At 34.5% G+C, this 144,179-nt stretch overlaps 11 protein-coding genes across 14 annotated transcripts in view; 8 read left to right on the top strand and 3 right to left on the bottom strand.

The window, feature by feature from the left end:
- Nucleotides 1–5,511: 5,511 nt before the first annotated feature.
- LOC112045598 (UDP-glucosyltransferase 2) lies at nt 5,512–16,335 on the top strand. The gene is made up of 9 exons (XM_024081852.2): nt 5,512–6,027; nt 6,116–6,338; nt 6,418–6,637; nt 7,185–7,414; nt 8,824–8,831; nt 11,388–12,269; nt 13,850–14,072; nt 14,860–15,079; nt 15,790–16,335. Exons 1-9 carry the CDS (start codon nt 5,527–5,529, stop codon nt 16,058–16,060), a joined length of 2,778 nt encoding a protein of 925 aa, XP_023937620.2. The 5' UTR covers nt 5,512–5,526; the 3' UTR covers nt 16,061–16,335.
- Nucleotides 16,336–19,026: 2,691 nt separating this feature from the next.
- Nucleotides 19,027–27,433, top strand: LOC112045601 (UDP-glucosyltransferase 2). Of its 2 annotated transcripts, XM_024081866.2 has the most exons (5): nt 19,027–19,406; nt 19,750–20,516; nt 22,980–23,202; nt 23,937–24,156; nt 24,565–27,433. In XM_024081866.2, exons 2-5 carry the CDS (start codon nt 19,794–19,796, stop codon nt 24,833–24,835), a joined length of 1,437 nt encoding a protein of 478 aa, XP_023937634.2. In that variant the 5' UTR covers nt 19,027–19,406; nt 19,750–19,793; the 3' UTR covers nt 24,836–27,433. The 2 variants fall into 2 exon arrangements, with proteins under 2 accessions (XP_023937634.2, XP_023937633.2); XM_024081865.2 differs by lacking the exon at nt 19,027–19,406 and having other exon boundaries at nt 19,445–20,516.
- Nucleotides 27,434–27,486: 53 nt separating this feature from the next.
- On the bottom strand, nt 27,487–47,073 carry LOC112045599 (uncharacterized). The gene is made up of 9 exons (XM_052885763.1): nt 46,134–47,073; nt 45,806–46,028; nt 45,425–45,644; nt 44,639–44,870; nt 40,222–40,229; nt 29,745–30,528; nt 29,422–29,644; nt 28,747–28,966; nt 27,487–28,226 (listed from the first exon to the last, which is right to left on the bottom strand). Exons 1-9 carry the CDS (start codon nt 46,965–46,967, stop codon nt 27,935–27,937), a joined length of 3,036 nt encoding a protein of 1,011 aa, XP_052741723.1. The 5' UTR covers nt 46,968–47,073; the 3' UTR covers nt 27,487–27,934.
- LOC128198775 (UDP-glucosyltransferase 2-like) lies at nt 36,239–42,540 on the top strand. The gene is made up of 4 exons (XM_052885748.1): nt 36,239–37,590; nt 38,934–39,156; nt 39,887–40,106; nt 40,850–42,540. The coding sequence occupies exons 1-4, from the start codon at nt 36,760–36,762 to the stop codon at nt 41,118–41,120; spliced, it is 1,545 nt and encodes a 514-aa protein (XP_052741708.1). The 5' UTR covers nt 36,239–36,759; the 3' UTR covers nt 41,121–42,540.
- Nucleotides 47,074–55,409: 8,336 nt separating the features above from the next.
- On the top strand, nt 55,410–68,350 carry LOC112045602 (UDP-glucosyltransferase 2-like). Its single transcript, XM_024081867.2, has 4 exons — nt 55,410–56,557; nt 58,095–58,317; nt 63,968–64,187; nt 65,313–68,350. Exons 1-4 carry the CDS (start codon nt 55,727–55,729, stop codon nt 65,581–65,583), a joined length of 1,545 nt encoding a protein of 514 aa, XP_023937635.2. The 5' UTR covers nt 55,410–55,726; the 3' UTR covers nt 65,584–68,350.
- A 29,248-nt stretch (nt 68,351–97,598) lies between these two features.
- On the bottom strand, nt 97,599–114,407 carry LOC112045603 (uncharacterized). The gene is made up of 11 exons (XM_052885063.1): nt 113,574–114,407; nt 113,251–113,473; nt 112,670–112,889; nt 112,090–112,380; nt 106,862–106,875; nt 106,137–106,356; nt 105,819–105,984; nt 104,109–104,966; nt 103,756–103,978; nt 103,296–103,515; nt 97,599–101,720 (listed from the first exon to the last, which is right to left on the bottom strand). The coding sequence occupies exons 1-11, from the start codon at nt 114,405–114,407 to the stop codon at nt 101,432–101,434; spliced, it is 3,558 nt and encodes a 1,185-aa protein (XP_052741023.1). The 3' UTR covers nt 97,599–101,431.
- On the bottom strand, nt 105,579–106,467 carry LOC112045604 (UDP-glucuronosyltransferase 1A5). The gene is made up of 2 exons (XM_052885759.1): nt 106,137–106,467; nt 105,579–105,984 (listed from the first exon to the last, which is right to left on the bottom strand). The coding sequence occupies exons 1-2, from the start codon at nt 106,262–106,264 to the stop codon at nt 105,699–105,701; spliced, it is 414 nt and encodes a 137-aa protein (XP_052741719.1). The 5' UTR covers nt 106,265–106,467; the 3' UTR covers nt 105,579–105,698.
- A 3,173-nt stretch (nt 114,408–117,580) lies between the features above and the next one.
- LOC128198005 (UDP-glycosyltransferase UGT5-like) lies at nt 117,581–124,448 on the top strand. The gene is made up of 4 exons (XM_024081863.2): nt 117,581–118,426; nt 120,824–121,046; nt 121,830–122,049; nt 123,737–124,448. Exons 1-4 carry the CDS (start codon nt 117,581–117,583, stop codon nt 124,011–124,013), a joined length of 1,566 nt encoding a protein of 521 aa, XP_023937631.2. The 3' UTR covers nt 124,014–124,448.
- A 2,978-nt stretch (nt 124,449–127,426) lies between these two features.
- LOC112045600 (UDP-glucosyltransferase 2) lies at nt 127,427–132,839 on the top strand. Of its 2 annotated transcripts, none has more exons than XM_024081859.2 (5): nt 127,427–127,479; nt 128,482–129,396; nt 129,777–129,999; nt 131,135–131,354; nt 132,523–132,839. In XM_024081859.2, exons 2-5 carry the CDS (start codon nt 128,551–128,553, stop codon nt 132,797–132,799), a joined length of 1,566 nt encoding a protein of 521 aa, XP_023937627.2. In that variant the 5' UTR covers nt 127,427–127,479; nt 128,482–128,550; the 3' UTR covers nt 132,800–132,839. The 2 variants fall into 2 exon arrangements, with proteins under 2 accessions (XP_023937627.2, XP_023937624.2); XM_024081856.2 differs by having other exon boundaries at nt 127,428–127,536.
- A 2,087-nt stretch (nt 132,840–134,926) lies between these two features.
- Nucleotides 134,927–140,670, top strand: LOC128199192 (UDP-glycosyltransferase UGT5-like). The gene is made up of 4 exons (XM_052887598.1): nt 134,927–136,219; nt 138,167–138,389; nt 139,315–139,534; nt 140,290–140,670. The coding sequence occupies exons 1-4, from the start codon at nt 135,380–135,382 to the stop codon at nt 140,576–140,578; spliced, it is 1,572 nt and encodes a 523-aa protein (XP_052743558.1). The 5' UTR covers nt 134,927–135,379; the 3' UTR covers nt 140,579–140,670.
- A 1,270-nt stretch (nt 140,671–141,940) lies between these two features.
- LOC112045614 (UDP-glucuronosyltransferase 2B15) overlaps nt 141,941–144,179 on the top strand; it is a 4,304-nt gene continuing 2,065 nt past the window's right edge. The window contains exons 1-2 of one of the 2 annotated variants that reach the window (XM_052888287.1): nt 141,941–142,810; nt 143,857–144,079. In XM_052888287.1, coding sequence (XP_052744247.1) covers nt 141,968–142,810; nt 143,857–144,079 — 1,066 coding nt within the window. In that variant the 5' untranslated portion in view covers nt 141,941–141,967. The remainder of the gene's footprint in view (nt 142,811–143,856; nt 144,080–144,179) is intronic. The other variant, XM_052888292.1, reaches the window with a different exon arrangement.

Below are 144,179 nucleotides of genomic sequence, written 5' to 3' on the forward strand. Positions count from 1 at the left end.
GGTAACAAACATAAAAAAAAGAAAACATACGCGTCGAATTGAGAACCTTTTTTTTTAAGTCGGTTAATAAAAAAGGGGATTACTTGGACCTATGTCCAGCAGTGAACATCAAACGTCTCTTAATGGTGATTAGAATTTAAGTTAATTTAGTATCTTGTAAATAGTTTTATTAATGAAGATAATACTTAAATATGCTAAACTTATTATAAAAATAAAATATAAGGAAATATCATTCTAATATCATAACTACAACTACAAAATTAGTATCTTTGTTTACTGATAATAATGTGCAGGGATTTTAGGACGTGATACTATAGTACTCTCTGAGATGTTCATCATCATCATTATTAACTCATACTCGGCTCACTGCTGAGCTTAAGTCTCCTCTCAGAATGAGAGGGGTTAGGCCAATAGTCCACCAAGCCGGGCCAATGCGGATTGGCAGACTTCATACACGCAGAGAATTAAGAAAATTCTCTGAAATGCAGGTTTCCTCATGATGTTTTTCCTTAACCGTTTTAGACACGTGATATTTAATTTCTTAAAATGCACACTGAAAAGTTGGAGGCGCATGCCCCGGACCGGATTCGGAACACTCCGGAATCGGAGGCAGAGATCATATCCACTGGGCTATTGTGACTCTGAGATGTTGCTAGGCGATTATTATGAAATTCTTAATCATAAAAAAGTACTTATGCGATCTGTACATCACTCAGTGAACCAGACATTTTTTATCTATAGGCAATAAATCTCATCGCTGTAGATCTTATCTATATGGATAATATCATATGTAGACATTTTTTTATGTTACCTATATTTTAGATAACTGTTTAACCTATATTTTTTATTTCTTGATTAATATTGTAGTTTTAGATATTATGTTCTATGCAATAAAAATATTATCTATCTATCTATCGATATACCTAGGTGCCATGGTTCTGTGGCAAACGGTTTGATGTATTTACCTATATTGTATACTTACTAGCCAACACCCAGCGGTTTAGCCCGCGTAGTTTCCGCTCCCGTGAGAATACGGGGATAAAATATCGCCTTTCACAAATAACGTGGCTTTCTAGTGGTAGAACAATTTTCAAAATGAGCTCAGTAAATTCAGTAATATTATTTTATTTTCAATCGGGTTCTTGTATTTCTAGTAGAAGCTCATGATTTCAAGACTGAACTTGTGACTACTTCCGCCGTGTTTACTTCTTCTGCCAAGCTTTGTTTTATCTATCATCACAACATAGGTTTATGTAATTAATCAATTAAATACGAAACAATGCTTCATGATCATAGATTATTTATCAAACAACTAATATTTCCATTGAAAAAGTATTTAGAACAACAACTAGGGTCAGTTTGTAGATAGGCACAAAACCCGTATCAAACCTAAGGCTGCCTGTCCACCAAAGCGGAATGAGGTAGCGTAGCGGAGAAACGGAATGCAGAGCGGCGTTGCGTACTGTGTCTGTCTACCGGAGCGGAGTAAGGTTACGGAGCGGAGTTGCAGACTATGTAAAAAAAATGTTAAATTGAATTTATTTAAATCCGCTCCGCTTACCGGTTTTATATGAATTTTTAAACAAGCTCCCAAATCCCTGTCCACTTAAGAGGAGCGGAGATTTTATGCAATCCTATTGGTTAATATTTATCCGTTTCTTGGCTCCGCTACCTCGCTCCGCTTCGATGGATTGGTAGCCTTAAGGTTTAGTCACGCGCTGTAAATCTAAATGAGGCTAGTTGTGTTAATTAATTTGTTACAGAGATAATTCTATTAGTATTTTCGACTTGAATATAATTATTTTAGGCCTCATGCCTCTATGGTACAATGATTATTCTATATGGCTATGGATCGTGGAGGTCTTAGGTCCAAGTCCTTGAACGTAAGCATTGGGTTAATCTTTCTTCCTGTAGTAATTTTCAATTGCAGTCTGTAGCTGTTGTTGTTGGTAGTTGACCGAAATGGCAGGAACACCAACGCTTTGGGGTCAGTAGGGGTTTTTTTCAAGCTGGTACGAGACCGACACTATCTGGTTTAAGAGGTCCATAAGGAGATTATTTTCCTTCTTAAATAAACGCCTGGAGCTCAGGAGAAGATAGTATTTTACTTAACCGCGTGCCTTGGAGAGTACGTTTAGCAAATGGTTCTGGTCATTATAATTACTAACATGTGATAAGACATTATCCTTCGCCTACATATGTCGTAAGAGCAACATAGTTGGTTTAAGATTTTAGTAAAAAAATTTTAGGTCATCAATATTATTTTACAGTGCTAAGCATCCCTCAGGATGATTAGGAGGATCCAGAAAGATTGCAGGAGAGGGGATATTTTTTTTTTATTTTTTACAAGTTAGCCCTTGACTTCAATCTCACCTGATGGTAAGTGATGATGCAGTCTAAGATGGAAGCGGGCTAACTTGTTAGGAGGAGGATGAAAATCCACACTCCTTTCGGTTTCTACACGACATCGTACCGGAATGCTAAATCGCTTGGCGGTACGTCTTTGCCGGTAGGGTGGTAACTAGCCACGGCCGAAGCCTCCCACCAGTCAGACCTGGACTAATTAAGATAATCTCAATCTGTCCAGCCGGGGATCGAACCCGGGACCTCCGATTTGTAAATCCACCGCGCATACCACTGCGCCACGGAGGCCGTCATATGGAGTTAAACCCAATGCAGGTTGGCAGGCTTAGGGTAATGTTAAGTTCATTAACGATCACTACCAGATGTTCATTATAATGACCGAGGAACGAAACACGGGAATGAAACACCCACTTCCTAACCCCGGGTAGAGAATGTTACGGAAAGAAAAACTTAGTCTAGACTCATACAGTCCAACCCAGGATTCGAACCCAGGACCTCGTGATTCAAACCACATAGGCTAACCAATGGATCAACAAATCAGTTGTAGTGACAGGAAAAAAATATACGTACAGGTATTAAAAATAATTTGCAGCAATTATTTGTAGGTAAGACATCTACAAATAATTGCTGCAAATTCTTTTTAAATACCTGTACGTACCTATATTTTTATAAAGCAATAAACACAGATAAGTGGAATAGAGATACTAAGATACGTATTTCTTTGTCATAAATTATATTAAGTAGCAAATAGATGTTGGCAGTAATAAGTAAAAAGTAAATATTTAACTTTAAATAATTAGTATCATTATGTAGTTTTGGGGTTTCGTAGTCTAATTAATTGAACGAAATACAAATTGTTTTCAAGTAACACAAACAATACAAATACATATTTTTAGTTTATACAAGACGTAAATGTAGGTATATTTTTCAACTGTGTCGATGAAAACCTTGGTCAATTACGGATATTAAGGACAATGAGCATATTTTCTCTAACGGTGTTAATTTTGAATGTGTTGAATTTTTCTATTCCAATGAAATTTTTTTAGGTACCTCATCTTCCGTAATATCTACTATAATATTATATACGTTTGACGTTGTTGTCAATGAAGCATTCAAAACAAATCGACGATTAATCGATGGATTGACGTAATCAACAAAAACCAAATTTCAAAGGAGAAGATATTTTTAAACATAGAATTAGGTTTTTGACCATTTTATTACGACAAATTTTGTTGTCTTAATTCAAGGAATTTTACTACGTTTATGCGTTTGCAATTTCCCCTACAATAATGTCACTATTATTACTATATCACAACAGTCACAACATTTCAAATCTATTGAGGTTATAAAGCTTTTGTATAACGCATATGTGAGGAGTAAACTGGAGTGTAATTCCATCATATGGAATCCATTTGAGCATAAGTACGTAGATATGGTGGAAAAGATCCAGAAAAAATTTATTAGATGGCTCTACAGGAAGCAATATGGCTATTCAGTTGGGTACCCCACCATATATCCAAGTCTGTTTCTCCTTGGTATGACCGGGTATGACAAATTGGAGTTAAGGCGTAAGGTAGCATTGTTAAAATATGTAATAATTTTAGTTCAGGGCAAAGTGAGTAATTCTGCCATACTGGAAACAGTAGATTTGCATGTCCCGGACAAATACGCTAGTGCGCGACGTCGCCATTTATTTGTTATACCGCATGGCAGGACAAAAGTGACTCAGCACGCACCGTTAGCGCTTGCGCTGCGCCTGCTCAATGACCTAACTGGTAACAATTTAGAATTGGACGTTTTTCACTCTCCACCGCAGATGCTTGTAAAAACCATTAAATTATTATTAATGGAGTAAGTTGATATTTTTTCGGGCATTTAATTTTTTATGTTTTGTTAAATTGTTAAGTATATTATTGTTATTGATTAATGTTTTTTGTATTTAAATTATTAATGTTTTCTTTCTTTTTTTTCTCTATTATGTTATTTTTGTTATAGTTTGTAATTTTGTTTGTATTATTCTAATGTATGTATAGCCTGGGAAGACGAATTGGGCAACTGTAATGTCTTCCCGGGTATTGATTAAGTAAATAAATAAATAAATAAATAAATATTTTACTAATATCGTTTGCACTACAAAATATGAAATACTTTTACACTTACGGTAAATAAACTTTATTAACCATATTTTTGTGTGTGTACAAAGAACCACACACTTCTTTCTAAATTATTTTCGCACTTGACCATTATTTTACGTCTGTGATAACGAAAATATAATTCGAAGTAAAAAACGCAGTGCACATTTAATAGGTCACTAAGTTACTGTGATAGTAGGTTGAACATCCAAAGCACAGTAGTCCAAAGCGTTGATATAAAAATTACGAGAGAATAGTAATTATTAACCCATCAAACTCTTACCTTATGTGAGCGTCTTTATTAATTAATAATCATTTAATTTCTTAAACATTTACGTAATCTAAAAATAGCTTAACACTATAATTAAAGGGTACAAGGTGTCTATTAGAGCGCAGGTGTCTATAACACTAGGCCTTTCCTAGTTTATAGATATCTGTGACTTATTCAATAATTATAGCAATATATTTTTATTTTTCGTAAATGTTTAAGATATGAATTGATTGTTTATTATTAATAATAATTATTCGCTCGTATTGAACTCTCACGCCTGTTACAAAATAAATATGTACAAAAAACCAAACTGAAAATTAAAAAAAAACTTACCTATATACGCAAAATAAATATTAATTTAAAGTTTTCAGTGAAATTGTTGGTGTTTTTGTGTTTAATCTCAGTATTATTTTTATAACAATAATGGGAGGTAAAAAATATTTTCTGCATTTTATAATGATATACTATCTCTTAAATAAATCTGAACCCGCAAAGATACTAGCAGTGCTACCAGTTTCTATGCAAAGCCATCAAATGGTATTCCGAGTGTTAACACAAGAACTTGCAAAACGTGGTCATCAAGTTACTATGATTACTGCATTACCATTTTATCCTAAAGGTCAGACTCCAGCAAATTACTCAGAGATTGATGCAAGTCTTATTGCGGATTATGCACAAACTAATCTAATGACAGAAGAAAACACTATTTTGGGTGACTCAGTTCCACAGTTTTTAAGTACTTTCAAACTTGCAGTTAATATGATTGATATATTATTAGGGCTGGAAGATATACAAAACCTTATAAAAGCCGCTGAGAGTACAAATTTTGATTTAATTTTTGTAGAAGATTGTTTCAGAGCAACATTAATTTTTTCTCACATATTTAAATCTCCAGTAATAGATATAAGTTCGTTTGGAGGTACGTTTGAAACATTTGAGTCAGTAGGTGCTGTGACACATCCATTTTTTTACCCTCTAGCTGTCAGACAACGATACGATAATCTCTCGATGTGGGAAAAAATATCAGAATATTACATGCAATACCAATTACAACGGGCTTTTAATGAACGAGAAAACAATGAAAACGAAGTATTTAAAAAATATTTTGGAATAAATGCTCCAACTTTAGATGAGTTAAAGAAAAATATACATATGTTATTCTTAAATATTCATCGAATTTGGGACTCAAATCGGCCAGTTCCTTCTAATGTTGTTTATTTAGGTGGTCTTCATAAGAAACCGAAACAAGACTTACCAGAGGTTAGCCAATCAAGTTTTATTTAAGCTGTGAATTTTTTATTGTAAAAAGTTATGTAAAATATAATATGTGGTATTTATAAATTTACAGGAATTAAAATCGGCTCTAGACTCTTCAACGAATAATGTAATCTATGTGAGTTTTGGAACAAATATAAATTCAGTATTGTTATCTCAAAAAAGACTAGAAACATTTGTTGAAGTATTTTCAAAGTTGCCTTATGATATTTATTGGAAGTGGAATGATAATAATCTTCCTGGATTGACAAAAAATATAAAAATAAAGAAATGGTTTCCTCAGTCAGATCTGCTTAGTAAGTACATACTATCAATAAGGTTTTCGAAGATTTAGAACACATTAAGATTACCAAAAATTGCATGTCAATGTTCCAGGACACCCTAAAGTCAAACTATTTATAACCCAAGGAGGGTTGCAATCTACAGACGAAGCTATAGAAGCTGGTGTTCCTCTTGTTGGAATACCAATGATTTGGGATCAGTGGTACAATGTCAACAAATACGTACAATTGAAAATTGGAATCAAGTTAGATATTAATACTATGACCGAAAGCAACTTGAAAGAGGCTATAGAAAGTGTACTTAATGATGAAAGGTACGTTTGTTGTAGTAAAAATTTTCAAATAAGGCTAATGTAATGGTCAATATATCAATATATTTATTTAAATCAAATAGAAGGGCCTGTCTGTGTTTTCAACTTAAGTGCTTATACTCGTAGTTACTTGCTCGATAAAAAAACAAGCATTTTAAAATTATTTCTCTATTTCTCTGTTTGACCGGATAAATCTTTGGAATGACTAGACCGATTTTAATATTTTACTGGAAGACAGAAGGTTATTGAGCTATATGTATGCTAATTAATTTTGGAAAAATCTATAGTTCCTGCGGGATTTATAAAAAACTAAATGTCACGCACACGAAGTAGCAGGCTTCTGCTAATTTATTTATAAATTTTGTACCTGTGATTTACTGAAATCAAAACGGTTTTTTGGCGGCACAAAAAGTTTTCGAAAGAGACAAATCGTTTTTCAATAATAGAACAATTTTAACCATTATTATTTACTTTAAATGTTTACTTGTAGCATTACGATTTAATGTTATTTTGTTGTTTTCTAAACTTAATTTTTTTATGTTATTTTCAGTTACAAAAAGAATATACTGAAGGTACGCTCGCTAATGCGAGATCAATCAGAATCACCCCTAGAGAGAGCCGTTTGGTGGACGGAATATGTTATACGTAATCGAGGGGCAGAACATTTGCGTGCTCCTACTGCGAATATGAGCTGGGTGGAATACTATGAAGTTAAACTTATATTGACTATCTTATTAACATTGATTTTAATATTGGTGTCATTATCATTCTTGCTATATTGTATATTAAAGGGTTTTATTAAGAAAATCAAAACAGATTAATTTGGTAAGCAGGTTAATAATAATTTAGTGACTCATACATACATTAATTAGAACTGATGATTTTTAATGTGTAAGTTGACAGCTGTCATTCAAACGCATAGCATTAGCTCCGTTATTAAAATAATTTTTTACGGTATAAATACAGAATAACTAAAATATTTAGTGTCTATCTTAATCTGGAACATCTGAATTAGAATTAATACAACGAAAAAGGAAAAAAATACATTGCTTCTATATGTGTTCGGCTTAGCTTATAATTGTTTTTTATTTTATTGTAAATACTAAAAATCTTATATTATATTGTACCAGAATTATTGGAAATGACTACATAATACAGCTAACGAATTTAATGACATATACTAAAAATTGTGAACGTTGTGAGAATCTATAAGTAGCTCAGACCAATTATAGAAGGACCTGTATCGCACTCATAGTCACGAACAAAATTGTCTGTCATTTTCTGAGGAAAACAAGCTTAGATTTGGTATATATCTGATACTAAACTAGAAATTTTTGCCCGTTTTTTACACAATTCAATTACACAAAAAGGTATATTTACGGAGCTCTTTAACCGATGAACACGATTACAACTATTTAACATCGATTCTATAGAGACAGTTTTTATAATCGCATTAGATCGTTGATCATATACTTTGACAGAAAAGTAACGTCTAACGAGGCAGGTCCTATACAATAATTGGTCTGAGATAAGTAGCTAAGCATTCAGTTTCTATTAATGTACATAATTATAAGCATGAACTTAATGTATTAGCCGTTGATTTTCCTTAAAAAATAAATACATAAATAATATTGGGAACTAAAAGTCCTTACTTACTTTAATAGTAGTTTAATTACCCTATAAGAAGTTGGTTTTTCCTAATTCATTTGATGAATAATTTGTGTTTTTTTTTTAAATTCATTTTTGATACAAATGTGATATATCAGACCTATGATAGATGCCTATATCAGACCTCAATAATGTTGTCATATTTTCAAAGACAGCAATTGTTCTTGAGAAATGAGTTTCAATCACATAGTTTCAGTTGTTTTCAAGTTTTATACGGTGAAAAAATACAGACTTTACTAGCCAAAAATGTCGTTCTCCATTGTTGAAATAATTTTTGAAATCACGTCAGTAGTTGAGCCATGTGAATGCATAACAAACAAAGAAACAAACTTACTTTTGCTTTTACTCATATAATAAAAATTATAGAAGTGTATTATGGATTATAATTGCAATGTCTAATAAAAGTGTGATAAAAAATAGCGGGAATCGTTATTTCTCAAGGCAAGTCACTTGCATAAATCTCTGCAAGTGGCTTGCCTTGAGTATCTTGCTCATCTGTATAATAATAATCTTATTAACAGCTGCTGCTGTGAGTTATATTTAGAACTTGGTAACCAAAGGAAATCACCACTTATTGACTTATTGTATCGTCTATACAAAAAAAGCAACATCTCTAATTTACTTAATACCCGATTACGGGGAAGTCAAAGGGAAAGGATGATTTTGTGAGTCTATGTACGAGTATGTATGCTTGTATGTTACGTCGTAGTGCCTAACTACTGAAGCGATCGTAACAAATATATTCTTAATAATGCCGGCATAACTATTTGTATATAGAAAGAAAGAAAGAAAGAAAATATATTTATTACTACATTATGCCACACATCACAATTATTTAAGAATAACCCTGCGATATGTGGCATAACCTAGAAAAAGGTCCTAGCTCAGCATATTGCTATATGCTCCCCATAAACAAAGAACATACAACGCTGATTTTCAGCTAGGACCCAGTTCTAAGTGCCACCACGAAAATAGGCAACATAAACCTATATTAAAAGCAAAACCAAATTAAAACTACAGTATTAAAACCAACAATCAAATTTATTCCCAAGTTTAAATTCACCTACTATACTATTATTATTATATTTACTTACTATAACTACATAATAAATAAAAAAGAAAAAGAATATTTATATAAAAATGTAATATGAATGAATAATTACTTTTGTACATTATTAAATATAATATATAGCTGTATCCAACACGCAAATTTTTTACTGTGCTGACTATAAAACTAGTACAGTGAAAATATCGCGTTGGGTAGCCTGCCTTCTTGCCTGCCTAGCCTGCCCTGCATTCAAGGCCGTGACTTCGGTTCCCATATCTGAAAAATAATTTTGTGATGAAGATTGGTGTTTTCTAGTATCTTGGTGGTTTATATTCATCAGTTATCTTAGCCAGAAAGTAGTACCCATCACACAAATACGTTACTTTGATTATTATGTGTAAGTATTGCTAAATGCTAAATTAGTAGAGATAAAACTGTGACTTTTACTTTAGAGTAGTCTAACTTTTACTCTAAACAAGCCGTTATTACGTATATTTTGGTGTGAAAACCAACAATAAACAAAGTTTTTACAATTGGTACCTCAACTTGATATATTAAATAACAATATTATTCTTTATTTTCTACTGCTAACTACACTCTGGTACGTCTTAACCACAGAACAGACATCGCTAAAAGCTAACGCTCTTATATCTGTGGTCTTAACTACCTCTCTGGCGTAGTAGTTGGTATTGTAGTATATCAACAGAGAGTTTATGGGTTTGATCCTTATCCTTATGGTTTGAGGTCAGTCTGATGGTAGGTATCAGGCCATCCAACCAGCAAAGACGTACCACCAAGCAATTTAGCGGACGGTACGATGCCGTCAGAGGACATGGGTAGAAATAACTTGTACCTCTTCTAAGTACGCTCGCTTACATCTTAGACTGCATTGTCACTTTAACAGTTAAGGGCTTACTTTTGACGGCCTCCGTGGCGCAGTGGTATGCGCGGTGGATTTACAAGACGGAGGTCCTGGGTTCGATCCCCGGCTGGGCAGATTAAGATTTTCTTAATTTGTCCAGGTCTAGCTGGTGGGAGGCTTCGGCCGTGGTTAGTTACCACCCTACCGGCAAAGACGTACCGCCAAGCGATTTAGCGTTCGGGTACGATGCCGTGTAGAAACCGAAAGGGGTGTGGATTTTCATCCTCCTCCTTACAAGTTAGCCCGCATCCATCTTAGACTGCATCATCACTTACCCATCAGGTGAGATTGTAGTCAAGGGTTAACTTGTAAAGAATAAAAAAAAAAAAAAAAAACTTGTTACATTACATTAATAAAAAAAAATACTCTGTAATGCAAAACAATTATCAATAGCATAATAACATACGTCCCTTAATGAGACGCGACTAGAATATATACGTTCAACTTACTTGCTTTGATAACATAAATAATTATGAACTGTTGCTTGATAATCCATACTAACAATAAATATTAAAATTAATGCAAAAGTAGCTATGTTTCTCTGTCCATCTATAAATTACGTTGACAGGGTCAAATAGCCGATTTAACTGAATTTCATTATAGAGGTAATTGCAAACTTGGAAAAAAATATAGACTACTTTAAGTAGCAAAAATAATAATAGAAAGGCACAATATCGGTTAAGAGTTTGTATGAAAGTCCTGTTTTTTCAACTAAAATTTATGAAATTAAAGTACTGAATGAACCAAATTTTAAATATCAAATATTATAATTTCAAGTTTAATTTTACCTAGCGGACGCCCGTTTAAGTTTTTGTAACTTTTCATGTTACGAATAATTATATTCTCTGATATTTACAAAGCAGATTAACATTCGTCAAAATGTGAAATGTTAAAAAGAGCATAAAATATTGTACTTATTGATTTTCTCGTCGCGCCGTCTCGGCAATCGCTAGTATAGTAGATACTGTAAATAATTCTCTAATAGACATCTCTATTATATTACAAGTAGCATCATTCAGTTGAATGTCGGCTTTGACTCATCATTGTAGTGCAAACTGTCATCCGGCATTCAGTGTGTTAATTGCTTATATAATAATACTGTGGAATGAAAATAATTTGTGCGTTTTAAATGTCAATGCAAATTTATATATACCGACAAGATTAAAATGTTGTCAAAAAATATCATCTGTGTTTTAATTTTGTTTCAACTCTTAGTAATATCGAGAACGGCTAAAATATTAGCAGTATTTCCAGTTCCTGTTTTAAGCCATCAATTGGTGTTTCGTGAGTTAACACAAGAACTGGCAAGACGTGGTCATCATGTTACTATTGTGACTGGAATACCTTTATATCCTAAAGGACAGGCGCCAGCTAATTACACTGAAATTGATATACGTCCAGTGACAGACAATGTACGAGCCAATCTTTTAAACGAAGACATCAAATCCTCGGATGACATAATTGCTCAGTTTGAAGTAACATTTAAGGCAGTTACTAAAATAATTGAAGGATTACTAGAACTTAAAGATGTTGAAAATTTAATTCAAGATAAAAGTGCACATTTTGATGTTATTTTTGTAGAAGACTGTGTGAAAGCATCGTTGATCTTTTCTCATATATTTAATGCACCAGTTATCCAAATAAGTTCTTTTGGAGGTACTTTTAAAACATTTGAGGCAGTAGGTGCATCGACACACCCATTTTTATACCCACTTGCAGTCAGACGTAAATATAACGATCTCTCAATTCAAGAATACATTTCAGAGTTTTATCTGTTGTATAAAATTGCAAAACTCTTCAATGATGCTGAAACTTTAGAAACAGAGATAGTGAGAAAACGATTTGGAAAAAATACGCCAAGCATACATGATCTACAAAAAAATATACATATGCTGTTTTTGAACATACATCCTATTTGGGACTCAAATCGACCTGTCCCTCCTAATGTTATATACTTAGGAGGTCTCCATCAAAAAGTGCTCAAGGAGTTACCTGAGGTAATATATTTTTTTATCATTAACCATGATAGGAGTATTGACTAATTAAATAAGGAAAGTTGTTTGCTGTTAGAGTTATCTGGGTTTTATTAACATTTTACATATGAAAATAAAATATCTGATTTAGAGGGATATTTAACTTTATTTGAGACTTGATAAGTACGTATATTCAACTATTGTCTTTCAATTATATTAATTAGTCATCGTCGTCGTTATCAACCCGTATACGGCTCACTGCTGAGCTCGAGTCTCCTCTCAGAATGAGAGGGGTTAGGCCAATAGTCCACCACGCTGGCCCAATGCGGATTGGCAGACTTCACACACGCAGAGAATTAAAAAATCTTCTGGTGTGCAGGTTTCCTCACGATGTTTTTCCTTCACCGTTTGAGACACGTGATATTTAATTTCTTAAAATGCACACAACTGAAAAGTTGGAGGTGCCCCGGACCGGATTCGAACCCACACCCTCCGGAATCGGAGGCAGAGGTCATATCCACTGGGCTATCACGGCTCTATTTTAATTAGTATTTGTAATCTATATTAATATAATATAAATCTATATGAATATAATATCTATGTTATCTATATTAATTAGTATTTGTACGTTATTATACTTTATTTGCTTTCGTCTTTGTCTATGCCTATACATTGATAACTTGCTACCGCCGGAGTCTACCGTTATAATAATTATTATTATTGATATTTGTGGTTATCTAGCTTATTTGCGTTTATTTAAGTGTACTCTGTACTTCTACGTTGTTACTTCTATTATCTATATATACTATCTATACTATTATTATAAAGCTTATTGTTTTTTTGTTTGATTGAATGCGCTAATCTCAGGAACTACTGGTCCGATTTGAAAAATTATTTCAGTGATAGATAGCCTATTTATCGAGGAAGGCTATAGGCTTTATATTATCCCCGTATTCCTACGGGAATGGGAACCATGCGGATGAATCCACGCGGCGTCAGTTAATGATATTATAAAGAGGTAAGGTTTATGAGATTGTAGGGGGTAATCTCTGGATCTACTAACCGATTTTAAAAGTTCTCTTACTAATGAACAGCCATATAATTTGTAAGTGTGTTAGGTTATTTTTCAACGTATTTCCACGGGGACGGGGCCTACACGAGTGAAACCGCGGCGCTTGCTGGTTTTATATTAATGAAACAAATAAACAACAGCCCTTTTTATATGTGTATTTAATGTTTTTATTTTATCATAACATCCTTGACTACAATCTCATCTGATAAATTACTGTAAAAAATAATTTTTATTTTGCGTATTCTATAAGACCTTGACAATCGCTGCATATATATATGCAGCGATTGTCAAGCTATATATATATATCTAGATACGTAATTTTTTTATAAAAATAGCAATAAGATAGGTAATACAACTTTTTTACTGTATCATACTTTATGTCCACGCATTTCCGTTGCCAGAATTTTTATTTATGCGTGGCCATAACGCCGCGTGTGGCAAAAAAAATAATATAAATATAATTGTGTGACTTATGACAACATATTAAAATATTGAATGTTGTTTCATACTGCTTTTAAATTTATAATTACAGGAATTAAAATCATCACTTGACTCTTCAATCAATGGTGTCATTTATGTCAGTTTTGGGACCAATGTTGACACGGCGATACTCCATGCAGAAAAACTTCAAATATTTGCTGATGTCTTTTCAAAGCTCCCTTATGACATATTTTGGAAGTGGAATGATGAAAACCTGCCCAACTTGTCTCAAAATATTAAGGTTATGAAATGGTTTCCTCAATCAGATTTACTAAGTAAGTTAAAAACTGTAATACATTTTGACACAATGTGTTTTTATCAGGATATATTTATTAAAACGTTCTTTTATGCGTTATATCACCATGTATAAGAAAGATCAATGTCTATGTAAGATTAATGCTGGGTAATTCACTAGTTTATGTCTCATTTTGTATACAAAGAACTTCGTTTCCCGACTGCACAAGTTTTTCAAAATTCTAGACACACGGGAAAATGAACGAATAAAAATATGCAATAAAACTTAATCAAAGCAACATCTAAATAGATTCCTTCCAGACATTCTTCGGTGAGAGGACAACTAAATATTGAATGCCTTGGTGCGACAATTATTATTAGTTCTTTTTCATCATTATTATCATTATCATCATCATCATCATCATCATCATCATCATCATCATCATCATCATCATCATCATCATCATCATCATCATCATCATCATCATCATCATCATCATCATCATCATCATCATCATCATCATCATCATCATCATCATCATCATCATCATCATCATCATCATCATCATCATCATCATCATCATCATCATCATCATCATTGTCAGCCTATGTGCTCCAGGTAACAGACCCTAAGGAAAGAGGGTTTTCCAGTTAAAAAACACACGTTGTCCAGTACCTACTTGTTTATGGCTATGTATTACTGTATATGACTAACAAGTACCTAACGTCAATCGTATATTATGATAATAAACAGAACTCTCAGATTTGACCTCTTTTCGCCCTTGTGGAGCTGATTATGCTTTTAATTATTTTTCCTTACTTTTACAGGGCATCCAAAAGTGAAACTTTTTATAACTCAAGCAGGCTTGCAATCTACAGATGAAGCTATTGCTGGTGGCATCCCAGTTATTGGTGTACCAATGATGTGGGATCAATGGTTTAACGCAGATAAATATGTACAGTTAAAAATTGGTTTAAATTTGGATATTAACACACTCACAGAAACCAAATTGCGAGATGCTATAGAAATTGTTCTTGACGATAAAAGGTGTATTTTTATTTTTACTAAATTAAGCGATGTGTCTACATTATTTTAAATGTTAAATTGGTTTGTGAACGTTTCAAAAACTACAGATTTTCTGTACCGGTTTATGAGAAAAGTGGTAGAATCTTTACAAATAGTCAACTAACGTTTCTAGTGCTTGTAAAGTGAGCCTACTTGAAATAAATGAATTTTGAAATTTATATTTTAAGTCACGCGGGTAGACTTAGGCGGGCCAAGTTTTTAAAGTCAAAATTCTTAACATATTTATTTACATTATACTTTCTATGCAACTACTGGACCGTTAAATTACTTGGCAAGTCTCGATGGTAACGAGCCAGTCAATGCCTACAAAAGCAAATTTGAGCCAATTTAGAAACTATAAAACCTTGAATTGATCTCAGCTGGGAATCCAAATGTAGGATCTCTCTGTTACATGTATTTTAGCATTACCACTGCTACGTCGGCTTGCTCTATCATCTAATAGAGTAAAAGGTAATACATATAAAAGTTTGGTGTAGGTAAGAGGAAAAGAAATTTGACTTTTTTTAAATTATTACCAAAATCACAAGCTTTTTACTAACTAGTTTTGAATTAAATGTTTTTTCAACTAAGATTATCCGCGATTTAGTTACTATTCTGTCTATAATATCACGAGTACTAGGTATATCTTTAATTAGTGTTAGGTTACTTATACATTTCTTACGTTGTTTCAGGTACAAAGAAAACATACTGAAGTTACGCTCGGTAATGCAAGATCAATCAGAATCACCTCTAGAGAGAGCCGTTTGGTGGACGGAATATGTTATACGTAATCGAGGGGCAGAACACTTGCGTGCTCCTACTGCGAATATGAGCTGGGTGGAATACTATGAAGTTAAACTTATATTAGCCATCTTATTAGCGTTGATTTTAATAATGGTTTTATTATCATTACTTTCATATTTTGTATTTAAGAGTTTTATTAAGAAAGTTAAATTGGACTGATTGGTTTAGAACACAATTAAAACTGTAAATAAAATTTATACTTAGTGTAGGTCATGATAGTTATAGTTGTATTACTATTTTTACCAAGATAATAATAAAATTGAATTAAATGATGGTGATCAAAAACTTCATCTATTGATATCGTAATAGAGTTTATCTTTCTCGGATTTCAGTAATGTACTAGTAGCAGCAGTAGAGAGACAAAGAGATGAGTCGTCATCAACCCATATTCGGCTCACTGCTGAACTCGAGTCTCCTCTCAGAATGAGAGGGGTTAGGCCAATAGTCCACCACGCTGAATTGGCAGACTTCACACACGCAGAGAATTAAGATAATTCTCTGGTATGCAGGTTTCTTCACGATGTTTTCCTTCACCGATCGAGACACGTGATATTTAATTTCTTATAATGCACACAACTGAAAAGTTGGAGGAGCATGCCCCGGACCGGATTCGAACCCACACCCTCCGGAATCGGAGGCAGAGGTCATATCCACTGGGCTATCACGGCTCTAAGATGAGTAGCAGAGGGCAACTGAGAGGTGTTATAAGTTGTCTTGACGTGTCTGTCTGTCTGGCTGTGGCATCATAGCTCCCAAACGGATGAAGCGATTTGAATTTAGTTTTTGTATTAAAGGTGACATACGGGAGAGTTCTTGGACATCACACTAATATAAAGGCGAAAGTTTGTGTGTAAATCTGTAAGTATGTTTGTTCCTCTATTACGCTGTGGCTACTGAAGCGATTTGGCTAAAATTTGGAATGAAAATTAATTTTACTCTGGATTAACACATAGGCTACTTTTCATTCCGGAAAAATCCATGGTTCCCGGGATTTGTGAAAAACTGTATACTTCGCGGACGAAGTCGCGAGCGTCCGCTAGTGTTTGATAAAAATCCGTTTTGAAAGTTGTGGGGGTGAAAGTGAGAAAGAATAACCGAATGTCTGCAAATATACTCAAGTGGGGTCACAAATGAAAGCGCACTAAAAATATATTTATGACTTGATCGAGAGTGTAACTACTAATTTCCTGACCTTCGGGGGTTTATCAAATTTTTTAATTTTATGTTATTTGAAGCCATTGGTTATTGGTAGCGATGAAATGTAGACATTTATGTTATTTTGTGCATTCTAGGCCCACTGAACCATTAAGGTAAGAGAAAGTTGTTACTCACAACGAAGAATCTAGGTTAGGCTTTCTTCCATATGTTAGCAATGGATACTGGTTTATTTACCTTTAAAACGTTGGGATGACCAGTATATAGACTGAAAGCCACTTCGATGGCGTATGAATCGTGTCTAAATAGATAAAAAAATGAGAGCCGGTAAAAAAATGGGCCTTATTGAGGTTATTTTAGAATTTAAAGTAACGTGAGTGTTGTTCATATTAAATGATTATGAAACACTGCTAAAACTCATGCGATCCAACGTCGGAGTATGCCCGACTAGTTTCGAACCCATACGGGACCCTTAGTCAAGAGCTGGTTCTTGCAACGCAGCACGATCCAAACTAATTGAGCAAAAGCAAAGAGTTAAAATAATAAAATGAGTTCATTTGTCATGTTTTAACTAAAATAACGATAACATTAACAATTTGAACACGCAATGTTGTTGACCGTTGTTTTAACAGATAGGTACGTACAAAATAGTCACTGTATACATACGTTTCCTCTGTTATTGAGGCATAAACTAACAGATAATTTAAGGGCAATCAATGTACAAAAAATAAACAGAATATACTTAGTGAAAGTTAGGGTTAAGCCTTGGTCCACCATACTGGCTAAATGCGGGTTGGCAGGTATTCAGGTTAGCTCCCGATGTTTTTCCGTCACCGTTTGAGACACAACATAACTTAGAGGTGCATGCCCCGGATCGGATTGGAACCTACGCCCTCCGAATCGAAGGCAGAGGTCATATCCACTGGGCTATCACGGCTCATATCCACTGGGCTAGCACGGCTCATTCATTACGTATATTGGCAATAACAAAGGTCATCTTGTAGCTATATGCATTTTTTTTTAAATATAAATCTGGATGGTATTCTTGTAAATTTATTACGAGTTCGATAATAACATTACTACACGACTGTATCATCACCACTGCGATAATAGTTAAAAGGCCAAATATTTTTCTTTTTTATTCTCTACAAGTTAGCCCTTAACTACAATCTCACCTGATGGTAAGTGATGATGCAATCTAAGATGAAAGTGGGCTAACTTGTTAGGAGTGGGATGAAATCCACACTCTTTTCGGTTTCTACACGACATCTTACCGGAACGCTAAATCGCTTGGCGGTACGTCTTTGCCGGTAGGGTGGTAACTAGCCACGGCCGAAGCCTCCAGCTAGCCCTGGACAAATTAAGAAAATCTCAATCGGCCCAGCTGGGGATCGAACCCAGGACCTCCGTCTTATAAATCCACCGCGCATACCACTGCGCCACGGAGGCCGTCAAAGACTAGATGACATTATCACTGTTCTAAATATAGTAACGCAAACTAACTTTACCTTTTTGTGGATAACTGGCGTAAATAATAACAATAACAATATTTTTATTAGGCAAAAACCTAATACAAAATATGCTTAGCTAAAGCTAAGACTTAATAGTTATTATATGCACTAGTCAAATCTTAAGCCTATAAAACTACATTAGTCCGGTCAATTTAGACATCCAAAGGTGCATAAAATCCCAACAAGCTGAAAATCAGTAAAATTGTTCAAAACATAATAAAAACAATGTTTAAAAGTTCCCCATCATTCCCGTGTATGGAAAAAAAATTATTCAAGGCCAAAGATCAAAGAAGTGCACTAACCAGCACTCACTCTAAGATAGGTCTATCAACTCAAAATATGTTGTACCATTATTTATCTTCAACACATTCCTATAATTAAAGTGCGACACAATAATATTCAACCAGTCAATATTTAATTTACTGGTTGAATCTCTCATTTATTTATTACTTCTTTTTTTTAAATTTTTAACAATATAAGTATAAAATACAAAACATTATTAAAAATTTATAAAAAAATTCACCCTCCCGCTGCGGGACATTTGAGTGCCCAAGCAACCGGTGGTCAGGGCTCCAGAGTGAGGAACCTCCTCACAATACGCGCCGTCTCAAGAATCACTGCCTTTTGTATCCGACTCTTGATCCAACAGTTAAGCGAAAGCTTCTTAAGGTGTTGGTCGAAGCTTTTCGCTATAAGACCATTGACTGAAACAACCATCGGAACAATAATAGTTGACTCAACATTCCACATGGCGGTAATCTCGTGAGCAAGGTCCAAGTATTTTGATACTTTTTCCTTTTCGGCTTTATTTATTATGTTCGAGATGTGAACGGAAAAAGGTAGGTACAGGGTTATTTAATTTATTATGCTTATAGAGTCAATAACAAAAATAATTGCGAACATCAATGATGTTGTGGTAATATAATACATGTTGTGAATCATTATGTTATAGATATAATTACTATATAATACGTTGCAACTATCAGTTTAACTTTGCCTCTTATTGATAGATGTTGTGTGTAAATATTTGTTTTCATCCAAATTTAACAGTGCTGTTTGTTTATAATGTGAAGTGTAAATAATTTGTGCGTATTCAATATTGATAATACGTCGAAATGAAAATGACATCATTAACCTTGTGTGTTTTGTTTTTGGTTCAACTAATGGATATATCAAAAACAGCAGAAATATTAGCAGTTTTACCAATTCCTGTTTTAAGTCATCAAATGGTGTTTCGAGAGTTAACACAAGAGCTGGCAAGACGTGGTCACCAAATTACTGTTGCCACCGGATTTCCTTTATATCCAAAAGGACAGGCGCCAGCTAATTATACTGAGATTGATATACGTCCAGTGACAGACAATGTACGTGCACATTTATTAAATGAAGATATTAAATCATCGGATGATATGGTCGCTCAGTTTGAAGTTACTTTTAGAGCAGGTACTCGAATAGTTGAGGGATTACTTGAATTTGAAGATATGGATAATTTAGTCAAAGATAAAAGTGCCCATTTTGATCTAATTTTCATAGAAGACTGTGCAAAATCAATGTTGATCTATTCCCACATTTTTAATGCACCGGTTATACAAATAAGTTCTTTTGGAGGAACTTTCAAGACGTTTGAGGCAGTAGGTGCACTTACACATCCAATCTTATATCCTCTTGCTGTCAGACAAAAATATAATGATCTGTCGATGTGGGAAAAAATTTCAGAGTTATATCTGTTATACAAAATCGAAAAACTGTATAATGATGCTGACACTTTGGAAACAGAGCTAATACGAAAACGTTTCGGAAAAAACACTCCAAGCATCCATGATCTACAAAAAAATATACACATGTTGTTTTTGAACATACATCCTATTTGGGATTCCAATCGACCTGTTCCTCCTAATGTTATATACTTAGGAGGTCTGCATCAGAAACCGCACAACGAGTTACCTCAGGTAATTAGAATAATATATTAATTTACTTTATCTGTATTTACTTTATCTTATCTGTATAATGGTATTATACACCATATGACATGGTGTATAGAACTATTATACACCATTAGCACAAACAACATTGTCAAACGCACCAATGAATAAAAAAAAATTAATAAAAAAAATACAACCGATTTCAAAACCTAAAAACGTACCCACTAAACTAAAAAGCGAAAAATAACTTCATAATATGTTCTACCTGCTGATCAGTATGAAGGCGGTGCTAAGCCGGTGATGTATTAATTCAAGCCATGTGAGAATATCTTATAGATTTAGATTTTGCAGAGTGTTGTTTCATGTGGTCCTGTCAGAAATGGTTTAAATTAAGACAACACCGGCCAAGCACCGCCTTCATATTGATCAGCAGGTAGAACATATTATGAAGTTATTTTTCGCTTTTTAGTTTAGTGGGTACGTTTTTAGGTTTTGAAGTCGGTTGTATTTTTTTTATTAAAATTTTTATTATTTTTCCATTTTTAGTGTAAAATTTTATCTCAAACGAATACATCAGACCCCTAATGACAGTCACAAAATTTTCAGCAATACAAATTAATCAAGCCCAAGCACAAGGTAGCTACCGTAAACCGTTAAGGGGTTCCCTTAATTGACCTTGGTCTTCATCATCAGACCTCTAATAATAGACACAACTCATCTAGGTAGAAAGTTCTCAGCAATACGATCTAATCAAGGCCAAACACAAGGTAGTTACTGTAAACTGTTAAGGACTTCCCTTAATTGTCCTTGGTCTTCTTCACCAAACTCCTAAATGACAGTCACAACCTATCTATGTGTAAAGTTCTCATTAATACAAATTAACCAAGCCCAAACACAAGGTAACTGCTGTAAATCGCCGAGGAGTTTCCTCGTCTGTTTTATGGCTCCATCATCAGATCGATTTTAAACTTTCATGAAATTGTAGTGCTTAAAAGTACTAAATGGAAAAGTTTACGAACACACTAGACACCCATATAATTTTTGAAAGTTCCTCTCAAATTCTCCAGGATTCCATCATCAGATTTTGACATGATGGCAATGGGACCAAATGGGGACTATACCATTTCAAACAAAAAAAGAATTTTTGAAATCGGTCCAGGCGTCTTTGAGTAATCGGTGTACATACATAAAAAAAAATAAAAAAATACCGACCGAATTGAGAACCTCCTCCTTTTTGAAGTCGGTTAAAAATATATGGTTACAGTTATCAGGTTTATTTAATAAAGAGTCTACAAGGAACCCTTATAGTTCCGCCTTGTCCGTCTGTCTGTCCATCCATCCACTGTTTAGCGCAGAGACTATTTATACTAGAAAGCTGTGATTTAGCTTAAGTATGAACATAAAAATGTGAACTAAGTCATAAAATAAAATCTTGAAAATTATTTTTAGGGTACCTCGCCTACATGAAAAGTGGGATTAATTATTATTTTACTCGTTTAACTCATAGTGTGGGTATCGTTGAATAGGTCTTTAAAATTATATGAGGAATTTTTACCACTATTTTTCGATTTAGAGATCCACTTGTAAAATTTTAACATTTTAAGAGCTAATCTTTATTAGAGTCAAATGTTCCCCCCCTTTACTAGCTAAACAGTTGTTTATGAATACGTGAAAGAAGGTCACAGATTGACTTACTAATTCACAGGTCACAGATTTACTTACTGATTCCGTTGTTAATTAAAAAGATAAAGTAGTTAGTAAGATAAGTCAGACTCAGAGTCTGTTAAACTAGAAACCAGATGGGAATATATTACAATGGTTAAAAATAAATAAAACAAAAAAAAATTAAGATTCCCCTACATGCAACGTGAGGATGATTTTAATCTGCCCATGGCTCAACATGCACTTGGTTGGTTTTTTATTGCTAATTGTGACAACAAAAAAGTGACTTTTTAAAATTTGTTTTATCGGCGTTTACTGTTCGACCTTTACAATCGCTGTATCTCATATTTAGGAGATATACGGAATTTTAAAAGCAGTAATAATATTTTATCCTGCTATAATAACAAATAAAACAAAAAATATAAATAATGTTTTTGCCACATTGCATTATATGTTTTATTTATATATATTTTTGTAATATCAAAATACTCCATGTGTGAAATACATGTTAAAGTACATTAAATAAAATTTAAATATCTGGTCTTTTTTAAAGATACCGTGATGTAGTAAATATAACAGAAAAAAATACAAAAAGTAAAAATTGTACATAAAAATATTATTTGAAAAAAAAAAAATCATGACATGTATTTACACACACCCAAATTCAAGGTAGTTAGCATTTATCTAAACTCAAAGTTTTATGACAAAATCCCACCCGTTTTCTAAGATACTAATGTTTATTTTTTATCAGAAAACCACGGCAACGCGTCCTCGGCATGATCTTGATAACATAGTGTATTTTTAATTATAATATTTTTATGCTTACAGGATTTAAAATCATCTCTTGACGCTTCAAACAATGGTGTTATTTATGTCAGTTTTGGAACCAACGTTGATACGACAATATTACACGCTGAAAAACTAAAAATATTTGTTAACGTCTTTTCCAAACTACCGTATGACGTGTATTGGAAGTGGGATGACGAAAATCTGCCCAAATTATCTAAAAATATTAAGGTTATGAGATGGTTCCCTCAATCAGATTTATTACGTAAGTTAGAAGTTATGATATACACAATAAGTATATACTTGTAGTATTTATTATTGAATCACAATCAAAATAAATTTAATTTACTTCAAGTAGGCTTAGTTTACAAGCACTTTTATTGAAACGTCAAGTACTACCACTTTTAAATACTCTACCACTGGTTTGGAAGTTCTGCTGAGCACAACCGACACTAAACTCAAAAGTTTATGACGACCTCCGTGGCGCAGTGGTATGCGCGGTGAATTTACAAGACGGAGGTCCTGGGTTCGATTTCCAGCTGGGCTGATTAAGGTTTTCTTAATTGGTCTAGGTCTGGCTGGTGGTAGGCTTCGGTCGTAGCTAGTTAGCACCCTGCCGGCAAAAGAAGTACCGCCAAGCTATTTAGCGTTCCGGTACGATGTCGTGTAGAAACCGAAAGGGGTGTGGATTTTCATGCTCCTAACAAGTTAGCCCGCTTCCATCTTAAATTGCATTGTCACATACCGTCAGGTAAAATTGTAGTCAAGGACTAACTTGTAAAGAATAAAAAGAAAAAGGTCCTCTTACAAAATCTCCACTATCATCATCGTCCTATTTTTATTTCCCCTCAGCAGGGCAAACCTTCTTTCATAGAGGAAAACTAACTAAGAGAAGATGTTTCAAAAATTAAAACAGAATTTCACGCTATAACTCCGTTAGCTTGAAATAATTGTAGACCATAAATCATTATGAATTTAGTTTGTATTTAACTTTTACAGGACATTCAAAAGTTAAACTGTTTGTAACTCAAGCAGGCTTGCAATCTACAGATGAAGCTATTGCTGGTGGTGTCCCAGTTATTGGTGTACCAATGATGTGGGACCAATGGTTCAACGCAGATAAATATGTACAGTTAAAAATTGGTTTAAATTTGGATATTAACACACTCACAGAAACCAAATTAAGGAATGCTATAAACACAGTTCTTGCCAACAAAGGGTACGTTTTTATCTTCATAAATATTTAAAATATGCGTTATATATATTTCGTAATAGGAGTTACTTTTTTCTGCGATATCGAATACGAAATAAGGAGAATTGCAGAAGAACCAAAGTCACCAACATAGCTCAGCTAGCCGCGAAGTAGAAGTGGCAATGGGCAAGCAAATAGTACGAAGAGCCGGTGGACGTTAGGGTGCCAAGATAATTAAAATCAACTTCGCCATCACATAATACAACAGTTAATTTGACATTTATTAATAATAAACAAATAAACAAATAAAAATAACAGAACTGATCTGTGATATCGATTCCTGTGATGCACCGTAATCACTGTTTGATATTTAATTTTTTGCTAGAACAATTTAGTAATGGTTATTGTTCTCATAAATATTTTACGCTGTTTCAGGTACAAAGAAAACATACTGAAGTTACGCTCAGTAATGCGTGATCATCCAGAATCACCTCTAGAGAGAGCCGTTTGGTGGACGGAATATGTTTTACGTAATCGAGGGGCACAACACTTGCGTGCTCCTACTGCGAATATGAGCTGGGTGGAATACTATGAAGTTAAACTTATACTTGTAATTACGTCAGCGTTTGTTGCAATTTTAACATTATTATCATTAATGGTGTATAGGATTTTAAGAGCTTTAATTAAAAAAGTGAAAACGGACTGAAAGTTTTAGCAGAATTCAATTCTGACGGCACTTCGAAATTTAGGTTATGTGACACCGCCATCGATCTCCTAATAAAAAGTGGATGCACAATCAGCGACCAAAAAACGTCCCTACTCAATGAGTCCCAAACACAACTTCTTGGCACTCAATTCAAGAAGTCGCATTTGCAAATTCAACCTTAAACTTAATCCTTAAGGTTGAATTTGCAATTTTATTGAATACTGGACTATATTTAAAGGCCTTTAGGTATATTTTTTTTACCAATAATTGTAAAACTGTCAAAGCAAAATTGGCCAGTTATTAAGTCAAATTTTCTTCTAACATGATTGTGCGTTCTTCTTGAGGTCAATGGAAACCGCCATATAACAGCTATTTAAGAAACTATGAGCGGACTCTGACATTCATAAAATTTAAGTTGTTCTTTCTTCCGCTTTTTAATATTTTATTAACTTGTACAATTATGATGACTGTGCGTAAAATGCGTAAACTTAATTAAGAGAAACCTCTTTAAATATTCATTTTAAAATCACGTTTTGAATATTAACCTTGACACCCAAGTTCAACAGCCATCTTGAAGTTAACAAGATTCCACGACAATTATGAAAGCAATTTTCCCACAAATTTTCGGCAATTATGTCTGATAAATGGGAAGGAAAAGTTTATGAAGAAATCAGGGGTGGGTAATTGAAAAATATTGCTTGCATCATTTAGGGATTCATTACCAAGAGGAAAAGTACAAAACAAACGACTTTGAAATGAAAAAGATCTTGAGAAAACGTTCAAACAAACAGAAATAAATTGTTATTTATGTAGAATATTAAATACGTAATAAATGCAGGTAATGTAATAAAAATTATTGCAACAGAATTGTAGACTGATATTGACTTATACTTGTTGTGAAGAAATAGTTTAGTTATATATAAGAAATAATAATTAATGTTCCTTTGAAAAATCTCTCGATTAGAAAATTCTCGATTCTCGAATAGTGAAATAAATAAGCGTTGGTAGGTAATTATGACACAATTAACCTCAATAACACAGTATTCCAAACAATGTGATGAACTCAATGAAGTTAAATTGATATCGTTGCGATAGTTGTGTTGGTGTAAACTTCTACTTTTAACTTTTCTGTTCTTTTTGTTTTTCAGCACATAGTACGACTAAATTGCACTGTACCTTCAGTGATTTTTGTATTTTGTAGAAAAATCAATATAATTTAAAAACCATAAAATTTCAGCTGAAATATATTGCGGTATTTTAGTCGGTCTTTCTCAGCTATCACCCTGCAGAGTATGTCATAATATTTACGGGACACTCGTATATTATAATTATTATTGTGTTAAGAATATGTCTCCTGAGTTATACCTAGTATATTTTTTATCTAAATATATTTTTTTTTCTATCGAAAGGGACTAATTTATTTGGTATGGTATTATTCTGGTACGTGGAAAGGCTTTCTCCGCAGCTTTAAACCTTCGTAATTTCATTCCAGCATTTTCGTTACCATTTTTTTCTAGAAATCCTTTGAGAAACAGACCATCACGTTGAAATGGGTCACATTAATATTTATATATGTATCTAGTATCGTACAATCTATCTGTATATTCTATAACATGCGTTGTATAACTAAGCTTTTTAGAACATTCATTGAAAAAAAATATACAATATTTTGGTTAGCCTTGAAATTGAAAACTCTCGTAAATTTGTTTGTATGGTTTGTAATCTACTTGGATCTTACATAGAATAACAAATCGTAATAATCAAAGTTAAACCGAGTGTCTTACAATTATAAAGAAAAGGAAAAAGTCCACTTAAGCCAAACCATTACCAACTAAAAGTGCTGAGCTGTAAGTTAGATTAATTTTTCACTGTTCCGACGTTATAATATTATATGGTGTCTACGAGTAAGAACTTGTAGTTTTATAGCAAACAAAGTTTTCTTATTAGAGCGAAATTTTCAAGATTGTGAGCAAGAAAGTAAAATGATGGTGTTGTGATCTGATATGTTGGAAACTCTAGCTTCTGAGTTTGTGTATAGTTCTTTGAAAATCAAATAGTCTGAACTGAGGTTTGCATAATTTAAAATTTGGCAAATTTATGTTTTAAAACGCGTGGTGGATTAATATTGTCTTAACTAAGCCGTACTAATATTGCCAAAAGGTAAGATTTGATTGTTACGAATAGGTTCTAAAATTATAGGACCGATTTTGCGAGGTTCTGCTACTATATACTAATATTATAGACCTTAAAAGTTTTTTGGGTAATTCCAAGAACTTCTCTAAAATCTAAACAAATCTAAAACAAAAAAAAAAAAAAATTAAAAGAATCCAAAAATTATAGCCAAGGCGATATTGCAGCTCGATCCAAAGGCGAGAGCTGTAGTAATGAAGCAGAGGCTGTAATAATCAATACGACGTTTTATAACACATTTGCGAGTAAACACACTTTAAACACACTTTCTGAAAATTAATCTGCAATTTTTACAAAGATAGCGTATAACATAATATAATATAGAATATAAGTGCGAGCACCAACGTTTTTATTTATTTAGGCAAATACACCAAAAACAGCCAGTATTACTAATAAAGTAAATTAATATTTTTGTGTTTCTGTTACAGATTGGTTGTCCTTTGTTGTCAAAATTATTAAAATGAAAGAATTAAATGTTTATTTATTATATTTTATCTCACAAAATTAATTTTATTCATATAATGTTGAGCACTTTTCTAACAAAAAGTACCGTTCGTTTTTAGACGGGTGATAAAAATATTGCATTACAGCACATGTGCACTAATAACTAATTAACAATTATTCTACAGCACAATTATTCTATATTACAGCACATGCGCACTTTAACTAATTAACAATTATTCTAATGCTTTTGATAAATTTATTTTATTATTAAATAGAAGTCAGCTTAAAAATATTTTAGGAATTCGAGAGAGAGTTATATAAACATTAATCGCAGTAGGTAGGTACTTAATTAGTGTTAGTACTATTTGTCAGAAAAAATCTATAACTACATTAGCAAATAGCAAGATATTTAAATTACAAGATTTTCTTACATTTTCATATCACTTCTTTTCCTTCACTTCACTTCTAATTCAGTTTCTTCTCTGTGATAGTTCTGCGTATTTTTGTTTTTACATATTTTGTAACAAATACAACAGCCAAAATAAGTGTAATTAAAGCTATTAAAACCACTGACATTACAAGCAATATTAATTTCACTTCATAGTACTCCACAAGTGATAAATTTGCTGAAGGAGATCTTAATTCCTTAGCTCCACCATGCCTTATTACATATTCCGTCCACCATATTGCACGTTCTAATGGTTTTTCTGGTTGATCATGCATCATTTGTCGAAGTCTGAGGATATTCTTCCGATAACTGCAATACATATTCAAATATATAAGATATTATTAAATTTAAAGAGATCCATCTCCATTTACTACACGCTTTACATTTGCTTCACTTGTAACTATGTATGTAAGAAAATCTTGGAATCTTAATTTCACCCACTTTCCGGTCTTCGATTAAGATGAAATTTCGCACACGCTCTGAGTCCTGATGACAATATATGACCAGCTAAAAACGTCATTACAAATCCAATTTAGCGGCCTTCCCAAGATGGTGGACTGGCCGTTTGAAATCTACCCCCATGATATCAAATGAAAGGGTTTGCTGTCAGAAATACGAAAAAAATAGTCACGTGACTTAAATCCAATATTTGTAATTTTTAGTGCGTGCTAAAAGCGTGTTTTTAGTTTTTTTAAACCATTTATAGTTATTAAGTTGCTTACGATAGCAGCTTGATAAATCGAGATGGAACTCTGTAATACTCACAGAGTAAGGAACAAATCCTTCAAAAATTTAAATTTAAAATGTTGTAATATATAAAACATACTACCTTTCATCGGTAATTACAGTTTCAACAGCATTTTTAAATAGTTCCTCGGTAAGCTTGTTTATGTCCAGCTGTTTTCCAATCCCATGCTTTACATATTTTTCTGCATTGTACCATTGATCCCCATATATAGGTATGGCGATAAGGGGAACTCCACTTGTGATGGCTTCATCTGTAGATTGAAGACCTGCCTGCGTTATGAAGAGTTTCACCTTAGGATGTTCTGTGATTAGAAAAATCATGTTATCATTATAAATAACTAGTAAGTATAAAAACCAATGTACAATGAAGAGAAGCAAAAACGAATTTCTAAATTTATTATTTGAGAAACTGATATTAAAATTATAATAAGCTGTAGTAGTCAAATTGTAAATAAGTAGTAAAAATATGTTATCATTATATATAACTAGTAAGTATAAAAACCAATGTTCAATTAAGTGAAGCAAAAACCAATTTCTAAATATATTATTTGAGAAACTGATATTAAAATTATAATAAGCTGTAGTAATCCAATTGTAAATAAGTAGTAAAAATATGTTATCATTATATATAACTAGTAAGTATAAAAACCAATGTTCAATTAAGTGAAGCAAAAACCAATTTCTAAATATATTATTTGAGAAACTGATATTAAAATTATAATAAGCTGTAGTAGTCCAATTGTAAATAATATCTTACTTAATAAATCAGATTGAGGAAACCATTTAGATATTTTGATATTATTAGATTTTCCCGGAAGTTCGTCTTTATCCCATTTCCACAAAACGTTATAAGGTAAATTGGAAAAAACTTTTATTATCATTTGTATTTTATCAGTTGGTATCATTCCTGACATAACGTTGGTTCCAAAACTTAAATATATGACACCATGTTTAGATGAATCTAAGTATGTTTTGAGATCCTGAAATAAAATAGGTTACTATTATAACAATAATTATATTATTTACATAACCAAGAATTTTACAATAAAAAAATATTAAGATAAGAGAAGCCTGCCTTACATCAGGTAATTCTTTTTCAGGTGACTGATGTATTCCACCCATATAAACAACATTTGGAGGAACAGGTCGATTGTCTGCCCATATAGGATTGATGTTAAGAAACAACATGTCAACATTGTTGTATAATTCGTTCATTGTTGGTATATCAGGCCCAAATAATTGACGTAGAAAAGCAGTTTCGTCAGCTTCATTCAAATACAGAGCATAATCGATAAAAAAATGTTCGTAGAGTTCTTTTATTTTTTCCCAAATACTAAGTTTATAAAGCCGGCGGTGGAAAACAGATGGATATAATAAAGGATGCGTGGGGGCACCCATTATATGATGGTTGTTATATATGCCTCCAAAAGAGCTCACGAGAATTAACGGAGCTTTTAAGATATGTGAAAGCACAATAGCAGGATGCATCATAGATTCTACAAGTATCAAATCAAATTTTCTTGTTGTGTTTGTTACTATTTCCTGCATTTCGGGCGTTTCAAATTGTTTTTTAAGTATAGCTCCCGTTAGACGAACTGATGTCCTGATTTCCCTGAAAGACACGAAAGTCCTATCAACTTTGTAGTTGGCTTGAAATAAGTTCTGCCATATTTTGTAGGATATTTCTTTTACGTCTATTTCTTTGAAATTTGGGGGAGCATTTCCTTGGGGAAACGCTGGATCTGGTGTCATGACAGTTATCTCATGTCCCCTGTTGGCAAGACCTAGAGTAAGTTTACGGAATACAAATTGGTGGCTTATTGATGGGAAAGGGAACACCGCTAAAATTCTCGCTGATTCTATACTCGTTAAAACAATCGCATAACACAATAGTGATAATACTTTTATAGTCATTTTACTATAATAAATATTATGCCAAGTTACACATATATACACTCTACTAATATAGACACTCTACTGACACTCAAGTTTATTGTATTGCTTTAATTATTATTATACAATTATTGTAATCTGCTGATATGATTATTAATATATCATTAACCCTTAACAAGTGTCAAGCATGTAGATATTATTCTAAAATGGTACGTGAATACCGGGTATTTTGTCGTTTTTTCATGTGGAAGTCTAGTTTTATAACACAGGAACTGTTCAGAGAATCTATCCTATGGCTTATGGTTATGAATATCCTATGGCCTATTGTAGGCTAAAAGTATAAGTATAAGGTATATTAACCCTAGCTCACTTACTTTAATTTCGAGTAAAGTAATCATTAACCATAATTCGTAATTTTTTCGTCATATTAAAACACTATTATTTATTTTTATTATTTTATTCATTCACGACGTGTATTATGGAATGTATATATTGTTAGGATTTGTACTGAGAATTTCAATATAATAACTCACTCACTTCACTATAATAAGGTTGTTTGATTGCTATAATATGTCCGTCTCGTCACCACATAGGTACTAAAATTTATATATGTATATAGAATTGAAAGAGTACAACAATGTTTTTTGAGACAGCTATCTTATAAATTTCAAAATTATATAGACAGAATCACTTACTTTTAGTATATTTAGATAGTGTCTAGTAGTTAGAAGAGGGTTAATAGCTATGTCATTCCTTTTTAAATTATTTAAACATTAAGTTGCGGTTTTCGATTCGAGCACCGTGCATTAATAGGCTTCGATAACCTTGTAATTTGTTATATCATTAGACCTGTAGAACAAAATGAGTACCAATTTATTATTGAGAAAACCTTTATTTAAACTCAATATTCTGATTGAATTTGTAAATATATTTTAACATAGGGATGTACTCAATTATAATAATAGGAATAAAATTTTGCTGTTTAATCTTCGATATTTTATTAAAAAGTCCTTGATTCAACGAATTAATATTCACTTGCCAGTATTAAAAATCTGTTGTTTGCCAATAGCAAACGTGTAGTAACTGCTGTAAATTAAAAAAAAAATATTTTGATGATTTTAGAGATATATATGAAATTATGAATTAAAAAAAAATATTTGCATATCGGTAAAGTTTCGTTGAAGAAATCGATAAAAACGTGACGGACTAGATACAGATTAGTGGTTGGTTATTGTAAGAATTTATAATGTTACTAGCGGATGCCCGCGAATTCGTCCGGGTGAAACTCGATGTAAACTTACAACTAAACAGCTAACTTTTTTCGAGGACAAAGTCAAGAACATATGCTAGTAGTAGGTATACTATTGTGGTATAAACATAAAAAAGTACCTAACCAGGTTGCTTAAGAAAATAACGTAAACAAAGCTAAGGGATAGCGTCGTCAAATAAACAAATTGTTTATTATTGTACCTAACTCAATGTTTACGTAATTTTCTTCATTCTTTACAGAAACAAAATACCTCTTTGCTTAATAAGGAAAAATCAAACGCTATTTGCCTCGCGGTACCGGGAACTAAGTAGCTGTAATTCTTTACTTACTATAAAGAGGAAAATACAAAGAATACTTACTTTATTATGCCCGCGATTAAAATCTGATCATTAGCGATCAGATTTTAAGTAAGAGAGTGATGTTTTTTTTTATTATCCTTTACAAGTTAGTCCTTGACTACAATCTCACCTGATGGTAAGTGATGATGCAATTTAGGATGGAAGCCGGCTAACTTGTTAGGAGGAGGATGAAAATCCACACTCCATTCGGCATCGTATCGGAACGCTAAATCACTTGACGGTACGTCTTCGCCGGTAGGGCGGTAACTAGTCACGGCCAAAGCCTCCCACCAGCCAGACCTGGACCAATTAAGAAAATCTCAATCGGCCCAGCCGGGGATCGAACACAGGACCTTCATCTTGTAAATCCACCACGCATACCATTGCGCTACGGAGGCCGTCGTTTATAAACCTGTGACCGCTAAACCTTCGTGGTTTTATAAAAGCTGAAAGTTTCAAAACAACGCTGTTCCCATACGAGGAATTTCCATAGACCATCATAAGAAATCACATCCCCACTCATTTAGAAAGAACGATGATACTGAAACTTGACAGACATAGATAAACTCTTCAAACGTATTTTCGACCAAACATCTACCAGAGATCAAAATTATCTATGAATATTATCAATAAACGTTATTCTTAACATAAAACGAAGTCACTTCCCGCCGTCTGTACACTAAGATCTTTCAAACGCAATGGATTTTCATCATAAGACAGAGTAACTTAAAATAAAAATTATAATAAAAAAATACAACCGACTTCAAAACCTAAAAACGTACCCACTAAACTAAAAAGCGAAAAATAACATCAAAATATGTTCTACCTGCTGATCAGTATGAAGGCGGTGCTAAGCCGGTGATGTATTAATTCAAGCCATGTGAGAATATCTCATAGATTTAGATTTCGCAGACAGTGTTGTCCTCCTCAGGTCCTATCAGAAATAGCTTAAATTAAGACAACACCGGCTAAGCACCGCCTTCATACTGATCAGCAGGTAGAACATATTATGATGTTATTTTTCGCTTTTTAGTTTAGTGGGTACGTTTTTAGGTTTTGAAGTCGGTTGTATTTTTTTATTAAAATTTTTATTATTTTCCATTTTTAGTGTAAAATTTCATCTCAAACAAATACATCAGACCCCTAATGACAGTCACAACCCATCTTGGTTCAAAATTCTCAGCAATACAAATTAATCAAGCCCAAGCACAAGGTAGCTACCGTAAACCGTTAAGCGGTTCCCTTAATTGACATTGGTCTTCATCATCAGACCCCTATATGACAGTCACAACATATTTGTGTCGAAAGTTCTCATTAATACAAATTAATCAAGCCCAAACACAAGGTAACTGCTGTAAATCGCCGAGGAGTTCCCTCGTCTGTTTCATGGCTCCATCATCAGATCGATTTTAAACCTTCATGAAATTGTATTGCTTAAAAGTACTAAATGGAAAAGTTTACGAACACACTAGATACCCATATAAATTTCGAATCGGTCCAGGCGTCTTTGAGTAATCGGTGTACATACATAAAAAAAAAATACCGGCCGAATTGAGAACCTCCTCCTTTTTGAAGTCGGTTAATGAGGTTTATTCATACAATCAACATATCTTTTTACGCGTATGAAGTCGCGGGCATCCACTAATGAGTCATAAAATAACAAAGAATACAAATACATACTAGAAGCACCTAACAACATAGCAATGTCCATGAAGTCGACGCGCGATAGAGCGGTCGTATGTCAAGTGGCGCGGAAAGCGATAGCGCGATTTATGTTATCCCTTCTCTCCACGTGTGATATATTACAGAGTTTTGGTAGCGAATTGTTCGCCACAAACAACACTATTACTGCTTCATTACCGATAAATTGCAGGAATTGAAGTGGCATGAATACAATAGGGAACTTAACAATAGAAAACTTGCACACGAGGAATGGTGGCAAGAATACTGGCTAAATTTCCGTTTAGGGCAGCCAGGCTGATCCTTTACGCAAAAATGAGCCAGCTCTTCTGTCACATGTAATATGTTATGTAATATAGTGAAATAGAGGTTAAAAGTTTACATTGATTTCCATGCACATGAAGTCTTGGGCGTTTGCTAGTTTTAAATATGACAAATATTCCCGTTCCCATCCAATAGTCGAAAAAATTTGTGTTAGGAGTAGACACGACAATTTTATAGTCTTGCGGGCGGGTATCGAACCACCATCTCCCAGTGAGCTCATCACTCATTATTGTTGTTGAAAGTTTGGAGGCATATTGGAAATTGGTACATATGGTGACATCCCCGTGACCCAGTCATCAGGCGACCAGTCAGAATATCGTGGGGTTTCAGTAGGTTGAAGTCCGACATAACCTTCCATAAGATTTCCACACGTAAAAAAGGAGCTTGGGCTGACGCTCCTACTATAGGTTAGTGAAATATCCATAAACAGAGTATGGTATGGTGGCTTTGTAAGGTAGCAGGTACCGAGGGTTCAGATTTTCTTTGCAACATTGCAGCGCACGCAACAGAAGTTCTCAAAAGGAATATTTTCCGAATTAAAAAGTTCTTGACATTAACCAAACAAACAAAGATACTTTTTAGTTCTATAATACTAGTATAGACTAGTAGAACTCCACAAGTTTTAACTGAGTTTTCATTTAGGAGGGAAAACGGGAAGGGAGCATTTTCATAACAAAAAAGAAAGATGATGATGGTTCGCCAAGAAAATTTAGTCCAAATTACTACAGAAGTACAAAACCCACCACGTGGTTTAAAACATAAATTTGTCTAAGTTTAAAATACGCAAACCTTAGTTTAGACTATTTGACTTTCAAAGAACTTAACGCAAACACAGAAGCTAGAGTTTCTAACATATTAGAGCACAACACCAACATTTTACTTTCCCCAATCTTGAAAATTTCGCTCTAATAGGAAAACTTTGTTTGCTATAAAACTACAAGTTCTTACTCGTAGACACCATATAATATTATGACGTCGGAACAGTGAAAAATTAATCTAACTTACAGCTCAGCACTTTTAGTTGGTAATGGTTTGGCTTAGTTGGACTTTTTCCTTCACTTTATGATTATGTAAGACACTCGGTTTAACTTTGAATAATACGATTTCTTATTGTATGTAAAATCCAATATTAGTTAATTTAGAAATTTAATAATATACTTTATCATTTAGGTACTTTATTTTTCTTATTTAGTACCTATCCAATTTAAGGCGGGAAACAAGTCATTTTATAAAATGTTAATATAAGAAATGCTGACAATATTTTAGCAGGCGCTTGCCACTTCGACCGCGAAATCAATATTTCATCAGATATTTCGTCTAGATTTAGATTAGGCAGCTATTGACAATTGTAAAGAGTCAAGTTCCAGACAAGACAAGACACAATTCACGTGCTGTGTAATGGCCCAACTGTAATACATAAACGCAACCTCCATCTAGGCCTAGGACATTTGATCGTAAACCCGGAGGAGGTAAAATACATCCCACTCAAGAAACTTCTGCTGTACCTGGCGGCAACCAGTATTGGAGAGGAGATCTGGTCTGTGGAGATCACAATAGATCAGAAACGGTCAACGTGATTCCTGCAGAGCCAAAACATCAAGAAGAAGTAGCAAAAAAAGAGAAAATCGGTGAAATTAATTTAAAGGAAATTATCGTCCGCCACGCAACGTTTTATAAATACAAGTCATCATCATCAGTCTATGCTAATAGCTCATAGCTAAGCTAGGCCTCTTTCCTTATATAGGACGAAATTTATAGCTTAGACTAACCGAGTTACTCCAATGTGCGGAATAAAGATGACTATAATAAGCGCTGTCAACATTTTAAAATTAAAATTTGTTATGATAATGACCGGGCTGGACAGCCTAATGTGCTCTCTAAAGCACATGGGTATAACTCTAAATAGCTGCTTTCCAACTCTAGGCAACCTACTACTGAAAATTTCTTGGATGGAAGAAAAACCCAGTACTTTACACCTTGACCTGGGACTCGAATATGATTCGTAGACAACTAGGACAACAAGATTAACATAGATAAACCTTTTTTTTTCACTACTTGTACCTTGTACTTTATGTCGGTTACATAAGGCTTAAATTTTAGTTTTGTTATATCGAAGCAATTAGTCTAAAACTTATACTCGTATATGCAACTATCAACTTCATTCAGCCAATCAAATCAAAATATACTATACCTTGTACCTTTATTATTTTATCTTCAATACTTTCTTTTAATTATTACACCGCAAATATTTACTGGTTGAATATTGTTGTCTTCCTCAACGAGATGTGGATCGAAAATGTAGGCACAGGGTTATTTAATTTAATATTCTCATAGCGTCGATAAGAATAATAATTGCGAACATTAAAGCGATAATACAATATAGTTTGTAAATCATTATATAATAATATAATAATTAAAGATAGTTATAGATATCTTCATTATATAATAAATGTTGTGACGTTCAGTTTAACATTGCCTCCTATTGACTGATGTTGTGTTTTCATCCAAATTTTACAGTGCCTCTTGTTTGTAATATAAAGTATTAATAATTTGTGCGTTAAAAATTGATAATACCTACGTCGAAATCAAAATGATTGTAAAAAAATTGATCTGTGTCTTGATTTTGGTTCAACTTTTAGAAATATCAAAATCCGCAAAAATATTAGCAGTTTTACCAATTCCTGTTTTAAGTCATCAAATGGTGTTTCGAAAGTTAACACAAGAGTTGGCAAGACGTGGTCACCAAATTACGGTTGCCACCGGATTTCCTTTATATCCAAAAGGACAGGCGCCAGCTAATTATACTGAGATTGATATACGTCCAGTGACAGACAATGTACGTGCACATCTATTAAATGAAGATATAAAATCATCGGATGATATGGTCGCTCAGTTTGAAGTGACTTTTAGAGCAGGTACTCGAATAATTGAGGGATTACTTGAATTTGAAGATATGGACAATTTAGTCAAAGATAAAAATGCCCATTTTGATCTAATTTTCATAGAAGACTGCGCAAAATCAATGTTGATCTATTCTCACATATTTAATGCACCGGTTATAGAGATAAGTTCCTTTGGCGGCACTTTCAAGACGTTTGAGGCAGTAGGTGCACTGACACACCCAATCTTATATCCTCTTGCTGTCAGACAAAAATATAATGATCTGTCGATGTGGGAAAAAATTTCAGAGTTATATCTGTTATACAAAATCGAAAAACTGTACAACGATGCTGACACTTTGGAAACAGAACTAATACGAAAACGTTTCGGAAAAAACACTCCAAGCATACATGACCTACAAAAAAATATACACATGTTGTTTTTGAACATACATCCTATTTGGGATTCCAATCGACCTGTTCCTCCTAATGTTATATACTTAGGAGGTCTGCATCAGAAACCGCACAACGAGTTACCTCAGGTAATTAGAACAATATATTAATTTACTTTGTCTTATCTGTATAATAGTTCATATGACATGATGTATAGAACTATTATACACCATTACCATATTTCACAAACAACATTGTCGAACGCACCGATAAATAAAAAATATATGGTTACAGTTATCAGGTTTATTTAATTAAGAGTCTACAAGGAACCCTTATAGTTCCGCCTTGTCCGTCTGTCTGTCCATTTAGCGCAGAGACTATTTATACTAGAAGGCTGTAATTTAGCTTGAGTATGAACATAAAAATGTGAACTAAGTCATAAAATAAAATCTTGAAAATTATTTTTAGGGTACCTCGCCTACATGAAAAGTGGGATTAATTATTATTTTACTCGTTTAACTCATAGTGTGGGTATCGTTGAATAGGAATTTTTACCACTATTTTTCGATTTAGAAATCCACTTGTAAAATTTTAACATTTTAAGAGCTAATCTTTATTAGAGTCAAATGTTCCCCCCCTTTACTAGCTAAACAGTTGTTTATGAATACGTGAAAGAAGGTCACAGATTGACTTGCTAATTCACAGGTCACAGATTTACTTACTAATTCCGTTGTTAATTAAAAAGATAAAGTAGTTAGTAAGATAAGTCAGACTCAGAGTCTGCTAAACTAGAAACCAGATAGGAATATATTACAATGGTTAAAAATAAATAAAACAAAAAAAAATTAAGATTCCCCTACATGCAACGTGAGGATGATTTTAATCTGCCCATGGCTAATCATGCACTGGGCTGTTTTTTTATTGCTAATTTTGACAACAAAAAAGTGACTGTTTAAGATTTGTTTTATCGGCGTTTACTGCTTGACCATAACAATCGCTGTATCTCATATTTAGGAGATATACGGAATTTTAAAAGCAGTAATAATATTTTATCCTGCTATAATAACAAATAAAACAAAAAATATAAATAATGTTTTTGCCACATTGCATTATATGTTTTATTTATATATATTTTTGTAATATCAAAATACTCCATGTGTGAAATACATGTTAAACTACATTAAATAAAATTTAAATATCTGGTCTTTTTTAAAGATATCGTGATGTAGTAAATATAACAGAAAAAAATACAAAAAGTAAAAATTGTACATAAAAATATTATTTGAAAAAAAAAAAATCATGACATGTATTTACACACACCCAAATTCAAGGTAGTTAGCATTTATCTAAACTCAAAGTTTTATGACAAATTGTCCCACCCGTTTTCTAAGATACTAATGTTTATTTTTTATCAGAAAACCACGGCAACGCGTCCTCGGCATGATCTTGATAACATAGTGTATTTTTAATTATAATATTTTTATGCTTACAGGATTTAAAATCATCTCTTGACGCTTCAAAGAATGGTGTTATTTATGTCAGTTTTGGAACCAACGTTGATACGACAATATTACATGCTGAAAAACTACAAATATTTGTTAACGTCTTTTCCAAACTGCCTTATGACGTGTATTGGAAGTGGGATGACGAAAATCTGTCCAAATTATCTAAAAATATAAAGGTTATGAAATGGTTTCCTCAATCAGATTTATTACGTAAGTTAGAAGTTATGATATACACAATAAGTATATACTTGTAGTATTTATTATTGAATCACAATCAAAATAAATTTAATTTACTTCAAGTAGGCTTAGTTTACAAGCACTTTAATTAAAACGTCAAGTACTACCACTTGTAAGTACTCTACCACCGGTTTGGAAGTTCTGCTGAGAAGATCAGACACTAAACTCAAAAGTTTATGACGACCTCCGTGGCGCAGTGGATTAACAAGATGGAGGTCTTGGGTTCGATTCCCAGCTGGGCCGATTGCAGATTTCTTAATTGGTCTAGGTCTGGCTGGTGGGAGGCTTCGGCCGTAGCTTACCTTAGTTACCACCCTACCGGCAAAAGGCGTACCGCCAAGCTATCTAGCGTTCCGGTTACGATGTCGTGTACAAACCGAAAGGGGTGTGGATTTTCATGCTCCTACTAACAAGTTAGCCTGCTTCTATCTTAAATTGCATTATCACATACTGTCAGTTAAGATTATAGTCAAGGACTAACTTGTAAAGAATAAAAAGAAAAAGGTCCTCTTAAAAAATCACCACTATTACTATCGTCCTATTTTTATTTCCCCTCAGCAGGGCAAAGACCCTCTTTCATACAGGAAAGCTAATAATGAGCAGATTAAAAAAATAAAAAACAGAATTTTACGCCATTCAGTTAGGTAGAAATTAATTTAGACCATAAATAATTTTGATCTTACTTTTTATTTAACTTTTACAGGACATCCAAAAGTTAAACTCTTTATAACTCAAGCAGGCTTGCAATCTACAGATGAAGCTATTGCTGGTGGCGTCCCAGTTATTGGTGTACCAATGATGTGGGACCAATGGTTTAACGCAGATAAATATGTACAGTTAAAAATTGGTTTAAATTTGGATATTAACACACTCACAGAAACCAAATTAAGGAATGCTATAGACACAGTTCTTGCCAACAAAGGGTACGTTTTTATCTAAATACATATAATTGTTTATTATATATAATTCGTAATAGGAGTTACTTTTTCTGCGTTATCAAGTTCGTAATAAGGAGAATTACAGAAGAACCAAAGTCACCGACATAGCTCAGCTATCCGAGAGGCAGAAGTGGCAATGGGCAAGCATATAGTAGAACCGGTGGACGATAGGGTTCCAAGATAATTAAGATTAACTTCGCCATCACATAATACAACAGTTAATTTGACATTTATTATTAATAAATAACTAAATAAAAATAAAACATGATAGCCCATGGATATGACCTGCCTCTAATTCCGGAGGGTGTGGGTGGTTGTGGGTGTGTGTCGATTCCGGTCTGGGGCATGCACCTCCAACTTGGCAGTTGTGTGCATTTTAAGAAATTAAATATCACGTTTCTCAAACGATGAAGACAAACATCGCAAGGAAACCTGCATACCAGAGAATGTTCTTAATTCTCTGCGTGTGTGAGGTCTGCCAAACCGCATTGGGTCAGCGTGGTGGACTATTAGCCTAACCCCTCTCATTCCGAGAGGAGACTCGAGCTCAGCAGTGAGCCGAATATGGGTTGATAATGATGAACTAATTAATAAACAAATAAAAGTAACAGAACTGATCTGTGATATCGATTCCTGTGATGCACCGTAATCACTGTTTGATATTTAATTTTTTGCTAGAACAATTTAGTAATGGTTATTGTTCTCATAAATATTTTACGCTGTTTCAGGTACAAAGAAAACATACTGAAGTTACGCTCAGTAATGCGTGATCATCCAGAATCACCTCTAGAGAGAGCCGTTTGGTGGACGGAATATGTTTTACGTAATCGAGGGGCACAACACTTGCGTGCTCCTACTGCGAATATGAGCTGGGTGGAATACTATGAAGTTAAACTTATACTTGTAATTACGTCAGCGTTTGTTGCAATTTTAACATTATTATCATTAATGGTGTATAGGATTTTAAGAGCTTTAATTAAAAAAGTGAAAACGGACTGAAAGTTTTAGCAGAATTCAATTCTGACGGCACTTCGAAATTTAGGTTATGTGACACCGCCATCGATCTCCTAATAAAAAGTGGATGCACAATCAGCGACCAAAAAACGTCCCTACTCAATGAGTCCCAAACACAACTTCTTGGCACTCAATTCAAGAAGTCGCATTTGCAAATTCAACCTTAAACTTAATCCTTAAGGTTGAATTTGCAATTTTATTGAATACTGGACTATATTTAAAGGCCTTTAGGTATTTTTTTTTTTACCAATAATTGTAAAACTGTCAAAGCAAAATTGGCCAGTTATTAAGTCAAATTTTCTTCTAACATGATTGTGCGTTCTTCTTGAGGTCAATGGAAACCGCCATATAACAGCTATTTAAGAAACTATGAGCGGACTCTGACATTCATAAAATTTAAGTTGTTCTTTCTTCCGCTTTGTAATATTTTATTAATTTGTACAATTATGATGACTGTGCGTAAAATGCGTAAACTTAATTAAGAGAAACCTCTTTAAATATTCATTTTAAAATCACGTTTTGAATATTAACCTTGACACCCAAGTTCAACAGCCATTTTGAAGTTAACAAGATTCCACGACAATTATGAAAGCAATTTTCCCACAAATTTTCGGCAATTATGTCTGATAAATGGGTAGGAAAAGTTTATGAAGAAATCAGGGGTGGGTAATTGAAAAATATTGCTTGCATCATTTAGGGATTCATTACCAAGGGGAAAAGTCAAAACAAACGACTTTGAAATAAAAAAAAATCTTGAGAAAACGTTCAAACAAACAGAAATAAATTTTTATTAGAATTTTATTAGAATATTAAATACGTAATAAATGCAGGTAATGTAATAGAATAAAAATTATTGCAACAGAACTGTAGACTGATATTGACTTATACTTCTTGTGAAGAAATAGTTTAGTTATATATAATAAATAATAATTAATGTTCCTTTGAAAAATCTCTCGATTAGAAAATTCTCGATTCTCGAATAGTAAAATAAATAAGCGTTGGTAGGTAATTATGACACAATTAACCTCAATAACACAGTATTCCAAACAATGTGATGAACTCAATGAAGTTAAATTGATATCGTTGCGATAGTTGTGTTGGTGTAAACTTCTACTTTTAACTTTTCTGCTCTTTTTGTTTTTCAGCACATAGTACGACTAAATTGCACTGTACCTTCAGTGATTTCTGTATTTTGTAGAAAAATCTATATAGTTTAAAAACCATAAAATTTCAGCTGAAATATATTGCGGTATTTTAGTCGGTCTTTCTCGGCTATCACCCTGCAGAGTATGTCATAATATTTACGGGACACTTGTATATTATAATTATTATTGTGTTAAGAATATGTATCCTGAGTTATACCTAGTATATTTTTTATCTAAATATATTTCTTTTTCTATCGAAAGGGACTAATTTATTTGGTGTGGTATTATTCTGGTATGTGGAAAGACGTTAAGGGCTTTCTCCGCAGCTTTGAACCTTCGTAATTTCATTCCAGCATTTTCGTTACCATTTTTTCTAGAAATCCTTTGAGAAACAGACCATCACGTTGAAATGGGTCACGTTAATATTTATATATGTATCTAGTATCGTACAATCTATCTGTATATTCTATAACATGCGTTGTATAACTAAGCTTTTTAGAACATTCATTGAAAAAAAATATACAATATTTTGGTTAGCCTTGAAATTGAAAACTCTCGTAAATTTGTTTGTATGGTTTGTAATTGTAAATTGTAGGAGTAATATTTTATTTATTCTGAAGCATAATATACAAATAAAAATTTTCTGTACTAATTCCGCAGTTGAAGTGGCTAGCGCCTGCTTAAATATTTTTAGCAGTAATATAAAGATATTTACCTACTTTTTATATGATAAATCTACTTGGATCTTACATAGAATAACAAATCGTAATAATCAAAGTTAAACCGAGTGTCTTACAATTATAAAGAAAAGGAAAAAGTCCAATTAAGCCAAACCATTACCAACTAAAAGTGCTGAGCTGTAAGTTAGATTAATTTTTCACTGTTCCGACGTCATAATATTATATGGTGTCTACGAGTAAGAACTTGTAGTTTTATAGCAAACAAAGTTTTCTTATTAGAGCGAAATTTTCAAGATTGTGAGCAAGAAAGTAAAATGATGGTGTTGTGATCTGATATGTTGGAAACTCTAGCTTCTGTGTTTGTGTATAGTTCTTTGAAAATCAAATAGTCTGAACTGAGGTTTGCATAATTTAAAATTTGGCAAATTTATGTTTTAAAACGCGTGGTGGATTAATATTGTCTTAACTAAGCTGGGCTTATATTGCCAAAAGGTAAGATTTGATTGCTTGTTACGAATAGGTTTTAAAACTATAGGACCGATTTTTAAAATTATTTTACCAACAGAAAGCTACATTATCAGCGATTAACATATTATGGTATATTTAATCGCCGTATATCCACGGAAAAGAGAACTACGTAGTTAAAACTGCGAGGTTCTGCTAGTCTATACTAATATTATAGACCTGAAAAGTTTTTTGGGTAATACCAAGAACTTCTCTAAAATCTAAAAAAAATCTAAAACAAAATAAAAAAACATAAATTAAAAGAATTCAAAAATTACAGCCGACGCGATATTGCAGCTCGATCCAAAGGCGAGAGCTGTAGTAATGAAGCAGAGGCCGTAATTATCAATACGACGTTTTATAACACATTTGCGAGTAAACACACTTTCTGAAAATTAAACTGCATCTATGCCTGTATTCCATTTGATGACATTTTGACACGCTTGTCGTTTTTACAAAGATAGCGAAGTGCGAGCACCAACGTTTTTATTTATTTAGGCAAATGCACCAAAAACAGCCAGTATTACTAATAAAGTAAATTAATATTTTTGTGTTTCTGTTACAGATTGGTTGTCCTTTGTTGTCAAAATTATTAAAATAAAAGAATTAAATGTTTATTTATTACATTTTATCTCACAAAATTAATTTTATTCATATAATGTTAAGCACTTTTCTTACATAAAAACTTTTGACTAAGGTTTAAAAAAGTACCGTTCGTTTTTAGACGGGTGATAAAAATATTACATTACAGCACATGTGCACTAATAAAAAAATAACAATTATCCTACGGCACAATTATTGTACATTACAGCACGTACAATTATTCTAATGTTTTTGATAAATTTATTTATTTTATTATTAAATAGAAGTCAGCTTAAAAATGTTTTAGGGATTCGAGAGAAAGTTATATAAACATTAATCGCAATAGGTAGGTTAAGTACTATTGCGATTAATGTTTATATAATGTTTATATAAATATTATTAATGTTTATATAAGTAGGTATTAGTAATATTTGTAAGAAAAAATTTATAACTACATTAGCAAATAGCAAAGATATTTAAATTACAAGATTTTCTTACATTTTCATATCACTTCTTTTTCGCCACTTCACTTCTAATTCAGTTTCTTCTCTGTGATAGTTCTGCGTATTTTTGTTTTTACATATTTTGTTACTAATACAACAGTCAAAATAAGTGTAATTAAAGCTATCAAAACCACTGATATTACAAGCAATATTAATTTCACTTCATAGTAATCCACAAGTGATAAATTTGCTGAAGGAGATCTTAATTCTTTAGCTCCACCATGCCTTATTACATATTCCGCCCACCATATTGCACGTTCTAATGGTTTTTCTGGTTGATCATGCATCATTTGTCGAAGTCTGACTATATTCTTCCGATAACTGCAATACATGTTCAAATATATAAGATATTATTAAATTTAAAGAGCTCCATCTATATTTATTACACGCTTTACATTTGCTTCACTTGTAACTATGTATGTAAGAAAATCTTGGAATGTTCATTTGACCCACTTCTTGTGACGAGTCTTACATAATATATAGGTATAATACAAATTATGCATACTTATAAAAAAAAAAAGATTTTTATCCCACTTTCCAGTCTTCGTTTAAGATGAAATTTTGCACATGCTCTGAGTTCTGATGACAATATATGACTAGCTAAAAAACGTCATTACAAATCCAATTTAGCGGCCTTCCCAAGATGGTGGACTGGCCGTTTGAAATCTATCCCCATGATATGCAAAAGTTTGCTGTCAGAAATACGAAAAAAATAGTCACGTGCGTGTTTTTATTTTTTTAACCATTTATAGTTATTAAGTTTCTTACGATAGCAGCTTGATAAATCGAGATGGAACTCTGTAATACTCACAGAGTGCGGAACAAATCCTTCAAAAATTTAAATTTAAAATGTTGTAATGTATAAAACATACTACCTTTCATCTGTAATTACAGTTTCAACAGCATTTTTAAATAGTTCCTCGGTAAGCTTGTTTATGTCCAGTTGTTTTCCAATCCCATGCTTTACATATTTTTCTGCATTGTACCATTGATCCCCATAAATAGGTATGGCGATAAGGGGAACTCCACTTGTGATGGCTTCATCTGTAGATTGAAGACCTGCCTGTGTTATGAAGAGTTTCACCTTAGGATGTTCTGTGATTAGAAAAAATCATGTTATCATTATAAATAACTAGTAAGTATAAACAGCAATGTTCAATTAAGCGAAGCAAAACCAATTTCTAAATATATTATTTGAGAAACTGATATTAAAATTATAATAAGCTGTAGTAGCCCAATTGTAAATAATGTCTTACTTAATAAATCAGATTGAGGAAACCATTTAGATATTTTGATATTATTAGATTTTCCCGGAAGTTCGTCTTTATCCCATTTCCACAAAACGTTATAAGGTAAATTGGAAAAAACTTTTATTATCATTTGTATTTTATCAGTTGGTATCATTCCTGACATAACGTTGGTTCCAAAACTTAAATATATGACACCATGTTTAGATGAATCTAAGTATGTTTTGAGATCCTGAAATAAAATAGGTTGCTATAATAACAATAATTGTATTATTTACACAAACAAGAATTTTACAATGAAAAAATATTAAGATAAAAGAAGAGAAGTCTGCCTTACATTTGGTAATTCTTTTTCAGGTGACTGATGTATTCCACCCATATAAACAACATTTGGAGGAACAGGTCGATTGTCTGCCCATATAGGATTGATGTTAAGAAACAACATATCAACATTGTTGTATAATTCGTTCATTGTTGGTATATCAGGCCCAAATAATTGACGTAGAAAAGCAGTTTCGTCAGCTTCATTCAAATACAGAGCATAATCGATAAAAAAATGTTCGTAGAGTTCTTTTATTTTTTCCCAAATACTAAGTTTATAAAGCCGGCGGTGGAAAACAGATGGATATAATAAAGGATGCGTGGGGGCACCCATTATATTATGATTGTTATATATGCCTCCAAAAGAGCTCACGAGAATTAACGGAGCTTTTAAGATATGTGAAAGCACAATAGCAGGATGCATCATAGATTCTACAAGTATCAAATCAAATTTTCTTGTTGTGTTTGTTACTATTTCCTGCATTTCGGGCGTTTCAAATTGTTTTTTAAGTATAGCTCCCGTTAGACGAACTGATGTCCTGATTTCCCTGAAAGACACGAAAGTCCTATCAACTTTGTAGTTGGCTTGAAATAAGTTCTGCCATATTTTGTAGGATATTTCTTTTACGTCTATTTCTTTGAAATTTGGGGGAGCATTCCCTTGGGGAAACGCTGGATCTGGTGTCATGACAGTTATCTCATGTCCCCTGTTGGCAAGACCTAGAGTAAGTTTACGGAATACAAATTGGTGGCTTATTGATGGAAATGGGAACACCGCTAAAATTCTCGCTGATTCTATACTCGTTACAACAATCGCGTAACACAATAGTGATAATAGTTTTATAGTCATTTTACTATAATAAATATTATGCCAAGTTACACATATATACACTCTACTAATATAGACACTCTACTGACACTCAAGTTTATTGTATTGCTTTAATTATTATTATACAATTATTGTAATCTGCTGATATGATTATTAATATATCATTAACCCTTAACAAGTGTCAAGCATGTAGATATTATTCTAAAATTTTACGTGAATACCGGGTATTTTGTCGTTTTTTCATGTGGAAGTCTAGTTTTATAACACAGGAACTGTTCAGAGAATCTATCCTATGGCTTATGGCTATGAATATCCTATGGCCTATTGTAGGCTAAAACCCAAGGTATATTAACCCTAGCTCACTTAATTTAATTTCGAGTAAAGTAATCATTAACCATAATTCGTAATTTTTTCGTCATATTAAAACACTATTATTTATTTTTTATTATTTTATTCATTCACGACGTGTATTATGGAATGTATATATTGTTAGGATTTGTACTGAGAATTTCAATATAATAACTCACTCACTTCACTATAATAAGGTTGTTTGATTGCTATATTATGTCCGTCTCGTCACCACATAGGTACTAAAATTTATATATGTATATAGAATTGAAAGAGTACAACAATGTTTTTTGAGACAGCTATCTTATAAATTTCAAATAAATCTGAATAATTATATAGACAGATTCACTTACTTTAAGAAAGATAGTCTTTTAGTATATTTAGATAGTGTCTAGTAGTTAGAAGAGGGTTAATAGCTATGTCATTCTTTTTTAAATTATTTAAACATTAAGTTGCGGTTTTCGATTTGAGCACCGTACACTAATAGGCTTCGATAACCTTGTAATTTATTATATCATTAGACCTATAGAACAAAATGAGTACCAATTTAATATTGAGAAAACCTTTATTTAAACTAAATATTCTGATTGAATTTGTAAACATATTTTTAACCGACTTCCAAAAAGGAGGAGGTTCTACGTTCGGCTGTATGTTTTTTTTTTTTTTTTTTTTTTTTTTTTTTTTTTTTTATGTATGTCCAGCGATAATTCCGTCAATTATGGACCGATTTTGAAAATTCTTTTTTTGTTTTGTAGGGTTTACTTCCAGGGTGGTCCCATTTTTTTCATGTCAGGATCTGATGATGGCATCCTGGAGAAATTGAGGGGAACTTTCGAAAGTTGTAGAGACGGCTAGTACGTTTGTTAGTATTTCCATAAGGTATTTTAAACCACTAGAACTTTATGAAGGTTTGGAGTTGGTCTGATGATGGAGCCGAAACACAGACGATGGAACTCGTCAAGGATTTACAGCAGTCACCTTTTGTTTGGGCTTGATTAATTTGTATTGATGAGTACTTTCCACCTATATGGGTTGTGACTGTATTAAGGGTCTGATGATGAAGACGAGGGACAGTGAAGAGAACTCCTCGACGGTTCACAGTAGCTACCTTGTGTTTGGACTTGATAAATTTGTATTGATGAGAACTTTCCACCTAGATGGATTGTGACTGTATTAAGGGTCTGATGATGAAGACGAGGGACAGTGAAGAGAACTCCTCGACGGTTCACAGTAGCTACCTTGTGATTGGACTTGATAAATTTGTATTGATGAGAACTTTCCACCTAGAAGGATTGTGACTGTATTAAGGGTCTGGTGATGAAGACGAGGGACAGTGAAGAGAACTCCTCGACGGTTCACAGTAGCTACCTTGTGTTTGGACTTGATAAATTTGTATTGATGAGAACTTTCCACCTAGATGGATTGTGACTATATTAAGGGTCTGATGATGAAGACGAGGGACAGTGAAGAGAACTCCTCGACGGTTCACAGTAGCTACCTTGTGTTTGGACTTGATAAATTTGTATTGATGAGAACTTTCCACCTAGATGGATTGCGACTGTATTAAGGGTCTGGTGATAAAGACGAAGCACAGTGAAGAGAACTCCTCGACGGCTCACAGTAGCTACCTTGTGTTTGGACTTGATAATTTTGTATTGATAAGAACTTTCCACTTAGATAGGTTGTGACTGTACACACGCAGTGGGTATGCTAACACTAAAAATAAAAAAATAAAAATTTTAATAAAAAAAATTCAACCGACTTCCAACTCAAAAAATAACTTTAACTAAAAAGCAAAAAATAACATCCTACCTATGTGCTACCTTCTGATCAGTTTGAAGGCGGTGCCAAGCCAGTGTCGTGTTTTAATTAAAGCTGTTTCTGGAATAACCACAGAAATTTTGTAGTTTAAACGTATTTAATTAAAACATCACTGGCTTGCACCGCCTTCAAACTGATCAGAAGGTAGCACATAGGTAGGATGTTATTTTTTGCTTTTTAGTTAAAGTTATTTTTTGAGTTGGAAGTCGGTTGAATTTTTTTTATTAAAATTTTTATATAATTTAATCTTCGATTTATTTTAATAAAAAGTCCTTGATTCAACGAATTAATATTCACTTGCCAGTATTAAAAATCTATTGTTTGCCAATAGCAAACGTGTAGTAACTGCTGTAAATTAAAAAAAAAATATTTTTATGATTTTAGAGATATATACCTATAAAATTATGAAGTAAAAAGAATATTTGGATATCGGTAAAGTTTCGTTGAAGAAATCGATAAAAACGTAACAGAATAGATACAGATTAGTGGTTGGTTCATGTAAGAATTTATAATGTTACTAGCGGACGCCCGCGACTTCGTCCGGGTGAAACTCGATGTAAACTTACAACTAAACAACTAACTTTTTTCGAAGACAAAGTGTGACGACTCTAAGTCTTACATACTATATAGATAAATACAAATAATGCATACTTATGAAAAAAAAAAAAAAAAAAGATTTTTATCAAAATAAGCTCAGCACATGAGATTAATGATAAATCACTGGGAAAAATATTATTTGGAAATCTTTAATTTTTTCACTGGCAGATGAAGCCGAGAGCGTGTTTACTACTTTACTGGGAGCATGCGGGCTGACGCCTGTGACGCTTTCAGTATGAATAGCTAGAGCAGCTGACTGAATGCTTGATGTATTCTACCCGTGCTTTTCCATCGTATGATGGAAGCATAGTACGAAGTCGGTTGTTTGGGCGACCAGTAGGGACTTTTATGGCAAATGATGATGCCAGGAGTGTCTTCTCATGAGGGAACTCCTTAATGCTTAAGAGCATATGTGAACCTTTACATAGTTATTGAGTTCTAATGGCATATTATTTATACACAGGGCCGAGCGGCCTATGGTGTGAAATCTTTTAGATATCTTTCGAACGCATTACACTCTCTTGAGAGTAATGGATACTCTGAAAGTTAAGGCTACCAGCTAGAGGCTAGGCCTGTTACACTAGTTATACAGTGATGCTTTGTTCTGCTTGATATAAAGATATAGTGGAAGCTAGGCCTGTATTTATACGGTGTTTACAGTGTGCTTTGCTCTACTTGTCGTCTGACGATCAGTTATCTTTCCACTATGTGGAACTCACCCATTCACGCTTATATACCAATAAACTTATACCCTCACGAAAAGGGGGGAGTCCTGGTTCTTAAATGAACCTAATCTCACCAAATTCAGGGAGAGGACCACCGTCGTTGTGCGGGAGTTGGAGTCAATGACCATCTTTTATAATAAAAGATGCCACACCTAATCTCACTTGCTCACCCAGACTCACTCGCTCACCCAAAGCACTATATTACCTTCTGTGAGTTTGTTAGAACTACAGAACCAGCAATGAGAAGTAATACTGACGTTCAGGGTAAACCTGAATGTTGTGTTGCCACTCGCTGTCAATGTGGTCTTGTATGGTTCACGAAGGCGTAACTATTTAAACAACCTTATCAACGTACTCAGCGTTCGTGTTTTGATAAACCACGAAGAGTTCGTGTATCGATATACCACGAAGAGTTCGTGTATTGATATACCACGAAGAGTTCGTGTATCGATACACCACGAAGAGTTCGTGTATTGATATACCACGAAGAGTTCGTGTATTGATATACCACGAAGAGTTCGTGTATCAATTATATTTTAGGAAATCCGTGATACGAGAACTGTTACCTCTGAGACTTTAAAAGTATTTGTGTTATTATGGACATAACGTTGATTAATGGGTTTTAATCAATAGACGATCACATGCCAATTAAAATATTTTAACCTTTGGGAGATCAACACTTGATAAAATGTATGTTTTATGCTCTTATATTTATATGAGGCATTTTGAAACAGTTACAAAAGTCGAGAACAAATGCTAGTCGTAGGTATACGCGTATAATATTGTGGTATAAACATAATAAAAAGTACCTAAGCAGGTTGCATAAACTCAACTACAATTACAATTTTGGAGTAATATTTACGCCTTACACTTGACATTGACACCATAAGTAAAGAAATTGGTACTTCATAATAATTACATTTGGTGTATCCTATGTGATACGGTAGATCTAAATGGGTTAAAACCAAGTACCAATACACTCTTCCAAACGTATGCAATTCGTTTTAAGAAAATAACGTGAACAAAGCTAAGGAATAGCGTCGTCAAATAAACAAATTGTTTATTATTGCACGTAACTCAATGTTTACGTAATTTTTTTCTTTCTTTACAGAAACAAAATACCCCTTTGCTTAATAAGGAAAAGACAAACGCTATTTGCCTCGCGGTACCGGGAACTAGGTAGCTGTAATTCTTTACTTACTATAAAGAGGAAAATACAAAGAATACTTACTTTATTATGCCCGCGATTAACATCTGATCATTAGCGATCAGATTAGGTAAGAGAGTGATGTTTTTTTATTATTCTTTACAAGTTAGTCCTTGACTACAATCTCACCTGATGGTAAGTGATGATGCAATCTAGGATGGAAGCGGGCTAACTTGTTAGGAGGAAGATGAAAATCCACACTCCATTCGGTTTCTACACGGCATCGTATCGGAACGCTAAATCGCTTGGCGGTACGTCTTTGCCGGTAGGATGGTAACTAGTCACGGCCAAAGCCTCCCACCAGCCAGACCTGGACCAATTAAGAAAATCTCAATCGGCCCAGCCGGGATCGAACCTGCGTCTTGTAAATCCACCGCGTATACCATTGCGCCTCGGAGCCGTCGTTTATAAGCCTGTGACCGCTAAACCTTCGTGGTTTAATAAAAGCTGAAATTTTCAAAGCAATGCTGTTCCCATACGAGGAATTTCCATAGACTATCATAAGAAATTACGTCCCCACTCATTTAGAAAGTACGATGAAACTGAAACTTGACAGATATACAGAATAGATAAACACTTCAAACGTATTTTCGACCAAACATCTACCAGAGATCAAAATTATCTATGAATATTATCAATAAACGTTATTCTTAACATAAAACGAAGTCACTTCCCGCCGTCTGTACCCTAAGATCTTTTAAACGCAATGGATTTTCATCATAAGACAGAGTAACTTAAAATTAGCTTTATTCATACAATCAACATATCTTTTTACGCGTATGAAGTCGCGGGCATCAATTAATGTGTCATAAAATAACAAAGAATACAAGTACATTTACTAGAAGCACCTACCTACATAACAATGTCCATGAAGTCGACGCGCGATAGAGCGGTCGTATGTCAAGTGGCGCGGAAAGCGATAGCGCGATTTATGTTATCCCTTCTCTCCACGTGTGATATATTACAGAGTTTTGGTAGCGAATTGTTCGCCACAAACAACACTATTACTGCTTCATTACCGATAAATTGCAGGAATTGAAGTGGTATGAATACAATAGGAAACTTAAGCTAGCTTATAACTATACAAATCATGCCCACGTGGAATGGTGGCAAGAATACTGGCTGAATTTCTGCAAAAATGAGCAAGCCCTTCTGTCACCAGTGCATACAATCAGCCGCGGTACAATTCTTCGAAGAAGTTTTCAGAATGAATCCAAATTAAACTTGGCACGGTTTGACACCTTAATGTGGAGAAGGTTAAAGGATACCTACTTTTTATTGCAAAATAAAATAAGAAGGGAGTGAAATAAAGGTTGAAAGTTTGTTTGGAAAGTCCTTCATTTAAAAACATACAAATATAATGTTATTCAAGAATTTTTAAAACTCAACCCCTAATATGGTGAAATAGAGGTTAAAAGTTTACATTGATTTCCATGCACATGAAGTCTCGGGCGTTTGCTAGTTTTAAATATGACAAATATTCCCGTTCCCATCGAATAGTCGGAAAAATTTGTGTTAGGAGTAAACACGACAATTTTATAGTCTTGTGGGCGGGTATCGATCCACCACCTCCCAGTGAGCTCATCACTCATCATTGTTGTTGAAAGTTTGGAGGCATATTTAAAATTATAAATAAGTATATTAAAAGTATATTAAAAATTAAGTATATTAAAATTTTTAATGTTACCTACTAATATACTAACAATATATGGATTTGTAATTCTGAAATAAAATAAATTATTATTATTATTATTATTATTATATTGGAAATTCGTACATATGGTGACATCCCCGTGACCCAGTCATCAGGCGACCAGTCAGAATATCGTGGGGTTTCAGCAGGTTGAAGTCCGACATAACCTTCCATAAGATTTCCACACGTAAAAAAGGAGCGTGGGCTGAGGCTCCTACTATAGATTAGTGAAATATCCATAAACAGAGTATGGTATGGTAGCTTTGTAAGGTAGCAGGTACCAAGGGTTCAGATTCTATTTGCAACTTTGCAGCGCACGCAACGGAAGTTCTCAAAAGGAATATTTTCCGAATAAAAAAGTTCTTGACATTAACCAAACAAACAAAGATACTTTTCAGTTCTATAATACTAGTATAGACTAGTAGAACTCCACAAGTTTTAACTGAGTTTTCATTCAGGAGGGAAAACGGGAAGGGAGCATTTTCATAACAAAAAAGAAAGATGATGATGGTTCGCCAAGAAAATTTAGTCCAAATTACTACAGAAGTACAAAACCCACCACGTGGTTTAAAACATAAATTTGTCTAAGTTTAAAATACGCAAACCTTAGATTAGACTATTTGACTTTCAAAGAACTTAACGCAAACACAGAAGCTAGAGTTTCTAACATATTAGAGCACAACACCAACATTTTACTTTCCACAATCTTGAAAATTTCGCTCTAATAGGAAAACTTTGTTTGCTATAAAACTACAAGTTCTTACTCGTAGACACCATATAATATTATGACGTTGGAACAGTGAAAAATTAATCTAACTTACAGCTCAGCACTTTTAGTTGGTAATGGTTTGGCTTAGTTGAACTTTTTCCTTCACTTTATGATTATGTACGGCACTCGGTTTAACTTTGAATAATACGATTTCTTATTGTATGTAAAATTCAATATTAGATATTATAAAAATTTAATAATATACTTGATCATTTAGGTACTTTCTTTTTCTTATTTAGTACCTATCCAATTTAAGGCGGGACACAAGTCATTTTATAAAATGTAAATATAACAAATGCTGACAATATTTTAGCAGGCGCTTACCACTTCGACCGCAAAATCAATTTTTTAGATATTTGGGCTAGATTTAGATTAGGTACTTATTGACAGTTGTGAAGAGTCAAACTCCAGACAAGATAAGACACAATTCTGTGCAGACTCTGTCTAGAGACAGAGCAAACACCTCTGCACATGCTGTGTAATGGCCCAACTGTAATACATAAACGCAACCTCCATCTAGGCCTAGGGCATTTGATCGTAAACCCGGAGGAGGTAAAATACATCCCAGTCAAGAAACTGCTGCTGTACCTGGCGGCAACCAGTATTGGAGAGGAGATCTGGTCTGTGGAGATCACAATAGATCAGAAACGGTCAACGTGATTCCTGCAGAGCCAAAACATAAAGAAGAAGTAGCAAAGAAAGAGAAAATCGGTGAAATTAATTTAAAGGAAATTATCGTCCGCCACGCAACGTTTTATAAATACAAGTCATCATCATCAGTCTATGCTAATAGCTCACAGCTAAGCTAGGCCTCTTTCCTTATATAGGACGAAATTTATAGCTTAGACTAACCGAGTTACTCCAATATGCGGAATAAAGATGAATATAACAAGCGCTATCAACATTTTAAAATTAAAATTTGTTATGATAATGACCGGGCTGGACAGCCTAATGTGCAACCTACTACTGAAAATTTCTTGGATGGAAGAAAAACCCAGTACTTTACACCTTGACCTGGGACTCGAATATGATTCGTAGACAACTAGGACAACAAGATTAACATAGATAAACCTTTTTTTAATTCACTACTTGTACCTTGTACTTTATGTCGGTTACATAAGGCTTATATTTTAGTTTTGTTATATCGAAGCAATTAGTCTAAAACTTATACTCGTATATGCAACTATCAACTTCATTCAGCCAATCAAATCAAAATATACCTTGTACCTTTATTATTTTATCTTCAATACTTTCTTTTAATTATTACACCGCAAATATTTACTGGTTGAATATTGTTGTCTTCCTCAACGAGATGTGGATCGAAAATGTAGGCACAGGGTTATTTAATTTAATATTCTCATAGCGTCGATAAGAATAATAATTGCGAACATTAAAGCGATAATACAATATAGTTTGTAAATCATTATATAATAATATAATAATTAAAGATAGTTATAGATATCTTCATTATATAATAAATGTTGTGACGTTCAGTTTAACATTGCCTCCTATTGACTGATGTTGTGTTTTCATCCAAATTTTACAGTGCCTCTTGTTTGTAATATAAAGTATTAATAATTTGTGCGTTAAAAATTGATAATACCTACAGTCGAAATCAAAATGATTGTAAAAAAATTGATCTGTGTCTTGATTTTGGTTCAACTGTTAGAAATATCAAAATCCGCAAAAATATTAGCAGTTTTACCAATTCCTGTTTTAAGTCATCAAATGGTGTTTCGAGAGTTAACACAAGAGCTGGCAAGACGTGGTCACCAAATTACGGTTGCCACCGGATTTCCTTTATATCCAAAAGGACAGGCGCCAGCTAATTATACTGAGATTGATATACGTCCAGTGACAGACAATGTACGTGCACATCTATTAAATGAAGATATAAAATCATCGGATGATATGGTCGCTCAGTTTGAAGTGACTTTTAGAGCAGGTACTCGAATAATTGAGGGATTACTTGAATTTGAAGATATGGACAATTTAGTCAAAGATAAAAATGCCCATTTTGATCTAATTTTCATAGAAGACTGCGCAAAATCAATGTTGATCTATTCTCACATATTTAATGCGCCGGTTATAGAGATAAGTTCCTTTGGCGGCACTTTCAAGACGTTTGAGGCAGTAGGTGCACTGACACACCCAATCTTATATCCTCTTGCTGTCAGACAAAAATATAATGATCTGTCGATGTGGGAAAAAATTTCAGAGTTATATCTGTTATACAAAATCGAAAAACTGTACAATGATGCTGACACTTTGGAAACAGAGCTAATACGAAAACGTTTCGGAAAAAACACTCCAAGCATTCATGACCTACAAAAAAATATACACATGTTGTTTTTGAACATACATCCTATTTGGGATTCAAATCGACCTGTTCCTCCTAATGTTATATACTTAGGAGGTCTGCATCAGAAACCGCACAACGATTTACCTGAGGTAATTAAACTAAGCTAATAATTTACTTACTAATCGTAGACCATTTATTGCTTGACTGTAAAAAACTTAGAATAAATTGGCTTATTCAACGCATACACGGTAAGGGCAATAAACTATTTAAGGCAGCATTCGAAATAAACCATTAGATAAAAAAATATTGTCACAGTTATCATGATTATTGAATAATTCCTTTAGGTACGCCCAAAAAAAATTACTTTTTAAATCAGTCTGGCAAACCAAAGTAACAACAAACAAATAAAAATACTATGTATGACTATTTTATCTTATACCTTGATTATTATATATATTTATTTATAGTTATTTAGACTTTATTTTTATTTTTAGTCAGAAAGTTCTTAAAACACAAAGACTAATTGAACTTGTACATGATGTTATGATGAAATCTAAGATCTATCTTATCTTATCGTGCTGATTTGGAAGGGATATCGCTTGTTTGACCAATATGTCTAGTATGTTATTCTCATGGCAACGTACCTACAATACTATCTAATCTCCTTCTATACTAATAATATAAAGCTGAAGAGTTTGTTTGTTTGGGTAGTAAAACGCGCTAATCTCAGGAACTACTGGTCCGATTTGAAAAATTCTTTCAGTGTAAGATAGCCCATTTATCTAGTAAGGTTAAAGGCTATATATTATTCCTGTATTCCTACGGGAACGGGAACCACGCGGGTGAAACAGCTAGTAATAAATACTAATAATAATACATTTACTAAATAATTAATTATTTTTTATAAATTTAATCTCAAAAACATAATATTACTCATTAGTTGGAGTGAAAGAGGACATGTATTTAAAGGGAGTGGATGAAGAGTAGACGAGTTCTAAAGACGAATGGTGATGAGTGACATATTTTGTTGACCCCACTTTACTTAAATACTTAAAATACATTCTAGTATTACGCATAGTTGGCATCCTAAGGTGCTGAAACCCTGCACTAGAAAGCGCAGTGTTGATCGATCCCCCAGTTGGACTGACGACATCATCAAGCAAGTCCGTCTAGTCAAGTCACTGGTTGCAGGCGGCTCAGGATTCTGATCTTTGGATGTTCCTACAAAAGGCCTATGTCCTGCAGTGGACGTCAATCGGCTGATATGATGATGATGATTATGTATAGATAAAATAATTTTAATAAATTTTTACTTACCCTATATTTATTAATTTCATCGTATTCGATCAAATTAATTATTAGGCCGGCCGCATACACTTGTTTTTCGTATTCGTTTTCCTAATGCGTTATATCGATTTGGAATTACGTGAGACTATCACAGAGTGTACGTTTTATTCTCATTCGGAATGTAGGTAAAATTATTAACGCAAGGGTTTGCATTCGTTACGTACGCGCAGAGTTAGTTCCGTTCGGAAAAAAGGTACATAGGTATTATGATTTCATCGGATTCGAAGAAAAACGTATAATAGGCCGGTCTTAGATCTCAGACAACCTCGGCAACGCGTCCTTGATATGGTGTTGATAAGATAGAGTGTGTTTTTAAAGATAATATTTTTATACTTACAGGATTTAAAATCATCTCTTGACGCTTCAAACAATGGTGTTATATATGTCAGTTTTGGAACCAACGTTGATACGACAATACTACACGCTGAAAAACTACAAATATTTGTTAACGTCTTTTCCAAACTGCCGTATGACGTGTATTGGAAGTGGAATGACGAAAATCTGCCCAAATTATCTAAAAATATTAAGGTTATGAAATGGTTTCCTCAATCAGATTTATTAAGTAAGTATGATTTTTTCGCTATGAGTGATTATTGGATAATCGTCAGTGTATATTTTTCCCCCTCTACAGACCTTTTTTTTGAAAGCTATAGTAACGCAAAGATGTTTAAAAAAAAGCAGAATCGCTACAACTCCGTAAGCGTGTAATTCGTCTAAGCGTTTGTGGGCTACTCTCGCCCATATCATATTATATTATGTAATATTTAAAATATTAGCGCGCGGCATTAGTGTGCGTAGTCATGTACGAGGCGACACACACACGCGCAAGCCGCGAGCGGTACGCGCGGGCGATCGCCCGCCGCCCGGCTGACAGTCCGCACGAGTACCTACGCTCTGCTGCAGTCGGCGACAAATTATATTTAATTTAGTATTAGTGAATCTTGTTTTATATAATAGGGACCACATTTACCCTATACTGGTGACCCTGGTTAAGAACAACAATGAGTGACAACGGTACGAAAATTGCACCAGCAAGAAAGAAATACGATTGCCACATTGCCACGCGGTGCGCAAACAAGTTTCGCGCTTCAACGGGCGGTCACGTACGGACATCGCAGCCATTTTATACAGAACCGATGGCAGATTTAGCGGACCGAGTGCATGATACAATATCATCAGAGACCGTCGCCGCCGTATCAACGAGCAATCAGGTACAAGATTTGTCGGAAAAAATCGCAGAACTAAAAAGGATAGTGCGGCAACTTACCCTAAAACTTGAAGACGACACGGAACCGTCATATCGTTCTAGCAGCCGCTCCAAATCTCACAACCGACACCACAAAAATACACCGCGACAAAGCATAAAATCTAACACGAGCAAGCAGAATAACCCGGTATGTTATTATCATAATAAATATGGTGACGAAGCACGCAAATGTAAAAAACCCTGCGAGTACAAAATGTCGGTAAACACGACAGTGGCCACAAACGATTGCCCTTCGTCGTCGCGTCGCCTCTTCATTACCGATCGCAAAACGAAGACCCAGTTCCTGGTGGACACCGGCAGTGATCTCTGCGTCTTCCCACGGTCAAGCCTGAAGGACAAGCGAGCACCCACGGGCTACACCTTGGCAGCAGCCAACGGTTCAACGATCGCGACCTACGGCTTCGCTTACTTCGAGCTGAACCTAGGACTTCGACGCGTATACCCGTGGCGTTTCGTTGTAGCAGACGTAACTAAACCCATAATTGGTGTTGACTTTCTAGTGCATTACGGCTTAGTTGTAGATGTTAAAAATAAGAAACTTATTGATAATCTTACATCATTATCAACCACTGCATGTATTTCTTCTTCTTTCAGGGATATAGTTTCTGTCAAAGTGGTCACTGGAGAATCACGATACCATTTGTTATTGGCACGTGATTTTCCAGACATCACACGTCCAGCCGGCACTCATCGCACTATACCTCATAACACACAACACCACATACGCACAACACCAGGCCCTCCCGTCTCTTCCCAACCCAGACGCCTCGCTCCAGACAAATTGAAGATTGTTAAACAGGAGTTCGAAGCCATGCTCGCCAACGGCACTGCGAGGCCTTCGGATAGCCCGTGGTCGTCTCCTCTTCACCTGGCCCCGAAGAAGGACAATGGGTGGCGGCTTTGCGGGGACTATCGGCGACTGAATGCCCGGACCATCCCTGACAGGTACCCGATCCGCCATATACACGACTTTACCCATAGTATCGCTGGCTGCAAGGTCTTCAGCACGATTGATCTGGTGAAAGCCTACAATCAAATACCGGTCTGCGCGGAAGATATCCCTAAAACTTCGATTTCAAGTCCAATAGGGATGTTCGAGTTCCCCTACATGAACTTTGGTCTCCGAAATGCAGGGCAAACCTTCCAGAGGTTCGTCGACGAGATGACGCGTGGGCTGGACTTCATCTACTGCTACATAGATGACTTTCTAATTTTCAGCAGAGACGAGGCTGAACATGAGAGCCATCTGCGGCAGATATTCAGCAGGCTACGGGACTACGGAATGGTAATCAACGTGTCCAAGTGCGTTTTCGGTGCGCCCGAGGTAACCTTCCTAGGTTACAGCATCTCGGAGGCCGGAACCAAACCCTTGGACACGAAAATCCAAGCCATACGCGACTTTCCTCCGCCGAAGGACATTAAGGCACTGAGACGCTTCCTGGGTATGGTCAACTTCTACAGGCGATTCCTGCCCCACGCCGCCCAGACTCAGGCTCCCCTTAACGCCCTTCTCATGGGAACGGCAAAAGGTTCCACTCCCGTCAACCTAACCGGCGATGCTTTGCAGGCATTTTCAGAGACCAAAGAAAGCCTCTCCAACGCTGCTCTTTTAGCACATCCAGACTGTCAAGCCAAGTTATCACTGGTAACAGACGCCTCCGACACTGCGATGGGTGCTGTTTTACAACAGCTACAGGATGATGCATGGCAGCCTCTAGGTTTCTTTTCCCGCAAGCTGAGTCCAGCTCAACAAAAATATTCACCCTACGATCGCGAGCTTCTAGCGATCTACGAGGGCATAAAATACTTTCGCCACATGGTCGAAGCGAGACATTTTACTATCTACACGGACCACAAACCGATAAGTTTCGCGTTTCATGAAAAGAAACAGAACTGTTCGCCTAGGCAGTTCCGTCACTTGGACTTTATCTCCCAGTTCACCACCGATATACGACATATATCTGGCAAAGACAACGTTGTCGCCGATCCACTGTCGCGCATCGAGGAACTGGGAGCTCCAATTAGTCTCGCAGACCTGGCAAAATCTCAAGCCGACGACTCAGAGTTGGCTAATTATCTTGAGGACAACACATCCTTACGTCTCAAGAAGATGAACTTACCTGGGAGTCACGTACCTTTGTACTGTGATGTCAGTACACCGACACCCAGGCCATTCATCACCAAACCCTTTCGGAGACAACTCTTCGAGAGCCTTCACAGTCTCAGCCACCCAGGCGCCAACGCTTCCGCCAAACTGGTTGCTGAACGTTTCGTTTGGCCTGGCGTGCGAAAAGACTGCAGAGAATGGTCTAAACACTGCCTTGCTTGTCAGCGCGCAAAGGTGACAAGGCATGTCTCCTCTCCGTTGGGCACATTCGAACTCCCTCGTGCCCGATTCCAATTCATTCACTGCGACATAATCGGCCCCCTCGCCATTTCACAGGGATACCGCTACTGTCTCACCATAGTGGATCGTTTCACACGCTGGCCTGAAGTCACACCAATGGTCGACATGACTGCCGAAACAGTTGGGAAGGCACTAATATCCTGGATATCCAGATTTGGATGTTTCACGGATGTTGTCACAGATCGCGGACGGCAGTTTGAATCTGCTCTTTTCCAATACCTTGGAAAAGTGATTGGATTTAGACACCGCAGAACAACCGCGTATCACCCAGCTTGCAACGGCCTCGTGGAACGATTCCACAGACAGCTAAAAGCGGCTATAATGTGCCATGCTGATGTGAATTGGGTTGACTCCCTGCCGCTTGTCTTACTCGGCGTAAGGAGCGCATATAAAGAGGACCTACAGACGTCGTCGGCCGAGTTGGTCTATGGTGAGCCGTTACGGCTACCTGGAGAATTTTTCCAGCCAACAGCTCCCGAGTCCACCGACATTACTGACTTTACCACTCGGTTGCGTCAACTTACTCTTAGGTTACAACCATCACCTGCAGCACGGCACAGCAAAGACAAAATATTTATTTTTAAAGATTTAAATACATCTTCGCACGTATTTTTACGGGAAGGAGCAGTGCGTGGCTCTTTACAACCACCCTATTCCGGCCCCCACCAAATAATCGAGCGTAACGATAAATTTTTCACAATTTCAGTTAGAGGTAAAAGTGTCAACGTATCTATAGATCGCCTTAAACCTGCTTACATACAAAATGACACTTCTCCTATACCCAAACCTACCCAACCTCCCCCTTCTAAACCTAACTTCAATCCCCTATCAAAGCCTAAACACAAAACAAAACATAACACAGAACACCCTATACAACATAACACAGAACACCCTATACAACTTAACACAGAACACCCTATACAACGTAAACAAAACACTCCGACTCAAGAAAACGTCAAAAAGACGCGTTCGGGACGCGTAGTACGTTTTCCTGATTTTTACAGACCAACATAATTTCATACAATATTTAAATATTATTTCACAAGTGTCGAGCAATCGAAACGCACTTCGCCGTTGCACCGGTAAACCGGTTATAGATAAGGTGAAGCACAGCGCTCGCTGTTTCGATGTTTTAGCGAGCGCCTATTTCATTACCTACAACTTTGTTATTACGCTCGCAAATTATTTACATGTATTGACGTTTTTCGGTTAAAATATAAATTATTTCTCTTATATTTTGTTATAGTAGTAGTAATCATGTTCTAATTTAACTGTCTAATGTATTTAGTTATTTCTTTTTACTTAGTTTAATTTGTATTAGGTAATAAATTATTGTGTTACATGTTTTGATCTGCAAATAGGTATTGAGTTGTGTTATCGCTTTCACAATATTTTATTTTTTCTCTCATTGTAATATAAATATCAATATAAATAGTTACTTAACACGATATCACTATGCATTCACTCACCATCAGGTGAGACTGCAGTCAAGGGATTTGTAATTTAAAAAATATACATTTATCTCATCGACCTTAACCAGGTCTCTTGGGGGGGAGTGATGTGGGCTACTCTCGCCCATATCATATTATATTATGTAATATTTAAAATATTAGCGCGCGGCATTAGTGTGCGTAGTCATGTACGAGGCGACACACACACGCGCAAGCCGCGAGCGGTACGCGCGGGCGATCGCCCGCCGCCCGGCTGACAGTCCGCACGAGTACCTACGCTCTGCTGCAGTCGGCGACAAATTATATTTAATTTAGTATTAGTGAATCTTGTTTTATATAATAGGGACCACATTTACCCTATACGTTCTCAAATTAGACTATTCTATAAATATTGAATTTATTTAAAACTAGCGGACGCCCGCGACTTCGTCCGCGTGAAAGTAGATGTAGACTTTTATCTACCTCTACCCTACCCCTACCCTGCCCTACCCTACTCCTTCCCTACCCTACGCTAGTCCCTACCCCTACTCTACCCTACCCATTAAGGCTGCACACGCGACGGAAGCTTAAAAAATGCAGTAACTTCTCCCGTTTTCCCAACATTTCCCTTCACTGCTCTGCTCCTATTGATTGTAGCGTGATAAAAACCTGCCTAGAAGTATGAAGAATAATTGTGCTAAGTTTCGTTAAAATCCGTTGAGTAGTTTTTGTTTCAATAACGAACATACCACGCGGCGAAAGCTTAAAAAATTGAGTAACATCTCCCGTTTTCCCAACATTTTCCTTCACTGCTCTGCTCCTATTAATCGTAGCGTGATGAAAAGTATACTATAACCTGCCCAGGAGTATGAAAAATAATTGTAGCAAGTTTCGTTAAAATCTGTCGAGTAGTTTTTGTTTCTATAAAGAACATACAGACAGACAGACAAAAATTTTACTGATTGCATTTTTGGCATCAGTATAGACCACTAATCACCCCCTGATAGTTATTTTGGAAATATATTTCATGTACAGAATTGACCTCTCTACAGATTGATTATAAGTATAGATTAAGATTTTAAATTTAATATAAGTCTGAATTTTACAGGACATCCAAAAGTGAAACTTTTTATAACTCAAGCAGGCTTGCAATCTACAGATGAAGCTATTGCTGGTGGCGTCCCAGTTATTGGTGTACCAATGATGTGGGACCAATGGTTTAACGCAGATAAATATGTACAGTTAAAAATTGGTTTAAATTTGGATATTAACACACTCACAGAAACTAAATTAAGGAATGCTATAGAAACAGTTCTTGACAACAAAAAGTGCGTTATATCTTATACATATTAAATATTTATTAAATTATATAATATATAGTAGAAGTTAGTTCTCTCTGCGTGATCGTATCCGAAATGAGGAATTTCGCAGAAGAACCAAAGTCATCAAGTCGCGATGCAAAAGTGACAATGGGCAGGGCACATACTTCGAAGAGAGGGTGGCCGATAGGGTGCCAACCGTAAAGCGCAGTGTTGGTCGAACCCCACTAGATAGACCGAGTATATGAAATGGGTTGCAGGGAACTGTTGGATGCTGGCAGCTCGAGACCGTAGTGCTTAGAAGTCCTATGGCCAAGAGGCCTATAGCCAACAGTGGACGTCCATAGGCTGTTAACGATGATGATGATAATGATGAAAGCATTGCTCTTCGTGACATATTTCAACCGGCAAAACACTATCGCAATTACTTCTGCTGCTAAGCAGCATTGGTTTACACTATCCCGTAAAATGTGTTCTTTGCGCTTGAGGCTTAGGTTTCCTCAGATTTGTGGACACAGGAAACTCTATATAGGACGTCTTTCTTGCGTACTTTACTACCGGTTTTTTTATGAGCGATAGTTTTTCATTATACTTTCAGTACTCGTATCAGGCCAGTCAATTGATTTCCATAGTAAAGGCAAGATTGAAGATTTGTTCAAAATTAGCGAAATACAACCGCTGTTATGTGGGTCAGTTGACGTCAATCTATACTAATATTACAAAGATGAAGAGTTTGTTTGTTTGCTTTTGAACGCGCTAATCTCAGGAACTACTGGTCCGATTTAAAAAAATCTTTGAATATTAGATTCTCATTTATCGAGGATGGCTATAAGCTATATATTATCCCCGTTTTCTAACGGAAATGGGAACCATACGGTTGAAACCCCGCGGCGTCAGCTAGTGTTTATATATTTGTAGTCAGAGGATAACTTGTCACCACATAAAATAAAAGTTAAAGTCCTATTTATTATTAATAAACAAATAAATTAATTATAAACTAAAATCAACAGAACTTATCTGCGACTTAGGTTCTTGTTATTCATTGTGATCACTGTTTGCTAATTACTGTTTAATTGTTTGCTACTACAATTTAGTAATAGTTATTGTTGTCATAAATATTTAACGCTGTTTCAGATACAAAGAAAATATACTAAAGTTACGCTCAGTAATGCGTGATCATCCAGAATCACCTCTAGAGAGAGCCGTTTGGTGGACGGAATATGTTTTACGTAATCGAGGGGCAGAACACTTGCGTGCTCCTACTGCGAATATGAGCTGGGTGGAATACTACGAAGTTAAACTTATACTTGTAATTACATCAGCGTTTATTTTAGCTTTAACATTATTATCATTAATGGTGTATAGGATTATAAGGGCTTTTATTCAAAAAGTGAAAACGGACTGAAAGTTGTAGCAAAATTCAAAATTTTGTCTAATTGAAGCCGCCTTAAAACCGCTATTCTGAGCGGACACTTATAATAATAATATTTAAGTTGTTTTTTATTTTGCTGATTTAATATTCTTTTACTTATCAGCTGACGTCCATTACCTAATTTATGATGACTATGAATAAAATGTAAAGAACTGAAGTATTCACAAAAAACTAAAACTGTTTTCTATGCTAATATTATAAAGCTGAAGAGTTTGTTTGGATGAATGCGCTAATCTCAGGTCCGATTTGAAAAATTCTATCATTGTTAGATAGCTCATTTATTGAGGAAGGCTATACGCTATATTTTATCTCTGTATTCCTGCGGGAACGGGAACCACGCAGATGAACCCCGCGCGGCGTCTACTACTTTAAATATAAATTTTAAATCACGTTTTGAATATTAACCTTGACACAAAGTTCAACAGCCATCTTGAAGTTAACAAGATTCCACGACAATTATGAAAGCAATTTTCCCACAAATTTTCGGCAATTATGTCTGATAAATGGGAAGGAAAAGTTTATGAAGAAATCAGGAGAGGGTAATTGAAAAATATTACTTGCATCATTTAAGGATTCATTTCCAAAAGGAATAATATTAAACAAACCACTTTGAAATAAAAAAAAACTCTTAAGAAACGTTTAAACCAAAAAAAAAACTTTTGTTGAGGTAACTAGGTACGAAATATGTGTGAATAATATAATCCTACTAATATTGTAATCCTACTAATATTATATACTCTTTAACGCCGCAACTACTGAACCGATTTAGCTGAAATTTGGAATTGAAATAGATTTTACTTCGGATTAACACATGAGCTACTTTTCATCCCGAAAAAAAATCCTTGGTTCCCGAGGGAGTTGTGAAAAAGTAAATTTTACTAGGACGAAGTCGCAGTCGTTAGCTAGTAGACTATATTGTATCAGAATAGTAGACAGGTACTGACTTACACTTGTGGTGTCTAAATAATTTAGTTATAGATATTATATAATTATCGTTCCTTTGAAAAGTCTCTCGATTGGAAATTTCTCGATTCTCAGGATGATATAATAGATAAGCGTCAGTAGGTAATTATAACACAATAATAATTAACCTCAATAACACAGAATAAAAAAATGTGATGAAATCATTGAAGCAATTTTTTTTATAATATCGTTGTAATAGCTGTATCGATTGCTATTTATTATTATAATCTACTAGCGGACGCCCGCGACTTCGTCCGCGTGAAAGTCGATGTAAACTTTCAACTACCCCTACCCTATCCCTACCCTATCCTACCCCTATCCTACCCTACCCTGCCCTACCCTACCCCTACCCTATCCCTACCCTGCCCTACGCTACCCCTACCCTACCTCTACCCTACCCCTAATTTTCTTTGCTATAAACCTCACTGAGCCCGAGACCTTTCCAACGAATGCAAAACCGTGGAAATCGGTTCGTGCGTTCTGGAGTTTTAGCGTCAGGAAGGAAAACCCGATTTATTTTTATATAATAAGATATGTTCTACAGTAGGTATCCTATGATTTATAGTACATTTTTTATCTACCCAGAACGCTTTTTCTTTGGTGTGGTATTATTTTGGTATATAAAAAGACGCTAAGGGCTCTCTCCACAGCTTTGAACCTTCGTAATTTAATTCCAGCATTTTCGTTCCCATTTCTTCTAGAAATCCTTTGAGAAACAGACCATCACGTTGTAATGGGCATTAATATTTATATATTTATATTGTATCTATCGTACGACCTATCTATTTATTCTGTGACATGCTTTGTATAACTTATATTGTGGATTTCTAGTTCCTCAAATTTTTAACATAATATAAATACGAAAAGTTTTTCTGGAACATACATTGAAAAAAAAAACAATATTTTGAAATTAAGAACTCTTTTAAGTGTGTTTGTATCTAATGTTTGTACTATAAATTAATTGAATGTAAATTGTTCGAGAAATATTTTATTTATTGCATTAAATAATATGCACATAAAAATAAAAACCAAACCAGTTTAGAATAATATACAGGGTTTCTTGTATTTATGGTTATAACGCAAATGGTAGATTCACCGCATAGGTATCTACTATTTGCGTTTTATCCATTAAGGGACAATCTGTATAACAATAATAATAATAAAAAATATTATTTGTTATATTCTTTAAAATAAACATTTACAACAGCCGTGCTTAGTTATTGAGGCTTAAATATTAATAATGTCTTAATACTGTTGCACATACGAGTGTTTATAAGTTTTAAACTTTTATCTAATTACCTTTACATAACAAAACGATCACTATCAAATTTAAGCCTTATTTAACAGGCATAAAGTCGAAAATCTATCATCACCACTTGACAAGCACTCAGTGACTCCAATCTCTGGTCAAAAGTGTTCTTGAAAAGGTCTTCAATTGGGACAGCAACAGATTCAATTGTTAATATCTGCAATTTATGTGGGTACAAGTATGGGTTTATTGTTACTTGAATTCTTGGTCTCTTCCCTTTCTGGATTTGATGTCTTTTGTTCGCAGTGAAATGTAATTGACTGTATGTGTGAACCATTTAAATCGTTACAGTTCAGGATTGTACTAACAAATGGAGGAAAATAAAAATAAAGTTTCATCTATGTAAATCTTGGTGTCCTAATTGTCTACGGATCATATTCGAGTCCGTGGTCAAGCTATAAAAGTACTGTTTTTTTTTTCATCCAAGAAATTTTCAGTAGTAGCCTAGAGTTGGAAAGCAGTACCTTAGTCAGCACATAGTCCCTGTTATTATCATAATAAATTTTAGTTTTAAAATTTGAAAGCGCTCTTAAATGCCCAAGGCTCACATTTCGCTCAAGCATTGGAGCTCGGTTAGTCTGAGCTCTAAATTACCTCCTCTACAACGAGAGAGGCCTGGCCCAGCAGTGGGCTACTAAAATTTACTAATGATGATGACTAGTATCTATAAAGCGTTGCATGACGGGTGATAATTTTCTGTGTGATGTGTGTGTTTCTGTGTGAAAAGTGATTTCAACGATTTTCTTTTTCTCTGGTATCTTTTCTTGATGTAGTGGCTCTGCAGGTCTTCAAGAGACCCCTGTATCACGTTGACTGCTTCCGATCTATTGTGACCCTCAATGACTAGGTTTCCCTTCCAATACTGCCATCAGCAGAGCCGTGATAGCCTAGTGGATATGACCTCTGCCTCAGGTACGAATCCGGTCCGGGGCATGCTCCTCCAACTTTTCTGTTGTGTGCATTTTAAAAAATTAAATATCATGTGTCTCAAACGGTGAAGGAAAACATCGTGAGGAAACTTGCATACCAGAGAATTTTCTTAATTCTCTGCGCGTGTAAAGCCTGCCAATACGCATTGGGCCAGCGTGGTGGACTATTGGCCTGACCTCTCTCATTCTGAGAGGAGACTCGAGCTCAGCAGTGAGCCGAATATGGGTTGATAACGACTGCCATCAGGTAAAGCAGCAGTTTCTTGGCTGGGATGTGTTTTATCTCCTCCTAGATAGAGGAGTTCCTGCGTTTGTGTATTAGACCTGGGCAATTACACAGAATATGCAGAGGTGTTTCCTTTTCCTAGGCAGAGTCTACACGTATTTGTGTTTTTTGTTCTCTGGTGTTTGAAAATATTCCAAAGGTGATTAAAAAACGTAGACGAAAATAAATATCTGAAAGAAGTAACTTCGAGGTGTAACAAGCGCCCATTAAAATATTGTTAGCATTTCTGATTTTAAGGTTTTATAAAATGTTATTAGATGTTTTTTTGACTTCGTTAACATAGAATAAAAAATCATAATATTATTCAAAGTAAAACCGAGTGTCTTACATATTCATAAAGTGAAGGAAAAAGTCCAACTAAGCCAAACCATTACCAACTAAAAGTGCTGAGCTGTAAGTTAGATTAATTTTTCACTGTTCCAACGTCATAATATTATATGGTGTCTAAGAGTAAGAACTTGTAGTTTTATACCAAACAAAGTTTTCCTATTAGAGCGAAATTTTCAAGATTGTGGAAAGTAAAATGTTGGTGTTGTGCTCTAATATGTTGGAAACTCTAGCTCCTGTGTTTGCGTTAAGTTTTTTGAAAGTCAAATAGTCTAAACTGAGGTGTGCAAATTAAAATGATGGTGTTGTGTTCTAATATGTTGGAAACTACTCCTGTGTACAAATAGTCTGAATTAAACATAATTAAAACATTGCCATTTTAAGCCGTGTAGTAGACTTTGTACTACTGTAGTGTTTTGGACAGTATTTTCTTGGAAAACCGTCTTCAAAACGAGCATTGTATAGAGGTAAGATTTGATTTATAAGTTAGTTTGTTTTTTTTTTTTTTTACAAATTAGCCCTTGACTACAATCACACCTGGTAAGTGATGATGCAGTCTAAGATGGAAGCGGTTTAACTTGTTAGGAGGAGGATGAAAATCCATACCCCTTTCGGTTTCTACACCACATCGTACCGAAACGCTAAATCGCTTGGCGGTACGTCTTTGTCGGTAGGGTGGTAACTAGCCACGGTCGAAGCCTCCCACCAGCCAGACCTAGGCCAATTAAGAAAACCTCAATCGGTCCAGCCGGGGATCGAACCCAGGACCTCCGTCTTGAAAATCCACCGCGCATACTACTGCACCACAGAGGCCGTCATGCGCCACCTAGGATGTTGTTGCGAATATGCTCCGAAACAACAGGACCGATTTCCCTCAGTTGATGAGTGATGAACTCACTGGGAGGTGCTGGTTCGTTACCCGACCGCTGGACGGTTATTGGAGGGGAACGGGAATATTGAGCATATTTAAAATATAAATTACAATATTAGTTACAGAGGGCCTAGTGGCAGTTTCGTACTGTTGCTATCGCGTTAACGTAAACGCGAATTTCTAAGGAATTGAAACAGCGCCATCTAGTGGCACTATAACTGTACAACTGTTTGAAATCCATATAAATTCGCGTTTACGTTAACGCGATAGTAACAGTATGAAAATATTGAAAACTCCCACTAGGCACACAAATCCCAAACGCAAACTAAAACGCCGTTTTAAGGTCTGTTTATATCTACAGACATGTAGCGTGCCAGACACGTGCTGTGGCAGACACAAAAATATTCTTCTATACAGTGTATTTATATCTATCGTAACGCGGCCGCGCAGACGTTGACAGACACGGACCGCGCCCGGCCAGTATTCGCGGAAAGAATATTTTGTCTGTGCGGTTCATGTCTGTAGAGTCTTTTTCATGAAACCTCAACTAAAATTGATAGCGCCTTACACAAATGACAATAAGACCGCCATTACCAAATGACAAGGAGCACCATTAAGACATTAGCGCCGCGTCTGGGGGACCTCTTTCATGAAAAGAATTTTAACTGTCTCTAGCTACCTGCTGGCCAGTGTGAATAAACGGTGTCTGTGGATGTCCGCCACGCTACTAGTCTGTGACGCTCTGTGTCTGTAGATATAAACGGACCTTAAAACTGCTAAATATTTTTATCCGATACCAATTACTCTAAAACAGAATTATTATAAGTTTAATGTTTTGTCTAAGACGTTGAAGTTAAACTTGAATGCCATTACTTAGTCTACCGCAGCTGGTTACCAATTTAATTACAGACTAAGTGAAGGTAAGTTTTGTCGGCGACGCCACTGAACAACTATTGTTTCATAATTAATGTTATTTGAGGTTTGCTTCTTTATGCAAGCGTTACCAAACAAATGAAGTTTAATACTTCTTTGGGATTTACTTTGCACGCGTCCGGTTGCATTTTTTACTCTATACTTGTATTTTATCCACTTGAACGCCCATGATATCAACCAGGTAAATAAACAAACGCCCCGATAAGCCCCGCCCCCCAAAAATCGCTAAAAAAAAAAAAATTCGACAGATGCCGACCTACTAAAAACGTTACGACGACTTAAGTATCGCACGTATTTGAAAATAAAATACCGTCGTGCAGAGGAAAATATAAAGAATAACTTAATGTTGTAAAGTATTTTCTCTTACTACTAGGAAGCCACGTTATTCATCAGTATCATTGGCTATATTTTATCCCCGTACTCTCACGAGAACGAGAACCATGCGGCTGAAACCGCTGCGTCGCGGACGTGATGATGATGTAGGTAGGTAGTTATGCAATAGACATGATTTGTAGCATAGTTATTAGGATAAGTAAGCTTAAGTTAAGTTAAGAGCCGTGATAGCCCAGTGGATATGACCTCTGCCTCCGATTCCGGAGGGTGTGGGTTCGAATTCGGTCTGGGGCATGCACCTCCAACTTTTCAGTTGTGTGCATTTTAAGTAATTAAATATCACGTGTCTCAATCGGTGAAGGAAAACATCGTGAGGAAACCTGCATACCAGAGAATTATCTTAATTCTCTGCGTGTGTGAAGTCTGCCAATCCGCATTGGGCCAGCGTGGTGGACTATTGGCCTAACCCCTCTCATTCTGAGAGGAGACTGGAGCTCAGCAGTGAGCCGAATATGGGTTATTTAATTATTTATATATATAATTACATATAATGTATTGCACCTTTCCGTCTTTCTTCGCAAGTTCTCTCGTCAGGGGTTGCCTGGTAGAGATTACTTTTAGTAATAAGGCCGCCTTTGCATGCTAAGTTCAATTTGTCTTTTTGTTGTTTAAATTTATAATTGTATTTTTGTGTGCAATTAAGTATTTCTTCTTCTTCTTATTAATATCGTATCTCAGAATATGTCTACGATCAAAGAACAAGACAGGACGTCTTCGATATCAAAAGTTTTTAGAGTACAAGGATATTTATAAGTTTCCTATTGTGTTCATGCCACTTCAATTCCTGCAATTTCTCTGTAATGAAGCAGTAATAGTGTTGTTTGTGGCGAACAATTCGCTACCAAAACTCTGTAATATATCACACGTGGAGAGAAGGGATAACATAAATCGCGCTATCGCCTTCCGCGCCACTTGACATACGACCGCTCTATCGCGCGTCGACTTCATGAACATTGCTATGTAGTTAGGTGCTTCTAGTATGTATTTGTATTCTTTGTGATTTTATGACACATTACTAGATGCCCGCAAGTTCATACGCGTTAAAAGATATGTTGATTGTATGAATAAACCTCATATTAAGTCACTCTGTCTTATGATGAAAAGCACATTAAATCTATTGCGTTTGAAAGATCTTAGGGTACAGACAGCGGGAAGTGACTTCGTTTTTAACCGACTTCAAAAAGGAGTAGGTTCTCAATTCAGTCGGTATTTTTTTTTTATATAGTATGTTAACAATAACGTTTATTGATAATATTCATAGGTACTTTTAATCTCTGGTAAAAGGTACAATAAGTTTGAAGTGTTTATCTACTCTGTATGTCTGTCTGTGGCATCGGCTTGGAAACTTTCAGCTTTAATAAAACCACGAAGGTCTGGCGGTCACAGTCTTGACGGCCTCCGTGGCGTAGTGGTATGCGCGGTGGATTTACAAGACGGAGGTCCTGGGTTTGATCCACGGCTGGGCCGATTAAGGTTTTCTTAATTGGTCCAGGTCTGGCTGATGGGACGCTTCGGCTGTGGCTAGTTACCACCCTACTGACAAAGACGTACCGCCAAGCGATTTAGCGTTCCGGTACGATGTCGTGTAGAAACCGAAAGGAGTGTGGATTTTCATCCTACTCCTAACAAGTTAAGCCCGCTTCCATCTTAGACTGCATCATCACTTACCATCAGGTGAGATTGTAGTCAAGGGCTAACTTGTAAAGAATAATAAAAAAAAACATTCATTGACTCGTTAGCAATCAGATTTTATTCGCGTGCATAATAAAATATTTTTTAAATCCTCCTCTTTGTAGTAGGTAAAGAATTACAGCTACTTAGTTCCTGGTACCGCGAAGCAAATAGCGTTTGTCTTTTCCTTATTAGGCAAAGAGATATTTTGTTTCTGTAAAGAAAGAAGAAAATTACGTAAACATTGAGTTACTTGCAATATTAACAATTTGTTTCTTTGACGACGCTATTCCTTAGCTTTGTTCACGTTATTTTCTTAAGCAAACCTAGTTAGGTGCTTTTATGTTTCTACCACAATAATATACGCGTATACTGCTAGTTTATGTAAATCCTTGACTTTGCCCTCGAAAAAAATGGTTAATGTTAGATATTTCAAGCAAAGGAGAGGAAGCATTAGGCAATAAATTAGTATTGAATTTAATTTGATTAATTACCTATCTATATATATAAAAATTAATTGCTGTTCGTTAGTCTCGCTAAAACTCGCGAACGGCTGAACGGATTTATCTTATCTTGGTCTTCAAATGTTCGTGGAGGTACAGGGAAGGTTTAAAAGGTGAGAAAAATTAGAATAATTGCCTACAAACGTTCAAGAGTCAAGGGGTAGGGTATGGTAGGGGTAGAGTAGTGTAGAGTAGGGATAGGGAAGAAGTGCACATAAGTCAAAGCGAAGCTTGACCGGGTCCACTAGTTCATTATAAATCAGATTCTGAAGTCTCAAAAGAGCAGAAGCGCTGTTCTAGAACAATTTTTCTATAACTCGAACGCCTGAGTTTCGAATTCATCTATACGTCTCTCTCTTTAGTATCGTGTTAAACAGAGAAAGATATAGATACGATATTGAACCTTACACTGTGGAGTTATAATGATAATTATTATAGAATAGTTACAGCAGCTGCAGCAGTAGAAACTTGATCTATAAGGAAAGTCTGCTGCGGATTTAGTGGATCACTGAACTAGAAGACTCAGCGGTAACGAAGCATTATCTAACGCAAAACTGCAATTGTTGGATTATCGCCTTTAATTGCCCATCTGTCGATTTACAACAGGATCTTTAAATCTAGTTCCAGCTTCACTTTTTTAGTTTTTATCATAAAACTGCCAGGTATTGTCGTTATCAATCCATATTCGGCTCACTGCTGAGCTCGAGTCTCCTCTCAGAATGAGAGGGGTTAGGCCAATAGTCCACCACGCTGGCCCTATGCGAATTGGCAGACTTCACACACGCAGAGAAAATTCGCTGGTATGCAGGTTTTCTCACGATGTTTTCCTTCACCGTTTGAGACACGTGATATCTAATTTCTTAAAATGCACACAACTGAAAAGTTGGAGGTGCATGCCCTAGACCGGATTCGAACCCATACCCTCCGGAATCGGAAGTAGGGGTCATATACACTGGGCTATCACGGCTTAGGCAAGTCAGGTATTGTAGTAATCTGCATTAATACTTAATTGATGTCCCTTGGAATCGGACGAAGCGTTTAAGCTCTTCGTTCCGGATTTGCACTCCAAAGTTAGAGAATGCTCTTCCAGCTTCCTACCACTGACGATACGAGTGGTGGATTTGTCTACCACTTACGACATGGCTATCTTCAAAATACTCTTCTATAATGAGATCCCCAAGACTGTGATGGACCTGCCAATGCATAGCTCTAAGCAATGTGTTAAAAAACATTTACTTAGTCGAGGGTACTACAACATTGATGAGTTCCTTAATGATAAAGATGCTTGGAGGCCGTTGGATCAGCTTCCACCTTCACACAGAAAGTAAAACTATAAGAAATGTAAACAGTAATTGTTATCAATTGTAAATTATAATACTGTATGACTTTTTCAAAAGAGCAACTGTTGAGTTTCTTGCCGGTATCTTCTCAGCAGAACCTGCCTTCCGAACCGGTGGTAGAATCTTTACAAATAGTCAACTGACGTGTCAAAAGTGCTTGTAAAGTGAGCCTACTTGAAATAAAAAGTCTGTAAGGGACGTCACAATCTCATCATCATCATCGTATCAGCCGATGGACGTCCACTGCAGGACATAGGCCCATTGTAGGGACTTTAAAACATCACGATACTGAGCCACCTGCATCCAGCGAATCCCTGCGACTCGCTTGATGTCGTCAGTCCACCTGGTGGGGGGTCGAGCACCACTGCGCTAGCATCATAATGTAATAGTCAGTAACGGCCAGCATTAAAACACTGGCTTACCTTGGATAAAACCAGGATGCCATTATAACATCTACTGAGTATTATAATAAAAATTTGTTAATTTTATCTTCAACGATCAGCGAATGTGAGTCAGTCGTACGTTATATTTTGTTGCACCTGAGTAGCCAGAATGTAGTTTGTCTTTTTTTTTTCAAAGAGAACAGTAAAATTCATTAAGTACTCATAACAAACGTTCGCAAAGTTAAAACTATGTCTATTTATTAACAGTGGCAAACTGTGTTTTCCTCAAATTTGTAACTAATACTGTAAAATACAATTTAGCTTCCTGCGTTCCCGGTACTACGAAACTTTGAGTTAGGTATATCAAATTTTCTATGAACGCAGTACGCAGTAGTATATCTAACTAAGCTTATAATACTTAAGCTTAGAGTTTCAGTTTAGACAACAACTAATGCGATGTGCAAACTGCATGTCATGTCTGCCGACTTCGTAAGTTGTTCAATTTAAAGGCCAGATGGCTCTAAAACTTGCAGATTTGCTGACTAAGGTCCTGCTCACATTAGTTCGTGCAAAGGACTGGTGGTGTAATTACTGTCAGTAAATGTCGAGATAACATCGTAGCACTTGTGGTTAGTTACATACGAGAAGTGTGGTTTAGTTTGACAGTTTAACTATCAAACTATATGTCTACGTTTTAATTAGTGTAACTGCATATCTTTATATAAAAAAAAGAAAGTTATAACTCGAGAACGGCTGGACCGATTAGACCGAAAATGGGTGGAGAAGTAGCTTAGAACCAGGAGGAGGACATAGGATACTCAAAATTGGGGGAAGAGTGGAGGTAGGGTTGAATAGGGTATGGTAGGATAATGACAATTTTCTTAATAAGTACTCTGCGTGTGTGAAGTCTTCCAATCCGCATTTGGCGGCGTGGTGGGCTATTTGGCCTAACCCCTCTCATTCTGAGAGGAGACTCGAGCTCAGCATTTAGCTGAATATGATGATGACGATTATGAAAAGACTAGGTATTTTTATTTTAATCGTCTGTTTTAAATGTCTACCGAAATTAGCGACTCGAATTTTGTATCATATTAAAAAGGTAACTGAGCGCGAAATAAATTTTGTGTCATCTTTCGAGGCCTGTTTAACAACCGGTAAAATTTGCGTTATTAGGATTTTAATATTTGAACGAAATATCTAGAGGATCGGGACCCCGAAACGGGAATTTTTGTGTAATTGAAAGCGTTGGGATACCGCTGTGAGTTCTCGGCCTGTTCCCGAAGAGATATTTCGAACAAAAGTTTACTATGGCATGTAACCTTTATGGTTCTGCCATATGAAACTAGAATCGTGATCTGGGCTGATTGAGGTTTTCTTAATTGATCCAGGTCTGGCTGCTGGGAGGCTTGGGCCGTGGCTAGTTATCACCCTACCGACAAGGACGTACCCCTAAGCGATTTAGCGTTCGGTTCGATGTCGTGTAGAAACCGAAAGGGGTGTGTATATTCATCCTACTCCTAACAAGTTAGCCCCCTTCTGAGAGATTATAGTCGAGGGCTAACTTGTAGAAAATAAATAAAAAAGGGTAAAACATACTTAACGACCTTCTTATTATACTTCCGCGACATTTTTACGTCCGAAATTCCAAGTGTCTGAAGACGAAAGTATAGATAGAAGGCATCAGTGGAGCTGGCTTTTATAATTATCAGAAATTGCAAGTCGTCACCTCATTCAATGAATGCCCATCACTCACCGTTGCAACGAAATCTTTTCTAAGCATTTTCCGGCACTTGGTTTTTTATAAGCTTTTCTTCACTAAAAACAATAGTCAAAAACCAAACAAACAAACCAGCAAACCTCTGACCTCTGACTCCGATTCCGGAGGGTGTGGGTTCGAATCCGGTCCGGGACATGCACCTCCAACTTTTCGGTTGTGTGCATTTTAAGAAATTAAATATCGCGTGTCTCAATAACGGTGAAGGAAAACATCGTGAGGAAACCTGCATACCAGAGAATTTTCTTAATTCTCTACATATGTGAAGTCCGCCAATCCGCATTGGGCCAGCGTGGTGGACTATTGGCGTAACCCCTCTCACTCCGAGAGGAGACTCGAGCTCGAGCCAATGTGAGTTGAAACCTAGTAGGTACTACTTACATATATCTAATCAAATATAAATTATTCCAAAGCTGTACTGAGGGTTGCAAATTGTTCACCGAGTTAGTGTAACTTTTATATTAATGTAATGAGTTTTAATGAGTTATCTCAAAGTTGACAAAGACTGTATGAACTGCAAGTTCGAACCAAGGAATGAAAATTTATTTAATTAATAGAATGTCGGTTAGCATTACTTGTAATCTTTATAGTTAAAATCAATTATTATTGAAAAGATATGTATATAATCAAAATATTACGGAATATTATCGAATCCCGTGATTCTTTATACTCGTAATATGTGAACTGTGATTTGTGAACAAATTATTAAAACTGTGACGGCCTCCGTGGCGCAGTGGTATGCGCGGTGGATTTACAAGACGGAGGTCCTGGGTTCGATCCCCGGCTGGGCAGATTGAGATTTTCTTAATTTGTCTAGGTCTGGCTGGTGGGAGGCTTCGGCCGTGGCTAGTTACCACCCTACCGGCAAAGACGTACCGCCAAGCGATTTAGCGTTCCGGTACGATGCCGTGTAGAAACCGAAAGGGGTGTGGATTTTCATCCTCCTCCTTGACAAGTTAGCCCGCTTCCATCTTAGACTGCATCAATACTTACCATCAGGTGAGATTGTAGTCAAGGGCTAACTTGTAAAGAATAAAATAAAAAAAAAACTGTAACTCTAAAAATTAAGGACTTTACATACAAACTTTCATCCCCTATTTTATCCCCTTAAGAGGATACCAAAATCTTTTCTTTAGCGATTTCTGCGTTATAGTGAATAACATGAAAAGTCTCAGCCCGATCGGTTTTAAATTGACAAAGTTTCATACAAACTTTCATCCATATTTTATCCCCTTGGGAGTAGAATTGATCAAAATCCTTTCTTAACGAATGCCTACGTCATAATATCTACGTGCGAATTTCAGCCCGATCCGTCTTCTTATGTGCATCTGTGTGCGTGTCAGCGTGTACGTATAATATGCGAACAGGGAGAATATGGTGTGCATCATTTTTTACTTCAGATGTCTATGTAGATAGGTATATTTACGCAGCCCAACCACTAGTCTGTAATATTTGTATCGATTTTTCCGAGGCTATTGTATCGATATGCATATATTTTTTGCTTGATAATTTTAATTTTCACTAAAATCACAAAACTCGTTTTATTTTTAATTTACAACAGTACTCGTTTGCTATTGGCAAACAAAAGGTTTTTAATATTGACAAGTGAATATTAATTACTTGATTCGCAGACTTTTTAATCAAATATCGAAATTATATCAGAAATTAATTGTTGCTTTTAATATAGTTGAGTGCTGTTATACCCATGTAAAAAAAGATTATTGATAAACTTAATCAGAATATTGAGTTTAAATAATACCAATTGGTTCAGTATAATAAATTGGTACAATCAAAAAATTAACAGTTCGATAGGTATTATTTATTTTATCTTTTTATAATGCAAAAGTCATAATTTAAGTAGGTACATGAATTCTTAGCCATATTGTCAATACAGAAGATGAAGACATTTGTTTAATATTTTTTAATATTACCCCTTAAGTTTTGAAAGCTGCATATTAAATAACTGTCAAAATTCTTTTTTTTTTAAGAACAAGCTCTTTCAAAACGTCAGATTATGGTTGTTATTTTTAGCAGACTCAGAAGTGATTACAAAAATAAGAAAACTAATGTCGAATAAAGAAATGATTCATAACATTTGTCAGGATAACTTAATTAATAAATCAAACTGTAACCTAAATAAGACCCTAGAATGGCAGAGAATGACCTTGAGTGAAGTCACGCACTTGTGAACGTTGTGTGTAGGGTTAAAGGCGCCTTTGACTGTTAAAAAACACTCCCCGTTTCCACTCAAGTCACTCTCCTCGCCTTTCCCAAGTAACCCATAAAGTATTACACAACAAGAGGTGTGGATGGCTCAAACGCCACGACCACACTGAAGTCATCCGTACCGCAAGTCGTTGCAACACGGCGATAACATAATGGTGATAAGTATAGTCGAAAACTTAAAATTAAAATTACGAGGGTTTCAAACGCGTCTTGCTCCAAGAAGAGCCCATAGAAAAGTCTTGTTATTTACTTTACAAATAGACATAATATTATTTTCTTTCTCTAGTGAAAATAATTGCCTACCCGCCAGTTTTATCTCTGGCAAGATGCGAGCAATTAACGGGACTGTCTATGTAACAGACGCTCTTATTCGCATCTGTTGCTTGCAACAGCCGGTTAGCTTAGCTTGTTAGTTGTTTTTTCTACCGACTTAAAAAAAAGGAGGAGGTTCTCCTTTCAACGCGTACGTTTTTTTTGTCAATGTTACCTCATAACTTCGTCATTTATTAACCAATTTTGAAAATTATTTTTTTGGTTGAAAGAGTAGCTTTTCAGATTTAATTATTATACCTATAGTAAAGCTTAAATAATCATCAGAAGGTTAATTTTTTTCTAAAGGAAAAGATGATGATACCTATGAATTAACTGTCTCTGTTTCCGATCTACAAATCTCTCCGATCCGATCGATCCGATCGAAATCCGATCGAAGGGATCTCGCCGAGGTACAAACTTCCCACTCCGTTCTAAAAAAAATGGAAGTTATCATAAAGAAAAGATATTTTTTTTATAAAACAAATATTTTTTTGTGTTATACAATAATTATGTATAGAATTTGTATTTTACTAAACCAAATGAGCGCACGTCGCTAAAGTAACAAAATGAGCATAAATAAGTGAAAGTTAAGCATTTAAAAGTTTCGGTGTGTCGACTTAATCACAAAACACCGTAAAATAATAGTTTCCCCGACTTGTGGGGGCGAGGAAACTTGAGCAATTTGATTCCGCCCCAATAATTAGAGGATTCCAAACTCCAAATTGTATTATAACATCAACTAAATGTATGTTTATTGTAATTTAGACGTATTTTACATCATTAAAATAAAGTGTTTATTTAACAAAATATTAAGGTAAGTTTATTTGATGTTAAATAAATGAACGTCTTTAAAATTTGCCTTTTGGGTTTGACTAAAAGTTTGTCTCGTGTAGGCTTAGAAACAGCTTAACGGATTTTAACAGACCAACGTGATTTGGGTAAAGGTATCTTCATTTTATAATTACACGGCGACGATAAAAAGTAACAGTTCTGAAAGAACAGTCAGTCAGAGATGTTTCATTATGATATCTCAGACGCCATACACTTTAGAAAGGTTTAAATTTTAACTTTTATCAAAAGAAGAGTTTGAAAAAGAAACAGGTACGAGTTCGAACTCACGAGCAGATGAGGTCACTAAAGCCTCATCAGAGCCTCGTCGTTTACTCTGGACTGCAGAAAGACCGACCAATGGCGGTATAACCATTCACCATTGGCTGGATAGATATGCCATAGACCGGTGTAGTGTAGCAGCGAAACCAACGTGAAAATTCTAGCCCTAAGAGGATCAACTCGCCTTCTCAGCGTCATTACCATGTCCAAACCTTGAATGAGATACATCAAAAATCTACAGACCATACACGGCAGCCCTACCATATCTGGTTTTGGCAAGAGTCAATGTAACAAGGCAGGGCAAGGGGTGTCAGAAAAGATTCCGCTGTCCACCCCGTGGCCTAGATCTAGCAATATCTAACACAAGCAATGAACGACGAAAATTTATGATAGAGTTGGAGCAACCGTGACATGCATATCGTGTAATGTTTTACCACTAGCCATGCCAAGGGTTAATCTTTTAAAAACATCACTAACCTTACCTTGGCTCGTTTTTGTACAGGTACCATAAGTTGTACTCTTTTTTTTTTAAACGAGACCAGGTTTCGCGATTGTCGCGTGTCTACCTTGCGCAGGGGCCATGTGAATCTTCTCTGTACTCTAAATAAAATGAATATAGAAATCGATGTCGCAAGTCAGCATGTTCCAGTTACTACGATAACGTTCAATACATGACAGCATTGATAGATATCCATAAGACACAATATACCAGGACACTACATCGTTCCAATCCGGGCATCGAGTTCCTAAATCGGGACAATCCCGGTACGAATGGACGGTTAAATCTTGCGGCGAGGTACAGATTAGTAACACCTGTGAATAATAAACAACGCCAATCCTTTACCGGCGCGTCGTAATCCGCGTTAAATTTTCACCTAATCCGAGTCCTAAATCTGAAAACATTTCGAAGTTTTCGTTAACACCCACCCAGTGTCAACGTGAATTACTTTTGTTTAATGTTTTATGGTTCCACACTCTCATGGGATGGGACCTTTATTTCTTTTATTACATTTATTTTTTAAACTTGACCTGTTTGTTCAATTTTGTATGTTAAATATCGTTAGACTTAACATTATCATCTTATTCAACAATTAACGGACGCCCACAACTTCGTTCGTAAACTTTCAATCCCTATTTCACCACTTTACGGGTTGAATTATAAATTATTGAATCATGTTATATTTTTTAATTTTTTATTATGGTTTATAAACAAATTATAATTCTTTCTTAGCGGATGCCTACGTCATAACATCTAGGTATGGTATAGGTGCATGCCAAATTTCAGTCCGATCCGTCTAGTGGTTTCGGCTGTGCGTTGATAGATCACTATGTCAGTCAGTCTCCGCACCGCAGTTTCCTCAAGATGTTTTTTTCTTCACCGTTTGAGACAAGTGATATTAAATTTTAAAAATGCACATAAGTCAAAATTTGGAGGTGCATGCTCCGGACTGGATTCGTACCTACGCCCACCGAATCGATAGTAGAGGTCAAATCCACTGAGTCATCACGGCTCTAGATACGTAATAGAAAATCAGATTATTGCATAGCTTATCAAAGGACTCGAAACCACGATTCCATTATCTGAAGCTAAATACACTTAAATCTAAATTCTAAATACAAGCCCTCATGAACATTTCATCAAATTAACGGTATAAAAAATATTTTTCGACAAGTATGCTTATAAAGTTAGAGCAATTTTTACAGGTTGTTTAGTACAGCAGAAAAGCGACTAAAATTACGCTAAATCTGCACTGCAGTCAAGAGTGTAAATCATTAACTTCGACACTACAATGGTAAACATGGGCCAATTTATACTTAGCTACCGTCATAACACTTATTTCTACTACCATACTGTGCAAATTCCTTTATCTTAGTTGTAAGAAAACTTGGCATAATTGTTGAGAGCCTCCACAATTGTATGGATTAACAACGGCTCGAGAACAGTGGAAAATTATATTAGCATAATATTATAAACTAGTGCCGCATATTTTAGTGTTACATGCATAATGGGATTTGCACAATGATCTGTATCTAAACATTTAGAAACATTTTGTTTAGATACAAAACTTTTCTTTATCTAGGTATCTATGACGTATGAGTATGTCTTACAATAACACTTGTGCAGTGTGATTGCCTGCGCACACTACCAAAGTATATACAGACAGCCTAGTGGCAGTTTGATACTGTTACTATCGCGTTAACGTAAACGCGAATTTCTAAGGAATCGAAAAGTGCCATCTAGTGGCACTACTGCACAACTGTTTCAATTCTATATGAATATGCGTTTACGTCAACGCGATAGTAACTATGAAAATATGGAAAGCTCCCACTAGGTACACTGACGACCTCTCTAGTTGGTAATGTGTTTTCAGTAGAGAGGTCAAACACTATCACATATGTTATGTCACACTTTTAAAATGCGACACTCGGCAGTTAATTCTACGTTTAATAATTATCATTTCTTATACAATGGTTCATAGCGTATCTATATATATAAAAATGATTGCTGTTCGTTAGTCTCGCTAAAACTCGAGAACGGCTGAACGGATTTATCTTATCTTGGTCTTCAAATGTTCGTGGAGGTATAGGGAAGGTTTAAAAGGTGAAAAGAATTAGAATAATTGCCGGGAAAACCATAAAAACAACCCTTTTCTATTTCCCATACAAACGTTTAAGAGTCAAGGGGTAGGGCATGGTAGGGGTAGAGTAGTGTAGAGTAGGGATAGGGAAGAAGTGCACATAAGTCAAAGCGAAGCTTGACCGGGTCCACTAGTTTCTAATAAATATAGTCACGGGCGGTAGCTCTATAGCTTTCTGGATCTAGACCCTCAAGGCACCTTTAAATACGCCCATGAATACAGTTTTACCACACTAGTCTTAAAAGTGCGTATACAAAACATATATTTTAGTTAACAATGACAAAGTAATTGCTATTTACAATCATAAGGCGCATTTTTAAAATCGCGTTGTAGAAGACACTCGCATGCTCTTTGATTATAAAACTTAAACATTAGTAAACCTATACTCGTAAGCTGTAAAATAAGGTATTATATGTCTCAGCACATGAATTTTTTTTTGCAAGACACAGCTCTATACAAAAGCCGGCATTCTCTTTTGATTCCCAGCTCTAATTAAAATCAAAATTTAGTTAGACTTAGTTTGACAAGTGCACTTTTGAATCATCGAGTTCGATTATTTTAATCTTCTTTATTTTAGAAGCTTTTGCAGTTGTAGTGTGACAGAAAAGAGTAGAAAATAAATGAGGGCGCTGAAGTCACTTATTTATTCATAGGGTAACCCTGTGTTCTGCCATACACTTGGGATTGCAACTATCTTGATACTTGATATTAATTGATATTTTGTTCTATACGTAGGTAATATTATGTTCTTATTTGAAACAATATGATCTGTTGAAAATATATTATCATCTAATATAAATAAATTAACAAATATATTTGAGAAATTTTTCTTCACCGTTTGAGGCGTGATATTTAACTTCATCGTGAGGAAACCTGCATACCTGAGAATTTTCTTAATTATCTACGTGTGTGAAATTTGCCAATCTGTATTTCCCGGCGTGGTGGACTAAGACCTCTCTCATTCTGAGAGGAGACTCATGCTCAGCAGTGAACCGAATATAGATTGTTAATGATGATGAATTTGGGAAATACTTACCTAATATCTAACCCCGTAGTAAGCAACATGTGTTATGATTTACATTTTATTAAAATAAATTGAAGTCAATCTCATCTAAATAAAATATATTTTATTTAGATGAGAATGAATTGTAATTATGCGAATTTTCACTATGATTTTATTAATCTGATAAAACTATCAATAATTATTGGTTGCTCTATAATGACATATCTTTGTGTTAATTACAATTAATGTAGTGTTGCCACATAACTTCTACTCTTATAGGTCGCACACCGCACAGTACGTGTTATTGTAAGAACATTGACTACAGAATATCAGCAAAATAAAATAAAGTATTATCATATCATTTATATCCGGTTCCGGTTGTCAAATAATAAAGTCTACTTACGTTGCGTTTATGGAAAGGACACAATGCAAGAGGAACGGGGAGGCCTTTGCCCAGCAGTGGGATAAAATTTTACTATAAAGCATGTAATAAATATTATGTAATTTAGATTGTAAAGGCTTAAATAAATAAATAAGTTAGCATATCATGAAGTACTGTCTTACAAATAAGTATACTGGTATAATTAGGTATAATTGGATCTGTACATATACGTTCAGAAACATGTTAAGTGTATCTACACTTGTGCACTATGATTAAACAAAGGCCCTTTTTCTAACTAGAGGCACTACACTCGCCACTTAACCTACTCGTACCTTGACCATTCCACTATGATTCCACTTAGCGACCGATCTCTTTCTATAGTCGATTTATCTTTCTGGATACCTATAAATAGATAAAATATCTATATAAAGTTAATAATATTATGTTATATTTATGTCGCCGTGGAGGCTTGGTTCACTGAAAAATCTAGATAGCTTATTAGTTGCTTGCATACCTGCTCCTCTATTCACCATTTTGGTCTTTATTATCAATCTATTAAAATAAACGTCAAATCAATTGAGAAATGTCATCTACCTATTGTATTGTGTGTGATATCCACCAGTAGACACCGGATGACATTTGCTACATTGAATCTCAATTACGTATATGTCAACTAGCATACGTCAAAGATAGTGAATTAGTCTGCAGTACTACCTAATGGGGTGAAGCTGACAAATTGAATAAGTCAAAGCTTGACTAGGTTAGTTATTTTCAAATTAATGTTATTTAAATTATACAATATAATTAATTGATATAATGAGCATGATTACGACTCATAAAAGTAAAACTGTTGGCAATTAAAAGATTTATTATCATAGTAGGTATAAAAATATTAACTCAGACATACTTTTATATCTGTCCATGTTCAGATAAGAACGTAGTGTACTCGTATATAAAATGCTCTTTGTTGATAAACTACACAAGATACGGACTAAGAGCCTGCTTTAACCAGACCTACTACATTTTATTAAGACTGAAAGTTTGTTAGCCCATGATCCTACCACAGATAAATACGGTGGCCAATTGGATTGTGGTGGCTTTCGAAGTTGGCAGGTTTCAAGGGTCCAAGTCCAACAAGTATTAAGCGTGTTTCTTTATATTTTGGTAAAATAATTATGACAAATCATGTCCCCAATCGCGAACAAAGTCCTTGGGCCCATTCATTAGAACGTTACAGAAATTAAAAATGTATGTAAAAAATCTTGTAGTCTATTTGAATTTTAGACGAAATAATATTGGCCAAAAGTAATTTTATTAGTTTTACAGTATAAAAATAATGAAATTAACTTGATCGAGCTTTACAAATGTGTATTTCATTGATTGAATTTTCAGCGCGCATTTTCAAAGACAGCTGACAATCAGTCAGCTTTCTTTGAAAATGCGCGCTGTCAATACGTCGACAAAGCAGAGCGAGAACAATCGTTATTCGTTTATTCGCAGTTAAAATAAGTATTCGACTAAAGAGTAAGACTAAGAGTTCCTATGACTATTTTAGACATTAATTATTTTATAAAAATTGAAATAATTACTGGTTATACGCATTTATAAACATCTACAACCGAGTATAATAAAAAATATTATTTGTCGATCTGTTGTATGTATCGATTTTATATTAATAGACGCCTTCTGTGAATGTCAATGTCATCGTATATGTTTGAAAGTAAATTAATTCTATGTTTTATATTTGTCAAGCTGACAGTTTTCCTAGAGATTTTGACAAAATGTGTCAAATTAATGTTAAATCCCTAGAAAACTTTGACTCACAAATAATGAATTTGAATACCTCCCTAAGAGGGAGAAGAAGAAGTCTAGCTAACGCAGGCCCTAATACGCTGTTTCGACAAAAATGTTTCGAGTGAATATTGCATTCCCGAGCGCGGCTCAACTTGACAAGAATTCGATTTTCGAATGTCGGATATCTGTTTGACTTTAAGAGAAAATTAAAATTCAACATATCGGATTTTCGGCAGATTTATACTGTGGAAATGGCTCGCTAGCTAAATAAAGAAGATCACTCTGGGAAATTGTACTCGTATTTTCCAAATTGTAACAATTTTTTCCCGGCATTTTTTAAAATACGATCGAGGTTATGAACTTTTATTGGAAATGCCTGCCTTTTTATTAGGTTTTGAAATTTAATATAAAAGAAAACCTCTAGGATTCACTGGAGTGTTGAAGCCGGATCAAAAACATAGAGAACGCCTACCAATTCGATGACATAAGTCCGGTGGGCAAAAAATTCCCCTTATCTATTTTCAGGTAGTTCTAGTCTTCTCCATTATTAGACTATTTTTGACGGCCCAACAGGGCCAGGCCTCCCTCCTTATAAGAGAGATAATATGGAGCGTAGATCTACCACCCTACTTTAATACGGGTTGGCGGGTTATAGATGTTAAAGATAATCACCAGAACCGACGGCTTTACATGCTCTTCGAGGTACGCAGGAGTTAGTGGTGTTACATCCCCGTGTTAGAATTTAAACTGAACACGAAGATAAAGAAACTCAGTATACCTCATAGCCTGACCCAGAATTTGAACCAGGACCTCATGATCCGAAACCACACAAAGACTACTATATAGTGCGCGCAAGATAGGTCTGCGCGCGACTGAGGCGCAATTATTATGTTGGCAGCGTTAGTGATCTCTTTCGGCCGCCAAGAGATAGATAGAGATAGACCACAAGATGGCACTTTTAATTAGTTCCAATTATGGCCACGCGCAAACTTATTGTGCGCTCACTCTACCAACGAGGCAGTTGTCACCTCGTCACAAGGTAAAAGAAATAAATTCTACTTATCCCAAGACAGCGCAATTCCGTCTTAGACCGAATCGTCACTTCGTACTAATTTGTTAATTAAGTACCAAGTGAGACAAAGATCCAGTTATCTTTTATTAAATGCTATTCTAGTTTTCGACGTAGTCACCTTTTAAGAGTCTACACTTGGCACATCTTTTTCTAAACATTAAATTCCATTTCGAAAAAGGTCTTCGTTCTGATCCCTTAATAAATCATGTACAACAGCGACCACTATCATAAATGACATCATAAATCCATCATCATAAAATTTCTGACATTTGAGGTGTTTAGCCGCGGAAAGTCGATAAAAATAATTTATTTATTAACAAAAGTCTTTGAAAATTCAGTGAGGCGCTACAACACACATTTGCTTCAGTAATTACTGATGTATTTAAATTAATGACTACAAATTTGTCAGTAATTATTTTACCTGCTTATAAATTCTTTCAATTGTAATTACGTTGAAATAATAACAAAGCGCTTGTGGAAACAATTTGAAATTTCTATAGGTAATAATTACACATTAAATAGAGGGAATTTAAAATGAAATGAATACAAACGGTTATATTTGGGTCATAATTTACTACACAGATATAAAATAATGTTTAGCTTTTTTTGCGTGTATATGTGTAATTTATATCTTTGAAATATACAAACACTAGCGGATGCCCGCAACTTTACCCCGTGAAGTTTTTCTCAAATCCCTCGGGACCCATGGATTTTTTTGGGATAAAAAGTAGCCTATTTTTTAATCCAGATAATACTCGTAATCTATCTCCACTTCAAATTTCAGGTGATTCGGTTCAGTAGCCGAGGCGTGAAAGAGTAACAAACATTCATACCATCAAAATCATCAGGTTTTCGCAAATCTCGGGAATCCATGGATTTTTTCGGGATATACGTAGCCTATGCTTCAGTAGTAGCCACGTTAAAGAGTAGCAACGATCCATACAAATTTTCTCGTTTATATTATTTGTAAGTTTATATAGCGTTGTGGGTCTCAGCTGCTTATTATCTTTTTTCTAACGACCAAAGCCAAGTCATGTAGTCATTATCATCACCATAACTACCAACGGATGGTTAACAAACGACCAATTAAAAATATTTTTCTTTCTTTCTTTTTTCAATTTCTAACCTTATTTGAATACGTACCTACTTCTATTATGACGTAATTTTCTAATTTCGGAAAATCTATTCGATTAATAATTAGGGTAGTGTAATAACTGTAGTATGATGCATAATAATTATTCATGTACAGCGATAGGAAATCCAATTTTCCTAGTAAATTTCCTATTAATAAATTAACTAATATAGTCCTAATAGACACAACTTATTTATACCAACTTCATCATCATCATTATCAACCCATATTCGGCTCACTGCTGAGCTCGAGTCTCCTCTCAGAATGGGAGGGGTTAGGCCAATAGTCCACCGTCCACCACGCTGGCTAAATGCGGATTGGCAGACTTCACACACGCAGTGAATTAAAAAAAATTCTCTGGTATGCAGGTTTCCTCACGATGTTTTTCCTTCACCGTTTGAGACACGTGATATTTAAATTCATGAAATGCACACAACTGAAAAGTTTGGTTGGAGTTGCATGCCCCGGACCGGATTCGAACCCACACCCTCCGGAATCGGAGGCAGAGGTCATATCCACTGGGCTATCAAGGCTCTTAATCCAACTTATGTTTACTAAAAATTATAAATTTATCTAGTTTTAGCATCCTTCGTAAACAGATAACTACCACCCCAACCAATACAAATAAGGTTAGAAATATTATAAGGAGAAGATATTTCTTTATTGATTAAATAACAACAAACTGTAAGTTTAAGTCTAGCTTAAGTTAAACAAATAGTTACAACAGTTTTAAAGCAACTGTTAGCAAAATAATTGCCCGGATTAAGCGATGTTGACCCAATGTGTTAGTTGTACCGTAGACTAGAGACCGAAGTTTAATGGTACTGCATTTTACTAAACGCTGGATGAGTTTGTTGTGGACTCTTCTCAGAATAAGGAGCTTTTGATGTTTTTCAATCAAAATCACCACTATGTTTTGTATATGAATAAATTAAATTTAAGTCCATAAGTAACTTTAAATTAACAGCCTTTGTATGAGAGCCTTTTATGAATGTATGTTTTAGAAAATCCATTTTTAAAATACACATAATTTAGTGAGGGGTCGATCAAGACTGCGCTTTCCAGTATTAGGTGCTGATTCCGGCACCCTTGGTACATGTAGTCTATTGTCTATGTACCTTTCAAACTATTTGCTCTATCCATCGCCACTTTTCAATGTATGAACAAATAGATAACATTAGTATTTTACGAACTGTTCACCGGACATAATTATAAAAGGTGTCAAATATAATAATTTACCTATAATAATGAAAAAATATATAAAACTACTAGCTGACGCCGGCAACTTCGTCCGCGTGGATTAATCCCGCGGGAACTATGATTTTTTTCGAAATAAAAAGTAGTCTATGTGCTAATTTATTCAACTCTGGGGGAGCGCTTGCGAGTCCAATATTAATATAATCCAAAGAATGCAAAATATTATTCTTCGCACAATAAGTGGTGTTCCGTGGTTCGTCACTAATAATGAAATACACAATCACTTGAAGGTTGATATGGTCCATGACGAAATCCAAAAATACAAAACCAGATATCAGGAGAGAATAGAGAGGCACCCTAATGATCTGGCTTTTTTTTATGCTTTACAAGTTAGCCCTTGACTACAATCTTGGCTGTTGTTCTTAAAACAAGAACCTACAGGAAAAGCCTAAAAAGAAACACTTTAAAGACATACTTTAAATAGCGTCGCCTAAAAGACCTTCGGGGTTACTCTACTGATCAGAAAGTCTAAAATATACGTATACAAACAAAACAATATCTTTGGATATCAAATTGTCTATGATAATAAAAAATATTGCACTAGGATTTCTCTGTTTTTCTCTACGACAGCAATTGAGGAAATTCCTCTACTGATGTTATTTATTATTGCAGTTTCCTTTACTCTCTACAAAATAATTCTTTCTACGCTTCACTGAGATTCTGTAAGATCACGGGATGGGTATTCATGCTGCAAATCAAACATTGTAAGTAAATGCCATTTAAAAAAAAAGAGAAGTTATTATGTTGCTCGTCTACTTAAAGTACACAAGTAATCATAATATTTGTAAACTTTTTTTTTTATTCTTTACAAGTTAGCCCTTGACTACAATCTCACCTGATGGTAAGTGATGACGTAGTCTTAGATGGAAACGGGCTAACTTGTAAGGAGGAGGATGAAAAACCACACCCCTTTCGGTTTCTACACGGCATCGTACCGGAACGCTAAATCGCTTGGCGGTACGTCTTTGCCGGTAGGGTGGTAACTAGCCACGGCCGAAGCCTCCCACCAGCCAGACCTGGACAAATTAAGAAAATCTCAATCTGCCCAGCCGGGGATCGAACCCAGGACCTCCGTTTTGTAAATCCACCGCGCATACCACTGCGCCACGGAGGCCGTCAAATTTTTGAATGATTGGTTAAAAACATCCGTATAAATATTTTATTTAAAAAAGATAATATTTTTATGATGCGAGATTTTTTCAGTATCCTATGTTATCTTTCACTGTGAACTCATTTTCATGTTTATAAGCTTCTTAGATGTATAGGTTGGTGTATGTTTTTAGTTGATACACGAGTTAGGTTAATACAAGGTTAAGCTGACACGCTTTACCTCTAAAATTTGTTTTCAAAGTTAATTAGGTACCAGTTTGTTATCTTAGGTTTACAATCGCTTGGTTTGTTATCATAAACAATGTTAACAATTATTTATCGACCTAACCCAATAATTATTTTATACTTAAAATATCATTGGCCTAAACTAAATTCATATATACTTACGATGGCGTTGTTTGTAGTAGTTAGTTGTACAGAGAGATGCGGTTGTGTATGAAACTACAGGAGCGTCAGCAAAGCATAAACATGTTTATATATTATCAGTTGACGCCCCGTGGTTTCACCCGCTTAGTTCCTGTTCCCGCTATCGTTGAAGTGGGAAGAATAAAATGTAGAGTACGACACTCACAAAATACATATCAGCGAGTAAAAAAGAGATATCATGTAGAGAGACGTGATAGCCCAATGGATATGACCTCTGCCTCTGATTCCGGAGGGTGTGGGTTCGAATCCAGTCCGGGGAATGCACCTCCAACTTTACAGTATTGGGCCAGCGTGGTGGACTATTGGCCTTACCCCTCTCATTCTGAGAGGAGACTCGAGCTCAGCAGTGAGCCGAATATGGGTTGATGACGACGAGTAAAAAAGGATATAATTTATCCCGTATTCGACAATAGTAGCTATACGCATGTAAAACAGCGGGTCGTTGGCTAGTTAAATTTCTTGAAGTTAGAAGAGACCACTATCAGAAAATCAGTTATAGCCAGCACTTAAAAACCAATTAAAACCAGCACTCAAAAACCAGTTATAACCAGCACTCAAAAACGAATTATAACCAGCACTCAAGAACCAGTTATAACCAGCACTCAAAAACCAGTTATAGCCACCGCCCAAAAACCAGTTATAATCAGCACTCAAAAACCAATTATAACCAGCACTCAAAAACCAGTTATAGCTAAAACACACAAAAACCCTCAATACACTCGCACTCATATAAGATACCAAATGTACCTGCTCAAAGTTGAAGAACTTCCTAGACCGTGGCTACAATCTCAAATGTAATCGACTGGCTTACTCAAATACGTAATAGAACTTCCTTGTATAAAACAAGTATACTCGTATATGTGGAACGAACGTCTTACTAGAGATCCCGAATTATATTTTAGGATGCCTTAAGCATATCCACCAATATTGAGGAGTCATACTTGGTGGAGGTACTCAACAACATGAATGGTTACTTCCTTATGTTTATCTGCCGCAGTTAAATAAATCTCAAATCACACTGCGGCTCCACATCTATCCAAAGCAAACAAAGACATAGGGGTCCAACAACTCGTAAACAATTTGTTATGTATCTTGTACCTACATCGCAACAAATTCTCATAAACTTCCTTCACAAGTAACTGAATCAAACAAGTTAGTGTTAAGCTTTTTACAAACTTTTTCTGTTGTTTTTTTTTTATTTCAGCCTACAATTTTTCGTTTGTTTTGAATATCATACTAGCGGACGCCCGCGACTTCGTCCGCCCTTTGACCTCCTTAATACGGCCCTATCGCAAAATCCGTTCTTAGCGGGATACCTATTACGGATCTACGTAGTGGTATGCGCGGAGGATTTACAAAACGGAATTTAGGGTTCGATCCCCTACTGGGCTGATTAAGGTTTTCTTAGTTGGTCCAGGTCTGGCTGGTGGGAAGCTTCGGCTGTAGCTAGTTACCACCAGGCATAGACGTACCGTCAAGCGATTTAGCGTTACGGTACGATGTAAAAACGGCGTATTGATTTTCATTCTACTCCTAACAAGTTAAGTAAGTGATCCATCTTAGATTGCATCATCACTTGTAGAGTGTGAGATTGTAGTCAAAGGCTAATTTGTAAAGAATAGAAAAAACGAAGTTAAGTTTATGCTATCTTACTGCCAAATTTCTCCTTTGTACGTTGTATTTTATAATTCAATAATCTTTGTTTTTGATGAATGTGGTTGATAATTTAACAAATTGTTTATCATTTCGTTTATATTTATTTATATTTTTTTAGTAAAACGAACGATTGCAGTTCAGGTTCTAATAAAACTCGGAGGTTATTGCTAATGATGACTATCGGAAAACAATATTATGCAAAAGATAGACACGACATATTGCAATATACAATATTTTAGAATCACCCTTATTTTCAATGCAAATATAATTATGTAATTCTTACATACTAGATTTTTGTCTAAATATATTTATTTATTTATGTTATTAACTTTATCATAAAGTGCCTACAAGTAAGCTGCAGCACACAAGCCTTATACTTATAATTTAACATATAATTTAACGCACATATTTGAAACTTTGAAATTTAGAACCACCATAATGCCCCAATGTTAGTTTTTGGAACTTATGGTGATTAATAAGAACCCTCGAAACTATAAACTTTTTTTTACTTTAGGTTTAATTATCACCATTAACTAATAACACTACCTGACAATTCAAAAGTGCCTGTAAACTAATTTTGACTTTGACTTAAGGTTTACATCTGTAATGGGAACAACCACGTGGCAATGTTAGGAACGAAAGTCCCAGATATTCTACGTGGCACGCGGAAGTGCAACACTGCCAGTTCTTAACTCCTGATTTCAACTGACAATCATTCTTCGTCATCATCATTAACAACCCATATTCGGCTCACTGCTGAGCTCGAGTCTCTTCTCAGAATGAGAGGCATTTGTCCACCACGCTGGCGAAATGCGGATTGGCAGTCTTCACACACGCAGAGAATTAAGAAAATTCTCTGGTATGCAGGTTTCCTCACTATGTTTTTCCTTCACCGTTTGAGACAAGTGATATTTAATTTCTTAAAATGCACACAACTGAAAAGTTGAAGGTGCAATCTCGAACCGCATTCGAACCTACACACTCCGGAATCGGAGGCAGAGGTCATATCTACTGGGCTATCGTGGCTCCAAACTGAGAATATCTTTAAAGAAAACCCCAACTACTCATATTTATATTGTAACCTGATGCTCGAAGATCCCCATTGAAAGTCTAGCAAGCTATCATTGGGCGTATAGGCAGTTACATAATACCTATTACATATTACATAACCTAAAAATAATTAATGTTGAGTCCGTTAATAATCGCTGTGAAAAGCCCAAATTTGATGTCATCAAAACACAGAAGTTTTTAACGCCAGATGGGGCTCTTTTCATTTATTATGTGGTTACTGAAACCCTTATTTATCGATTATTACAAACTCATTTCTGTAAGGCAAGTTAGTTTGGTTAAAAGCAGTTGATACATTTTACGAAATAATAATTTTGCTGCTTCGCAATTGCATAACATCGTTTCCAATAAACGACGCCGTAAGGATCCTACTTTGTCGATGTAGGCGTGTTCCTGAATGCATTAGCAACGGCATGGCGTGTACAATACACAGAGTCATAGCATTATCTGCGAGAACATGTATATCAGCGAATATTAAATTTTGAAATTATATTAAGTACCTACGATCAGCAGACCTCTTCCTAGTTTCAGCCACCTACTTTCCATTCCTGTAGTAATAGATGGTTCTTTCATATTATTATGTGATGAAGATCCGATAACTTATCCGAACATCAATGCTTTCTATTATTCAGAAAATTATTATTTGTAAGTCCTATTTCTATCTAAATGAGCTATTCATAACTGTGTCCTTATTCTAACCGTCTAAATAAGCTATTCATAACTGTGTCCTTATTCTATCTATCTAAATTGGGTATTCATATCTGTGTTTAGGTATCCTTAATCTATCTATCTAAATTAGGTATTCATATCTGTGTCCTTATTCTAGCTGTCTAAATGAGCTATTCATAACTGTGCCCTTATTCTAGCTGTCTAAATGAGCTATTCATAACTGTGTCCTTTTTCTAACCGTCTGAATAAGCTATTCATAACTGTGTCCTTATTCTAGCTATCTAAATTAGCTATTCATATCTGTGTCCTTATTCTAGCTATCTAAATGAGCTATTCATAACTGTGTCCTTATTCTAGCTATCTAAATGAGCTATTCATGACTGTGTCCTTAATCGAGCTATCTAAATGAGCTATTCATAACTGTGTCCTTTTTCTAACCGTCTAAATAAGCTATTCATAACTGTGTCCTTATTCTAGCTATCTAAATTAGCTATTCATAACTGTATCCTTCATCGAGCTATCTAAATGAGCTATTCATATCTGTGTCCTTATTCTAGCTATCTAAATGAGCTATTCATATCTGTGTCCATAATCTAGCTATCTAAATGAGCTATTCATATCTGTTTCTTTATTCTAGCTATCTAAATGAACTATTCATAACTGTGTCCTTATTCTAGCTATGTAAATGTGCTACTCATAACTGTCATGGGGTTAATATTTTTATTTAATTTAACTTGTTGCTAATTAAGAACATTTTCTTATGTACCCTGTTATCAAAATATAAAGCGTTCAGAATAAGTGCCTAACCGTAAGTTTTTTCATTTTCTTACATTATGTTAAATATAAAGACAAAACCCGAAGAATATTATTTTGTTATTTTTAATGTATTTTTTTGCATATCTACACAAAGCCCAGAACAATATGAGCCTTGGTATTAAACATTTTGTTACTCTATTCTTTCATTATCTTTCACTATCATATAACAAAGACAAAACTCAGAAAATGGTGAAACCGGTCCATACTGTCATGGTTGAAACAAACAACGTACATTTCAGCTATAAATAATTAATTATACGAATAGAAATTATAACAATTTACATTTATGAGTTAAACTCATAAATGTAAATCGTAAAACAAGTTCTGCTGTACGGATAGTACAGGAATACAATATCGAGGTTTGGTATACGTGACTGTTGCTGATTCGCTTTCCCGGCACGTCTGATTTCCACTTGCCTTGTGTGAAACGCAAATAGTAAAAGAGGGGACCGAAAATCCTTGCCAGATTGTGAATACCTACTCTGATAAATTATGTTTTAGCCAAGTTTTAACCTAGATACAAATATTTGGCGTTACATTACCCTTGATAATATAGCTATATATTTCTTCTATTGAAGTAATATATAGCTATATTATCAAGGGTAATGTAACTTTGATATATAAATTTTTAAACATTATGCGGGAGCGTCAAAAGATACTGAAATACAGTTTTCTCAGCGCCCAATAAAAATTCGTTATTAAGATAAATCTAACGTATATCTTAATTACATAAATCTGTTTAGCGGTTTGGAAGATATGGGGTATTAAAGAATATATTTTTGACGGCCTCCGTGGCGCAGTGGTATGCGCGGTGGATATACAAGACGGAGGTCCTGGGTTCGATCCCCGGCTGGGCAAATTAAGATTTTCTTAATTTATCCAGGTCTGGCTGGTGGGAGGCTTCGGCCGTGGTTAGTTACCACCCTACCGGCAAAGACGTACCGCCAACCGACTTAGCGTTCCGGTACGATGCCGTGTAGAAACCGAAAGGGGTGTGGATTTTCATCCTCCTCCTAACAAGTTAGCCCGCTTCCATCTTAGACTGCATCATCACTTACCATCAGGTGAGATTGTAGTCAAGGGCTAACTTGGTTAAAAAGGTAACAATCACCTACTATTTAAATTCTTGGAATTTGTGCTATTGTCATGTCCTCTTGAGTCTGACATTCGGCAGACTAAATGGACTAGGTAGTTAATTTTCATACATAATATTCACAGTAAAATAATTTTAAAACAAACAACAAAACAACTAAAGGATACAATTTGTTTTTCAATGTTTACGAAGACAGCTCATTTGAATAAATGTTGTGTAGTAGACTACCCACGGAGTCTGAAGCCATCTTAAGAAAGTAAACAAAGTGATTAAGAGACCTTGCACATTATTATTAACGCATTTCTACACCAATATTGTAAACATAAAATATTTTTATTTTTATATGTAAAAATTAACGCAAAACTACTGGAATCTTTTGAAAAATATTTTATCATTAGAGAGCTACATTATAAGGGAGTAACGAAGGGTACATTTTATTTCCGTAGAAAAACAGGATAATATACTCTTTGCACCATCTCAGTTTTACCCTACTTGGATAAATTATTGATGAAAGGTTAGGTATCATCCTAATAATGTTATAAACGTGAAAGTTTGTATGTATGTTTTTTTCCTTAACGCCGCAATTGCTAAACCGATTTGGCTGAAATTTAAATCGAAGATAGATAATTACCCGGAACAACACATAGGCTACTTTATATCTAGTAAATATCCATGAATTCCACGCGTACGAAGTCGCAGGTGTCCACTATATATAGATAATTACGAGTTATATAAGATAAATGCAGGTATAATGATGTAATTAAAGTCGATTGTCTAAGGTTTTATCTGCATCATGTAAATAAATAATATTAATGACCCCTCAACAAAAAATGAAATGCGTTTATTCATGAAACATTCTATATTTATCTTCTCGTAAATGCTTTAAGGAAATTGTAAGGTTTCACAAAGCTAGTATCTTACTAGCAGACGCCCGAGACTTTTTTACGCGGGCGTCTACTGTTTCAATGGCTATACATATATGCAGTTACCAGCTCCTGCTGCACAACAACTATAATGGGACATAAAAGAGTAGAAATTAATAAAAATGGAACTTAAATATTCGCTGTGTGGCAACATCACATTTACTGTCATTATTAGAAAGATCTGTCACTATAGAGCAACCGATAATTATTGATAGTCTTATCAGATTATTAAAATCATAGTAGAAATTCGATAAATATAATTTATTTAGATGAGATTAACTTGAATTTTATTTGTAAGCACAGTATTGGTTGATCACCCACCAGGTGGACTGACGACATCAAACGAGTCGCAGGGATTCGCTGGATGTAGGTGGCCCAGTTTCGTGATGTTTGGAATTCCCTACAAAAGGCATATCTCCTGCAGTGGACGTCCATTGGCTGACATGATGATGATGATGATGACTTGAATTTATTGAAATTTAATAAATATAAACCATGAAATTACCTATCTTAGTACCCATTAACATACCCATAGTTCGTAAGTATTTTCTGAATATATTTATAAATTTATTTATTTTATATAAAAATATTATTTTTAACTGTTCATCATATTTAAAATAATAACATAATATTATTTAATACTAATATTAATAATATTACTTAATAAACAAAATATCAATTAATGTCAAGTATCAAGGTAGTTGCAATACCAAGTGGGTGACAGTACACAGGGTTACCCTATCAACGACACTATGTGACTACAGCGCCCTCATTGAATTTCTACTCTTTTGTGTCACACTATACAAAACTATAAAGACCGACGCCTCGCGGTTTTATCCGCGCAATCCTTGTTTTCGCAAGAATACTTTTACCTCTTTATAATATTAGTACGAGTATAGAGGTATAGACTGCCTTTAAAGTCGCTCCTAGTTCTTCAGTGACAGCCATAATGACTTTGTCATTTACTCTTTGAATAGGTCAGACGTCTTTAAACAGGCAGTAATTTCAAATGATTATTTTTAAATAGTCCCAATTATACACGCCACTCAATTTTTATTACCATTACAATAAATATTTCACAAACTCCAACACAATAAAAGTAAACGATGTCTATAACATTAAAATATAAAGCATGCACGACGTTAAATATATACATTATTATTGTATGCAAATTTTGCATGAAAATCCCACAGTTAAAACAAAGCAGAACAAACAGAATTCTATTGAACAGATTACATAAACTTAATCTAACAGTTATAGTAAATTATTAATAATTCTTTAAAAAATTTCAAAAGTACTTTTGTTATTAGGAAGCTACATCTTCACCAAGTAACAGAGGCTATATTTATCCCCGTATTTGCACGGGAACAGGAACTACGAGGGTGAAACCAATGGACGTCTGTTATAGTGGGATAAAAAATAGCTTATGTTCTATCTCAAACGCTATCTATCTATCTACACGTATTTGCAAAATGTCTTTCAGATCTATGCAGCTGTCGTTCTGAAGTTGTGAAATTCACAAATTAAATGTAAATGCTCCTTTATCTCCATACAACAACCATTATACCCGCGCCAGCTTAACACTGATATTCCTTAAGCAAATTAATAATTCAACAGCCGAAATCCAGAATTGGAGCTCGTATTGCTATGTTAATCTGAGCACCATTTCATTCATTACCTTAATTTCCGAATGTTTACAAGCGAGTTAAAAAAATAGACATATTTCATTAAATCTGTAAATTCTAACATGATTTCTACAAAATAAATAACACCAGATTGCCCAAGCGTCATATTAATCATTGCAGGCTGTTTAGGCATCGAGTTCTAAGAGCCTACAATAAACTAAGCTTAATCTAACCGTCAAAATGACATAGAAATATTATACTACTTATATAACTTACTAGCTGACGCCGCGCGGTTTCACCCGCGTGGTTCCCGTTCCCGTAGGAATACGGGGATAATATATAGCCTATAGCCTTTCTTGATGAATGGGCTATCTAACGCTGAAAAAAAAATTCAAATCAGACCAGTAGTTCCTGAGATTACCGCGTTCAATCAAACAAACAAACAAACAAACAAAATCTTCAGCTTTATAATATTAGTATAGATAAATTAACTTAAGAGCGATGCGTACACAAATTGATTTTTTTATATTTTTACTTATCTGCCTATACTTTTCCGAAATTTTTTTTTTACAATTTTGTAAATTGAGAGTTTGCATTAAAATAAATTTAATATAAATATATAAAAGCGAAAAGATTCGAAATATGGAAAACTGCTTGACGTACAAAGATGAAATTTGACAGTTACAGTTTGACAGTTATTTTATAGTTAGTAGACATCCGCTACAAACGGATTTTGCGACATGGCCGGATTTAAGGGCGAACGAAGTCGTGGGCGTCCGCTAGACTAATATATAACAATCTTGTGCTCAGCTCGATCGAGCCAATTTTAATGACTTTTTTGTATGTTTGGTAGGTTTTTAATAACGAATTTTTCATTTTTGTATCTATGTATAAAATATTTTTTTTATATTGCAGAACGTTTGCCGGGTCAGCTTGTATTAATAAAACATCAGTATCGGTGAACAAAAGCGGCCAAAGTTTACTTCGTTTCAATTGTACGTTTCATTCAAAATCTGGAAATGCAGGGAAATGTTAGTTGTCACTTTATCGCGATTCGCGTCACGTAGCGTAAAATGTCAACGGAACAAGTGACGTTAAAATTTCATTTCTTTCCCGCTTTGCACATCTGTGACTCGAAACTCAATGGCAGGAAATATGAAAGCTTTCTAACGGTTTTAACAAGCAAATCTAAGTTATATTGTAGTATACTAGTAGCCACCGCGCGGTTTCACCCGCGTAGTTTTCGTTCCCGTAAAAATACGGGAATAAAATATAACCTATTGCCTTCCTCAATAAATGGGCTATCTTACACTAAAAGAATTTTTTAAATCGGACCAATAGTTTTTGAGATTATCGCGTTCAAACAATCAAACAAACTCTTCAGCTTTATAATATTAGTATGGATCAGTAACTTATAAATAATAAAATAAAATAAAAATAGTTTATTTCAGTAACATCAATCGTATTCGATTGATGTTACTGAAATAAACAAAAACAAATAATTAAAGGCTAGAGTCTTCTTTTAAGAGTTGTACACTCCTGTGACAGAAGGCTCCGCTCTTCCATAACTTGATTTCTTTTTAGTCGCTATCCTTCACAAAGTGTCTCAAATTTCAATGTGTTTTAAATAAGCATATAAATTAACTTATCAAAATAGCTTATAATTATTATATTTGTAACATGATCTGTAAAAAAATTAACATTTTGAAATGTTTAAATTTTAATGATAAATTAAAACGTACCACATTTTTTTAAATTATTGCCTAACATACAAACTTTATTGATAAATTTATTCTACATAATTTTGACCATTGATTCCTTAGAAATTATTTTCTTTTTAGTTTACTTTGTTTATAAAAAATATATTTGATTGTACGTACAATAAAAAATATTATTGATATCAACAAAAATATACATGCAAGCGCTAATGATATCAGTACTAATAAGACTTCTAACTCAAAGTATTCAGCATAAGACAAATTGGCTGTAGATGTACGGAGATGCTTAGCCCCACCGTGTCTCATGACATACTCGATCCACCACATGGCGCTCTCAAATGGTGACATTGGTAGATCATTTCGAAGCTGACGGAGTCTTACTATATTCTTCCGATATCTGAAACGCGATAACAGTTTTGTTAACAACCAGAAATACATTAATTATTGTTATTTTTTTATTCTTTACAAGTTAGCCCTTGACTACAATCTCACCTGATGGTAAATGATGATGTAATCTAAGATGGAAGCGGGCTAACTTGTTAGGAGGAGGATGAAAATCCACACCCCTTTCGTTTTCTACACGAACCAGAACGCTAAATCGCTTGGCGGTACGTCTTTGTCGTTAGGGTGATAACTAGCCGCAGCCGAAGCCTCCTACAAGCCAGACCTGGGCCAATTAAGAAAATCTCAATCGGCCCAGCTGGGGATCGAATCCAGTACCTCTAGTCTTTTAAATCCACCACGCATACCACTGCGCCACGGAAGCCGTTATACTAGCCTATATGTTATGGCGAGGTATTGTCTATCTTCATTCTTACTTACAGTCAAATTAGTAGTACAGCGTGAAGAAGTAACAAATAAACACAAACTTTCGCCTTTATAATATAAGTGTGATGCAAGAACTATCACACTTCACACTTGTGATGTGTGATAGTTCTTGCAACGGCACATATTGCGTCGAAACTCTATCACCAAAGTTGCGAGAAAAACCCCAAGTAGCCTGAGATATGTAAAGTTAAACTAAATATGAAAGATCCTGAGTTCCTCTCTCGGTTGAAAGGAAAAAGGGCATATCCACTATGTAAAAACACTTTATACAACTTTTTCGTTTCAGTGTATTCGTTTACAGTAATCCGTGCAACTAAATGGTAGTTGTAATCAATTTGAATGATAGGATAGTTTTAGTTCCAATAGAGTTGGCGGTGTTGTAAAACTAAAAAACATTTTTTACATTCCAAATGAATTTACATGCAGTTTTATAGTTTTGATAGTTTTAGTTTAATAGAGTTCACTGTACGTATGTAGGTACCAATACCAACATATGTAATTTAATTTAGTTATTTCAAGATGAATTATTTTATAACATTTAAATGCGAAGGTCACATCACGAAATCTCGAAAATAATTTGACGTACAAAAATGAAATTTGGCAGGGAGGTAGTTTATAGTTAGTAGACGTCCACTACGAACAGATTTTTCAAGAGGGTCGGATTAAGCAGATCTAAGGGCGGACGTCCGCTAGTGTAATAAACGCAGGGTTGCCTTTTTCAACCTTATGTTATGTTAAAAGAAGATACATTACTAATTAGTACTCTTTCATATTGAGTTCATTTATTTTGACTTATTATCGAATGTTTGAGAAATAAAATTAGTAATTGTAATAATTTGTATGTAGGTATGTCTGACGTAACTTATAATACACATTTATACAATTAACAAATTTTAAATATTATATTGAAGTAGGTACTGAATGTTCGTCTGTTTGTTTTTGCTAAATGTTTAAAATCCTAAGTAAATAGATTTTTATGATGATATACCTACCCTTAGATTATTTGTATAACTTAGCTATAACTTACTATATACTGTAGCCTTTGACCTATAAAGTCAAAGGCTTTATATAAAAGAGAAAAAACATGCGAATTCGTTGTTATATATTAGGTAATATTTACCAAAAAAAAATATAATTAACTCACCTGTCATCATTAATTACATCGACAACAACACTTCTGAATTCTTCGGAAGTTAAAGATTCAATGTTTAATTTTTTACCAATGCCATGTTTTACATATTTTTCAGCATTATACCATTGGTCTCCTAACATTGGTATACCGACGACGGGTACGCCGGCTGTTATCGCTTCATCTGTTGATTGGAGACCAGCTTGTGTGATAAATAGCTTCACATTAGGGTGTCCTGTAAAATAATACATCGTTTATTCAAGTACATAGATTAGGACCGTTTAGGATCTGCCAATATATAAGCTTAAACAGTGCTGTTAAACTTATATATTGGCAGATAGAATTAATAATCTCATGTAAACATAAACATTGGAGTGAAGAATGGTGATTTGAAAGAAACAGCTTTGAATGAGCTTCTGCACTTATCTTTTTCTGGTGATGTTGCAGCATAAAGAAAAAGCAGGAAAATACTTACTCAGTAAATCAGATTGTGGATACCACTTTGATAATTTTATATTACTAGATTTTCCAGGAAGGTCATCTTTATCCCATTTCCATAATACTTCATAAGGAAGTTCAGATAAAACTTCAACTATTATTTGTATTTTATCTGTAGGTATTGTTTCTGCTAGTACATTGGTACCAAAACTTAAATATATTACACCATTTTTTGAGGAGTCTAAATATGTTTGCAAGTCCTACAAAAGTAAATACATTATAATTATTGAACGTAACAATAAGAATCACTAATAAGAAAATCAAAAATTATAATTATTTTATCTAGTTATTATGTTCTATAGCAATGGATATCAATAAACATTTTTTTACCTTTGGCAGTTTCTTTTCTGGTAGAATATGAATTCCGCCAATGTAGACAACGTTCTGGGGAACTGGCTGATTTTCTGCCCATAATGGATGTATATTAATAAACAACATATCAATTTTGAGAGATAGTTCACTTACTGAAGGAACGCTGGAACCAAAAATGCTTCTTAATTCTTTATTTTCATCATATGTATTCAAATGATGAGCCAATTCTATAGAATAATAATGATAAATCTCCTTCAGTTTTTCCATCAGCGTCAAATTATAAAGTCTTTGCTGAATCGATAAGGGATACAATATGGGGTGGGTATGCAAACCCATAACCTTATGGTAATTGAAAACCATGCCTAAAGAACTAACCAGGATTACAGGTGCTTCAAAAATATGTGAGAAAACAAGTGCGGGACGTATCATAGCTTCGAGTATTAATAAATCAAACTTGTTATTTTTGTCATTTATTAATTTCTGGACTTCAGGTGACTGTATCTGTGTTTTGAACATTTTGGCTAGCAACGTGCCTATTTGCCTTACGACGGAGTAGTCCATTGCACCACCATCGACTTTGTACTCATTAAGAAATAAATTTTGCCAAGTCTGATACGATATGTCATGTACATCAATTTCTTTTAAATTTGGCGGAGTACTTCCTTTGGTGAAGGCTGGATCTGGCGTAATGACTGTGACATCGTGACCTCTCTTTGCAAGTTCTTGAGTTAACGGACGAAAGACCACTTGATGACTTATCGAAGGCATGGGAAACACTGCGAGAATTTTCGCAGATTTTATTCCTACGATTACACTCACAATTAAACATATTGATAATGATTTAAGCACCATTTGAAATGTGTATATACAGTTCCGTAGTATAATATCAAATGAAGCCAGAAATTTGTATAATGTTTATCACAGCAGATAGGGTCGTTAACTTATAACTATCGGTCGTATTGCGCAAGGTTAAGAAACCAGAAAATACTTTTGGTTTATGTTGACATGTGACACGTACATCATCATTCAAAATCCGTATTCGGCTAACTGTTAAGTGCGAGTCTTTCCCATCACCGTTTGAGACACGTGATATTTATTTTCTTAAAATGCACATATCTGAAAAGTTGGAGGTACATGGCCCGGACAGGTTCGAACTAATGCCCTTCGAATCGAAGGCAGAGATTATATATACAGGGCTATTACGGCTTCAATATCAACAATAGTAAACACAGTAATAACAGCAATAAGTACTTACGTAATAAACTATCATGTAAAATAAAGAATAGGTACTTGTATTTACTTAAAATGATTCTTTTTCACATATTATCGTACGTAACTATTTGAATATGTATAATATTTATTGTAGTTACTTAATAATTACAATTAATAATTTATTAATTGTAATTATTAATAGATATTATTAATTAGAAAGTTTGCGACATTGAAGAAGACTCAAGCTTTCTACGTATGTTGACGTAATTATTATGTAATATTAATGGGAGTCCACTGGCTTCCAATATACAGTGACAGCTAGGTTGAAAGCCCGGAAACTACTCGATTATTGTATTAAAAATAAATATTTTTGTGATTTTTGTTATTTTTTTTGATTTATTGACATTTAAATTTCCTTATATCTTTACGCAGTTTGAACTTTTTAAGTATACAGAACATAGATAATATTATTATCCCAAAGCAAATTAATACAACTAACAGAAGAATAAAAATTACATCGATTTGAAAATATTCTGCATAAGATATATTTGCAGAGGGCGGCCGCAAATGTTTTGCTCCACCATGTCTTATGACGTATTCCGTCCACCAAATGGCTCTATCAAGAGAAGATTCCGGCTGGTCTTGCAAAAGATCACGAAGCTTTAATATGTTTTTTCGATACCTGAAAGCAAAACAAAATTGATAAATTATTTCGAGTCACAATATCATTTATACTTAAGTGCGCTTTTAAACCTAAGGATACATAACAAAGAAATTATTTCAAAAAAAAAAAATATTATCATATTTTTTACATTTTATTGCATAAATTATTACCTTTCATCTCTTATAATACTTTCGATGGTGTTTTGTAGTTCAGTCGCTGTTAAAGATTCTATGTTAATCTTTTTACCAATTCCATGCTTAACATACTTTTCTGCGTTATACCACTGATCTCCCAACATTGGTATTGCTAAAAGAGGTACACCGCCATTTATTGCTTCATAAGTTGATTGAAGTCCCGCTTGTGTAATAAACAACTTCACTTTGGGATGTCCTGAAAGATTATAAAAAAAATTAAACCTTCTAGTCTTGACTTTGTGAAAGGCGGCATCATTTAAAATTTACATGAGGATAATTTATAATGCATTGATTATTATTATTAGAATACAATACTGAAATTAATCCTATGCATAGTACAAACTAAAACACAAACAAAAAAAGAAAAAATTGATACTACTATAATAAAGAACGGTTACGTCCGTACAAAATCACCGCAAAAAGTGATCCGAATAGGCTACAACACTGAGCGCACACATGCACAGTTTCGTCTTTAATTCCGTTATATATTATATGTATATATAGTTTTTAAACTTCTTGAACACACAACTCGACATTGTAGACGATATTCAGGTATTATTTGTTTATATGTATAACGTTCGTTGTTGACCACAACTAACATTGAGTTGTGTACAAATTTCCTCTTTTGAGCGCCTCATTTTTCATGCGCTAGTAACACGTCTAACAGAATTTAACATCATTGGTGCTAAGTGCAAATGCACTTTCTATTCCCTCACTAGCGTACACGACCACACAAAAAAGTCATATCTATCTATCTATCTATACTATAATAAAAGAGTAGAAATCGAGTGTCTGTACTTTGACCAAATTTAACTAAAATCAAGTTAGGGCGATTAGAAATGAGCAATAGAATACAAAAATATTTTTTTTAATTTTCTTGTCTGTCTGTCTGTCTGTCCTTCTGTCTGTATGTTCGCGCTATTCTCTGGTTCTACTGAACGGATTCTGATGCAGTTTTCACAAATAGATTAAGCAAAGTTCAGGGCAACATATAGGCTTTGTTTCATTAAGATCGGGCAGATAGAAATAAAGTTATCTTGAAAAAACCGGATCGCTCAAATTGATTCGCAGGCGTTATTTGGAGAAACGAGTTTTCCACTAAAACTGTGTAATATCGACATTAAGGCACATATTCTATACTCAATTGACCAATTTGTTTGTTTATTTGGTTGAACGCGCGAAGCTAATCTCAGGAACTACTCAATCTATCTATCTTCTATCTATATCTATACTATAATAAAAGAGTAGAAATCGAGTGTCTGTACTTTGACCAAATTTAACTAAAATCAAGTTAGGGCGATTAGAAATGAGCAATAGAATCTATCTATTCTATTCTATTCTATTCTATTCTTTCTATCTTCTATCTATCTATCTATCTATCTATCTTCTTCTTCTATCTTCTATCTATCTATCTATCCATCTTCTATCTATCTATCTTCTATCTTCTTCTATACTATAATAAAAGAGTAGAAATCGAGTGTCTGTACTTTGACCAAATTTAACTAAAATCAAGTTAGGGCGATTAGAAATGAGCAATCTATCTATCTATCTATCTATCTATCTATCTATACTATAATAAAAGAGTAGAAATCGAGTGTCTGTACTTTGACCAAATTTAACTAAAATCAAGTTAGGGCGATTAGAAATGAGCAATAGAATACAAAAATATTTTTTTTAATTTTCTTGTCTGTCTGTCTGTCTGTCCTTCTGTCTGTATGTTCGCGCTATTCTCTGGTTCTACTGAACGGATTCTGATGCGGTTTTCACAAATAGATTAAGCAAAGTTCAGGGCAACATATAGGCTTTGTTTCATTAAGATCGGACAGATAGAAAAAAAGTTATCTTGAAAAAACCGGATTGCTCAAATTGATTCGCAGGCGTTATTTGGAGAAACGAGTTTTCCACTAAAACTGTGTAATATCGACATTGAGGCACATATTCTATACTCAACTGACCAATTTGTTTGTTTATTTGGTTGAACGCGCGAAGCTAATCTCAGGAACTACTTAATCTATCTATCTATATCTATATCTATCTATCTATTTATCTATCTATCTATCTATCTTCTATCTATCTATCTATACTATAATAAAAGAGTAGAAATCGAGTGTCTGTACTTTGACCAAATTTAACTAAAATCAAGTTAGGGCGATTAGAAATGAGCAATAGAATACAAAAATATTTTTTTTTAATTTTCTTGTCTGTCTGTCTGTCTGTCCTTCTGTCTGCATGTTCGCGCTATTCTCTGGTTCTACTGAACGGATTCTGATGCAGTTTCCACAAATAGATTAAGCAAAGTTCAGGGCAACATATAGGCTTTATTTCATTAAGATCGGACAGATAGAAAAAAAGTTATCTTGAAAAAACCGGATTGCTCAAATTGATTCGCAGGCGTTATTTGGAGAAACGAGTTTTCCACTAAAACTGTGTAATATCGACATTGATGCACATATTTTATATACTCAACTAACCAATTTGTTTGTTTATTTTGTTGAACGCGCCAAGCTAATCATAGGAACTACTTGAAAATTCAGGTACAAATTGGATAATTCTTTTTGTGTTTAAATAGTCACATTGTCTGCTTTTTATCGTATAATGGTATGCAAGTTTTATTACTGTTTCAAGCAATAACTACTTATTAGATTGACCTAAAAGGAAATCATTCATTTTGGGCCTTTATGAAAGTGCCGGCCAACAAACAAAAATAGCACGAATTTGGCACAATAGCTAATCTACACTTTTGTCAAATTCTGTACATGTATTCTGTACTGTAATTAGAAGATATTTTAAAAAAATTTATAAGAGGGCATTACAATCTATCTATCTATACTATAATAAAAGAGTAGAAATCGAGTGTCTGTACTTTGACCAAATTTAACTAAAATCAAGTTAGGGCGATTAGAAATGAGCAATAGAATACAAAAATATTTTTTTTTAATTTTCTTGTCTGTCTGTCTGTCTGTCCTTCTGTCTGCATGTTCGCGCTATTCTCTGGTTCTACTGAACGGATTCTGATGCAGTTTTCACAAATAGATTAAGCAAAGTTCAGGGCAACATATAGGCTTTATTTCATTAAGATCGGACAGATAGAAAAAAAGTTATCTTGAAAAAACCGGATTGCTCAAATTGATTCGCAGGCGGTATTTGGAGAAACGAGTTTTCCACTAAAACTGTGTAATATCGACATTGATGCACATATTTTATATACTCAACTAACCAATTTGTTTGTTTATTTTGTTGAACGCGCCAAGCTAATCATAGGAACTACTTGAAAATTCAGGTACAAATTGGATAATTCTTTTTGTGTTTAAATAGTCACATTGTCTGCTTTTTATCGTATAATGGTATGCAAGTTTTATTACTGTTTCAAGCAATAACTACTTATTAGATTGACCTAAAAGGAAATCATTCATTTTGGGCCTTTATGAAAGTGCCGGCCAACAAACAAAAATAGCACGAATTTGGCACAATAGCTAATCTACACTTTTGTCAAATTCTGTACATGTATTCTGTACTGTAATTAGAAGATATTTTAAAAAAATTTATAAGAGGGCATTACAATCGATACAAAATATTTATTTCGATTTCTTGTGTCTGTCCGTATTTTTTTGTTGACCGGGCATCACGCTGAAACTACTGAATGAATTCAAATGAAACTTAGCACGGTTTGAGAATATAATATGGAGCAGGATAAATATACTTTTTATAACGAAAATAAAATCTGAAGGTGTTAAAAGTTTGTATGAAAAGTCCTCCTTTTATCCTGGTCAATTTACCCAAGAACAAAAAACGCGCGGCCTTTGGCCACGCACTTTATTATAGACCGGCCTTCGGCCGGGAGCTTATAATAGGGCCTCCGACCGTGGTTACGGCTGGGTATTTTACCCAATCACAAAAAACGGAACGCGCGGCCTTCGGCCGCGCACTGTGTTGTAGCCCAGCCTTCGGCCGGGAGTTTATGATACAGCCTTCAACCGTGACTACGGCTGGGTATCTTACCCAAGCAAAAACGAAGCGCGGCCTTCGGCCGGGTGTTTGTGATATGGCCACTGATCGTGGCTACGGCTGGGCATTTTACCGATGCACAAAAAACGGAACGCGCGGCCTTCGGCCGCGCACTTTATTGTACACCGGCCTTCGGCCGGGAGTTTGTGATATGGCATCTGATCGTGGCTACGGCTGGGCATTTTACCGATGCACAAAAAACGGAACGCGCGGCCTTCGGCCGCGCACTTTATTGTACACCGGCCTTCGGCCGGGGGTTTGTGATATGGTATCTGATCGTGGCTACGGCTGGGCATTTTACCGATGCACAAAAACGGAACGCGCGGCCTTCGGCCGGGAGTTTGTGATATGGCATTCGATCGTGGCTACGGCTGGGCATTTTACCGATGCACAAAAAAGGGAACGCGCGGCCTTCGGCCGCGCACTTTATTGTACACCAGCCTTCGGCCGGGGGTTTGTGATATGGCCTCTAATCGTGGCCACGGCTGGGCATTTTACCGATGCACTAAAAACGGAACGCTCGGCCTTCGGCCGCGCACTTTATTGTACGCCGGCCTTCGTTCGGGGGTTTATGATATGGCCTCTGATCGTGGCTATGGCTGGGCATTTTACCGATGCACAAAACCGGAACGCGCGGCCTTCGGCCGCGCACTTTATTGTACACCGGCCTTCGGCCGGAGGTTTGTGATTTGGCCTCTGATCGTGGCTACGGCTAGGCATTTTACCGATACACAAAAAACGGAACGCGCGGCCTTCGGCCGGGGGTTTGTGATATGGCCTCTGATCGTGGCTACGGCTGGGCATTTTACCTATGCACAAAAAACAGAACGCGCGGCCTTTGGCCGCGCACTTTATTGTACACCGGCCTTCGGCCGGGGGTTTGTGATATGGTATCTGATCGTGGCTACGGCTGGGCATTTTACCGATGCACAAAAACGGAACGCGCGGCCTTCAGCCGCGCACTTTATTGTACACCGGCCTTCGGCCGGGGGTTTGTGATTTGGCCTCTGATCGTGGCTACGGCTGGGCATTTTACCTATGCACAAAAAACAGAACGCGCGGCCTTTGGCCGCGCACTTTATTGTACACCGGCCTTCGGCCGGGGGTTTGTGATATGGTATCTGATCGTGGCTACGGCTGGGCATTTTACCGATGCACAAAAACGGAACGCGCGGCCTTCAGCCGCGCACTTTATTGTACATTGTATTTTTCATATATAAAAAATTCGAAAATGTAAATAGAAGGGGCGAAGCGTTCGAAAATGTACATCGATTTTCACGCGGACGAAGTCGCGGGCATCTGCTAGTTATAATAATATTTTAATTATTCAGACTACACTTTTAACAATTTGCTATCTAATATGCGTGTTATTACGAGGAAAATAAATAGACTATTGACCGTAAACAACTGATAAAATTATGAACTTGTATATATGCTAACCTAATTTAAAAAATTTAAAATTACCTAAATACATAAACAAAACTATTTCCAGATAATGATTTTAATTTGTGTTGTGTTGTGTGATATTTTATGTTCAAAGCATTAACTAAAAAAAACATTTTATAATTTTGTTCTATAAAACTACTTTTAATGTATGTATGTGTTTACATGTATGTAGAATGTATATACTATAATTAGGAATGATTCGTATTTGATACAACATTTCGTTAACATGATCCAAATTGACTAGATTCATATTTTTCGTAATAGGTACAGTATATTACAGACAAATTAAAAATACAATACAGTTACATTTCTTGTGTATGGATAAGACTAAATTTCAATGACAGCCATTTTAATACATAATTAAATTATTAAATTGCTCTTCATTACTTTATTTTGTAATAAAATGCAAGTAAGAATAATATTTTTTTTGGGAATTCACAGATGACAAAAAAAAAACCAGGTTTTAAATGTCTACTACTAATTCAATTTCTTCTTTGTAACATTTCTGCATATATTTTTTTTTACATATTTCGTTACTAGTAAAACAGCTAAAACAAATGTAATTATAGCTATTAAAACTACTGAAACAACGATCAATATTAATTTCACTTCATAGTACTCCACAAATGATAAATTTGCTGAAGGAGGTCTTAATTCCTTGGCTCCACCATGTCTTATTACATATTCCGCCCACCATATTGCACGGTCTAATGGTGTTTCTGGTTGATCATGCATCAGTTGTCGAAGTCTGATGATATTCTTCCGATAACTGCAATGCATATTAAAGTATAAAAGATATTATTAAATTTAAAAGAGTTAACGCTGTATAGACTGCTAAAGTTATTCCATACGCAGAGTAAAGGACAAATTTCACCTAATGTCTCGGACACAGACCATCTTTGTATCATCTTCCCGGGCAACCAACCGCATCCTTCTTACGTCACTCCAGATGCCCGAGAGCGAGATGATGGCAAAGTGTATTTGTTACGCGTCTGAGGCGTTATAATGAATTTTGACTTTCTGTTGCTACAAAAGTTTCGATTTGTCTAAAAGTCTACCTTTCATCTGTAATTACAGTTTCAACAGCATTTTTAAATAGTTCCTCGGTGAGCGTGTCTATGTCCAGCTGTTTTCCAATGCCGTGCTTCACATATTTTTCTGCATTGTACCATTGGTCTCCCAACATAGGTATGGCTACGAGGGGAACTCCAGCAGTGATTGCTTCGTCTGTAGATTGCAGACCTGCTTGTGTAATGAACAGCTTCACCTTAGGATGTTCTGTGATTGGAAAAAAACATGTTATCATTGTAAAATCATATATAAAAAGGCAATGCAAAAATACAACGTTGAATGAACTTTAAATAATCAAAATTATGTTTAATTAAGTGAAGCGAAAACCAATTTCTAAGTATATTATTTTGATAAATTGATATTCATAATTAACAACCCATATTGAGAGTGGTTAGACCTTAGTCCACCACGCTGCTGCAATGTTGATACGCAGATTTCACACATGTATAGAATTAAAAAAAATTTTAATTCTATACATGTGTCCCTTGATAATCTTGATATTAAAATCACGAAATTGATAATAAAGTTATGATATACTCTAGTAATCCGACAGTAAATAATGTCTTACTTAATAAATCAGATTGAGGAAACCACTTAGATATTTTTATATTATTAGATTTTCCCGGAAGTTCGTCTTTATCCCATTTCCACAAAACGTTATAAGGTAAATTAGAAAGAACTTTTATTATCATTTGTACTTTATCAGTTGGTATCATTCCTGACAAAACATTCGTTCCAAAACTTAAATATATGACACCATGTTTAGATGAATCTAAGTATGTTTTGAGATCCTGAAATTAGATAGGTTACTATTAGCAAATTATACAATTTACACAAACAATAATTTTATTATAACCATTATAGAGTAATAATAAATAACCGTTGTCTTACATTAGGTAATTCTTTTTCAGGTGACTGATGTATGCCACCCATATATACAACATTTGGAGGAACAGGTCGATTGTCTGCCCATATAGGATTAATGTTAAGAAACAACATGTCAACATTATTATATAATTCGTTTATTGTTGGTATATCAGGCCCAAATAATTGCCGTATAAAAGCAGTTTCGTCAGCTTCATTCAAATACACAGCATAATCTATTAAAAAGTGATCATAGAGTTCTATTAACTTTTCCCAAATAGTAAGTTTATAAAGCCTGCGGTGGAAAATTGATGGATATAATAAAGGATGCGTGGGGGCACCCATTATATGATGGTTTTTGTATATTCCACCTAAAGAGCTCACGAGAATTAACGGAGCTTTTAAGATATGCGAAAGCACAATAGCAGGATGCATCAAAGCTTCAACAAGTATCAAATCAAATTTTCTTGTTGTATTTGTTATTATTTCCTGCATTTCGGGAGTTTCAAATTGTATTTTAAGTATACCTCCCAATACGTCGATTGATCGCCTCATTTGCGAGAAAGTATCGAAATCTTTATCAACTTTGTAGTCATCTTGAAATGAGGTCTGCCATTTTTTGTAGGATATATCTTTTACGTCTATTTCTTTGAAATTTGAGGGAGCATCGCCTTTGGGAAACGCTGGATCTGTTGTCATCACAGTTATATCATGTCCCTTGTTGGCGAGACCTAGAGTAAGTTTACGGAACACAACTTGGTGGCTTATTGATGGAAACGGGAACACCGCTAAAATTCTCGCTGATTCAATACTCGTTAAAACACTCGCGTAACACAATAGTGATAATACTTTTATAGACATTTTATTTTAATACATATAAATATACTCTAGACATATATATACTCTACTAATATAGACACTCTACTGACACTCAAGTTTATTATGTTACTATAAATTATAAATAATTATTGTAATCTGCTGATATGATTATTGCTATATCATTAACCCTTAACTACTACCAAGCTTGTCGACATTATTGTAGCGCCTAAAATGCTGAGGTTCCTGAATGACTGGTATTTGGTCGTTTTTCGTGTGGATATCTATTTAATATAACACAGGTACTACTGTGTAGGGAATACTAGAAAAATGTACTACAGAGAAAATTATCAGGCCGTTTACGCTTAACTTCTAAAAGTTAGCCTACGGCTACATGCCAAGGTATATTAAGCCTCATGTCTGTATGTTAGTCTGTATATTCACATATCTTTTATATCGAAAACAGCGATGGTGTTTGGCAGTAATAAGCATTGTTGTATTATTTGGTCGGTTATATATTTATCCCAATTTATCAGATTTGTATGTAAAGCTATTGCTATAAGCACTTGTTAAGGGTTAACGTACTTCACTGATAAAAAAATAAGATTTCAATTAGAATCCATGAATCGTCATAACATATTTTAGGTTATGTATATGCATAAATTGTGCCTGTCTGTTTATATTTGGGAAAAGTAAGAATATTATTAACTTGGATAATTGTTATAATAATAATGATTATTATTAATATGTTTTTAATATGTTTATTTTAATATATTTAAATAACGCACGGGCAACATTATCAAACACTCATAAAATGCCTTAAGTAGTAAAAAATTGTGTCATCGAACTAATAATAATACAGGCATAATCAGTTATCAGTAAACGTGATCCAGGTGTGGTGACTTCGTGTTTTGATTTGACTGTGTATTTGAATAGGTTTAATTCTTAGTTTTAATTTATAAATTTTATTCGTCATTCTATTGTACGGAATATAAGATTATAAATACTAATTGGTTAAATGATAAATATTTTTTTTTACAAATATTTTAACCTTGCTTACGAGATTACCGCCATGTGTAATGATGAGTCAACCGATAATTATAATTAATAGTTTCAAACAATGGTCTTAAAGAGAACATTCTCTTGCTTCAGGACTACTTAACTATATTACGATAATGTAGTTTTTTTTATTAGTTCTAAAAGGTTTACTAGTATTGTAGGAAATTTTCAACGCCTTGTTTTGCATAACTGCAGGTTATACAATATCTTGTTTCGCAGATGCTACACCAAACAGGGGCTGCGTAATGTTATACATGGTTTCATTATGTGAAATACGCTTTTAATTTTGTTGTCGCACTAAGCTTAGACTTGCGACTTAAAATTGGGTACAGTGCGTTAATAGCTTTAGTCCCTTTAGAAATTAGACTGTCAACATGTTAACACCAATTAACCGTATTGTCTATCAAAACACCAAGATACCTCTACCTATGATAATATCAAGGTCACTACAAAGAAGCGGTAGATTGGGAGACTAATAAGCTTTAAAAGCAACATGTTTACCAGAAAAGAATACCATATTATTTCAGTACATTCTAGTGAGTACGAGGCGTAATAATGGGAACATGACGAATTTCTGACCTAATAAGAATGAGAACTGCATTGCCATGTAGTATGGGAGGTAAACTAATCGACGCAATCTATGCAAGTTGTTTGGAACCACCCAGTATGGCAACCTGGTACTTTTTTGGATTAACACTTAGACCGTAAGATGCACTACAAGTATTAATTTTGCTCAGATCACTATTTAGATTTTCAATAGCATACATAATAAGAGGAGGCAGCAGTGTACACTTGAAGGTAGTGTTAATGTAAATAACGAAAAAGAAGAGGTGATAAGATGCCACCCTGTGGTACACCTGCCGTGAGTGGGCTGTACGTTGAGAATGAGCTATCAGTTTAAATACATTGCTGGCGACCGCGCAAGTAACTGTTAAACCAAGAGACACCACTGCTGGAAATGTTAATTGACTTCAGTAATAAACAATAGTAAAGATAATATCAAAATCAACAACAGTGTTGAACGCATTACTAAAGTCATTAAGTAATGCGTTCAACACTTCTATAATGTCATTTTTACCTTTTTAGTTTTTAATTTTTGAAGTTACTCATACAGACTAAAACAGAAAAATAAAATCTTTTTAACGAAAAAATTTATGTTATTTTTCGCTTTTTAGAGTAAAGCATATTTAATCTTTAAGCAAGCATATAAAATCTTTTTGTTACAAAGATTTTATTAAATCTTTTTGTTAAAAAGATTTTATTACATTTTTAAATTTTTAACTCTTAAATCTTCAACTATCTTTCAGATAATTCAACGCGGATGAGACATTCGGTTATTATTACAACCAGGAGTAATTAGGCTTTCCCAACGCGTTCTCTTTACTAGAGTTATTTAGTGTAACTACAGGCATCGTGAAAACTTTATACTAGAGTTATTCTGTGTTAATTGATTATATTCATTATTTGCAAAAACGTGTAATTACTTTGGTCTAAGATCCGGCATTAAGAATATTATACCCTCATCAGATATTTATTAGTAATAGAAATGATTGATAATAATATTCACAGTGATACATTGCAAATAGGTTGTCTAGATAAATTGCAGCCAAACACATTTTTCATACAAAATCTAGGAAACTGTGAAGTAGTTCAAAGCCAGCAGTTTAATATAGTTTAATTTCATGGAGAATTAAAAAAAACACAAAATAAGCTTTCATTTGACATTGAATTTCTTATTAAAGCTTTCGAACGACTTTATTAGAACGACTAAATAACTGAAGAGGGTATATAAATAACATTACTTAACGGTTTAAATCTGGAAACCCAAAAGTTGCAGGAAATCTTTACTTTTTCAGTTCTTTTGGGTATACTCTATTATCTAGTATTTGAGGGATGAAGATTAATTAAATAAAAAACATAATGATTTAATTTCACGCGGTTGCAATTTAACTAGGCAACTAATATGCAATGTATATATTTTCTATCACTATTTCTTATCCGTAATAAATAACAGGTAAAGTTATATATTCCTTATGCCGGATCTCGTACTACATCATTTGTTGAAAAACTAAGTGCACCTGAGCCTTAATTCTTCATTGTCTTTATTCCAGTGAGCTATATAATGAGATACACAGGCTTTTAAGAATTAGTAAATTACCATGTCTCTATGTGTACATATCTCACTGACGCTATTTTTAGCCAGTTTAAATTTTTATGTAGTGAGTTCTGCGAAAATATTAGCAGTGTATCCAACTCCTTCGATCAGTCATCAAATTGTGTTTCGGATTTTAACACTGGAACTAGTTAAAAAGGGACATGAAGTCACAGTTATTACTCCTGATCCTGTTTATCCGAAAGGACATGGACCACCCAATTTAATAGAAATAGATGTCCGTAAATTATCCTACAAAATATGGACAGACGTTTGGATGAGCGACAAATCTATATCTGAAGCTGACTATTACTCCCAAATATATTTTATTTTAAGGTCAATGTCAAAAATTACTGTAACTCAAATAGTGTCAAGCAAAGAAATTCAAGCATTAATTAAAAATAACAAAACTGATTATGATCTGTTACTTATAGAAGCTTTCGTGAGGCCCGTATTAATTTACTCGCATATTTTCAAAGTTCCAGTGATTCAAATCAGTTCATTTGGCGGATTGTCATATAATTTTAAAGCTTTTGGTGTCCCTACACATCCTTTCTTGTACCCAGCAATACCCACGCAAAGACTATACAATTTATCAAATTACGAAAAACTACAAGAATTATATTATCAATGGCAGATGGAGAATACTTTTAAAGAAATTGAAGAAGAGGACAATAGAAGTTTACAACAAGTATTTGGGACCGATATACCATCCATAAGAGAGTTGTATAATAACGTTGACTTATTGTTTTTGAATATCCATCGAATTTGGATGGACAACCAACCATTTCCACCGAATGTTATACATATTGGAGGAATACACACTAATCCAAAAACGAAGGGCTTACCAAAGGTAAGTTTTACTCGTAAATAGCAACTAGGTACGTTACCACAAAAATATGATGCAAATGAGCTTTCATGAAAATCCGTTCATAAAGATAAAAACATATTAAAATACAACTGACTTCAAAATCTAAAAACGTACCTACTATACTAAAAAGCAAAAATAACATAATTATATTACTATGTTTCTACCTGCTGAACGGTTTGAAGGCGGTGCTAAGCCGGTGTCTTGTTAATTTTTAAGCAAGTCGTTTCTGAAAAAAAACACGTAAAAGAACACTGCCTTTTAACACTTAAATAAATTAAACATTACTTTCATACATAAAATCAACACCCTACCATTTCCTCCCCCCCTTTAATTCAACTATTCCTAAATTCTTTAGTGTAGTTTTTTATTTTTAAATCCTGTTAGAAGGCTAGGTAAGAACAATTTCGCCAAAGACTTGTTGCTCTGAGTCTTGTCAAAACCTTGGAAATGGCGCTGTTTGACTTAGATTCAAATAAATTATTAAGTAGGCCACAGCACGAAAGAGCATTGCCACAGATGACGCGATTACCCAACTTAAATTCCATCTCAAACGGATGCATCAGCGTGATTAGTAGGTAGTGGTTTTAACTACTATAAACCGATGAGGAGATAAGGCAACTCTCCTTCGTCTTCATCACTGAACCCCTTATGACAGTCAAGATCCACTTCGGTGGTAAGTTCTCATCAATACAAATTAATGAAGGCCAAATACAAGGTAGCTACTGTAACCCGTTAAGGAGTTTCCTTAATTGTCCTTCGTCTTCATTACCAGACCCTTATTGACAATCACAATCCGTGTAGGTGGAAAATTCTCATTAATACAAATTAATCAAGTCCAAACACAAGGTAACTGCTGAAAATCGTTGAGGAGTTCCCTTGTCTGTGTTTTGGATCAATTAACAGATCGATTTTAGACCTTCATTAAATTGTAGTGCTTGTAGTGCTATAAAATACGTAATGATAAAATAAGAAACACACTTCCCTTTTTGGTAAGGAGATGGAAATAAAATGTTTTTTTTTTATGAAAATATATTTTATGAACCTTAAACAATAATTAGTCATATATACGAAGCCATATATGGCTCGTCGAACAATATCTGTCTGTAAATGGCTTCGTATGCATTTAGTCCAAAATGAATTTAGGTTTAACTTTTGGTTGGTATTCAGATTTGGAGTCTGAAAAATTTTAAGAATAAAGTTCTTATGCTTAGATAATCCATAAAAGCAAGAAAAATTTAAACATATCTGTAAAGAAAATAAAACTAGCTTGAATGCATACAAAGCCATATATGACCAATAAAAAAGCGCGCTCTAAAAACTAAAGAAAATCGTTAAAAGTGAAGAAAGCACATTCATTTCTTATTCACAATTATTAAAACAGCTCCTCTGAAAATTTTCAGTTTTTTAACTAAACGCTTTAATGTATTTTTTTCAATTATAACATTCCCAATTCTTGACGCCACTTGAACGTTTGACCACGCAGTACAAATACTGAAATAAATTGATAACTAATCTTTGACGTAGATTAACAAAAATACATACGATTACACAAATAAATGAATAATTAGGATGAGAAAGTAGATTAATAAAAATATGATTTTTATATACAGAAAAAAATCTTAAAGTATCGAAACCATGTGTGCGGTAAGGGTAAAAAAGTAGACAATGTGACTATTTAAACACAAAAAGAATTATACAAGTTGAACCTGAACTTACAAATAGTCCCTGAGATTAGCTTGGCGCGTTCAAACAAATAAACAAACAAATTAGTCAGTTGAATATATGCCTCAATATCGATATTACACAGTTATAGTGGAAAACTCGTTTCTCCAAATAACGCCTGCGAATCAATTTAGGCAATTCGGTTTTTTCAGGATAACTTTTTTTCTATATGTCCGATCCTAATGAAACAAAGCCTATATGTTGCCTTGGACTTTGCTTGATCTATTTGTGAAAACTGCATTAAAGAGAGAGTGAGAGAATGGCACGAATATACAGACAGACAAGAAAATATAAAAAAATATATTGTAATAAAAAAATATTGTACTTTATTGCTAATTTCTAATCGCCCTAACTTGATTTTTGTCAAATTTGGTCAAAGTACAGATACTCCAATCTACTCTTTTATTATAGTATAGAATAGAATAGGTAGATAGATATTCTATTGGTCATTTCTAATCGCCCTAACTTGATTTTAGTTAAATTTGTCAAAGTACAGACAAAATTCAAATGAAAATAAATGTTTTCTCCTGGCTTCCATATGACATAATATGGAAGTGCAATCTTTTTTAGCTGTCATGTATCTATGTATGAGTTTAGGCAAGCTAACAATATAGTAACAACAACATATTTTTATTTGTATAATATTCTCTTCCCCAGGATTTGGACTTGCTTATGAATAACACCAAAAATGGCGTAATTTATTTCAGTCTTGGAACAAATGTCAACACTACAAATTTGCCATTTGACAAAATTCAGGTGATTACGAAAGTTTTCTCCCAGCTTCCTTATGATATAATTTGGAAGTGCAATCAAGATTCTATACCTGGAAAGACAGAAAATGTCAAACTTTACAAATGGGTTCCACAACCAGACCTCTTAAGTGAGTAAAAGATTCATCATAAACAATAATTAATGTATTTCTGCTATTTGAAAATAATTGCTGTAAAATATTTGTAGGAGCCAAAATTTCATTATTTTTAATATTGTTCTCGCTTACGTTTTAATGTTGCCTTATCCTCGAATACTCATAAAAATAATACCGGAGGAAAATCCAATGCCGGTCAAAATGGTAATTCGTATATATATTTTAAAGCTCCTACTTTTTACACGCTTTATAATAGCTTCACTTGTAACTATGCACGTACGAAAATCTTGGAATCTCAATTGACCCACTTCCCGGTCTTTGATTAGGATGAAATTTTGCACACGCTCGGAGTTTTATTGACAATACATGACTAGCTAAGAAAGGTCATTACAAATCCAATATGGCGGCCTCCCCAAGATGGCGGAATGTCTGTTTGAAATCCACTCCTTGATATGGATATCAAATGAAAGGGTTTGTTGTCAGAAATACGAAAAAAATAGCCACGTCACTTAAATCCAATATTTGTATGTATTATTTTTTGTGCGTGCTAAAAGTGTGTGTTTTAGTTTTTTATCTATCAAATATACGTTTCAGTGTGGTGTATAAAAATACTATCTGCATATAATATTTATTATCTAATCCAATCAAAAAGCAAAATTTACCAATTTCAGAATTTTCCAAATTGTTGTTTTAGAGTTAAATTTGAGTTCTATTAAAAATACAATATATAAATTTTAAGTGAATATTTATAATATATTTTTATTATTTTCTATCCCCCGGTTCCTGTTTTGTTTATAGGGCATCCAAAAATCAAACTATTTATTACCCAAGGCGGACTCCAATCAACAGATGAAGCTATTGAAGCCGGAGTGCCAGTTATAGGTATACCTATGATTGCAGACCAATGGTACAACGTTGAAAAATATCAACAACTTAAAATTGGAATTAAACTTGATCTAAAAGATTTGACTGAAGAAACGTTCAGAGACGCCATTGAAACCGTTATTTCAGATAACAGGTAATAATTAACACTATGTAAGATAGATTTAAATTCAACATCATCATTATTATCAACTCATATTCGTCTCACTGCTGAACTCGAGTCTCCTCTCAGAATGAGAGGGGTGAAGCCAATAGTCCACCACACAGGTATGCAGGTTTCCTCTCGATGTTTTTCCTTCACCGTTTGAGACACCTGAGATATAATTTTTCATATAATGCACACAACTGAAAAGTTGGAGGTGCATGCCTCGGACCGGATTCGAACCCACACTCGCCGAAATCGGATGCAGAGGTCATATCCACGGGGCTATCACGGCTCACAGATTTAAATTAAATTACATAATACTAGTAGACGCCGCGCGGTTTCACCCGCGTGGTTCCCATTCCCGTAAGAATATGGGGATAATATATAGTCTATAGCCTTCCTCGATAAATGGGCTCTCTTACATTGAAAGAATTTTTCAAATCGGACTAGTAGTTCTTGAGATTAGCGCGTTCAATCAAACAAACTCTCCAGCTTTATAATAATAGTACAAATTACAAATGACGATCTCATCTGATTACTGAATTGTTGTACGCCATAATGTTTTCAACGAGGACACACTAATTATTCGATATGATTTTGATCTAACTATGGACATTTAAGAAATTATTATTTCGGTAAGTACCTAGTAGGTAGGTAGGTAGGTTTTATTTATCTTGTGTGCTTAATGCTTTCTCTTCTAAAGATTTCCTTTTGAAAAGGTTAAGTAATCTCGTTATAAGATATAATACATTCGATCTCGTGTAAAATCTGTTTGGATTGTGGTTTTAACGATTTACTGTTAGATACATCTTAGAAGGACTAATAATGAATTAAATTAATCATTAAACTCATAAATGTCATAAAATTTTAACAAGTTCTAGCGTACTAAAAAAATATTTTGTTTAATTTGTTACTATTTTAACTTAATTATATATTATTAAAAAAAAATATGTAAAAATAATCGATGCTTCACCCAGAACAGCAAAACATCGATCAAGTGGCCGATCACAGAATAATCGGCCACTTGATCGAAGAATTACACGTGTTGATATTGCGATTATTTTGTAATTGTGTGTTGTTATAATTAGACACAAATATTATATATATTGATGTCAAATATTTTCGATGTGTAAGATTACCCTCTCAAAAACTGTCATACGATTGTATTGGTTTTGGGTGCGATTTCACTACAATGCTTATTCCTCTATCCAATTACCAATAGCGACGGAATTCGAAATAACGCTCAAATCTTCGTAAAGTTATGACGAAATAGAGACAAATTCTCAATTCTGCCCTTATTGGTTGAGAATATGTTATTTTTTCTTTTCACGAGATAAATGTCATAGACGACACATACGTACGTCATCAACCCATATTCGGCTCACTGCTGAGCTCGAGTCTCCTCTCAGAATGAGTGGGGTAAGGCCAATAGTCCACCACGCTGGCCCAATGCGGATTGGCAGACTTTACACACGCAGAGAATTAAAATAATTCTCTGGTATGCAGATTTCCTCACGATGTTTTCCTTCACCGATTGAGACACGTGCTATTTAATTTCTTCTTCACCCTTCGGAATCGGAGGCAGAGGTCATATCCACTGGGCTATCACGGCTCATGACGACACATGCTAAAGATTATTGCACTTAAAAATATATAAACTTAACTATTCTCTTTGTAGCTATCGAAGTAACATAAAGAGAATACGCACAATTATGAATGATAACCCTCAAACGCCTCTAGAACGAGCAGTGTGGTGGGTAGAATACGTCCTGCGACACAAAGGAGCGAAACATCTACGTGCAGCTGGCGCCAACGTCTCCTGGACGCAATACTTGGAGTTAGAATTAGTTGCGATTGTAGTTTTATTCTTGCTATCTATTTTAATAATATTTTTTGTTGCAATGTATTATGTGAAGAAATCATTGAAAGCAAACCCCAAAGTTAAAACATCTTAGTTATATTAAGACCTTTTCAGTGAGTCATTATTTAAACCCCCAAAAAATCCACCAAAAACAGCCAGTATTACTCATGAAGTAAATTAATATTTTTGTTATTCTGTTAATTATTTATAATTAAATGATTTTTTATTATATTTTATCTCAGTCTTTTTTTCATAAAATGTTGAGCACTTTTCTGACATCTTTGCTAAGATTTAAAAAATTACCGTCCGTTTTTAGACGGATGATAAAGGTTTCCTATAAAATTACGACACATTTTCGTAATGAACGTAATGAATCATTACTATATTGAAATTAATGAAATAAGAAATACTTTACGAGCAAATGTTTTATTAATAACAATATCAATTTTAGACTGGTTAACTTTCAGTTTTATTGACAGTTGCATAATCTAGATGTTCTGGATAACAGAAATATAATAAAATGCACGACTTCAACAAAAACACACACATTAAAATATATATATATTTATTTTACAACTGTGAATTGTGATTATTTTTGGTGATTTGGATTTATTACAAAATAAAAGATTTTTTGTCTTTTATTCCATTGGCTTTATCCAAAATTGTCGTTGTCCTTTCTGTAATTAGTTTCTGTAGATAAGTGACGACATTGACTTGTACAAACATTCTCTCACGTAACTCAAATAACATGTATGTGTGTAGGTAATAAAAAACCCTCATAAAATTTTATGTAAAAGCAAACAATAAGAGAGATATATGTTATGTAGGGACATGTATATGTTTGTTAGTCACACACACCTACATACATACATAAATTGCTAATAAAACCTGGCTTTATAGTGGCAAACAATTTTATTTCCCTAATCTCCGAAATACTGAAAGATTAACATATTTAAAAAAATACAGGACAATAGCTTTCTACATACAGATTATGGGAAAACTTTGTAAAATATTAATTGTAAAATGTATAGGACACTTCTGACGGATTTAAAATGAAAAATAAATATGCATCGTATTTTTATAATTTCATTATAAAATAATTTGATATTGATGATACTATAACTTGCATTATTTCCACAGAAGCGTCCTAAATAAAATTTTAATAAAAAAATACAACCGAAAACCTAAAACTGTACCCACGAAACTAAAACGCGAAAAATAACATCATAATATTGATATGTTCTACCTGCTGATCAGTTTGAAGACGGTGTTGGATGGAAAGTTCTCATCAATACAAATTAATCAAGCCCAAACAAAAGGTAATTGCTGTAAACCGTTGAGGAGTTCTTTCGTCTGTATTTTGGCTCCATCATCAGACCGATTCCAAACTTTCATGAAATTGTAGTGCTTTAAAAACCTTTACAAAAAAAATTATGAACAAAATAGTCATTACTATAATTTTTGAAATTTCTCCTCGATTTCTCCAGGTTTCCATCACCAGATCCTGATTTGGTGAATATAGAACCACATGGGGACCACCTTTTAAAACAAAAAAAGAATTATAGAAATTGGTTCAGGCGTCTTCGAGTAGGGTGACATGCTAAACAGTGAACCACTAAAAGTTTAAACATTTATAAATCCACCGTACGTGAATGTAATTAAGAAATATTAACATTAGACGGAAGGAAATTTATTAAACTTGTGTTTGGCATATAAATTTAAGCACCACTAGTTTTAGTTTATTTGAAATGTTGTTTTTTTTGAAAGAAGGCGAATGGTTCACTGTGTACCAGTATAAGTATCAGGGGATTCGTCGACAGTAAATATGTATACAGTGGACCAACACTTTAATTACCTCCGTTTATCGCATTATTTAAAATAATTAATTGATGTCGTTAAATAAAAGTATATTAATGTCATATTTTATCATTTGTTTATATATTTGTATGTCAGCAAAATCACATAAAATTAGTACAAAACAAAGTAGGTAGTACTCAGGAACTAATTTGCATGTTTTTTTTAACTTACAAATCTAATTATGAACATTGAAACATTGTAGGACGCGCTAAACTACATGCCTCGGGTTTCCCTCTCATATATCACTGTGCCTGTTTCTGTTTCTGAACGATCTCAGCCAATCAATTCCTGCTATTTCTTTGAACTACCAAGATGATATTTTTTTTTTTGTGTTCCAATTTTATCTGCAATCAGTTTTACAACTTTAATCAGATGTGATGTGAGGCTGTTGGCAGTTGGAGCGTGATTCCAGCACACCAGCTCCTCCTAATTTCTTTTTTTTTTATATATATTTTTGTTAACCCAGAAGGTCTTTTAGGCGACGCTATTAAAGTATGTCATTTCTTTTAAGGCGTTTCGTGTAGGATCTTGTTTTAAGTGCAACAGCCAGATCATTAGGGTGCCTCTCTATTCTCTCCTGATATCTGGTTTTGTATTTTTGGATTTCGTCATGGACCATATCAACCTTCAAGTGATGGTGTATAAGAAGCTTGTTATCTACACTTAATTTACTATTGCGTCCCATAATCCAGTGTAGATTTTTGAAGCGAATTTTCAGCTCTTGTCTCTTGGTTTTAATATGGTGATTCCACGTTAGGCGCCGGTCCAGATGGATCCTCCTCCTTTTTGAAGTCGGTTAAAAATATATCATTAGCGGTAGTTTTGGATCAGCTTTTTAGTATACAATATCGTAAAGAAACAAATAAAAAATCATTAAAATCCATTTATTACTGTATTTATAGCTCAATTACATCATTTATCTATAATTGCGGCTTTAATGACTTAAGTATTGATATTATTACAAGTACTTGCTGAACAATCTTTTCATGACTATCAGCCTATTTTTTGCCGACTTATAAAAGGAGGTTATCAATTCGACCCAATACAATACAGGATGTCCAGATAAATATTATCTTGTAATATTTATACGTTATTTGCAGGAACACCTGACTGAGACGCTATAGACTCGAGAGAGTTTACTCCTTAAGAATCGATTTTTCATTTATAGCCGCCCGCGCAGGTGCGCTCTAGCGCATCCAGAATCATGTGCACGCCGCGGCATGTTGCTTCTCGATTAAGCACCTTTCACTTTTCAGGCGTATGTATTGAGACGCACATAGTGTATGCGGTGGGCAACATACACCTATTTAAACAGTCGATCTAAAAGAGTAAACTCCATTCGTGCGTCGGAGCTGACTGAGCCGGCTGAGCTGAGGAAATATTATGTATGTCACTAGCGCGTCGCAACTGAGGTAAACAAATACGCCTCATTGTCTTAACTTCATTAGTTTGCAAAGTAAACAATGAAAGTAATTTAAACAAATTATACCCAAATATTATCTACAATGACGAGTTGTGTGTTCAGGAAATGTCAAAACTTTATTATAAGTTATTCAATATATTCACCTTCAACAGGAAACTGATTACAAAAAAAGGCAAAGGCAATACGAAAAGTTGTTCTGAGATTGCGATCGAGGTAGTCTGTCTATAGCTATCGCAAAGTTAACAAGTGTCAAGTGATTGTATTTAAGTGTATCTCTGTGGTATTGATGATCATATTCCGAAATCCCACTTTCTTAATTCATTGGCTATTGAAATTGGTATAAATCTCAACAAACTGGTTAATTTATAAACACAAATAAGCAATGGAATATATCTTGTTTCCGTATAAGCTGTATTTAATTAAATCAGAACTGCGTAGTTTTTGTAGGCATATGTCAGCTTCTAAAGATTTTCTTGGTGACTACAATTCAGAATGACAAAAAAAATATTGTTTCTTGTACAAATGAGAATTTTATATGAGAAACAACAGTAATTATAACAAGTAACTTAATCCACTAAAAGACCAAATATTATTTTGATTAATTAATTAAATAGCCGAAATGCAGATTTAAAAATTTCCACGAGCTAGGCAGATAAACCGGGAAGATACCTATATGTTGATAAAAGAAACCAACTAAATGAAATACTTGACCAGCACGTCAGATAGAAGTAAGGTGGGTCAGTAAATAGCTCAAATGGTCATGATATGGCGAAAGTACAAGGGGTTTCTTGTTGACTACATAACCCTTAAAACGCACTAATTCCGTCGGTCCTCGGTGTAGCTCTGAGACTATTACTACTAGAAAACTTTAATTTAATAGTATATAATAAATTGATAATGTCGACCAACTTGTAAAATTAAATCTTGAAAAATATTTTTCTAAGATACCTCCCCTGCATGTTAAGTAAGGGTTGGTTTTTTTTTATTTTAATATTATGTCTTTTACTTGCACTTAATGATAAATGGGACACCCTGTATATGAAATTAACTTGGTAACAAACAAGTAATACAAAATAAATATATTTGAACTATAAATTATATGTAAAAAGGGTAAGGTAATCCAGTAAGTGAACCAAAGTGGTAAATGACCTTAAAATAATTTCTTTAAATCATCTACCATACTATAAGTAAACAAAACAGGTTACCATTGTTAGTGTGGATTTTTTTAAGTGAGCTACAATGTGTGTATTAATCATTTGTGATTTCTCATTCGTTCGAAAAGTGTTTCCAACGGAACATTTACCTTGCATTGTTTTTACTTCGGTGTGATAAATAATTAGATTATTTTATAATGTCTATAAGTACAAAAATGTCACTGACGCTATTTTTGATCAGTTTTAATATTTATGTGGTGAGTTCTGCGAAAATATTAGCAGTGTATCCAACTCCTTCGATCAGTCACCAAATTGTGTATCAGATTTTAACACTGGAACTAGTTAAAAGGGGTCATGAAGTCACAGTTATCACTACTGATCCTGTTTATCCGAAAGGACGTGGACCACCCAATTTAATAGAAATAGATGTTCGTGATTTATCCTACAAAATGTGGGCAGACGGTTGGATGAGCGACAAATCTAAATCTGAAGCTGACCATCTCTCTCAAGTAAATAATATTGTAAGGTTAATGTCAAAAATAATTGCAGCTCAATTAGTATCTAATAAAGAAATTCAAGAAATAATTAATAATAAAAAATCTGAATACGATCTGTTAATTATAGAAGCTTATGTGAAACCAGTATTGATTTATTCACATATTTTCAAAGTTCCAGTGATTCAAATTAATTCAGCTGGTGGATTATCACACAATTTTAAAGCAGTCGGTGCTCCCACGCATCCTTTCTTATACCCAGCAATACCCACGCAAAGAATATACAATTTATCAAATTATGAAAAATTACAAGAATTTTATTATAAATGGCGGATGGAGAACGCTTTTGACGAAATTGAAGAAGAAGACAATAGAAGTTTACAAAAACTATTTGGGACTGACGTACCATCCATTAGAGAGTTGTATAATAACGTTGACTTATTGTTTTTGAATATCCATCGAATTTGGACGGACAATCAACCATACCCGCCGAATGTAATACATATTGGGGGAATACACACTCATCCACCGACGAAGGGCTTACCAAAGGCAAGTTTTAAATAGCAATTACGTTAATTTAAGTTTTGCTATCATTATTTATAGCTTGTTAACTTTCGGTCGGTTGTGACGAGTTAAGAATAATAATAAACAGATGTTAACAGTCACACAAAAGTTTTTTCGACTCAATCTCGTCAGACAATAGTGAAAATAAATATTTATGTATTTTATCGATTACTTTCTTTCGTGAAAATCAACTCATGAAGATAATAATGCAGATACGTTAAATAAAATAATTCTATTAACTTGTCCAATGGTTAAGCAGATACTACTTTTTTAGCTACCATGTATCGTATATGTATGAGTTTAGGCAAGGTATCAACAGTAGTAACAACAACATATTTTTATTTGTATAATATTCTCTTCCCCAGGATTTGGACTTGCTTATGAATAACGCTAAAAATGGCGTAATTTATTTCAGTCTGGGAACAAATGTCAACACTACAAATTTGCCATTTGACAAAATTCAGGTGATTACGAAAGTTTTCTCCCAGCTTCCTTATGATATAATTTGGAAGTGCAATCAAGATTCTATACCTGGAAAGACGGAAAATGTCAAACTTTACAAATGGGTCCCGCAAGCAGACCTCCTAAGTGAGTAACTTTTTGTTTTAAGCAAAATAAAATACTATCCTACTAATATTATAATACTACTTCTACTAATATAATAAATGCAAAAGTTTGTTGGATGTTTGTTACTCCTTAACGCCACAAGTAGTAAACCGATTTAGCTGACATTTAAAATGAAGATAGATTACACCCTGGAATAATACATAAGATAAGTAGCCCAAAAAATCCGTGGTTCCCCGAGTTTTGTGAAAAACTGATAATTACGATGGTATGAATGTTTGTTACTCTTTCACACCGCGACTATTGTACCGAATCAGGTGAAATTTGGAATGGAGATAGATTATAACCTGAATTACTTACATTGGTTACTTTCATCCCGGATATAGCAAAGTTCCTCGAAATTAGATATGACAATAATTGTTCATAAATGGAGATATGACAAGAGAAACATGCGCGTTGGATTGAGAATCCACAGTTTTCTTTGAAGTCGGTTATTAAAATTAAATTATGTGTACATACTTATTACCCGTGGGTAACACCGCGGGACGCAGCTAGTTATTCATATTCGTGATCAACTGCCATAAAATATATATTTATTAAGGCGCCTGAATTTTATTATTTATAATACAGATTCTTTCCTGAATTAATTTTCCATGCTGTTAGGCACAGTCAGAGCTGTCTCTTAGCTGTAAAATACTGAGGTATTGCGCAGTTCTCAAACCTATATTGCTTTATAGAATCCAAGTATACTTTTACACTTGCAAATCTTACATATTATTATTAGCAATGCAATGAGCCCAAAATATAATACTGAGAACAATTGCCAATGCGCCCTGGTTTCCAGAATACGCTAGTATTTAGAAATGACAAAAGTGTTAAAATAGATAAATAAATACAAGCTGAAACTCAAATTAGTGTGATAATAACTCTAAGTATTTTTACATTGTAACAATATAATTTTTTTTATTCGATACAATCTTTCATGCTTACATAGGGTCCTGTAAGACACCACAGAATCGTAATTTAATTATATGTATTAAAAAAATTATAAGTATAGTATTATATCATATTAGTAATATTTAAGTTATTAGTAGCATATTTTGATCTTTTTCTGTTTTATTTATTCTTTTCTATCATACAGTTTCTGTATTGTTCATAGAGCATCCAAAAATCAAACTCTTCATTACCCAAGCGGGACTCCAATCAACAGATGAAGCTATTGAAGCCGGAGTGCCAGTTATAGGCATACCAATATTTGGTGACCAATGGTATAATGCTGAAAAATATCAACAACTTAAAATTGGAATTAAACTTGATCTAAAGGATTTGACTGAAGAAATGTTCAAAGGTGCCATTGAAACCGTTATTTCAGATGACAGGTAATGATTAACAGGAGATAAGATTAATTTCAATTAAATTACATAAATGACGATCTCATTCATTAACCGAATTTTGTATGTCAGTTAATTTCAATAAGGTCATGTTCAGTACAAGTTCAACTTTAACTAAGATCATTTTAGATATCGTAATTTTTAAGTTAGTCTTGTTTGTTTGACGCTACTTCTCCTAGAGATTGTCCTTAGAAAATGTGGAAAAATCTCAATATTCGATTGCGATATTGTGTAAGAACCTGTAAGGAATATTTTCACATAGAAGACAATAACGATTTACTGAATTCCATCATTAATACTGTACGATCTGAATGAAGACCTAAATCATAAAACTCAATAGATCATATAACTCAAAGGGACTTAATTGGCATTATCTATACACCATTAGCGATTGGTCACGTATCGAAATATTGTAACGAATTCTGTTTTAAAAGTTACAGTTACTTTGATATGTAGAATTTAAACTTAATATTATTTTATTATTGATATAATAATTTTATATGTTCATAAATATCTGTTATACATAATCCACTGCACCTCCCGATTTTGGTATAATTTTTTTTTAATTCCTTACTATTTTAAACATGGATCATATTATTCGATCACTATGTCCCACTCAATCAAATAACGCAGTCAACTATTGCATTTCATAAATATATAGCCTCACTAGGGCGTTACGATACGTTTTGACGGCCTCGTAAACCTTTCTTCGCTTTCATCTTAGATTGCATCATCACTAAGTATCAGGTGAGATTTTAATCAAGGGCTATTTTGTAAAGAATAAAAAAAAATCGGCAGAGTCGTTCGCAACGCAAAACCGTAACGCACTATACTACAGCCTTTCTTGATGAGTACTGTTTACCAACAAAGAAATTAGAAATGAAGGTAGAAAACGCATGCCATATCATAGCTTATTTATTTTAAATTATGTATATAAAATGTTATATAATATACATTAACCATATCTAATTGGTCTGAGCTTATAAATCAAATTTATTTTCATTAATTTAAGAAAAAGTCAATTATTATAATTATTAGGTGTGAAATGACTAGTCATTTAAACCCTCATTTTTAATTTGTTTGTTAGTAAACAGTACTCATCAAGAAAGGCTGTAGTATAGTAAGTCATCTGCCTTTATTGATGTTATCTTTACAGCTATCGCAGTAACATGAAGAGAATGCGCAAAATTATCAAGGATGAGCCTCAAACGCCTCTAGAACGAGCAGTGTGGTGGGTAGAATACGTCCTGCGACACAAAGGAGCGAAACATCTACGTGCAGCTGGCGCCAATATCTCCTGGACGCAATACTTGGAGTTAGAATTAGTAGCGATTGTAGTTTTATTCTTGCTTTCTATTTTATTAATATTTTTTGTTACATTGTATTATATCATGAAATCATTGAGAGCATACTCCAAAGTTAAAACATCTTAGTTATATTAAAACATTTTGAGTGAGTCATTATTTAATCCGGTTTTAGTGTTTTTATTATTTTTAATTACACCTTTCTTTTTATACTACATAATTTAAACTAAACTGAGAGTCAGAGATTACTAAGTACTAAGTTAGGTAGGTATTACTATCACTAACAGAGTTATAGAAGTTGAGGCCAAAGCTTAAAAGGTTTTTAGTTTATTCATAAGTTTGTACTTTTATTATTAAATTGTGTTATAACATTTTATTTTAATAAAATAGTACTTTTAATTTACTATAATGGAAAAAATTGTTTTACAATTGCTTTTTTCCACAAAAAAAAAACTTTTTGAATGACTGTGAGGCTCACAAGCGACTTCTTACGGGTTAATCTTAAATGTTTTTTGTCTGTCTGTCTCTCCGTATTTTATGTTTACCGGGCATTACACAAAAACTACTGAATGAATTTCTATAAACCTTGGCACGATTTTAGACCATAATATGAAAAAGGTTATAAGATATTTCTTATTGTGAAAAAAAAATCAGAAAGAGGTGAATTAGGGGTTGACATTTTGTATAGAAAGTCCTTCAATTTAAGAGTTACAGTTATAAAAATTTGCTTAAAATAAATCATGAAATAAATACGTGATGTAATGTGGTTCAAGAGTCTTTAAAATTCGACCCCTAAAGGGTAAAAAAGGGTTGAAATGATTTTATTATAAATCGTTCATGTTTTGAGTTATAGTTTTATAAAATGATTAGTGGACTATTTATTATTTATAAAAGACACAAAAATGTAAATGTTTATGTTTATTTTCACTCGGACCAAGTCACAGGCGTCCGCTAGTTGTTAATAATTACGAGTATGTACTAGACCTACATACTTACGTTAAATGAAATAATATAAGGAAACCCAGTTAATTTTATACTAGTTAACTATTGTAATAATGGTACAGGCAGTAGGTAAGTGTAATAATATAGGAAAAATAATAGTGATAATTATCGATTGTTCGAAAATTTTTGTGTGATAAGCATAATTATATACTAGTACTAGTACTAGTTTAAAAACCTAAACACTTAAAAAAGGGTCTAAAAAGGACGAAATAAGAACATAATATTTCAGATAGAAATAGAGAAATGCACAGATACAAAAATAGCTAAGGTAGAGCCGTGATCGCATTCATTATACCTATCATGTACCCACTCAAATTCTGGAGATGTTTTTGGCATAATCACAGTAGGTTTTCAGTAGGTGCGACCACAACTCTACCTTGACTATTTTTGTATCTGTGAATTTCTCGATTTATATCTGAAATATTTTCTTGTTTCGGCCTTTTTAGAACCCTTTTTACGTAGTCGGGTTATAGTTTTTAAACTTTTAACTAATTAGTTACACAAGCCGCGCAATATCTACATCGTCGCATTCTGATAGAGGTAAATGAAAGGACTCAACTACGTAACTGTACCTACAATCGCAACATACAACAACTGTACAATGTACATACAACTTTAAAGATACATTTTGTTTTAAACAATATAATATAAACACATATTTGTAATGTTCTCACCAAGATCTTTCTTCTGATACCAAACACGTATTGATTTATTAGTTTAATTTTTTTTTGAGGTTAGAATCTGAGGTTTAAATTTCGTCGTATAAAATTTATATAGTCTATGTCACCCCAGGCCAAATCATAATTACAAATCTTTTAACATCTCATTCATTTAAATCGGTTCAGTAGTTTAGGCGCTACGATGAAACATATACGCATACATCGACTACCAAAATCATTACCCTTCTACTACTACTACTTTTGGCTTTGCCGTAATCAAAAATCTTCTTAAAACCTAGGTCCAAATCTATTTAAATGCTCGTTTGGTAAGTTTGCTAAAACCCTTTTAAATAATGCCTATTTCGTACAATTCATTTAAGCCGTTCAAAAGCTACCAGATAGAATTACATACTTACATACAAATACGCCTACACTTCTAGAGTAAGACCGTAAAATCAGGATAGCCTTCTAGGGCCTCAAAACGTCGAAATTCAAAAATAACTTATAACTATAATTTTTGTTTAAAAACGCATGATTTTAAGTTTTTTTTTTTCAAGACAATAATCACCAACGTCCAATTACTCTAATTCGCGTAAATTGTAGTGTTTTTAATAAATATCTACTGAGTATCTGCGAGTTGTAAAATATATTTTTAGTGGTAAAATTATTTTGTGCGATATTCTAAACTCTAGACGCATGCAACATCTAAACAATATTGAATATCTTTTAAAGCAATAGAGCAATATTTATGTTGTTTTTTAAAGTAATCTGTATAATGTTATTTATTTAAAACTAGCACTGAGCACACGGTTACGTATAGGTAAATAAAAATGCACCTAATTCTCAACCTTATAATGTAAACTATTTATAGACATTTTATCATATGAATATCATGCATAGACTGACAAATACTACAGACATATAAATTAGCATCTTCTGATGAAGATTGAGTCATAAAGCGACTGCTTAAATTTTAACATTGAATTCTGATATCACTACAGTGCTTATATAAGGGGAAACTTAGCCTTTACAACTTTAGTACGCAACAATGTCTACTGGACTTAAAATCTCAGTGGTTTATTTTATAACCTTTAATTTATATTTGACAAGTGGTGCAAGAATCTTAGGAGTGTTCCCAACCCCTTCTATTAGTCATCAAGTTGTATTTCGACCTTTAGTGCAAGAACTTGTGAAGCGAGGGCATGAGGTGACAGTTATCACGACGGATCCTGCATTCAAACCAGGGCAGGCACCGACCAACTTAACCGAGATAGATGTCCATGACCTATCTTACAAAATATGGACCAATGCTTTGCAGGAAAAGAAGACAGGAAACGAAGATGATGATTTATATTCTCAAATCCAACTAATTTTGATATCAGTGTCCAAAGTATTTGAAGCTCAAATAGCTACTGATGAAGTTCAAAAAATAATTACAAAGAAAAAGGGACAGTTTGATTTATTAATTTTAGAAGCATTCGTTAAACCTACTTTAGCTTTTACTCATATTTTCAATATTCCAACTATTCAGATCAGCTCATTCGGTGGATTGCAATACAATTTCGAAGTAATTGGAGCTCCAATACACCCGTTACTATATCCAACAGTTTTGAGCCAAAGAGTATATAATTTATCTAGCTTTGAAAAATTACAACAGCTGTATAAACTGCATAAAATTAATAGGTTTTTCGATTTAGCAGAGCAAGACGATGATAAGCTTGTGAAAAAAATATTTGGACCAGATATTCCATCCTTACGAAACTTAGCTGATAATGTTCATATGTTGTTTCTCAATAATCATCCAATCTGGTCGGATAACCAACCAGTTCCACCGAGTGTTGTATACATTGGAGGAATTCATAATAATCAACAGAAAAAGCTACCAAAGGTAAGTTTAAAATTTAATAAAAAGCATCGCGGTGGGCTTAAAGTTCTATATATATATCTCCTCTTCTATAAGCCTGCAGTGAACCATTCATATAGATGCATTACGAACCTGGACTGACGAAGGAATTTTCTATTTTGTACGATTTGTACGAATAGTGCATACCCTAGTTAAAATCCTTGTGCACGCCACTGGTAAAAGGTATAAAGTTTATAACCTTGTTTAACAAACAAAATACTTACAATTATCATCCTTCGGTCGTACCGTAATATTTATACTTTTCTTGCATTGTTATTTCTATCACAAACACAAACTGAATTCTATACGTTCATATAGTTGTTACAACGATATTTTGTACAAGAGAATAGGGCACTAGCACATCAAAACTGAGGCGAGCAAGTGTGCCAATTGTCACAATGTCGAATTGTGTGTTCAGGAAGTGTAAAAACCAAGAGTAGCTAAATTCAGATCACTTTTTGCGGTGATTATCTAGGCACGTAACACGTAAAATATCTTTGAATTGTCATCTAAGATCGGACGGGTGATTAGCGTTAGTGTTTAGCGTTTTTTGTTTTGTGGGGGTGATCGCTAGTTATTACCTAAGATTAAAAAATGACCTCGTCGCACCAATGAATTGATAACACTTTGATCTCAAATATTATACATTATAATGAATACTGCACTGATATCATTTTATTAGACTTTACAAGGTTAAAAAATAACAGAAAAAGGTAAATAAAGCAAGCGCTTGCATAGTCAGACAAACTTTATGAGATGAATATCTTGACAATCCATGGATTCACCGTGCGTATGCCGGGTCCATCGCGTGGTAGAGAAAAAAACTCCGAGCAAAGTCTAAGACTTGTGAGCTGGATGTTGGGTTAAGGAATTCCTTGACGATCGATCAACACTCCCCTTCTCCGCTCGTGTTGTTCTCTCTGCATAGCCAAATTTGGTAAGATCCTATTAGAGCAGCTTTGGATACCCGTTCTAATATAGAACTTGCTGCAGTACTAGAGAGCCCAAGGTCTTTAAGCAATTTATAGAAAGATTTTGGTGGTAATTCTCTCTCACTCATAATATTTATGCTCTTTTATACTGTGGTTCTTCGGAATGTTAATCTTCCACGGCACAGTAAGCTCAACAAGTACTATACGCTTAGTTTGTTTAAAAAAAGGAAAATGTCTGGTCTAGATCTTAAAATAGCGACATCCTCTGAGATTTTATAATGTTTTTAATACGTATCTATTAGCAAAGTTCAATCAGGAGCAGAATCTAGGATTAAATAGGGTTTACTAGAGATATTCGATTTTGAGCCTGCATTGACGAAGTTAATGAGTAAAAATATAAAGGCTTTGTGTTAACGTAATTTTGTTTTTATATTCTCTGTAGAATATCGTGAGGAATCATGTTTCCATTCACCACCTCTTAGCTTTGTGGCAACGTCGTTATAGATCCTTCATATATCGTCGTTATAAAATTTTCTTCTTTTTAATTCTTTTCAAGTTACCACAGTCTCGTATTTAGGGTTAGGTATAGATGTAACGGTTAACATACACTGAAATAAGATATGAGGAAACCTGCATACCTGAAAATTTTCTCAATGCTCTTCGTATGTGAAGTATGCCAATCGGCATTGGGCCAGCGTGGCAACTATTAGCCTCACCCTTCTCATCCTCAGAGGATTCTCGTGCTCAACATAGAAATTCTTAAGTGCAGGTAAACAAATCATTATAAATTTACACTGAATAATGTAGGTTTCCTCTCGTGTCTCATGTTCCGTTTGAGACGAGATAGTTAGTTCATAAAACTGAAAAAGGAATGGCCCCGGAATGTTTGCGAACATACGCTAAGTCGAAGGCAAAGGTCATATTCACGCGGCGCTTGCTATGTTAATTATGAAGTAAATCATTAATGATATTCTATATTATAATATGGTATTTTTTGCAGGACTTGAACGATTTATTAGATAAATCAAAACATGGTGTAATTTACTTCAGCCTTGGGACGAACGTGAGACCGTCAGTTATGCCACCAAAAAAAGTTCAAATGATGATTAAAGTTTTTTCGGAACTTCCATATGATGTAATATGGAAGTGGGATTTGGATTCTATGTCTGGAAAGTCAGATAACATCAATTTATACAAGTGGCTACCGCAATCAGACCTTCTACGTGAGTCCTTTCTCTTTACACTCTTTGTTACCTTAAAAGCTTTTATTAAATTGGCATGTTAGTATGTTCGTGTAAGTCGAATCTTGAAAGCTAAACTTATACCACTTGCTGGCGTTCTATTGATCAATCAACTAAACCTGCGTATAATCAGCGACAATTTATACTAATATTATATAGCTGAAGAGTTTCTTTGCTTGAACGCATTAATCTCAGGAACTACTGAAAAGCTTTTTTAGTTTTAGACAGCCCATTTATCGAGGTAAGGTTATGGGCTATATATTATTCCCGTATTAACGGGAACCATGCGGGCGAAACCGCGAAACGTCAGCTAGTGTTGTAATAAGGTATTTACTCAATAGTCTGGTGGACCTGATGATTAAATCGGAAGACAAACACATCCAATTTGAGCTTATTCATTTTATATTAGCAAACATCCTGATGCTATGTTATTTCTAGGGTTCTAAAATAGAGGCAGAATGTGGTCATATGTAAGTTTTGAACAAAGCAAGGTGACCCGGACACTGACCCATCGTGTTTGGAATGATTAAATTAATTCTATTCTAGTGCCTAACGATTTTATTTGTCATATTGAAAAGAATGGATTCTTGGATTCATCCAATCCGGGATCCGGGATCAATCCAATCTAATCAATCTAGTTCGGGGCATGCACCTTCAACTTTGCAGTTGTGTGCATTTTAAGAAATTAAATATCACGTGTCTCCACGTGAAACCTGCATACCAGAGAATTTTCTTAATTCTCTGCGTGTGTGGAGTCTATCAATCCGCATTGGGCCAGCGTGGTGCACTATTGGCCTAACGCCTGTAATTCTGAGAGGAGACTCGAGCTCTGCGGTGAGTCGAATATGGGTTGATAATGATGATAATGATGACAGTCTGTTACAACAAATATTTTTTATATTAACAGGGCATCCAAAAATTAAACTGTTCATCACACAAGGAGGACTTCAATCAACAGATGAAGCTATAGATGCTGGAGTACCTCTTGTTGGTATACCACTGTTTGCAGACCAATGGTTCAATACAGAAAAATATCCGTATCATAAAATTGGAGTTAAACTTGATTTGCCTTCTCTAACAGAAGAAATATTTAGAGACGCTATTGTAACAGTCATTTCGGATAAAAGGTATTGTTAATATTGGATTGCCGTAATATTTACTAGTGCCTACAAAATACTCGAGTTATTTGACATCATGAGTATGCCCAAACTCATAAATATTGATGATAATTTTAATGTTTTTCGAGGAAATGCTATAAATGGAACCGAATGATGTAAATTTCGAGTATTTTCCTGTTTTCCTTCCGTTGGTATGGCTTTGTGATGATCATGAGGAGTTTTTTTCTTGGTTGAAAACAATGAAAACATTGACTTTTGATTCACTCTATAAGTTCTTAGTAACAGCTCGGAATTGGAATTGAAGGGCCCCTAGAACCCTAGATGATTAATGAAATTGTGCAAAAATGCGAATATAAGTGGTTTTCGCGATAAAAGTATACTGTGAGCTTCTTCAGTAGTTGCGGCATGATAAGCGGTCGACAAAAAAACGAAAAAACAGATAAAAATTAATAAAGTTACATTTATTATTAAGCTTTATCTATATAAGAGTATATAGTACTAGTACTGAATATATGTATTGATATATATCTAGTACCCTCAAATAAATAATTCTAAATATTTGTTTTGTAAAGAATTGATGCTGATAAAGATAAATTTATGTTATTTAAGCGTGCCGCAGGGAGCTGCTGGTTATATAGGTGGCTCAGAACCATTGTTTTTGTTATATGATGGCCTGTATCTTGTAGTAGACTTCCATCGGCAGATGATGACAGCAGCATTTTGGTGTAAAAATATTTATATTTTTGATTGTAATTTTTTTACAGCTATCGAGAGAATATAATAAGAATGCGAAACATAGTTAGAGATGAACCACAGACACCATTAGAACGTGCGGTTTGGTGGACAGAGTATGTTCTACGGCACGGTGGTGCTAAACATTTGAGAGCAGCCGGTGCCAATATATCATGGACACAGTACTTAGAGATCCAGTTAATAGTTATAGTGTTACCAGTATTGTTATTTGTGATATTATTATTTTTATGGGTATTAAAGTTTTTAAAATATTTCGTCAGAGAAATAATTGGTTCTAGCATTAAAATAAAAACAAATTGAAATGTATATTGTTCATCAGTTTTTTTATTTTAAAAAATCTTTGATGATAAAGATTTACTTCATTTTTGTATAGAATATACGAATTCTTTGTATGGGAGAATTTTTTTTTAGTAAGCCTTTCAAATGACTCTCCCAGATCAGAGGAACTTAGTATGATGGCGGAAAGCCACTGAAAAATCTTGCTATACTTGTGGTGAGGCAATAGGAACAGCAAGGCACTTGTTGGTTGTATGCAAGGTGCTGCAAGATAGGGGTCTTTACTCACGTCATCATGATAGAGTACTACGATATCGATACGATATCTTTAATCAAGTCGTCATGATAGATACGTGAAGCTTTAAGCCTTTTAGTAGCTAGAGCTCTAAAAGGATTGACTACAAATAAAAGACAAATAAACTTCGTCAATGCAGGTTCAATAACAAAATCTTCTAGTAAGCCTTACTCAATCCTAGGTTCTAATTGGACTTTATTAATGGATACGTATGAGAAACATTATAAAATCCCAGCGGATGTCGCTATTTCGAGATCTAGACCAGACATATTCCTTTTGTCCAAACAAACTAAGCGAATAGTACTTGTAGAGCTTACTGTGCCGTGGGAGACTAACATTTCGAAGGACCACAATAATAATAATAAATATTATGATAATAATAATAATAAAAAATGGCTATGTAGTTAATCTGTACGCCGTAGAAGTAGGTGCGTGATGATTAATAGCAAAATCTCTTTATAACTTGCTTAAAAACTTTGGCCTCTCTAGAAGTGCAGCTAGTTCTATATAAGAACGAGTATGAAAAGCTGCTCTAATAGGATCTTACCAAATTTGGCTAGGCAGGGAGAACAACACGAGCAGAGAACGAGGAGTGTTGATCGATTGTCAAGGAATTCCTTAACCCTACGTCTTGTAGTCACAAGTTCAGAACTATGGTCGGAGTTTTTCTCTCTACCACGTGATGGACCCGGCACTCGCACGAAGAAGCCATAGAATGCTAAGATATTCGTCTCTTTAATTTTTTCTCTCTTTAAGAACCATTCTAGTAATTTAAGAAGTATTCTAAGAAAGTAATTAGCAAAATAGTTCTCGAGATTTGCGCTTAGGAAGATTCAAGATTCTCTTTATTAATACAAACACATTAGTGTACGTTTTCAAACATGAGCCTCACCCTCGCTATTTCTATTGATTAAGCATCAACTTAATGTTTTCCATGTTATGTGGCCATACATCATGCATGGATTGAATTGGCATACAACCCGTATAATAAATTAGCATCTTTTTATGCACATTGAGTCATAATGCGACTGCCTAAATTTTAACAATGAAGTCCTAAATCACTGTATGCAGTGCTTATATAAATAAAAACTTAGCCTTTAAAGATTTAGTTTGCAACAATGTCTACAAGACTTAAAATCTCCACAGTGGTTTGTTTTATTAGCTTTAATTTATATTTGACAAGTGGTGCAAGAATCTTAGGAGTGTTCCCAACCCCTTCGATTAGTCATCAAGTTGTATTTCGTCCTTTAGTGCAAGAACTTGTGAAGCGAGGGCATGAAGTGACAGTAATAACCACAGATCCTGCATTCAAACCAGGGCAGGCACCGACCAACTTAACCGAGATAGATGTCCATGATCTTTCTTACAAAATATGGATTAATGCTTTGGAGGAAATGAAGACAGGAATCGAAGATGATGATGTATATTCTCAAATCCAAGTCGTAATAATATCAATGTCCAAGGTATTTGAAGCTCAAATAGCTACTGATGAAGTTCAAAAAATAATTACAAAGAAAAAGGGACAGTTTGATTTATTACTTTTAGAAGCTTTTATAAAACCTACCTTAGCTTTTACTCATGTTTTCAATGTTCCAACTATTCAGATCAGTTCATTCGGTGGATTGCAATATAATTTCGAAGTAGTTGGAGCCCCATTACACCCTTTACTATATCCAACGATTGTGAGCCAAAGAATATATAATTTATCTAGCTTTGAAAAACTACAACAGCTGTATAAACTGTTGAAAATTAATAGGTTTTACGATTTAGCAGAGCAAGACGATGATAAGCTTTTAAAAAAAATATTTGGACCAGATATTCCATCCTTACGAGACTTAACTCATAATGTTCATATGTTGTTTCTCAATTTTCATCCAATGTGGTCGAATAACCAACCAGTTCCACCGAGTGTAGTGTGTATTAGGGGGATACATAATGATCAACAAAAAGAGTTACCAAAGGTAAGTTATTTACTCAGAATGAGCTGTTTACCTTTTATCTGTAAATTATGCTACCAATATAATTATTGACGCGAAAGTAATATGGCTCTTTGTAACTCTTTAACGCCGCAACTACTTAACTGCATTCCAAATTTTACTGAAATTTGGAATGGAAATAGATTTTACTCTGGATTAACACATAGGCTACTTTGTATTCCGTTAAAATCCACGGTTCCCGAGGGATTTGTGAAAAAATAAATTCGCTGGCGTCCGCTAGTGTTAAATAAAATAAAAATAAAAATAAAAAATAAAAAAAAATAAAAAAGCCTTTTATTTCTTGCATAAATTTACAGAGTTATGTTAGAAGAATAACATAACTCTGTAAATTTATGCACCAAATTAACTTAGAAAAGTTAATTTGGTTAGTAAAACTTAAATATATATTAGTACATTAGTAGTGCTTTTATTTTACGCAAGAACCCCAGAATGGGTGAAGGCCTCCTCCAAAGATGTCCAATTGTCTCTTTCCTGTGCTATTTGGTACCAATATGGGCCAGCTGCTTTTTTAATTTCATCTTCCACCTCGCCAATGGTCTTCCTCCACCTCTTTTGCCATGTATGCCTCTCCACAAAGTGACTTTATAAGTCCATCTTTGATCCTTCAGCCTAGCTACGTGCCCTGCCTATTTTCATTTTAGTTTTAGTGCGTAGCTCAAGGTGTCGGTTCGTAATGGACCTTAATTTTGTATGTCTTATTTTATCCAATCTTTTTATTTTTAGCATGCTACGTTTAAAGCCAATACTGGCAGGAGGTTAGAATTCAAAATTTTGGTTTTAACGGGTATCGCCATGTTACTTTTAAAAATCTCTTTGAGACTCCAGTATTTATTTCATGTCTGCTGTACTCTCCTTTCTATTTCTTTGTCATTATTCTTCTTATCAAAACTAATAGCTTTACCCAGATAGATTTAATTTTCTGTGTATTCCAGAAGTTTTCCGTTTACGCTATTGGTGTTTCACAGCTATTCGTCATTGCCGCTAGTATTATAATATGGTATTATTTGCAGGACTTGAACGATTTATTAAACAAATCAAAACATGGTGTTATTTACTTTAGCTTTGGAACGAACGTAAGACCGTCGATTATGCCACAAAAAAAAGTTCAAATGATGATCAAGGTTTTTTCGGAGCTTCCATATGATGTAATATGGAAGTGGGATTTGGATTCTATGCCTGGAAAGTCAGATAACATCAAATTGTACAAGTGGCTACCGCAATCAGACCTTCTACGTGAGTCCCCTTCTCTTAAGACTCTTTTTTTTAAGGCTTTTATTAAATTTCCATGTTAGTATGTTTGTGTACATCGAATCTTGGAAACTAAAATTATGAA

The sequence above is a fragment of the Bicyclus anynana genome, chromosome 2, assembly GCF_947172395.1.
Source record: "Bicyclus anynana chromosome 2, ilBicAnyn1.1, whole genome shotgun sequence".
Lineage (NCBI taxonomy): Eukaryota > Metazoa > Arthropoda > Insecta > Lepidoptera > Nymphalidae > Bicyclus > Bicyclus anynana.

Bases quoted from the DNA above. Each gene is read 5' to 3' on its own strand.
- LOC112045598 (XM_024081852.2), top strand. From the start codon at position 5,527: ATGATTGATATATTATTAGGGCTGGAAGATATACAAAACCTTATAAAA. The intron at 6,339-6,417 runs GTAAGTACATAC...TCAATGTTCCAG, and splicing joins TCCTCAGTCAGATCTGCTTA to GACACCCTAAAGTCAAACTA. The intron at 12,270-13,849 runs GTAATATATTTT...TTATAATTACAG, and splicing joins TGCTCAAGGAGTTACCTGAG to GAATTAAAATCATCACTTGA.
- LOC112045601 (XM_024081865.2), top strand. From the start codon at position 19,683: ATGAAAATGACATCATTAACCTTGTGTGTTTTGTTTTTGGTTCAACTA. The intron at 20,517-22,979 runs GTAATTAGAATA...TTATGCTTACAG, and splicing joins CGCACAACGAGTTACCTCAG to GATTTAAAATCATCTCTTGA. The intron at 24,157-24,564 runs GTACGTTTTTAT...ACGCTGTTTCAG, and splicing joins ACAGTTCTTGCCAACAAAGG to GTACAAAGAAAACATACTGA.
- LOC128198775 (XM_052885748.1), top strand. From the start codon at position 36,760: ATGATTGTAAAAAAATTGATCTGTGTCTTGATTTTGGTTCAACTTTTA. The intron at 37,591-38,933 runs GTAATTAGAACA...TTATGCTTACAG, and splicing joins CGCACAACGAGTTACCTCAG to GATTTAAAATCATCTCTTGA. The intron at 40,107-40,849 runs GTACGTTTTTAT...ACGCTGTTTCAG, and splicing joins ACAGTTCTTGCCAACAAAGG to GTACAAAGAAAACATACTGA.
- LOC112045599 (XM_052885763.1), bottom strand. From the start codon at position 46,967: ATGACTATAAAACTATTATCACTATTGTGTTACGCGATTGTTGTAACG. The intron at 45,645-45,805 runs GTAAGACATTAT...TTCTAATCACAG, and splicing joins TCCTCAATCTGATTTATTAA to AACATCCTAAGGTGAAACTC. The intron at 29,645-29,744 runs GTAAGGCAGGCT...ATTTTATTTCAG, and splicing joins CTGAAAAAGAATTACCTGAT to GATCTCAAAACATACTTAGA.
- LOC112045602 (XM_024081867.2), top strand. From the start codon at position 55,727: ATGATTGTAAAAAAATTGATCTGTGTCTTGATTTTGGTTCAACTGTTA. The intron at 58,318-63,967 runs GTAAGTATGATT...TGAATTTTACAG, and splicing joins TCCTCAATCAGATTTATTAA to GACATCCAAAAGTGAAACTT. The intron at 64,188-65,312 runs GTGCGTTATATC...ACGCTGTTTCAG, and splicing joins ACAGTTCTTGACAACAAAAA to ATACAAAGAAAATATACTAA.
- LOC112045604 (XM_052885759.1), bottom strand. From the start codon at position 106,264: ATGTTGGGAGATCAGTGGTATAACGCAGAAAAGTATGTTAAGCATGGA. The intron at 105,985-106,136 runs GTAATAATTTAT...TTTTGCTTTCAG, and splicing joins AGTATTATAAGAGATGAAAG to GTATCGAAAAAACATATTAA.
- LOC112045603 (XM_052885063.1), bottom strand. From the start codon at position 114,407: ATGTCTATAAAAGTATTATCACTATTGTGTTACGCGAGTGTTTTAACG. The intron at 105,985-106,136 runs GTAATAATTTAT...TTTTGCTTTCAG, and splicing joins AGTATTATAAGAGATGAAAG to GTATCGAAAAAACATATTAA. The intron at 103,979-104,108 runs GTAAAAAAATGT...TTACTTTTGTAG, and splicing joins CAGAAAAGAAACTGCCAAAG to GACTTGCAAACATATTTAGA.
- LOC128198005 (XM_024081863.2), top strand. From the start codon at position 117,581: ATGTCTCTATGTGTACATATCTCACTGACGCTATTTTTAGCCAGTTTA. The intron at 118,427-120,823 runs GTAAGTTTTACT...TCTCTTCCCCAG, and splicing joins AAACGAAGGGCTTACCAAAG to GATTTGGACTTGCTTATGAA. The intron at 122,050-123,736 runs GTAATAATTAAC...TTCTCTTTGTAG, and splicing joins ACCGTTATTTCAGATAACAG to CTATCGAAGTAACATAAAGA.
- LOC112045600 (XM_024081859.2), top strand. From the start codon at position 128,551: ATGTCTATAAGTACAAAAATGTCACTGACGCTATTTTTGATCAGTTTT. The intron at 130,000-131,134 runs GTGAGTAACTTT...TATTGTTCATAG, and splicing joins CCCGCAAGCAGACCTCCTAA to AGCATCCAAAAATCAAACTC. The intron at 131,355-132,522 runs GTAATGATTAAC...TTATCTTTACAG, and splicing joins ACCGTTATTTCAGATGACAG to CTATCGCAGTAACATGAAGA.
- LOC128199192 (XM_052887598.1), top strand. From the start codon at position 135,380: ATGTCTACTGGACTTAAAATCTCAGTGGTTTATTTTATAACCTTTAAT. The intron at 136,220-138,166 runs GTAAGTTTAAAA...TATTTTTTGCAG, and splicing joins AACAGAAAAAGCTACCAAAG to GACTTGAACGATTTATTAGA. The intron at 139,535-140,289 runs GTATTGTTAATA...ATTTTTTTACAG, and splicing joins ACAGTCATTTCGGATAAAAG to CTATCGAGAGAATATAATAA.